Source organism: Polypterus senegalus, chromosome 17, assembly GCF_016835505.1.
Source record: "Polypterus senegalus isolate Bchr_013 chromosome 17, ASM1683550v1, whole genome shotgun sequence".
Taxonomy (NCBI): Eukaryota; Metazoa; Chordata; class Cladistia; order Polypteriformes; family Polypteridae; genus Polypterus; species Polypterus senegalus.
The window spans coordinates 33,532,313-33,676,491 of NC_053170.1; the positions used below are offsets into that span (position 1 = coordinate 33,532,313).

General features: G+C 37.6%; 5 protein-coding genes and 1 long non-coding RNA gene across 11 annotated transcripts in view; 4 read left to right on the forward strand and 2 right to left on the reverse strand.

Annotated features, from left to right (window-relative positions):
* LOC120517779 (exostosin-1c-like) overlaps positions 1 to 3,308 on the forward strand; it is a 496,489-nt gene extending 493,181 nt beyond the window's left edge. Inside the window, exon 12 of the mRNA XM_039740259.1 lies at positions 2,771 to 3,308. Within this exon, the coding sequence (XP_039596193.1) occupies positions 2,771 to 2,956 (186 nt within the window). The 3' untranslated portion in view covers positions 2,957 to 3,308. The remainder of the gene's footprint in view (positions 1 to 2,770) is intronic.
* Positions 3,309 to 23,715: 20,407 nt separating this feature from the next.
* On the reverse strand, positions 23,716 to 36,785 carry zgc:114119 (uncharacterized protein LOC619273 homolog). Of its 2 annotated transcripts, none has more exons than XM_039740422.1 (6): positions 36,731 to 36,785; positions 32,398 to 32,458; positions 31,093 to 31,320; positions 27,400 to 27,558; positions 25,020 to 25,100; positions 23,716 to 24,264 (listed from the first exon to the last, which is right to left on the reverse strand). In XM_039740422.1, the coding sequence occupies exons 3-6, from the start codon at positions 31,315 to 31,317 to the stop codon at positions 24,169 to 24,171; spliced, it is 561 nt and encodes a 186-aa protein (XP_039596356.1). In that variant the 5' UTR covers positions 31,318 to 31,320; positions 32,398 to 32,458; positions 36,731 to 36,785; the 3' UTR covers positions 23,716 to 24,168. The 2 variants fall into 2 exon arrangements, with proteins under 2 accessions (XP_039596356.1, XP_039596354.1); XM_039740420.1 differs by having other exon boundaries at positions 36,645 to 36,735.
* Positions 36,786 to 47,029: 10,244 nt separating this feature from the next.
* LOC120517184 (amine sulfotransferase-like) lies at positions 47,030 to 68,158 on the forward strand. The gene is made up of 6 exons (XM_039739351.1): positions 47,030 to 47,192; positions 47,850 to 48,058; positions 48,239 to 48,365; positions 48,608 to 48,702; positions 61,856 to 62,036; positions 65,725 to 68,158. The coding sequence occupies exons 1-6, from the start codon at positions 47,030 to 47,032 to the stop codon at positions 65,841 to 65,843; spliced, it is 894 nt and encodes a 297-aa protein (XP_039595285.1). The 3' UTR covers positions 65,844 to 68,158.
* Positions 68,159 to 68,519: 361 nt separating this feature from the next.
* Positions 68,520 to 93,619, forward strand: LOC120517248 (digestive cysteine proteinase 2-like). The gene is made up of 11 exons (XM_039739447.1): positions 68,520 to 68,671; positions 72,728 to 72,790; positions 74,726 to 74,818; positions 78,323 to 78,495; positions 81,356 to 81,599; positions 81,845 to 82,040; positions 82,227 to 82,420; positions 85,141 to 85,232; positions 90,895 to 91,056; positions 91,474 to 91,663; positions 93,174 to 93,619. Exons 1-11 carry the CDS (start codon positions 68,617 to 68,619, stop codon positions 93,359 to 93,361), a joined length of 1,650 nt encoding a protein of 549 aa, XP_039595381.1. The 5' UTR covers positions 68,520 to 68,616; the 3' UTR covers positions 93,362 to 93,619.
* Positions 93,620 to 124,212: 30,593 nt separating this feature from the next.
* Positions 124,213 to 125,567, forward strand: LOC120517527. 2 transcript variants are annotated; one of them, XR_005631046.1, is made up of 3 exons: positions 124,213 to 124,227; positions 124,470 to 124,820; positions 125,359 to 125,567. It is a non-coding gene; the product is annotated as an uncharacterized LOC120517527 (long non-coding RNA). The 2 variants fall into 2 exon arrangements; XR_005631045.1 differs by having other exon boundaries at positions 124,221 to 124,235.
* An 8,200-nt stretch (positions 125,568 to 133,767) lies between these two features.
* srsf10a (serine and arginine rich splicing factor 10a) overlaps positions 133,768 to 144,179 on the reverse strand; it is a 21,474-nt gene continuing 11,062 nt past the window's right edge. Inside the window, exons 2-6 of one of the 4 annotated variants that reach the window (XM_039739917.1) lie at positions 143,466 to 143,808; positions 142,984 to 143,090; positions 140,265 to 140,436; positions 134,849 to 134,905; positions 133,768 to 134,675 (exon numbers count right to left, since the gene is read on the reverse strand). In XM_039739917.1, the coding sequence (XP_039595851.1) occupies positions 134,396 to 134,675; positions 134,849 to 134,905; positions 140,265 to 140,436; positions 142,984 to 143,090; positions 143,466 to 143,491 (642 nt within the window). In that variant the 5' untranslated portion in view covers positions 143,492 to 143,808 and the 3' untranslated portion in view covers positions 133,768 to 134,395. Of the gene's footprint in view, positions 134,676 to 134,848; positions 134,906 to 140,264; positions 140,437 to 142,983; positions 143,091 to 143,465 lie in introns of all 4 variants that reach the window. The other 3 variants (XM_039739918.1, XM_039739916.1, XM_039739915.1) reach the window with 3 other exon arrangements.

Below are 144,179 nucleotides of genomic sequence, written 5' to 3' on the forward strand. Positions count from 1 at the left end.
ATTTGACATTTTTAACCTTCGAGAGTAGCTCTTAGAGGGCGAGGACCACTGGTATAGAATCAAATATTAAAATATTATATTTGTTATCATCAACTATGAATTAGCATGAAAATTACACTCCACGTGCCTATATTACCAACCCACATTTTTTAAAAATTTTGTGAAAAGGAGTAACTTTAACCCCTCATTTCCCATTACGGAGTTAACTCCTGGGGTGGGATGATATGGTATGCAGGACTTTAAGTTATTCTGATTATTTTTGCTGAAGATACCTATTGGATTTCTCTTTATCACAAGGGTGTAATTTCCTTCACAAGACAGGTGTACAGATTTGTTCATAATGGCATTCAGGTTTGTTTTCATTCTCTCCTCCACTACCATCTCCAGCAGGTCCAGAGGGTGCCCCATAACTGATCCAGCTCTTTTTAAATAGTTTGATGATTCACTGGGCCTCTCTTCAAGTGATGTTACCAGCCTATCATATCACAGTGTAGGAAATTGTACTGAATATAATGGAGTTACAGAATATAACAAAATAACAAAAACATCTTGAATTCACAACAACTTTTCAGAGAAAATACAGAGTGATAAAAAAAACAAGAAAAGCCCCACAACAAGGTCCACTCCACCATAATCCACCCAGTCCCATGAATGGAGGGAGGACACAAAAAGAGGGGAAAAATGTTATGGATGCCCCGAATGGGTGCAAGAACTGTGGAGGAAATAGAAGAAACGAGAAAAGAACTGGGGTCTCACTTATAAAACTCTGAATAGAACAATATGTGTACACCAAAATACAGAAAAATGTGTATGCCAAAATAAGTAAGATTTATAAAATTTGGTGTATGCACATTTCTGCATAATTTACTTTTATAAATCATAATCATCTTGTACATGTGCGTATTTGAACATGCCTTCTTCCCCACCCAGCTGACGCTCTAAAATAACCATATATGGATTATGTTAATCAGCCTCAACACGAAACTACTGAATTTCATTAGCTGGTAGAGCTGCCTCCCTCCTGACACAATGAGTCCTAAACCATGATCCGCAACTGAGCACACCAGAGCACACATGGCATTCTAGCGCCTCTCCTCTACATTCTGGGTGTCGGATAAAGGCGTAAGGCTATTACCTGGCAAGTGTAATGAGATGATTTATGTTACAATGAAAATTACAGGCCATATGATAAACTGAGGGTTCATCCAGTTACCTTACCACCAATCCAGCCACTACGTACAGCACTTACAACAAGCCATCTGATCAACGCTACTTTGCCTCAAAATGAATTAATCATAAATCAACCCAGGCCACCGAGCCCCAACATTTATTCGTCTGATTTTGACATCACAGATGACTTGTGTGTTAATAGAATGTCACTGCTCACAGTTAACAAAAATAATTAATTCTTGCTAGATGCCATTATTGTAATATGAGTGCAGTAAAGTGCTCCAGATATGTTAGTAGAACCGAACACTGATGCAAATGGCATTTTTATGTTAGCAAAAACATGTTCTTTTTTAGGTATGTACACACACACCATACAAAACCTGAATATATCACCTCGTCAGTTGGTTAAAGGTTTCCAGCGCAGTGACATGATGATGTGAAGCTTGGTTAAAATATTCCTGACCTTTTGGCCATTTACTTGAAAAGTGACAACAGGTTGCCTATATAAACTAACGATAAACTAAAAAAGTTCTTTAGTGCAAATACATAGCATTGGCCCTCTAACTAAAATACAGTTTGTACATCATATTCATCTCTTTAAAGGTTTAATATGGTTGGCACATCAATGCACATTAAATACCAGCATGGTAATATGAATTATTATACAGGTGAGTTGTCATTAAGCTGGTTTGGCTGCATTTCCCAACTTGATCAGGGGTTTCGTCATTCATTACCTAGTTTCTCTGTAATCTTGTGTACAGATGAGTCAGAGCTGCCAAAAATATATGCACATTGTTTCATCAAGTTTTCTTTTATAAATTCCAACTTTTGGTATTTATGCACTTTTCAGGCCTCTTTTTAGCATACGCAACTATTATAAATCCGACCCCTGGAGTTAAAAGTAATGCACAATCAGCATACATCTACAAAATACCAAATATTTGAAAGTTAATTCCATCCTGAAAAAAAAAAAAATTAAACCTAATTTAGAAAAAAAAAATCATCCTATAATAATAACTAACTCTCCTATATACATCCACCTGTTACAAAGCAAAGCTCTTTTAAATAAAAATGTGAATTAATCGGATCTGCTGTCTGGGGTTAGTTTCTGTCTCTGAACAACAGGCTCATGCTGATGGTTTGGAATAATTCTCCCCATACAAAGGCAATTGCGGACTGTTCTTCCATTTACAGTCACAGTTTCTGCCACCTACTACTGTAACTCTAAACTAAAAAAGGGCATTTGGAAAATGGATGAATAAATGATTTGGATTTTGGATTTAGATAATACAAAGAACATTAGAACATTAGAACAATCTAGACGAGAACAGGCCATTCAGCCCAACAAAGCTCGCCAGTCCTATCCACTTGTTTCCTCCAAGAAAACATCTGAAAGCAGCTGATATAGCTATGATTATTTGATCAGGTAGTATGTTAGCTTAAATAAATAATAATTATTTAATAATACATTGAACTAATGTAAATTATGGGACTAAAAGATCTAGAGAAAGCACCTTACTGGTCTACATTCATAATGTGTCAGTAGTCTTGTGCATCATAGTAAAATGCATTTTCTTTTTCCCCTTCTGTTCATTTTCAGGGAGTCAAAAGCTCACATTGGCCCAATCCAGATCACTTCTCTCAGCGGCAGGACTGCATCAATGCCTTTGCCAGTTGGTTCGGCCACATGCCTCTGGTACATTCATTGTTCCGCCTTGACCCAGTGCTCTTCAAGGATCAGGTTTCCGTCCTAAGGAAGAAGTACAAGGACCTGGAGCGCCCCTGATTGTAATTTGAATGCAACAATGCAGGATGCAATATTGTGGACCTCCTCAGGCCAAAAATTGCCCAAAACTGGGCAAAGCTAACATTCTTATACCTGGGTGGGTGGGATGCAATGCGGCTTGTGGTGATAATTATTTTCTTTTGGAAAAGAGCTCTACATCACTACTGACAGATTTAAGTTGCTCTGGGTTGGGCTCCTAAATACAAGCTGAAGCATTTTTGGTTTGAAATATATAGGTTGGGGAAGCACGCTGGCCCAGAATGATTTAATTCTCCTGTGATTGGTATCATCACATAGCAGAGTCCTTCTGCTTAAATTAATTGATGTTAATAAAACTGCCACAACCTCTGAAGGTAAGGCTGATGGATGTGAAATACAGGAATTGATTTTTCCAGAAAAAGGAAAAGTGAAGATACGAGGCTGTTGAAAGAGACATTGGACTGTCACAACTCCTCAGTGATGTGAGATACTCTGCCGCCCACAGTTGTAATCCAGCCTATATTTACCAAAGGGCTGAGCTTCCTTTTCAAGTTAGCACGATATCAGCAGGATGCAGCTATTGACTTGGTTCAGGTAGACAGGACCAAGGGCTTTAGTTCCACACTGACCATGATTCTCAGCCACCAAATTGTTTTTAGTCAGCATGTTAATGTTGATACCATGTGCCACGGTTACAGGATCACACATGTAGGGCATTAATCACAGAAACAGGTAATGTTGAGAGAAGCAGCAGGTGGCAAGATATGGGTGCCTCTTTATGCCAAACAGGGGTGGGGGGGAGTCTCCAAATTGAAATGCTTAAAGTCACTGCATTCATCACTACTGAAAAAATATTCTGGCAATGGCATTAATTTATTCGTACATTCACAAATCTTTTCAAGGCACTATACAAACAGCCAAATGGATATTAAATTTAGGCTAGGGAGACCAAATATTCATATAAACTTCTCTACTTTTCTATTTATTGATGTGATGCACTTACATGGCATTCACAGACTTTACAAAAGTGATTGTGCACATCATTATCCAGAGGAGATCGCTGGCAACGTAATGTCCTATAGGTGAAAGTCAAGCGGTCCCTTCCATTATAGGTACCCAAATATTTCAGCCTTGAATGGACTCTTATCAGTCCACAAGGCAGCAAAGGAATGGAAAATAAAGTTGGGAAAAAGTTCAAAATGTCATTCTTAAGACTGAACTTTATCGGTAAGAAACAATATTTAAATGCACAACCCTCTACGAATATTTTTTAACACTTTTATGACATTTATAAGGAGATTTATCACGTATGCTCTTTTAACATTTTTTCATGCGTAAATCAATGGTGTCTTTTATATGAGTGTTCTGTCTGCTGCTCATCCAGTTATGTGTCTTGGGGAGAATCAATGAGAACATACGTTTGCACGAACTGGAAAGGAAATGACATAAACTCCTAACTGGCCTGGTATGGATCAGTGCAGATAATTTACTGCTGGACCCTGTGATGGACTGGCATCACCTCTGGGGTGGCGCCCAGTGCTGCCAGTTTACAAGACCCTGAACTGGGTAAGTGGGTTAGAAAATGGCTCGATGGATAAATACGGCCGCTCCAGTGACATAGTGGGTAGCCTTCTCTAATCAGCTTAACCCCACATGCAGCGCCGAGGTGGAGTGGGGTAGATTCTATCCAATTTTCTTCCACAGTTGGCATCTCAGTATGTAGATATATTTCTGTGAACCTTGGGATGAAAAGGCATCCCAGTCGGGACAGGTCTGTAATCCAGGTCTACAGCTCCATGATTAGCCAGTGACGTGGACACAGAGGAACAGCTAAAAGAAGACTGACGTTATAAATGTCCTTTTCTCTACACTATTTGTTGTGCATTATGATCAAATAAGAAGGCAGGTAAAATCACAGCCTGTTGACTGAAGACATTACTGGAAAATGCAAAAGAAAAAAATGTGAAAATTAAAGCAACTACAACTGCAAAAATGGCCACGCTACATAATTCACACACAGACTGAACTGGGCTGGCTTAGGCTAAGATAACTTTCATTTATGCAATTATTGTGCCAATTAATTGGATACAAACCATGTAAAAACCAAATGTAGAAAAATTTGTGAGTGGATCCACGTCAGGGTATGTTTTATTAAGCTGTTAAAATAAAAAAAATGTGATCAACAAATGTAATACGTAACAGTACTGCGAGGCTGGAATCCTCACTCACAGTCCTGGAGGGCAGCAGTGGCTGCAGGGTTTCACTTCAGTCAATTTCTTAACTACAACCCATTTATTTGATGAAAATTGGGCTTAGTTTTACTTAGCTCACTTGTTATGATTCAGAACCCATAATTGCCTATTTTAGTTTTAAGGGGCTGCATTTAGTTTTAATTGTTTCCTGTTTTCTTAACCAGCCACAGTTAATAACAAATTGTAAATAACAAAGAAACCACAAGCTCTCCATTTAACTTGGTCTCAGCTTGTATGTTGATTGTATCCATCCTGAAATTACAAACTGGTTGCACTATATTTTTACTGAACGAAAATAGGAATTTATATGTGCTAGATGGATAAGAATTCATCCTTTTCCAATCTGCATTACGTTTTAATGTTCTGGTTATTTAGACAGCTATTTACTAACTAGCTATGCTACTCATCTAAGATGAGTTGAAATCTAAGTAATCAACCCAGACTTCAGTGTCAACATTTGCAGTGCAGTGTGTCTATCCAGTTGCTGTGTCTCTGTTACATAACCATTTGGTACAGGATTTGTAAAGGCAGTGCTAATGGTTGTCATGTTTATTTATTTACAATTTATTTTTATATAGCCCAGAATCACAGAAGAAGTGCCGCTGTTGGATAGCAGAGACATAGCAGCCAGACAGACGCATAGGCAGACACATTGACACTTGTTCTTTTATGATTTACTAGCTGTGTTTACCAGTCTTAGACAGGTTGATATCTAAGTAATCAACGTAGTCCTCAGTGTTAACTTTCACAGTGCAATTCAGATGTCTCTGTTATATGCCATTTGGAATAGGATTTGTAAAAGCAGTGTAAATATTTATGGTGCACCATTGGTTGAAATGATAGAGACATTGCAACTGGACAGACACACAGACACCTTTGGTTTTTTTTTCAAGGTGGACTAATGAGGGCACAGGTGGGTAACAGTGAAGTAGCTGCTTCTTTTAGAGTCATTTGCACTGGAATCTGCTCTGTTCTGTTGGTATTCAGGCACAATAAAGAAGGAGAAGTCTACGGAAAAAGTGAATTAAAAAAAAAACAAAGTGAGCATTTAAAGATACAGAAACAATACAAATCAGACTTAATGTTCTATATCAGTATATATAAATCTAGCACTGCTGAACTTTTTGAAATACAAAATAAAAGGAAAATATGAGTTATTCAATTACCCAATTAGATCCATTAAGAGTAAAAGAAATGAATGATTGAGACACTGGTTGGAACAAAAACCCTGCACCCACAAGGGTCCTAGAGAACCGAAAGGTGAGAACCACTGATATACAATGTAATTAAAATGTGTCTTGGATGAATGAAAGCAAATAATAAGCCATAGAGTCGAGTACCAAATACATTATCAGCAAGGACTGTCATAGGAAACTGGTTGGAACGAAAACCTGCAGCCACTGCGTCCCTCCAGAACCTGAGGATACCTGCTGTGAGGGCTAGAATGGGAGTGCAGTGGTTAGATCTCCTAAATTCTAGGTTCAATTCCCAGTCCAGTCACTGCCTCTGTGGAGTTTGTATGTTCTTCCTGCCATACAACAAAGTGGTGGGAGTGTCTGTTAATTCGTGAATTTAAAATGGCCCCATTTGATTATGCTCTAAGATAGACTGGAATCCCTCCAGGGTTGATTTGTCCCTGATTCCCTGAAATGAATTAATGAGGTTAAACGGTCGATGGACATTATGCGACCAACTGCTTTTTTTTTTAATTTGAGTTATGTTAATTAACTAATTTTAACCAGTTCAAAACCATACAACATTTTTGCACTCTAGAAATTCCTTGACTTTGAGGCGCATTACTTCCTACTGTTCATTCTATTGGTCAATGACCTTTAAAAATGCACCCATTATGCTTGACCCGACTGAACTAGCGCCTAACACCTGTTTATCAGCTCATTCCAAACCATCCAAAGTTCATCCCAGCATGAAGTATGTCTGTGAAGTGTGAATGAGGCCGCATGGCAGTGTTGTGATTTGTTGTCTCACACACAGATCCCACATTCTGACTTTGAATCAGACACCCACTCAGAGTTGCAATCAGAAATATTCAACCCCCTCACCTCAAAAACCATTATAGTGATATGAATCAAGGATAATGAAAATATATCACAAAAAACCTCATTAAACAATATCAAATATTTATTGACACATTTTAAGTTATTTTGAGTACATAAATTGACTTAAGTTTGAGCGCAAATGAAAAATGTTACTCTTTTAATATACAGTACATGTATGTGCACTTTTATTCAACCCCCTGCTTCCGTACCTTGTGAAGCATCCTTCAGCTTTTATAAATTCTAATAATCATTTTCGGTAAGTGCTTTGGTAAGCTTTTTACACCTCTCGGTTGGAATCTTTGACCATTCTTCATGTGCGAAAAGTTCCATCTCATTGATGTTTGATGGCTTCCCAGCTGCAATGCCTTCTTTAAATCCCACCAAAAATTTTCAATAGGATTTAAATCTCGGTACTGAGAAGGCCACCCCAAGACATTCCAGAATCTATTTCTCATCCAAGCTTTGGTTAATTTGGAGGTGTGCATTGTATCATTGCCTTGCTGGAAATGATCACCAAGATTCAATTTCTGAATAGAAGGCATTACATTACTTTTTAAAATGGCCAGTTATTTCTGGGAATCCACGATGCCAGTTACATGGTCAAGACTGCCAGTTGCAGCAGCAGAAAAATATCTTTACCTTATCAGTGACCCACCTCCATGCTTGACTGTGGGGATGGTATTGTTATGGTGAAAAGCCTGGCCTTTCTCAAACCAGACATACCCCTGGTCTATATGTCCTAACAGTTCCAATTTAGCTTCATCAGTACATAGAACTGTTTCTCAACATTCTTCAGGCCTATCCAAATTTCTCCTGGCATATTCTAGTCCACCTTTGATGTTGTTTTGTGATGAAGAGTGAAATGCATCTTGGAGTGCAGTCATGAAGTCCTTGTTTCTTCAGTGCTCTTCTTATAGATGATACTGGAGCACTTGTCCTGACCTTCATCAGACCATCCTATAGGTGTTTTGCAGTAACCCATCAGTTTTTCTTAGTTGTCCTGACTAAGTTGTTAAGGGCTCTTGATAAAATGTTGGGCTTCCTCCTTCAGCCAAGAAGATTTGCAGATGTGCTATAAGTTTTAAACTTCCATATAATGCTCCCAATGGTGCCTCTTGGAATGTTCAATTTTTGGGAGATCTTCCTATACCCTATGTCCTTCAGGTGCAGTGAAATAATGTCCTTTCTCAGCTTTTGTGAAAGCTCCTTAGTCTTACCCATGATTGCAACTCACCTTCAAAACCTTCATGGGTGGGTTTTTATATGCATTACAGTTGAAGCCAAGGTTTATTATTGAAATTCCAAGGGCTTAATAATATTTTAGCTCCAGTTTAGGCCATAAAAACTAGAAGAAGGTTTAAAAACAGCAATATTATATAGGGGTTGAATAATTGTGACATGGCTATAATAATAAATTATCTTGTTACTAATAATAAACTAATAACTATATATATATACATACTGTAATAAATATCGCTGATTTTACGTATAACTCAACTGATAAAGAAGTCATTCAAAGCAAAATCTAGCTCTTTGGAAAAAAATTTCATTGGTAAATCCTTACAATCTTTCTAATTGCAACTGCATTGCCTGTGTGGAGTCTGCATATTCTCCCAGTGTCTGTGTGATTTTTCTTCAAAGTACTTTGGTTTTCTTCCACATCCCAAAGGTTATGTTTTAGGTTAAATTGGGCCTGTAGTAAACTGTGGGTTTATTGGGATTGGTTGCTGCTCAAACCTGTTGCTGCACTGGAAGTTTGTGGCACCCTGAGATCCTGAGATGTTGGAGTAATTCAAAAAATGAAAATGGATAAAAGGAAGGAAAAATAAATTCTATGACAAGAAAAAACAGATACGTCCCAACATGAGGTAGAGGACCTATCTGCATGAAAGTTGGAAGAAAGGAATGAGTTCAATAGTCCACAATAGGCTACACATGTGGATCATTAGTAATCATGAAAGGTCTCCAAAACAGTGTGTGTCATGACACAGATCCATACAGATGTCTGAAGCACTGTGAATGTGTTCATCCAGGGAGGCAGTTGTGGGTTGTGGAGCAGCTGGGATAAAACACGTTAGATATCACTGCCAGCTAGGTGCTAACATCAAGAAAGCATTATTGGCAGATGACATACTCTGTATGGTGGGGCATTGCCATCACTATTTAGTGATTACATGGTTCATGCAGAACTCATAATAAGTCATTTTATGAGAGTAACACATTTATGAGTCATTGGTCCAAGGTGTTACCTGGGGATCCATGGAAGGATCCACTTTTGTGAAGATGACGAAGAAACTGTAACAGCCTGTAGCATCTGGGAAACCTAGATCCTTCCCAAAAATTGTAAGAGCCATCTGTCAGCACTACTGCACTCAGTTCACACTTCTTTAGTGAACACCTTTAATAATTATAGATGACTGAACTCGATTAAATTTGCTTCACCCTGAATTTGTTGAAATCACGGAAATGTTTGGGAACTTTGCTGAACTTGGTGAAATGAATTAAAGTTAATGTGGAAGAAGAAACTGAACTAGTTTTGAGTGAATTATAATGGTGCAATAGTCTTTTAAGTAAGGCCTAGGGAAGCATCTGCCAATTACGCCGATTAGTGTGGCTATAAATGCGACCTGAGCTGGTGTGGCAGCCGTGCTAACCGTTTTGTCACTCTGAGATAACATTAATACAATTAAATATCAGAACAGTAAAACTTCGAGCAGGCAATGGCAGACAGAAAGCATGTGTTCACAAAAGCTTGACCCCCAGAAAATTTAGGAGCAGGTACTCGCCTTTCTCGAATTGGCAAGGGCAGACTGGGTGTTTTTTTTCCACTGACACTTTTGCTTCTCTGCTGCTGCTTCTGCCAAATAAACACGACACTAAAGCTTGTTGATTCTTCACTCTTTCCTGTCTGCATCAACTCCACAGCGCCCTGGGTAATATTATTAAAGGAGTAGGCTCAGTATTACATGCAGGTCACATACAAAAAAAAATTACCTACAAGACACCAATACAGCGATACATTTCCAGTTTCCTTCAACATGCATGTTTTGCGATTAAATGTATTTGCAAGTTTTTTACTCATTTTTAGGCCATTTCTACAATCAGTATTTAAAACTCTGGGATTGCCCCATCCAGCATTGGATGGTACAGTGTGATGTCACAGTGGCTTCACAAATATCATGGGATGCTGGGAAAAAAATCTTTGTCTAAGCCAGCCACCCAGTAAGTTTCCAGGAAAATATTTGGCAAACAAGGCCACCTGTGAACACAACTTATTAGCTGTGAAAAAACGTTGCCAAATTTCACTGATCAACTTAGATAGATAGATAGATAGATAGATAGATAGATAGATAGATAGATAGATAGATAGATAGATAGGCTTTAGATGATTTGGTGGGCTCCTCCTGAAGTGATGGCACGGCACACTACAATGTACAAAGTCACACTTGCCACGACAGAGGTGCAGAACATGTGAAGGATGTCACTGCCTTCATTTAAGGAATGCAATATATGAGTATAAACAGCCTTCCTCCAAAAACCAATCCAACTCAGACAGATGTTCATTGGAGTAATGAATGCATTGTCAAAGCATTGCTCATGTGCTGTAGCGGTAATAAGAGATCACCATGGCACAATCCTGTCCAGCTTTTTAAAGTGAGTCCAATGTGTGGTTCTCCAATGATAGTTCTGTGCATATCAGATAAGACAGCTCACTCATTTACATACCTGGTAGCACAATGTCCCATGAGAGTTTGCATGTAGAATAAACCAGGCTGCTTTTTTATTCATAATGCATATCCAGATATCTTCTAAACCCAAATTTTACACTTCAGTGTTATGGGGAGCCAGAGCCTATCCTGTGAGTTCTTGATAGGACACCAGTACATGAAAGGTCACACAATGAACTTTTAGAATCCCTAATGAATCTAACAAACACATCTTTGCAGACATATTCAAAAACCCAGGTATTGAACACAAGTCCCTAGAACTTCAGATGTCATCAATGCCCAGAAGCATATAAAACACCCATAATATAAGGCTTTTTTCAGTGTCAAATTACATTTTAAAAATATTTAATTGTATTTATTCTCTAGGGAATGAATCAACAGTTCAGAGACCAATGGGTAAAACACAATGACAGGTGGCCATGCCTTAGCTCACAACTGAGTTGGAGCAGAAATGGAGGCTTAAGAGACCACTTAGCAGACCACTCCCTGCAGACAGGTCTAAACTCTGTCATTCCCCACTGTGACACACCTGTGCATTGGATTTGGAGCACTACCTGTAATTAAGGAATGAACAGATGGGAATTCTGAGTCTGTTACATCTGGCACCTCCACGAGCTTCTTGGCTCTTCTTTTCAATAAAGACTTTTGAGTCTTTCTTATGAGAAAAAAAATTAAAGCTACATATGATTTTATGTTGGTATAATGTATAGATGTATAATGTTAGACTGTATAATGTTAGAACCAGAGTAAAATTTGGCCCTTTAAAATACACCATGTACAACATATAATTAAATGTCATATCACTCTTTGAACATTTAATGTACAATTTATATGAAATTACTTCTGAATGTACAGTAAATATTATGTGATGATCTATATATCAAAATATGTGAATGGAAAAATGAACATCCATCTATTAACCAACCCGCTATATCCAAACTAAGGGTCATGGGGGTCTGCTGGAGCCAATCCCAGCCAACACAGGGCGCAAAGCAGGAAACAAACCCTGGGCAGGGTGCCAGCCCACCGCAGGGCACACACACACACACCCAGCATACACTAGGGACAATTTAGGATTGCCAATGCACCCAACCCGCATGTCTTTGGACTGTGGGAGGAAACCCACGCAGACACGGGGAGAAAATGCAAACTCCATGCAGGGAGGACCCAGGAAGGGAACCCGGGTCTCCTAACTGCAAGGCAGCAGCGCTACCACTGCGCCACCATAAGAATGAACATTTTACTTATATTATTCTCAATACAAAGTTTTTAAGCAAACACTTATACAATATTATTTTTTAATAGGATAAATAGAAACTAAGCTTTATATTTTTTTATTCTTATTACTATGTTTGTTAACTAGCTAAGTGAGGAGGGGTTCTCAACGTCGGTCCTGGGGACCCCCTGTCGCTGCAGGTTTTTGTTTCAACCAGCTTCTGTTTTTAATTGAACTCCTGGGCTAATTAAGTGAACTGATATTTCCCAAGTTCTGTGTTTAAGGAACAATATATTAATTAGAAAACTAAGTTTGTTAAAAAAAATATATATATTAAAATGTACTAAGCAGTTATATAAGAATAATTTATTTGTTTTCTTTTTAACAGTATTTTCATCTTGATTTTCATTCTACTTTTCTAGGTGTTCTAATTGTTTAATTAATCCGTTATTTATTAGTGGGTCTGACTCTAAAGTAGCTGCAGCCTTTGATTATTCAGTGTTGTTTGCCTGGGTGTCTGCTCTGCTCGTTTTAAGTTGTCATTATTAAGATACAATGAAGGGGGAAAACTGCACAGAGAAAGGGCAAAGTAGAATGAAATCAACAAAAGAAAGTTAAGCATTTAAATCTATAGCAAAAGCAGAAATATTTATAAATGTCTTATAAATGTAAAAATCATGCTGCTATGCTTTTCTGAATGTCGAATAAAAGAAAAAAAAAATACCAGGTAATTAAATGAGCTCAGTGTTATGTCACTGATTAGGAATCTGGTTGGAACAAAAACCTGCAGGCACAGGGGGTCCCCACGACCGACGTTGAGAAACACTGAGCTAAACTAATTAAGGCTTGTAGGGAATAGAAAGAAGCTCAATGTGCCGCTCAATGTGCCACTCATTAGCAGGGCATATCCAAACTCACCGATTCATCCAAATTTTATTGCTCATCATGACTGTTCTTTTTTTTAATTTTGATTCAATGCCTCCCAATTTTGAACATGCTCTATTTGTCAAGGAATTATTTTTATCTGCATTTTCTAATCATTGCATTCATGACATCATCATGGTGCCATCTATTTCCAGATTTCCTTGATACCAGTTACAGTTGTGCTTGAAAGTTTGTGAACCCTTTAGAATTTTCTATATTTCTGTATAAATATGATCTAAAACATCATCAGATTTTCACTCAAGTCCTAAATGTAGATAAAGAGAAACCAGTTAAACAAATAAGACAAAAATATTATACTTGGTCATTTATCTATTAAGGAAAATGATCTAAAATTGCATATTTGTGAGTGGCAAAAGTATGTGAACCTTTGCTTTCAGTATCTGGTGTGACCTCCCTTTGCAGCAATAACTTCAACTAAACGTTTCCAGTAACTTTTGATCATTCCTGCACACCGGCTTAGAGGAATTTTAGCCCATTCCTCCGTACAGAACAGCTTCAACTCTGGGATGTTGGTGGGTTTCCTCACATTAACTGCTCACTTTAGGTCCTTCCACAACATTTCAATTGGATTAAGGTCAGGACTTTGATTTGGCCATTCAAAAACATTAACTTTATTCTTCTTTAACCATTCTTTGGTAGAACGACTTGTGTGCTTAGGGTCGTTGTCTTGCTGCATGACCCACCTTATCTTGAGATTCAGTTCATGGACAGATGTCCTGACATTTTCCTTTAGAATTCTCTGATATAATTCAGAATTCATTGTTCCATCAATGAAGGCAAGCCGTCCTGGCCCAGATGCAGCAAAACAGGCCCAAACCATGATACTACTACCACCATGTTTCACAGATGGGATAAGGTTCTTATGCCGGAATGCAGTGTTTTCCTTTCTCCAAACATAACGCTTTTCATTTAAATCAAAAAGTTCTACTTTGGTCTCATCCATTCATAAAACATTCTTCCAATAGCCTTCTGGTTTGTCCATATGATCTTTAGCAAACTGCAGACGAGCAGCGATATTTTTTTGGAGAGCAGTGGCTTTCTCCTTTCAACCCTGCCATGCACATCATTGTTGTTCAGTGTTCTCCTGATGGTGGACTCATGAACATGAACATTAGCCAATGTGAGAGAGGCATTCAGTTGCTTAGAAGATATCCTGAGGTCCTTTGTGACCTTCGCCGACTATTACACGCCTTGCTCTTGGAGTGATTGGTGGTCGACCACTCCTGGGGAGGGTAACAATGGTCTTGAATTTCCTCCATTTGTACAGAATCTGTCTGATTATGGATAGGTGGAGTCCAAACTCTTTAGAGATGGTTTTGTAACCTTTTCCAGCCTGATGAGCATCAACAACTCTTTTTGTGAGGTCCTCAGAAATCTCCTTTGTTCGTGCCATGATACACTTCCACAAACATGTGTTGTGAAGAGCAGACTTTGATAGATCCTGTTCTTTAAATAACACAGGGTGCCCACTCACATCTGATTGTCATCCCATTGATTGAAAACACCTGACTCGAATTTCACCTTCAAACTAACTGATCATCCTAGAGGTTCACATACTTTTTCCACTCACAAATATGTAATATTCAATCATTTTCCTCAATAAATAAATGACCAAGTATAATATTTTTGTCTCATTTGTTTAACTGGTTTCTCTTTATCTACTTATAGGACTTGAGTGAAAATCTGATTATGTTTTAGGTCATATTTATGCAGAAAAATAGAAAATTCTAAAGGGTTCACAAACTTTCAAGCACAACTGTATGTGGGTTTGTGACATCAAGATGCCCACATAGAATTGAATGTATGAAGAAAAAAAAAAAAAAGAAGACGACATTCAGGTGCATTTGAGGTCTGTGCAGGCACTGTAGTACTCAATGGACTGTGTTCAGCAGGTTGGTTCTAGAATTTTCTTAATCAGTTCCAGTGTTGTGGCAGCCAAAGGCTAACAACACATAGGATCTCACACAGTGCTTAAAGTGGAAACACACAAGTGGCAGTACTGTACTCTCAGTTTTAGTCTGTTTCTTCGTCTGCGCCACAATGCTTGTCTTATTTAACACATTTTAATGAAATGTGTATTGGAGTTTTGACCTCGCTTTTATATGTGTATTGGAGTTGTGGATGTGCACTGTTATAAATATACTGAGACAATGTTTGCATCAATGGATCAATTTTGCGGCACTGAAAAACTTTACTAGATGGGCAACCTGTTAAAACCAGGAGATTTTGATAGTCTGGTTCTTTATCGCAACACATGGCCTGAACATTGTGGCAGCCCCTATCATCAGGATGACCGGTCAGCCTACTATATTGTGACAAACAGGCATACTCGATTGTCAAAAAACACTTTTACTTGTTTCTTTTACACTATACCGTTTCGTCATTACAATTGTACAGTGATGGTGAAATGGTGAATCATTATAATCTGCATAGAATGGCAAATGGCCCTTTACTCAGCTTGGCTGAACATGGGTGAAATTAAAGTTTTACCTCCAGCACATCCGCAGGCATCACTCCCCATTTCACCCTCTGGTAATTACAGTTGTCAGGGTACAGCAGGGCCAGATTGGGAAGCTTATTCAGGCAGGCAATCCCAAGTCTAACCCAGGCCATACAATATACATCAGGCACAGACTCAAAAATCCAAAAAACACCATTTTGTCTTGGAATTTTTTATGAATGAGGAGACAGTAGATTCAGCTTTTACACATACATTTCACTCTTAAATATTAGTCTCAAGACAACCTCTGATAAATGAAACAACACTTCATAAATAAATAAATAAACCATGTACTGTAGTTCTATAACATTTATATCAAAACGAATCGACAAAACTCACTGAACCACAAAAAGTAGTTGTCAGTGGAATCCACAGGGCAGAGATTATGTTTGCAATTTCAACTGTGAGTCTGGAATCTACACAGCCGCTGTCAGAGTCTGGATGGTAATGCTGAATACTCTTCCAAAGTTTGAAGTGTTGGTCAAAAAAGACCACTTTGAATTCCTTCAATTGACAAAAGACTCAAAAAATGTTTCTGTGCCACAGAATTCTATCGAGCACTTTTTAAAAGAATGTACTCAGTAAACAAAAAACTATCAAACATTTCGTGTAGCCTGTTCAGTCACTCTCTCAACATAGCGCTTCATAGAGATTCACTTTAAAAATACTAAAATAAAACAACAATAAGACACGTTTCAATAACAAACTTATGAAATAAAGAACAACAGGTACACTTAAAAACACAAATAATTCCAATCACATATGTGTTTCATTAATAAAAATAAAAATAAAGCATTTCGTGTAGCCCATTTAGTCACTCTAAGAGAAAAGGAAAAAAACGTTAAAAATGTGACCATACGCTACACTTCATTAAATTTTGAAACTAAAACAAAACAAAATACTGTACATACACAGTAACAAATACCAAAATCCATATAACCTTCAAATGTATAAAGTATATTATAAACTTTTAAACAATCTTTATATATAACTTTAATCACAAAAGCACCTGCCATCATATCGCTCCTGTTCAATTGTCAGAGCGCGAGACGCACGCGAAGTCAAAACTTGACTTGAACAAAAACAAGAAACTATCCAAGCAGAAAAGAAACCATCCAACGTTAAACCAAAATGATTTGTGTCCACTACAGAGCAATAACGCCTGCTCGTTTCCCAGGATAATAACATCATTTAATTTCACCATTAGTTTATTTCACTGGTTGCCAGGCCAGCCCATGCATCAGGCCACCGGGAAAGCTCAAGCTGATTTTAAACGTCAGTCCGGTGTTCTATCGAACCATTCTACCTATCGAAATGTGCGCCAAAGCTGTTCTGCGCACGCGCAGTATACATTTATTATAGAACAAGTCAATAAATAATCCACTTAAATAAATAAATACATTAAACTAATATTGTTATTTGTCGTTTATGCCATTGGGAGCAGGCATATCCAGTAGTTCAATCCAATGCCTTTCCCATTTTAATCCCACATTTTATGCCCAATGTTGTGATTGTAAGCCAAACATGATTGGTTTGTGCAACCTTTGAAAAATACGTTGGCTAATGGTGAGTAGCCTAATACCAAAAAATTTTTTTGTTCATTTCGACGTTTTGAGTTTTAGGCCTGCAAATATTTGCATCTGTAGCATATTTCGACAAGGCAGCACAAACCGTCAGAACACCGGCTCTGGGGTAGAAAGACTGTAAAGGCCTGTCTAACTAATGTGGTCTGTCACATAATGCTGCAATATCACGTAACACCCACAACGTCAGTCACGAAATACCCATTACATGTCAAAAGTTTTGAGTTCCACTCAGTTGAGGAAGTTGTCGATGTTAGACGGTACGCCCGGTCACATTATCGATACAATTAGCGTCGTTGGATGGTCGTCTTACTCAAATAAATATGACAGAAAAGTAAATCAGGAGACACAAATGAGGAAGGATCCAACTGTAGAGCTGCAGAGCATACGTCACTCCAGTTATTTGGATAAATATGCAGTTTGCTTTCAGGACCGAAACGTGTGACGTTTATGACTTAGAAGCGGAGTTAAAAACTCACCCCCGACCACACTTAGGCACACCCCATACTGCATCCTTAAGCGAGGAGTGTAAGGTTAAAACATTTAACTTACCTGTTATGATTTAAAATGTAGGGAGGCGTGAAATACTGTGACATCGTGTGTCCTCCATTTGCGCTCAAAACGCTTGGATTGAAGGACTTCATAAAGCAGAAACAATTTGGTGCAAATTATACATATTGCAGTTTTCTTTCTTTATGGTCAAAGACATTATGTACATTTAGGGGTAACCAGCAAGCTAAATGGGCGCAAACGTGTGATATGAACGAAAAACTAATGTAGACACATGAGAAGGAGCAGATAGTGCCGAGCCAGGGTTGTAACACTGCAAGGTCCCCAGTCTTTAGCAGGGCAAAAATCCGGAGTCACCCAGACTTGCTTATACTGTGTCAGGTGGGTGTCAATAACACGCATGTCCTTTGACATATTTGGGGGTGAGGGGAGGGGGGGATGCTGGGGGTGAACTGCAGACCGGAGATACGCAATACGATATTGTGTGCTGCTGGTACAAGCCGAAGTAAAGTTAAACGGCAAACTTTTTAATTATAAGTAGATACACATGTTGCGTGCAGGAAGCTGATGCGCCCCCTATGTCCAGTTCTCCGATTGGGATTTCTGAACTGTATTACAGTATAACCTTATTGTACCGTCATAGACGTATATACGGTCGGGCATTACCCAAAGTGATGTTATGCGGTTCATAGCTACAATATGCAATATAAAAGGTCCAAGATTAAAATTAAAACACTGCAAAAAATAAATCCAGTATAAGCAAGTGAAATATTTCGTACAGAGATCGTTCTAGAACCCACTTCTTGAACCCAATCTATTGATGGCTTAGAATGCCTGCACAGCAACTAAACGTTACGACATGTATACATTTTCTAACTTGTTTTTTATTTGTATTTTTACCTGAAACCTTATTTTCCCCCAGCTGGGGTCGTCTGAGCCATTTGGCTCAAATTCTCCAAACAAAAAAAGTTGCCTTCAATTGTAAAAAAACACTTTCCATGTCAGTTTAAAACAGTACCATGGAAATGAAATTTGAGATAATTTTTGTACACTGCGTATGATTCTGACAATGTTCGATTAGCCTGTTGGACTCATTTTTTATATCAACTTTTATTAGCTTGACTGAATTCAATCAGAAGTATTACCCAGCATGTTTTCTATTAAACAGATAATCAATATCTTCAGTTCTACACTACAAACAATACTATCTGACAATGTTCCTCCAGTCTATAGGACTACTTTTTTGGATTGATGTTTATTGACAAGGCAGGTTTCGATCTTAATCACCCAGCATATCCTCTGTTGAAACGGATGATTATCCTCAGTAATCAAACACTGCAAATGATTTTAGTTGACAACGTTCAATTAGCTAATTGAACTTATTTTTTTTATATGGACTTTAATGATCAAAATCTGCCTAGTCTATAAATGTTACTCAGCATCCCTTCTATTTAAAACAGATGATTGTTACCTGCAATTGTATGCTGCAAATCATTCTATTTGATGATATCCCATCAGACTATTTGACTCATTTGTTGGATTCACTAGGCAGAATTCAGTCTTAAATGTCACCTAACACATCCACTGTTAAAAATTAAGATTATTGTCTGCAATCTTACACTCCAAATCATTCTATCTGATGATGTTACATCAGTTTTTTAACTAATTATTTAGGTCAACATTTATTTATTAGGCAGAATTAGTTAAAAATTGTCACCCAACATATTCTCTGCTGAAACTGATGCTTATTCTCTGTAATTGTACACTACAAATGATTCTAGCAGATGATGTTTCATCGACTTATTGGACTAATTTATTTGATCAACTTTTACTGACTAGGCAGAATTCAGTCATAAATGTCACTTAACATATCCTCTAGTAAAACATGATCATTATCAGCAATCACAAGGTTTCATCACTTTTTTTTTAACCAAATATTGAGCAAAAACTTATTGGGATAGCTTTTCATGGGGAACTACTATTTGAAACTGGTTTAGTGTATTTCCTCAAATTAGGAAAATTGGTGGCTATATGGATGGATGGTTGAGGTTGTTCTTAAAAATACAGTATATTCAACCAAAAATAGCAGAATAGGATACAAACCCTTTGCCCATTAACTGTCTCTACAAAGGAAATGTTTTGGTCACACTGTGTAAACCTAACTTTTGTTTTGTTTTTTTACTTTTTCCACACCTTTGAAATAAACGTGAACTAAAACTGTCTGCTGAAAGATTTAAACTCAAAATTCCTCTTTCCTTGAATCTCTGGCTCAGCGTTCAAGTCACCTTATGTCTGTGGACTCTACTATCAGGGTCATAAGAAGAACTGTAACACTTATTTATAAGGTAACTGGTGCCAAGTGGTTAAATGCAAATAAATAAGTAAATGATGTTTAAAACAGTACTTCAGGTTTGATTTGTCATTTACACAATGCAATTCCAAAACACTCATTTAGATTTTTTTAAAGAACTCAGGGGCTTTAATCTAGAAGTCCTACATTTTCAAAGCTTGTCTGTCATAAAATAAAGATTACTGCTTTTTATAAATTTAAGATAAAAAAAAAATCAGCAAAAAAGAATGTATTGTTTGATGTCTATCAATCTTTATTATATATGACACTCTATAAACCAATAAAATATTTTTACAAATGCATTACTATTCCCCTCCCCAAAATCTAAACTATTATACAAGTGCTGGTCATAAAATTAGAATATCATGACAAAGTTGATTTATTTCAGTAATTCCATTCAAAAAGTGAAACTTGTACATTAGATTCATTCATTACACACAGACTGATGTATTTCAAATGTTTATTTCTTTTAATTTTGATGATTATAACTGACAACTAATGAAAGTCCCAAATTCAGTATCTCGGATACTGACACCTGGTGCCACACTCTAATCAGCTAATTAACTCAAAACACCTGCAAAAGCCTTTAAATGGTCTCTCCGTCTAGTTCTGTAGGCTACACAATCATGGGGAAGACTGCTGACTTGACAGTTGTCCAAAAGACAACCATTGACACCTTGCACAAGGAGGGCAAGACACAAAAGGTCATTGCTAAAGAGGCTGGCTGTTCACAGAGCTCTGTGTCCAAGCACATTAATAGAGAGGCGAAGGGAAGGACAAGATGTGGTAGAAAAAAGTGTACAAGCAATAGGGATAACCGCACCCTGGAGAGGATTGTGAAACAAAACCCATTCAGAACTGTGGGGGAGATTCACAAAGAGTGGAGTGCAGCTGGAGTCAGTGCTTCAAGAACCACCACACACAGGTGTATGCAAGACATGGGTTTCAGCTGTCGCATTACTTGTGTCAAGCCGCTCTTGAACAAGAGACAGCGTCAGAAGCGTCTCGACTGGACTGCTGCTGAGTGGTCCAAAGTTATGTTCTCTGATGAAAGTAAATTTTGCATTTCCTTTGGAAATCAAGGTCCCAGAGTCTGGAGGAAGAGAGGAGAGGCACAGAATCCACGTTGCTTGAGGTCCAGTGTAAAGTTTCCACAGTCAGTGATGGTTTGGGGTGCCATGTCATCTGCTGGTGTTGGTCCATTGTGTTTTCTGAGGTCCAAGGTCAATGCAGCCGTCTACCAGGAAGTTTTAGAGCACTTCATGCTTCCTGCTGCTGAGGAACTTTATGGAGATGCAGATTTCATTTTCCAACAGGACCTGGCACCTGCACACAGTGCCAAAGCTACCAGTACCTGGTTTAAGGACCATGGTATCCCTGTTCTTGATTGGCCAGCAAACTCGCCTGACCTATGGGGTATTGTGAAGAGGAAGATGCAATTCGCCAGACCCAACAATTCAGAAGAGCTGAAGGCTACTATCTGAGCAACATGGGCTCTCATAACACCTGAGCAGTGCCACAGACTGATCGACTCCATGCTACGCCGCATTGCTGCAGTAATCCAGGCCAAAGGAGCGCCAACTAAATATTGAGTGCTGTACATGCTCATACTTTTCATGTTCATACCTTTCAGATGGCCAACATTTCTAAAAATCCTTTTTTTGCATTGGTCTTAATTGATATTCTAATTTTCTGAGATACTGAATTTGGGACTTTCATTAGTTGTCAGTTATAATCATCAAAAATTAAAAGAAATAAACATTTGAAATACATCAGTCTGTGTGTAATGAATGAATCTAATACACAAGTTTCACTTTTTGAATAGAATTACTGAAAAAAATCAACTTTGTCATGATATTCTAATTTTATGACCAGCACCTGTAGTAGGATCCTTATCCTTAATGGAAAGTGCAGTGTAGACATGGACTGAGCTCAGCATCACCATGACAAAGTATGTGATGAAAATGGTAACACCAATTGAAAAGATGTGTGTCAGTTTGCTGTGGATCATGACAAAGTTGATTTTTTTTCAGTAATTCTATTCAAAAAGTGAAACTTGTATATTAAATTCATTCAGTACACACAGCTGCTGTTAGTTACCTTCTTGTGCCAGATGTTTCAACCCCAGTGACTCAGACCTGGGATAACCAAGTTCACAAAACTGAATAAATGAATAAGGAATTGACAGCCAAGCAGAAAGAACTTCTTTGGCAAGAAGAATAACTTGAATAATAATAATAATAATAATAACAATAATAATAATAAATAAAAAACAATGATAAAATGTGATTTATAGCTTCATCTAATCACACTGCTTTTTAAAATTGGACTGTGCTCCCCAGGGGAAAAACTGTGGTCTAGTGGCCAAGAATTTAGCCAATATGTTACAAGATTTCGGTCTACCATTGTACAGTGATTGCTTTTATACAGAGCATTTCCTATCGAGCACAGAATTCTGTGTGGTAAATAAGACAACAGAATAAAGAAACAGTTTAATTCAGGGTTGTGGAATTGAAATCTATCCCAGCTGTGGGAGTATTGTAGGAATCAACACTGGAAGGGGCCCAACATTCCCTGACAGAACATCCACACTTACGCCCTCATAAGAGGTCAAATGAAAGTTAACCTATGATGCACATTTTTTGGCATGTGGAAAATAAACCAAAAAAGTTGGAAGAAAAAAAAGAATACAATCTCCGCACAGTGACGAATCTGATTTGAATCCAGAAATTGTGAAACAGCAATTTTCAATGAGACACTGCCCCCTACTGAGGATATTTTTTAAAACATTACCCTGTAGAAATTGTGATTGAGAAATTAAGCATGTGAACTTGGGAATTCTATTCAATCACGCAGTCCATGTAACCAATACTTTATGACACAGAAATGCATTTAGCATTACTGACATAATTCCGCCAAACTTACATAATCAGAGTGTTATTCTTCTTCCATGAACAGACATACGGGAAGTTATGTGAAGAATTCTATGGATTGATCATTAAGTGCTTACAAAAATACATATATGCATCCAGATAAAAAATGTCAATAAAATACCTACATGTAAGGGATTCTCAGGAGATATGTAAATTAAATTGATACCCCATTACAGTTTATAAGGAATCTAAAAAGCAACAAGGAATGATGAGTTGCCATCTAATGGCAACCTTCAGTAATAGATAAACAAATAGGTCATTAAAATCAAAAGATTTTGAACTGACACTTAACACACAAATAATAAAACACCTGGAGGCTCAATTTTTAATTTACAATAGCAAACATCTATAAAAAAGTTTCATACATTTTACAACAATATATATGTTATGTAAAACACTCTTTCAAAAGAACAAATTCAGTATCCAAAATATCATTAAATACTGTAGTTTATTAATCTTTACCACAGATAAGTCAGTAAGACACCATAATCAGTCAGCAAGAACAGTATTACAAAAATCACCAAAATGGTGTCCACACTAATATGCATATGTTTAGGAGAAGAGAGAGAGGTTGGGAGCATGCATCGACAGTTTAGGAGAAATCACAAAAACTCTAGACAAGAAAATGACATTCAGATGGGTCTGGAGTTTAACATCCAAAAAGAGAATGGTTAGATAGAAGTATACTTAGTGGGGGGAAAAAAAATTTTTTTTTACAAAAACACATACCTATCAAGCTCTATATAAAAAAAAAATAAAAAAAAAAAATACAGAAAGTCTGAAGCTGGATAGAAACATCCAATGTAGGCCAAAGATTTCAACTTACGCAACCTTCTACATAATATACCACTTATGCTTTTAAGAAAACTGACAGTGTATTTTAACCTTTCTTTAAAAAAAGTTTAGATCAAGTGTAAAACTGCATTGAGGTAGTCAAGATGGAGGGGTTGTGTGTTTAAGCCAAATGTCCCAATAAGTCATAACTTTCAAGTCAGCACACAGTGTAAATTATCTAAAAGGTCTGACCAAGTATAGCTATGACATTTGTGTACCATGTCAAATGTCAGCTTCATTCAACAATGTTTTTTAAGAACAGTTCATAGTTCTACAATTTGTAGCTTCATAGCTTGTTTAGACAATGCCCAATGAATGGAAGGGGTCACTTTCTAAGGGTAAGCATAGAATTAATATCCCAAAGTAACTGGCGCATTTGATCCATAAGCACCTTCATTCCTTCATTCTTCTGTTTCACCTTCTATAAAGAATAGGACAAATGCATCATTATTTCAGGCTTTTAAATTGTAAGAAAGATCAGAAAAAAAAATTCCAGATCAAGAATGTCCTCCAAAAATAAATAAATAAATAAATAAACGACTTCAGATTTGTTTGACCTATACACAAGACACCAAGCATTAGGATCTTTGATGAAGTAACAAAGTCTGAATTTTATAAAGAGAGTACAGTATAGCAATTATAAATGCATAACAGTGCAATACATTACCACTGTACCATCCATCCATTTTCTAACCCGCTGAATCTGAACACAGGGTCACGGGGGTCTGCTGGAGCCAATCCCAGCGGGCACAAGGCAGGAACCAATCCACCACAGGACACACACAAACAAACACACCCACACACCAAGCACACACTAGGGCCAATTTAGAATCGCCAATCCACCTAACATGCAGGAAACCAGAGCACCCGGAGGAAACCCACGCAGACATGTGGAGAACATGCAAACTCCATGCAGGGAGGACCCGGGAAGCGAACCCGGGTCTCCTAACTGCGAGGCAGCAGCGCTACCACTGCGCCACCGTGCCGCCCACCACTGTACCACCCAGATGATAAACAGAAAAAGGCTTATGTATAAAGAATTTCACACAGACATTCCAACACCCCAATAGTGCCTCCTATGCAGCTGTTTACAATTGCAAATAAATATGGTAATAAAGGACACAAATTCAATACGAATGACTCAAATAAATAAAATGAGCCCAACAAACTACTCACTTCTAGAATCTCCTGGCTCTCACGACTTCCTTGAAATGTACTGATTTCATCTTGATTGTCTTCGTTTATATAGGGAACCATCTGGTAAAACAGAAGTATTGTGTGTTTATTTACTATTAACACTGTATTTAATAAATTTCATATCTAACAGAAGGCACATAGGCAAAAACGTCACTGTAGATTAGAAATTATTACAGCACTGTATAAGGGCCAGGCTAGCAGAGGGTTTAAAGAGTCTATAAGTCAATTTAAAATTTCAAATCTGTAACTGAAGAATGACAACTTGTTTTAATGCAGTTACTATAGCCTTGATGCTTAAGGAAGAAAGCGCTGGTAGTGTCAGTGTTATTTTTTAGAGCATGGAGTGTCAAAAATCAGCTCTGGTGGGCTAAATAAATAAACACTGCTTAAATAGGCTCACTTGCTAGTGGATTTTATGTACAGGTGGGAAAAGCAATTTATACTTCAATGCATTTAAATGTGCCACAGACAAAAAGTAGTAACTAAAGTCAAAATATAAAATACAGGAAAATAATTTATGTTATAATATTAACCATTCATTTAAATAAATATTAAATCATAAGAGTGTTTTCCAAATTCGGTCACAACCCCATGTGGGTCACCAGATATGCTAATGATGTTGTGAGAAAGTACTTTAAAATATGTTTACAAAATCATTTTGTAAAATATCAAGTTAATAATGAAGAAGTCCACATTAAAGTTCAAATTTAGGCTGCACATCATTACACAGCTTAAGTAAATAAGAAAAATGGAGTTATTGACCGAGGTGATCCCTCCACGTTAACTGTAGGCCAACTAAATGCTGAACATAAGTCTTCAAAACGATAATGAAAATATGATGAATTGTTTCTTCAGAACGGATTTACTAACACCATTGAGAAGAATGAGAAAATGTGTCAAGCGGTAATGTGTGGTCTATGTAGAATATAAAACCAAATAAACTTAAAAGGTACTTTTAAAGGCTAAGTATCCTTAATCAAAATTCCAAAATCCAAAACATTTAGAGTGCCAACACGATGCTACCTATATTGCCACTTTTTTAATTGCTAATCAGATATGAAGAACACAAGTTCAGAATTCAAACTGATTTAATCATTCAGAACCTGGATGTGGTGGGGAATGTCTGGTTCCCCATGAAGCATTGAGAGCCACAAAGCTATGACACACGATCTTTGATGGGGGAAGGAGTCCAATGATGGCGTGTACTAGGAACAAGTGTCTCTGCTGAGCATGTGCTTACTACTGCCGAGGACACGAACTACCCAAAGAAGTGGCCCGAGTTCAAAATATATTGACTAGCTCTTGTTTTTGCACAAGAACCACAATATTCCTAAGTACACTCCTCTCAGTGCTAACTGGTTTATACCCAAAGTTATGCAGCACATTTTCACTTCAAAATTATATATTTATACTAATTTAAAAAAATCTTAAAATATTTTATTTAATGCTAATTAAAATTTCTTGAATACTCTTCAAGTTTTTTTTTTCCTCAGAGTACACTATGCATGTTTAAAGTTGATTTACTTAACATACTGTACATCAATAGTGTTTCTTTTAAGAATAAAATAGCTACGTTATATGTAGTTTAGCATATTGTAAATGGTGCAGAGTTCTTTTGTTAAGTAAAATTTATTGAACCCTTTAGTTTTTGTAGATGGAATCTTTGATTTAAATATTTATCTACATCATTATATTACTCAGGACACACTTCACCACTAATAAATACATTTTAAGCAAGATTCACTTTCTCAGCAAAAGTAAAATATCCCCAAAATGTTGACATCCAATCAGAATACTTTATTTTTGTTTGTGGATTCAATTTGTTTATAACTTTTAAATATCATTTTGAATCAGGTGGTCTATGAACAAATTTCGGGGTGACTGGTCCATGGCCATGATGGAATCAGCAAAACTTCTTTTGAATCTGAATCTCTGTTCTACCACTCTGGAAAATGCTTTCTTAGGGATTATTGGGAAGGCCAGACCTAGGACAACCTAGGAATTTTACCTCTCAACTAGCCAGAGAACACCTGAGAGTTTATAAGAATGAACTGGAAACTGTTGTTCAGGATTGGGGATTTGGTCTACCCACCTTAGTATGTTGCCATGGTGACATTCGCAATAAGAAGTAGGTCAGAAAGTGTATATGTGAACCATTTAGAACATATGAAAATTATAATATGATGGATTACATCCACAGAAATGAATTATACAACAAGCATTAATGATAGAAGTAAATAACTTTAGGTTATTTATAAAAAAATAAATAAAGAAAAATTCTAGACCTCTGCTGTTACCTGATTTACCATGGCAGACTGGCAGGGCTTAAGTATAATACACAATTTTTTGTGTGGCATACCTCTGTAGGCAACTTGTCAAGGTCTGAGGTCATCTCGGCACATTTCTCATACAGCAAACGCAGTTTGCGAAAAAGCAAAGTAAGCTGGCGCAAGTGCTCCTGCAGTTTACAGAACCGATCCTGATAAACTGCTTGGCTCTGTGTCACACCATTTGGAAGCTGCAGTAAATAAATAAATAAACAAACAGATAGATAGAAATAAATAAATAAAAAAAAAAACTTACAATAAAGTTTGGCTAGGAAGTGTGCACTTTAAGAAAACATTAAAACATGTGATTTATAAAAAGTCTTCATTTTTTTAGTCTTTTAGTTTGAATATTTACAAATTTGTAAAAGTAAACAACACCATTTGAAAACAAGTCACACAATATAAAAGGAAACTGTACATATACTAATTAACTGGGAATAGTATCTATACATAGAAAGGAAAACCATGATGTATTTAATCCTAAATGACATTAATAATAGGATATCTATAAAGATGAGTTCATTGTTGCACTTTTGCTAACAGGCTGGACATTTGTTACAACAATATTAAAAGAACACAGCTGCATACACCTGCCACTGAAGGCAATTAGAATCTGGACAAAGCTGCAAGCAATGTTTAGATTACTACCTGTATTTATGCTCACTTGAAACCACACCTAGTTAAAAGCACCATTGCAGATTAGCCACATTAGTGAACAAACTTTGCCAAACATGAAGATGATCAAGTGAACAGCATCACAGTTATCGGCAAAAACATCCTGAAATTTCACCATTACATGCACATATGTAAAACACTATTACTGCAATATACAACAGATTCTCAGTCCATGCTCGGAAGTAAGATCTTTGTTGGGAGGCAATACCTGTTGCTTCAAGAAAACGTTGTTACAAATATACACACACACACACATATACATATACAACACGTTTTGCCCTAATTGGGGCTTATCAGGTATACGCACCTTTGCAGCGATGGAACCACATATGTCAGCGCCTGAGGCAGAGCCTCACATGTAGCACCATAGCAGCTGGTTTGCTTACTTGACAAGGTGAGATTATACAGACTTTAAATGGACAAATGGGTGTGAGATTTAAACTCGGGTCACTTGATGTGTGAGGCAGCAGCACTAACCACAATCCACAATGCTGTTAGAAATAGTTCATTTGTATGCCAATATTTTATTGATTCTGAAAGTTTTAATGCTACTATATTTTCACAAATTTAAGTAATAAAAGGAAAATATTTTTCGGAGCTATGCTACCACATTTCAGTAGTTAAACTTAAATTGCAATAAGTAACACACTGCTTGCAAACTCCGATAAGCCAATTCAAGGTTGTTAGTGCTTGGGCCTATTCTGGCTGCATTGGGCTAGACAGAAGAAACTCAACCACATATCCATACTCAAACATGGCCAACTTAGAGATGTCAGTTAACATAACTTGCAATTCTTTGGAGATGTAAGAACAAAACCTATGCAGACATGGGAAGAACATACAAAATCTACAGCCAATGACTGGGCTCATGATTCAAACCCAAGGCTTTAGCTTCATGTAGCCGCAGCACGTTAACTAACCACTGTACTATTCTGACACCCCCAAGCTAATTTTATACTTGTTAAAAAATAAAGGTAAAGCATGTTAATTGGTTCAATGGCAATAATTACAACAGTTCTTTGTGATAACATAGGTATTATATGACCACTTGAAGAAAAAACCCAATATTCAAACATAAACATTAAAACCAAATAAAGGCATACAAGTTCATCTTAAAGTCTGTTTATATAAGAACTTTGTAAATGTCTATCAGTGATATCTACAAATAATCAGACAGGTTTGGATAAAGACGAAAAAAACTACTAACACAGCTGTATGTTTGCAGTTCATAAAAATGTTTATGATGATGTTTTGTGTAACAAATAAAAATAATCATTTACAGATGTACTGCTTAATCATAGGACTCTAAGCCAAAAAAAATGAATGATAAAACATTTTATCCTGTTGTTACAATGTCAAGTATCTGCATGTATCCAAAAAATAAACTTTAAAGACTCTTGATGGTAATTTACTATATGCATGTGGACAGATATGCAGTCATATATGTAGCAGTTTTAGATTCAAGATAATCCCAAACTGTACAAACTGAGAGACTTTTGTTACAATATTATTTACAAATAAACTTTTAGCTCAATAACTTTCTATCAAAGAATCCCTTTCCTCTAGAATAATTTCAGTATCTTTGACTATATAATATACACAATGTATATAGAATTTCAGTGTCATTGACTGCTAAACCACTGTACAACCAGAACAACATTTTGCCCAAGCCTTCATACCATATACATAGACACAGCCAAATTAAGATAAGACTAGATGATTTGTATTTTGTCACTATATACACTCACCTAAAGGATTATTAGGAACACCTGTTCAATTTCTCATTAATGCAATTATCTAATCAACCAATCACATGGCAGTTGCTTCAATGCATTTAGGGGTGTGGTCCTGGTCAAGACAATCTCCTGAACTCCAAACTGAATGTCAGAATGGGAAAGAAAGGCGATTTAAGCAATTTTGAGCGTGGCATGGTTGTTGGTGCCAGACGGGCCGGTCTGAGTATTTCACAATCTGCTCAGTTACTGGGATTTTCACGCACAACCATTTCTAGGGTTTACAAAGAATGGTGTGAAAAGGGAAAAACATCCAGTATGCGGCAGTCCTGTGGGCGAAAATGCCTTGTTGATGCTAGAGGTTAGAGGAGAATGGGCCGACTGATTCAAGCTGATAGAAGAGCAACTTTGACTGAAACAACCACTCGTTACAACCGAGGTATGCAGCAAAGCATTTGTGAAGCCACAACACGCACAACCTTAAGGCGGAAGGGCTACAACAGCAGAAGATCCCACGGGGTACCACTCATCTCCACTACAAATAGGAAAAAGAGGCTACAATTTGCACGAGCTCACCAAAATTGGACAGTTGAAGACTGGAAAAATGTTGCCTGGTCTGATGAGTCTCGATTTCTGTTGAGACATTCAAATGGTAGAGTCAGAATTTGGCGTAAACAGAATGAGAACACGGATCCATCATGCCTTGTTACCACTGTGCAGGCTGGTGGTGGTGGTGTAATGGTGTGGGGGATGTTTTCCTGGCACACTTTAGGCCCCTTAGTCCCAATTGGGTATCGTTTAAATGCCACAGACTACCTGAGCATTGTTTCTGACCCTGTCCATCCCTTCATGACCACCATGTACCCATCCTCTGATGGCTACTTCCAGCAGGATAATGCACCATGTCACAAAGCTCGAATCATTTCAAATTGGTTTCTTGAACATGACAATGAGTTCACTGTACTAAAATGGCCCCCACAGTCACCAGATCTCAACCCAATAGAGCATCTTTGGGATGTGGTGGAACGGGAGCTTCGTGCCCTGGATGTGCATCCCACAAATCTCCATCAACTGCAAGATGCTATCCTATCAATATGGACCAACATTTCTAAAGAATGCTTTCAGCACCTTGTTGAATCAGTGCCACGTAGAATTAAGACAGTTCTGAAGGCGAAAGGGGGTCAAACAGCGTATTAGTATGGTGTTCCTAATAATCCTTTAGGCGAGTGTATATCAGTATATCCACAGGAATTTTTTTTTTTTAAATATATTTCACCCTCCTAGATAAACTGTCAATCTTGATACTATTGATCTTACCTGAATACTTCTCAATAAATGAAATATTTCCATAGTGCGAGAAACAATATCCTGTACAGTTTCTTGGCCAATCTTACACAGGATGGCGGGGGGAATCTCACGCAGAACACCCTGCGGAGGAGGAGGAAGCTGAGTTGATCCAGGATTAGTTTGTGCAGTTAGACTAGACTGAGACTGAGGAGACAGTCCTGACAAACAGGGTCCTGTTGCAGGCAGAGCTGACATTGCCTAAACAGAAAGAGACAGATATTAACACGACTATTAAGGACTAAGAACTCAGTCCCACTTAGCTGAACATCCCTACAAGCAGCATGAAATAAAATTTGCCACAATATAAAAGTTATGTAGAAACTAAAATCAAAAATAAAGTCAACTGTATTAAAAAAAGTATAGGACACACAAGTCAATGAAGTAAAAACCAAATAACCAAAACAAAATAATCCAAAAAGGTGAAATAAAACCCTACTTGATCTCCCTACAGCTTTCTTCTCATCTTCGCTGGTGGAATGGCTTGTCTTATACATTTCAAATAACCCATCATAACTGTATTTCGCAACGCTTCCTCTGTAGTGAAACTAGAGTTATATCCTTGCTGAAACTCCAGATCACCTCAACTTAAGACACTAGGTATGACCATTTAAATCTCACCTTGGAGTTATTTGTGTGGTCAAGAAATAAGAATCCAGGTTTACCAATCTATATTTGCAGTTCTCAGAATCACTGAACTTTTTGAAAACATTTTCATTTAATGGGACATGTCTCCCATATACTTTATGGATATGTTACAGGCTACTAGACCCAAGTTGTGAGACTTCTCAGAACTTTCTATTTTGCAATCAGAAAAAACTAAATGTCTACAGTGGCTACTCATGCATAGTACTACTTATTTGTTGCCCGCTGATACTTTTCATGTTCTACGATGGCATTAAACACTAATTTGTAATGCTCCCACACCCAGAAGAATGAAAGGAAGAAGAAAAAATATATTGATCTTAATGCAGTATTCATATGAATAGGTACTGAATGGAAATTAATGGAAATGATATGGAAATAAGATAATACTGAAAGTTTATTCTCCACTGTTACCTTTTTGTGAGCCATAAGCATTAAAGTGACTTTCAATAAACAGTTTTTGAATAGTACTTAAAGATATTAATTAAACAGAAGAGAACACAAACAAATTATTATCAACACAGTGAATCATGAAGTGTTAGGAAGTAAGAAAACAAAAGCTTAATATATTATATAACACAGAGTGATGCTGTCTCAAAAGACTAGGCCGGCATCAGTTCCTTTGTTGGGTACCTTCTATATGGAGATAACAGTTGCTCCCATGTATAGTTAGGCTTCCGTGGGGATCTGTAGTCTTTATTAAAGTGAAAAGAAAAAAAAAAAAAAACTGTTACAGTACACCGCAGGAATGAATTTGCCAATGATAAACAGTTAATCTAAAACAAAACAAAAAAAATACCAAGTGAAAAAATGAAGTTGTTCACTCACATAAAGACCAAGAAAAACAAGGTAAACCACTGAAAAACTGTAATAATTATTGTGTTGTGTGCCAAAGTTCACAAATGTAGTTTTGTTTAAAACTGCTTGTAAGATGTTGATCCCACTATTTATACACAGATGGTATGAAAATTGAGCTGGCAATGAAAAACATGGAAAAGGGTGAATAAGGAGGAGGATGTACTATATAAGCAAATTGCATCATTTAACCCTGCATTTTAGCATTCTTTTGTTTAAAGCCAGTTTAACAGTATATGCAACATTGCCAGTCTTTTCAAGCAGAGTTATCAGGAGTGAAACCGATTCTCACAGATCATCCCACTTGTAGTGGAAAATGTTTTTTCCCAGTAAAATAATAGTATCATTGGAGTAAAGTGTGTACTTCCACTGATGCAAGCAGTACTTTTTCCCCACATGACCAATGTGCCCCCTCTCTCTACTCAAAGTGAGCCAAATTTGCAACCGAAGAAATTGGATTTGTCAGTTGAGGAAAATTAGCAAAACACATAGTTTGTTTTTAAGAAAGGGGCAGGGGGCTTTAGTGGGCCTGGGGAAATGCCAAACCTGCATCTTAATTACACAGTGAAGCTCAGTTCAAGTCTTATCTTCTGTGTGCTTTTCAACATAAAAATGTTAACAGTGGTGTGTGAAAGAACTACATTTTAAATGATAAATGTATATATCTTCCTTCTCATACTTGCTAGTTTTTTCTGCATACCCACATTTTGCGTGAATTCCTAAAGAGTACTATGAGGTATATAACCATTGTATGTTTAAAAAGCTTCCTATTTTTCATAATTGCAATTTAATCTACACTTGGGTGCTTTTATTCAAATAATGGTATTCATATTCTTTCAAGGCCATTTTTAGCAGTTTGGGAGGAATTTATGTGGAAAGTTGGCTGAATAGTCATACTGAGAGGGCAGCTTATTTGTTTCAGTGATCAAAAGAAACTTCACCTTTTTATAAAAATGTAAGGGGGGGGTAAACTTTAGGAAAAAAACATGGCAAGCTACAAATATGCTTGCAGAATATGACTGTTTCCACTGAATATTATTTGAAACTATTTATACATGATTCAAAAATACATGCTGGGAATGCAGCTAATGCAAAAGCTGATAAAGAAGCAATATTAAAAGAAACAATCAAGAGTTAAATATTCATATACTGTAAGTAATTAGTTCAACAGTAATGACAGGTTTTTAATGTTTCTTCTGTTTTTGTATAATTACTTGTAAAGGTAGTCAGTATCAATTTTGAGGAGCAAAATAAAAATCCTAGTATCATTCATGCATTTTCTAAATCCTTAAACTTTCTCCAAAGTCTATCTTGACAGCTCCTTGGTATCAAATCAAATTAAGATTAACAGTAGAAGCGGTGTGTACAGTAAAATAAAATAACATGTTTTTGACACTCACAAAATATGTTTACATTCTAGTTGGAGAAAAATTCAATTTAAAAGAATGGGAAAAAGATCTTCAATATAATGAAACACTAAGGTCGGTGTGTGCACTACTTCCGAGTAATCTGATTTGTGAAGTTGGCTTTGGTGATGTCATGAAACAGGAAGTGCTCAAAGAGGAATAATGGCATATGAGGTATGCCGAGAGAGTAATAATAATACATTTTATTTATATAGCGCCTTTCCCATGCTCAAGGCACTTCAGTAGACTTCAAAAGACAAAGTATGAAGCCAGACAGAAGGTGAGAAAGGTACCTTGAAAAAATTGACAGTCTGAGAAATAGGCTTTATGGGAATATGCTCAAGGGAGGGACTACAGGTTAAGATTTGTTCACACACGCACATATAGAGGAAAGGCACTGAAGATGCAAATCAGGTAAGAGTCAATATAATTAAAAAATATTTGCCATTACCTGCCTTCAACAAGTACTGTGGCTACACACACAGAGATATATATATATATATATATATATATATATATATATATATATATATATATATATATATAAAAAACACAGTGGAGTTTAAACTATTATAATCTGCATTCACCTTGACCATATGTACTGTTGGATATTTATTTCAAAACCTTTGTTCTTCTAGAACACGACACAACAGCCTTAATCACATTAAAAAAAGACTAAAAATGAATTGGTCCAGCAAAAGCATTAACTTACTTTACAAAGGATTACTATAAGCACATAATACAGAAGAATGACCACAAGCTGGAGTCTGAGGTAAGATAACCTAATTTTTGAGACATTCAATAGCAACTCAGAAAACAAGTGGACATGATGAGATGAGAAAAAGTGTAATAAAAACATCTACAGATAGGAGTGGCTGCTGGCCAAGATGTTGTGTGCCTGACCTAAAATCATGTCCATTTTAAAGAAAGCTACACTTGAAAAGTGTGATAAAAGTATACGGCAAGTAGAAACGACTGCTGAATATAGACTGTGGTCAAGTACTTTGCATTCTGAAGGCTGCAAGACATACTGTACTTAAAAGTGATCTATGCTTTGGAAATTTGAGGTGCTAACGTGATCAGTTAACCTGGTTTATTTTTTCTTGATAAGATTACTTAGTCGCCATCTAGATTGGTGCTCTGTATGCATGCACACTAAGCAGTCAATTTTTTAGATCTACTTGTTTTACCCAAAAAATTAGAGCATCCTATAAGAAATCAAGGCGATTTAAGAGAGGAAGGTCATCACCAAAAGTTTCAAGCTCAGTTTTATCAGTACATGTGTAAATATTGTGTATTTGGATGTCTGACGCCACAAACCATGAACACAACCTTTCAACACAACAATGATCATAAGCACAAGGCAAAGACAACACAAAAGTGGCTAAGTGACAACTTTGTGAAAGTCCTTGAGTGGCCAGGGTACAGCCAAGATTTGAATGCAATTGAACATCTCTGGGAGAGGCCTGAAAACAGCAGTGCATTAACACCTACATTTCACCTGACAGAGCTTGGGAAGATCTGCGGAGAAGAACATTAGCAAATCCCTAAATGCAGGTGTGCAAATCTTGTTGGATGTAATTAATGCAAAAGGGGCTTCAATGAAGTACTGAGTAAAAGGCTCTGAATAAATGTGTCAATATAAGAAATCAGCTTTTTAATTTTTAATAAATTGGAAAAACAATTTCTAAAATATTGTTTTTGGTTTGTCATTCTTGGGTATTAAGTTTTGCTTGATGAGGGAAAATAAATTTAAATGATTTTAGTGTAAGGCTGCAACACAATAAAATGTGTAAAATGTGAAGTGGTCTGCATACTTCATGCAGGCAAGCTGTGCAACACGGGTCTCTTTCCTCTATGAAACCACACAACATATAAATCTCTTCTGTACATGACTCACAAAAAAATACTGAGTTTAAAAGTTCTTGACCTTAAACAATGTCACTATGTGAATTATACAACAACATCTACCTCTTGAGAACAGCAAAAAGAAAAAAAAAGGGAGTGATTTAGGTTAACCTTACCATATACTGCAGGATTATCCCACTGCCAGCACATCACTTATTAGTTCAGAAGCATTTATACAATTATTATAAACATATCAAAACGCCGCTTTTGATATAGATAGGAATTTGCAAATTAAAAGTAATCTGTTAAGACACCACTCCAAAAATATTCATTTGTCCCCATTGGAAAATTTGGCTTTTCAAAAGAAGCTCTTTAAATAATTAAATACATAAATAAGATGATAAGTAAGTATGATATAAACAAGCTGAAACTGATCATTTATAGACATGGATGTCCAGCATGCAAGAACAAGAACACAAGTCTTTCGGTCCCGAATACTAGTAGCTTTTAGTATCCACCTTCGAAATATCACCGGTCCCCTCCAACGGAAGCCAGCTAAACCGGACGATATAGGACTTCAGCAGAGAAAAAAGCAAAACAGCAAATTACGTAAAGATCAGTAAGTTAAAAACTTAAGACTGAGTACCACGTCCAAAATGGAAACTGAACACAGCAAAACGAGATGAAAATAAAAGACTTCACCTTAAAATAAATTTTGCCTTAAAAAATTAAATTTAAACAAAGACAGCTTGGTTAAATTCGCCCGTTTACCTTTTAAAGAAATCAACAGTGCACAGTTGCGCTGTACAATACTGCAGCTCTAAGCCAAACATAACCGCCACTCCATTTGTGCTTACCTCCCGCCTTGAGTTAGGACGCTATACGTGGCGTCATTTCCGCTCATTTCGACAACCAATCATTGTACTGTTCTGTCATAAGGAGGCCGTACTAATGACGCAGGCAAATGTTAAAAGCAGTGCTATAAAGAAAATCTTAAGACTCTCGAATTCTTTAACCAGGCAATGTACAGCTTAGATGAAAATGATGTTACTATATACTATTTTTAAAAAATACACATATTTCGAGGTCTTTTGCCTTGCTTGCTGTAATGGGCTGCCGCATCCCCGCGGCCCTAATCGGGGTAAGCGGGTTTGTAAGAAGAATGAATGTTTAAATGTAAATGATTCATACATTTTGTAGGCCGGGTTATTAGTAAAAAGCTGCCGTTTATTGTTGCAAAGATGTAAATCACATTTAGAAGTCAATGCCTTTATCAATAATATTGACACGTAGCTTAAATATAGGACGGAGTGTCAGTTCATTACAGAATATAGACAGATAAGCAACACTAACACACATAACATTTATGAATTTTTTATATATTTTATGTACTTGTAATACGTACGTATTGTTGTTATTAAGCTTGACATTATGATTCTCTACTTTTATTTAGTTTTTACTTTCTTTTGTAACTACAGTTTATCCATTATTATTGTAAAGCACTTTGAGCTGCTGTCGTGTAAGAACACATGCTACATAAATGTTGTTTACTTAAGATTAGTTTGAAGTGCATAAATATTTCATTCAAATATATATATATATATATATATATATATATACAGTGCACCCGGAAAGTATTCACAGGGCATCACTTTTTCCATATTTTGTTATGTTACAGCCTTATTCCGAAATGGATTAAATTTATTTTTTCCCTAGGAATTCTACACACAATACCCCATAATGACAACGTGAAAAAAGTTTACTTGAGGTTTTTTCAAATTTATTAAAAATAAAAAAACTGAGAAATCACATGTACATAAGTATTCACAGCCTTTGCTCAATACTTTGTCGATGCACCTTTGGCAGCAATTACAGCCTCAAGTCTTTTTGAATATGATGCCACAAGCTTGGCACACCTATCCTTGGCCAGTTTCGCCCATTCCTCTTTGCAGCTCCTCTCAAGCTCCATCAGGTTGGATGAGAAGCGTCGGTGCACAGCCATTTTAAGATCTCTCCAGAGATGTTCAATCAGATTCAAGTCTGAGCTCTGGCTGGGCCACTCAAGGACATTCACAGAGTTGTCCTGAAGCCACTCCTTTGATATCTTGATGGTGTGCTTAGGGTCGTTGTCCTGCTGAAAGATGAACCGTCGCCCCAGTCTGAGGTCAAGAGCGCTCTGGAGCAGGTTTTCATCCAGGATGTCTCTGTACATTGCTGCAGTCATCTTTCCCTTTATCCTGACTAGTCCCCCAGTTCCTGCCGCTGAAAAACATCCCCACAGCATGATGCTGCCACCACCATGCTTCATTGTAGGGATGGTATTGGCCTGGTGATGAGCGGTGCCTGGTCTCCTCCAAAGGTTATGCCTGGCATTCACACCAAAGAGTTCAATCTTTGTCTCATCAAACCAGAGAATTTTGTTTCTCATGGTCTCCCAGACGCTTAGCCACCCTGCCTCCCAACTCAGCTCGTCTGTCTGGGATCTCCCACAGTCCTTTATACTCCTCGACCCGGAAGCGTTTCACCCTCTCTGTCCATGTGACCTGGAACACTTCCGGGTCAGATAAAAATCCTTTTTTCTTCACCCAGGAAGCACATCGTTCTCTTTGTCCATGTGACTATGACGTACTTCCTGGGCGTAAGGCAAATAGTCTCTGGGCCTCCCTGCAGCGACTCCTGGCGACCTCCATGGTATCCAGCAGGGCTGTGAATAAAAACTCCAATGTCCATAATGCCCTGCTGATGTTTGGGGCACCTCCATACTGCAGAGAGGGCTCCACCTGGCAGCATGGGGGTATTGGCCGGGACGAACAGCCGGCCATACATTACAATATATATAGATGGCATCCAACTTTCCTCAGACATATTGACCCTGAACCATGATGTCCTCCTTTTGGCATTGAGGCGGTAATGGCTAGTCGCTGGATATCTTCTTTTGGCTTACATCTTAACTCATCTCATCTGTTCCAAAGCCAACAAAAGGCTCTTATCATGGCTTCCAACATACTACAAAGAGCTGGCTTCGTCATCCTTCCCACTAGTTCCAGAGTAGTAAGCATTTTCCACATAGACTGAGCCAAAAAAAACCCTACAACTAACCTCAACGGGTAACATACAGGCCTGCCACCCTTGAACCCTGCATTCTTGGATCAAGTCTTTCTTACTTGGTGTCTTCCATTTCTGTAGCTTTTTGGAAACCATCTTTCCATGGGACCATTAGCTCAGATCATATTACCATGTTAGGCCTCGGGTTGTCTAGAAAACATGAACCATTATCTCTCATGGTTGTGTCATCTGCAGGAGGCTATTCTTGGTTTTCTTGGAGGGCGGTGGCTTCTCCACTTCACTGATGAACTGGATGGACAAGACAGGTCTCCCATACATCTGCCAATTTTTGCTTCTCTTCTGTTCTAAGATGTCTGCCAGTGCTCTGTGAACCTTATCATGGTACCATTAATATCATCCCTGGGTAAGAGCAGTCTTGGCACCTGTCAGTATGTGTACCAGTGTGTCTCCCGCCACATAACTTACACAGTGGGTCCTTCTTCAAACCTCATCTACAGTATGCAGGTTTTCTGGTGTTGGAAAAGTGTAATACCACCACTAATAATAGGTGTAGTCAAAACTGACTGGACTAAATGTATTTCCCTACTGACATAAAGCTTGATTGAATTCCAAGCCACCTCTAGAAGCGTTTGATTAGATGCATTTTGATTCCTTCCATTGATGTTATGGGAACTTTATTAATAATTGGCAGCCATATGAGCCTAAGTAACAGACCATGCTGGAAGAGCCAGGCCTCAAACTTTCCTAGTAAGTTTGAATCATCAAAATATCTCAGCAATTCATCCGGAACTTGATGGTCACATTCCCATTTCTGATCACCATACTTCTTGACATCCTGGGACTGATCTTCATTCTTATTCTTGTCATATAGGCAAATGCCTTCAGAATCCAAGTTCGGATGGTGCCATTATAGTCAGATCATCAATACAGCCTCTAAACAGAGGTTGAGAGATGCCAGACTCTGTTCTCGGCTCCGTGGATTCCTTCACTTCTACTGTTATGAGTAGATTCATTCCCATGATGATCAAATTGGGGAAAACCAGTGCAGCCAGTTATGATTCCCTTCCCCAAGTTCTGCCAGAGTTGTAAAACGGGTTGTCTGAATCTATAACTTAAATCCTGCTAAATAGCTACTGATCATTTTCCTAATGTGGCAAGGTATATTGTAGTACCCTGAGGCAACTGAGGTTGTGGAGAATTGATCCATACATGTTAGCCAAATCATTTTTTCCAATCAAGTTGTGTTCGCTTTCCTTGGCCTCCTAGATCACCTGGTTGAAGACACCTGTGTGTCCCTAAACACCCTAGGAAGCCTAGGATGCCTACTTTATAGACTGATGTGTTCACATAATGTATCTGTTCTTTACTACAAACTGTAAGTGATTAACCATTTAGCCAGGACAGAGAAGATTTTGCCTTTGACATTCACTAGGGAAATGGTCCAGAACTGACTAATTTCAGAGGAGTCCTTTTACTTTTATATTAAATAGCCCTCAGATATTTTCAATGACTGTGGGATAATCCCTTTTGTCCATTCCCTTCTCAGCAGTTTCCATATCCTGCAGAGCAGAATCTGGCTTCTTTTATACACTATTGGGTACATGTACAGTATAATGACTGGTCCCTGGACAGATGCTGATCTAGCTTTCTGTACAATATCCTGGGCTTCATTCCCAAATTAGTTACCTAGTGTCAAGATCATCCTCAGGCATTTCAGTTCTGTTAACATATAGATGTAAACTTAAAGCCTGATCCCTAATAGTGTCACTGTGACTCTCTCTGAGGAATCCCTCCAATACTTCCTTAGGGATGGCCAGTTTCCCAACTTGTTTCCCCCTGCGGTATTTTGATTTCAATTTTCCTCTCAGCTGTACCTGCTAAAGTGGCTTCTGGGACTCTATCAAGGTCCTGATCTAGTTGGTTCCATTCTGTGCTATCATTCACTGTAGACCAATCTACTTTCTCTCTGACCATTTGGATGCCTGGATTGGCTTTAGGAGGGATACACCTGTGGTTTTGTGGTGAAACTACTGCAGAGAGATCTCCTGTACTGTGGGATATATTCTGACTGGAGTCCTCTTGAGTCTTACCGAGTGTCTCCACTGTGTGCTGCATCCATTTGTCTCCTCTTCTAAAGATATGGTAACCATTTTATGGAGGACCCAGAAGTACTTCCTGTGTCAGGACACTGCATGGAGCAAGCAGGTGAGACAGAAGCCACATAAAGTAGGGACAGCTATTCCCGGAAGGTACCCTGGTGCACTCATAGAATTCAGCAGGACTGCTCAAAGGAATTCAGTTCCCAGTACACTCTGTGGGTGGATCTATGGCTACACCAGCCTAGAATTGCTGTCTCCCAGCACACTGGGTAGTGTACAGTTTTGGAAGGCTGTCTCTAATTGTCCCCCATTAAAATAGCCTTCCATCCTGGTAAGACTCTTTTGTCCACATGGGACACCAGCCCATCCATTTCTTCTTCCATGCAGGCATCCTGTGCCAGTCTTCTGGCTAAGACAGGGAATGCCTTGCCCCTGTTTCTGACCACCCATTAAGTCAGCCTCCCGGCCAGGTAAGGAAACAGAATTCATCCCAACCAGGACACCAGTCCATCCCTGCTATCTACCACACTGTCTATATGTTCTGCAATGGACTGGCACCCTATTATACATGCTGTCCCTTGCGACTTTCAGTTTCCATAATATGATTTTCGTAAATTTCCTGTCTACTATGATGGTCAACAAGCAGAGAGTGGCAGAAATTTTGTGACTTCCGGGCTCTCATAATTAAAAAAACTTTTAACATTTCCTCATATTTTGACTTGCCCCATTTGGCAAGCAAATTAACTTTTCTCAAGGTTCTCAAATCCCTATTTAGAGTTTGAAGTATAGGCGAAGAGTGCAAGCAATCCTTTCTGAAGTCTTTTAAGTACATACACATATATACATTCTTAAACCTGATCTATAAACCTGCTTAATCAGAAATGCAGTTAATAGAACTGGGAACAATGTAGGAAACATTCATGCACATGGCTTCGGTCCATTACTAACTTTATACAGGGTTTGACTCCAGAAGGCACACTCTTGCACATTCACATTAGGTAAACTTAGACTTACCAAGTTAACCTCAAATACATACCTTTGGGGATGTGAGAGCAACACAGAGGTACACCCTCTCAGACATGTAAACAATGAAAAAAATCACAGCACAGGAAATGCACAGGGAGAGACTGAACATGTACAAACCGAAAGTGAAACTGGCTTGTTCATATACTGAGTGTGTGGTCGCGAATATTTAGCTCAGTTACGTGGGAGATTTCCGCAGTAGCTGCACTTATGAATATGCTAAGCACAGTCCTTCACCCGCGAATATTTACCTTATATGGGCAGGCACTCAATTACATGGGAGGTGTAATGACGCGAACGCAACTCCGCCTCACACGCTGACCGAGCTGCAGGCTATTGCTGTATATATGGACGAAAGTATGTTCCAGTTATGACCGTTATGCGTAGAATTTCTAAATGAAACCTGCCCAACTTTTGTAAGCAAGCTGTAAGGAATGAGCCTGCCAAATTTCAGCCTTCTACCTACACGGGAAGTTGGAGAATTAGTGATGAGTCAGTGAGTGAGTGAGTGAGTGAGTGAGTGAGTGAGTGAGTGAGTGAGTGAGTGAGTCAGTCAGTCAGTCAGTCAGTCAGTCAGTCAGTCAGTGAGGGCTTTTCTTTTATTATTATAGATAAGGTTTTGTGCAGATGTTTTAACATAGGCAGTGGTAGCACAGAGCTACGATTCCTGAGTTGGTGCCTAATCCGGGTGTTTAAAAACCTCAAAGGCATTAATAAAGTGGATGTAACAAGATTATTTCGTCTTAAACGTGAATTATGTACTCGAGGACAGTGGAAATAAATTGGCATTTCATTAAACAACATTTAGTTAAGGCAGAAACCTGGACAGTCTTTAAGAAGAATCTGAATGAGATACTGGGACAGCTAAGCTACAAACTGATTTGATGGACTGAATGGTTTCCTGTCGTTTGTCAAATTTCCTATGTTTACGCTCTTGACTCAAAGTGCCTGGACCTGCATACAAGATGTCTGCATCAGGTACCTTTGCCTCTGATTAGACATAATCTACAAAGCCAGATTCAGGCAGGCAGACACTGGAAGCATGATGCACTTGGCCATACTTCTACATCATTTAACTTTGTCCATCATATGTGACAATAAATCTGAGATAAACTGATTACACTACATATTTGTATCAGTGCACAGTCTTGAATTTTCGAAAAAGCCAACACTGTTGTCCACCTGTATATTGTCATTTGTATATTAACATTAAGTTTCCAACATACAAAGTGGCAAGGGGCTGCAAGTGGCCCAGAGCATATATCATCCAGGGACTAACTGGCTCCTGAAAACAAAGTGCCTACAGTGGGAAAACACCCAGATCTGTAAGATGGCACCAGTGCTTGAAGTCAAGCAAATAGCACAATTAATTGCCTGAGCCCCAACAGGAACTAATACTTCTGATACAACCAGTTAAGCAGCGGCACTCTAAGGGAGGCCCATTGACTTAGCTAGTATGCAGTATGGGCGGAGTGTTTTGCGCAGTTTTATCTTTACACCATATGTCAATGTTGATTTGGATCTTTTTGGTATATTATGCATAAATCTGATGTTGAGTAGTCTTTGAAAATGTAAAGTTTCAGTTTAGCTTAATGTGACTTTTACTTTAATGTCACACAACACCCTTCCCCTTACATATTTTTCTTAGAGAGTGATGACTTCAGTAACATATTAAAAGCCATATAAATTAATCATAGAATAAATAACATTGTCTAATTTGATCTGGAACTGATTTTTTTTTTGTTTGTTTGTCATTACACTTGCTCTTTGATCATTGCAAATAAAATTACAACTCAACTAAGTCGATCAGAAAATTAGCAAATTTGAACTGGAACCAGTTGAATTCTATAAGGTTTGGTCTTCAAGAGGACTCATTCTAAATTTTGTCTTGCTTTCATTTATATTTGGTTTTGACCTTCTGTAGACTTGGTCTAACTCGACTCAATTTCAACAGGTCGTAGTCTTAGTCTTGTCTTGGATTTGGCCAAAATGGTCCTGGCTACAGAACTGCCTGCTTGGTAACAAATTGTCCAAGTACGTGAAATATGTAAAATAAAATTGTGAGAAAATGATGGCTAATGAGTAACCCCTGGGCTTCAGTCCCACCTCAAATTGCTTAATTATAACATGTGGGAAATAATAATTCAACATCTTTACAAGACATAAAGTACTTGTAGCATGTGTGAAACAGGTGTGTGGAATGGAAGTGAACAGACCATCCGCCATTGCATCCAACACACAGTAGAATTATCAGTATTAAATTAAGTCTTGTCATTTTAAATAAACTCTTAAAATGTGTATACACAGAAAGAACATTTCCATATATACACTTAGGAGTATTAATTTACAGTAACTCTAACCATTTGACACAGCAAAACTGCCAAACAAGACTTTGCACCATATACGACCAAGTACCATACACACCAATGAGACAAAGGATGTTTTGTAACTTGTTATAGGTTATGTTAAAATCCAAGGAGGTTACTATGAAAAAGAATCGAGTTATTTAGTGGCACATGCATGCTCTGAAAGTGCTGCTCCCTTACTTTTCCTTAGGTGTTTTGATTTTTGCTAAATTTTAATTCTCTCATTATGTTTACAGTATTAATCTGATTATTGTAAGAAGCTTGTGGAAAGTAACCCAAAACGTTTGACTCAAGTTAAAGATTTTAAAGGCAATGTTATCAAATACGAACAAAGTGTATGTAAACTTGTGACCCACTGGAATTGTGATATGCTTAAGAAAAAGTGAAAGACTCTGAGGTCTGTGAACATCATTGGAAAAAGCTATTTCTGACCTGCACAAAGTAGATACCTTAAACGATATGTTACATGTATAGCTTGTTGTGCGGAGGAGTTATAAAGTGAGTTTTAAAGAATTTACCCTAAGTTTATGTAAACTTCCTACTTCAACTGTATGTATGTAAGTATACTGGTAAGATCAATAACATAACATACTTTAACATTTACTAAAGTAAGCTGTACGTTTTTAAAGAAAGAAAAAGAATCTCTTATAGATAGCTGAAACTTGTGCCAGTATACCCAAAATTTAAAAATAAAATAGAAGTTTCCATTATTTTATTTATTTATTTATTTATTTATTTATTTATTTATTTATTTATGCATTTATTTGAATGTGTATTATAGAATACGAAAAATATCATCCACAATCAGAGTTTTAACACAATGAAAAAATGGCATGTCAGATTGAAATAAAAAAGATGTGTACATCGGTTGCACATAATAAAATTGTTTTTATCAATAATTTAATCATGCTTAATGCACTAATAATACATAGTGAAACAAAATGATATTTTTATATAAAATGAATGAAACATTTTCATTCTCTGTTAAATTAATTATATTATGTTAAATAAACATGACTCATGTCAATGTTTTATAAACATTTTTTACAAAATGCAACACACCAAGTTTCTTAGCTATAACCTATTTAGGTTGTCAGTTATACTTGATCCAGTATCATTTTATAGTTCACGTTCAAAGTTATTACTAAGAAATAAACAGGTTTGCTTATACTAAAACTAGTTTTATTTGGTAAAAACAATACAAACCAACCAAAATACAAAAGATTAGTATTCAAAAGCTGAAATATACAACAGTTATAAAAGAACAGTGCTTCTCTGGCTGTGCCAGAATGACATGACAAATGTATAACTAAATATGAAAACAAAATGCACCTTGGATAGAGTGTTATATTATAAAATACATTTATTTATATTTATGTAACTGCATATATTTTGGAATAAATGTTAAATATTAGAAAAATATAAAGTGCAAAACTTGCTGCTTGGCACCTTCTTTAATTTTTTTTTATTTTATTTTTTTTTATTTTCAAACGAGCAAATTCGGCAACTGCATTGCATTGTATTCGGGTGTACTATTTATTTGTCTGTATTAATAGTGTTTATCTGGCTGAGCAATCTGCGGTGGGTTGGCGCCCTGTGTTGGCTGGGATTGGCTTCAGCAGACCCCCGTGACCCTGTAGTTAGGCTATAGCGGGCTGGATAATGGATGGATAGATGGATGATTGAGCAATGTCATGATAATGCCAATAAACAGCAAAGCTGAAAGTAGTTGACCCGTAACGAAAGTCGGTGAACTCAGTTTGATAAAACATTAAAAGAGAATACAAGGAAAAACGCATCACGGAGTAACGTCAGTCTGTGTGATTAAGTGTTTTAAATGAATATCTGATTTTTTCTCGTGTGTGTGTTTCATTTTTATTTCACCTTTTGCTCTTAACCGGCGACAATAAATCAAACCCACAACCAGTTGCTTCCGCTTGATGCGTACGATATTAATTTCTGGTGAGGACTAACTATTTTGAGTTATACCTAAATGACTGAAATTGGCATATTGTACATCCCACAAGATACAATAAATTAAATATGATCGAGTTATTTTCAACACTGGAACATAAACAATATATGTGATATAAAGTAACTACATTTTTGTAAATGTAACAACCAGCCATTTCCCTTTTCTCAGTGCAAGTTGTCCGCCTAGTATTTTTAGTGTATTTTGGAATTTTTTCACCGTTATCACAGCTAGATAATGATTGAATTTTGCGGACCAGCAATAATTGAAGCAGTAAAATTTCAACGTCGAACTGTAATTTAAATAAAACATGCACACTATGCCTCTCAGATAACATGCAGTCCCTATGCATTTTGTTGAATGCTGACAATGGTTAACCATTATTATCCTATACATTACGAGTTCAATGGTCAAAAAATGGTGATAAGATGCGTTTTGTCATGTTGTAAAGTTCACGATCTTCAAAGTGTATAGTCGAAAAAAAAAAAACCACAGAGGACTCTGTTTGTCTACGCAGGTCATAGACCCCCGAAGGTACATTTGCTGCTGGCTTTTCGCCCTCACGACGTTCATAAATTTGGTCGCACTCCAAACAACTTTGTTTTTTGTCTTTTTCACCAAGTGGTCGAGATGGACGCTTACGGACCTCAGTCGCCGAGTTTCAACTCGTCCATAATCAAATATAAGGGATTTCGGTTTATAAATTTTTGTTACAACGAGAAGCACATTGATTCCCTGGAGACTTTTGAAACTAGAGGCAGCGATGTTTTTGTTGTAACTTATCCTAAATCTGGTGAGGAACAATTGTTCTACAGGGTATCTATCTATCTATCTATCTATCTATCTATCTATCTATCTATCTATCTATCTATCTATCTATCTATCTATCTATCTATCTATCTATCTAAAGCTTAGTGTCACTGTTACAAAAGTAGTATCATGGTCACTTTTCATAATGATCAAAAAATAAAAGTATCAACGTTTAATTATTATCAATAACCTACAACAGATTTATTAACGCTTCCATCTTTTCAATGAAAAGAGACACATCTTTCAAGTTCCGACTTTCTCTGTATTTTTTTCACCGCAGTTTCCAAATGCATTGCTTGATATTTTAGCTCTTGCTCCTTGATTTATTTGTTAAAAATGCCCCAATTCAGAAAGGGTTTCGTTTTATCCTTATCCATGCATGTGTAAATAGTTCTCTAGGCTTTAGTAAGATTTCTAATATGTAGACAAAACAAATCTCTCACGTGGAATAGGCTAGCTAGCAGGATACACTCTTAAAAATAAAGGTGCCATAGTGATTCTACAGAACGATGCCATGGCAGGAGAGAGCATGCTAATCATCATACATTCAGAGTTCAAACCAAGCAGAGTGAGGTAGCGGCACTATCTGTTGCATCACTTTACCATCCAAGCATTTACATTTACTTCTGAAATCTTTTAGGAACTGTGTGGACACAACAGATTATGTCGTTGATCTGTCCTGATGAAGACCGCACTGGAGAGGAGCTGATGAACAACAATCTGCGATTCCCATGGATTGAATTCTTCAAGGAGGAAATAGATCACAGTTCACGGCCATCACCACGATTCTTTACATCTCATCTGCCTTATAATCTTGTGCCCAATGAGCTGAGGAAAGGCAAAGGAAAGGTACAGTAGGTCAGACATCTGAAACCTCAAATACTAAAGTTTTATAAAGAGCTCATGATTTTCTATGTAATGATGACAAGAATTTATCAAGATTTTGTGCTGGCGAAACAGTCTTATGTATTAATACACAGTATGCTGTTTACTGTACTTCACCTTCTAATGACAGTTTCTTATTTGCAGGTCATTTATGTTTCACGAAACCCTAAAGATGTAATGGTATCTTATTTTCATTTTACACACTTCTTTAAACCAATGGGGAAAGCAAAGGATTTCAGCGAGTTCATGGACAGTTTTCTAAATGGAAATGGTAAGCAGTTCTTCTGTCAATGGGGGTCTTACAAGTGGGTAATCCATTGAATCGGAAAAGTTTTTCAGGAAATTAAATCTGATCTATTACAGTTTTCAGATTCAGAAACAGATGAAAAGATGAATGTTAAGGAAAACCTATCCTATACATTTGAGAAATCATAAGTGTTTGGCTACATTTAATGCTTTTCATTATCTAAGGTTTTCCCATACTGCACTAATGTTATATTTTTCTTCTAACAGTACCTTTGGGCTCTTGGTTTGATCATTTGAAGGGATGGTACGACCACAGAGATGAGTTCAATATACTTTTCATATCATATGAAGAAATGATTAAGGTAATATTTTCAGTGCCATATTCCAAGGGTGTTCAGAAAACCACATTCAATACAGATTTTAGCCTCTCAGTCAAAGGCTGCTTTGTTTATCAAATTTAATTTGTATAAATTTAAATCACTTCTTAATTTCTGCACATTTCAGTTTCAGTTCTTCAAGGGTATTGATGTTTTTGTAAATTGCATTCTAAAAATATTTTAATTAGAGGCTAATTCCTACAATTAAATAAATCCTTTACCTAGTCTGACTATTAATGGTATGAAGTCATTCTCAGGGAATGCATGTACGAATAATCAAAGCTGATAATATATCTCCATCCATTTTCTGAACAATCTCACCCCATCACATTGCTTTGGAGAAGTGGTGCCTGTGACAGAAGGACAGGAACGAGCTCTGGTTGAGGATGGTATTTCATTACATGGCACACTTGCACATACTGTGTAAATTTAGACCTGTCAATAGGTGTTTGGATTGTGGAAAAAAAAAATCAGAATACCAAAAGAGAACCCACACAGGCAAAATAGTTGATCAGACGAAGAATCAAACCCAGTTCCCTAAAGCTGTAAGACAGTGACACTAAACATTGTGCCAAACAAATCAGGCAATATGCAGGTTATTGTTAACATTACTTTTATTTCATGGATATGTATTTCTCATGGTTTCCCTATATGGGTTTCATAATATTCTGTCATTTTTTTCTTACCAATATCATTTTAAAAAAGCAACCAATCTGCAAAAAAACTGATAATAAATATATATTCTCAAAATAAGTGCAAAAATCCTATTTACATCTGAAGTTAAGACTCCTTTTAGTAAGATTTTAGATGAGGCAAAAGTTTAAAAGCTTCATCCAGGAAATTCTGTTAATCAGGATTGTGAGAAGGAAAACTTTACCCTGCTGGAACATTGCAAATCCATCTAGCAATTACAAAAGTGAGAATTATTGCGTGAGAATTTAATTAAACCATTGGTTCACTTAGTTGCTATGTTTTAAATACCATAACATCTAAATAAACATACATTTACAGTATTTGTATTCAATAATGCAGCCAACCACACAGGATGCAAAAGAGGTCCACTGTCTTTATTGTATGAGCTCATGGTATAACTTTACCAACATAAGACCTCTCCTTATATAGCAGCCTAAGAAAACACACTCAGAGAATATTTCAAAATAGGTATAATTACAGAGCACTTTAAAATAACAAGTCTTGTAAAATACATTACATTAGGGACAAACATTTGTTGCATTTAAAGTCTGCATGGCATTTTAGTCATCTAGGGCTGAAACTGAACACCTTTGTCAGTCCACAAAACTGTTCATTTTTTTTATTGTATATGTGTAGTCATTTTGGATTTTTGATGAAGGTCACATATTGGTCAAAGTGGCTTAACAATATTTACTTCCAAATTTGCGGTTCTGGGTTTGAATCCAGCACCCAGTCACTGTCTATTTGGAGTCTGATCATTCCCCTTCATATTCACAAAGACATCTGTGGTAAGTTAACTGACATCTCTAAACTGGCCCATTATGAATGAGTGTGTGTGCAAGTGGACCCTGACAAGGACTGTTCCCTTATCCCCCAAATTGGATTTAGTGAGTTTAATATTATTATTATTATTATTATTATTATTAATAATAATAATAATAATAACCTTAAATTCAATATGAATACAACTAGCAGCAATTCTGCAGCTTTATAAAATAGTACTATAGTAATTTACAACACTTAGTCTGTTACTGTGAATTTAAAAAGTTAAATGTTTGTAAAATATGACAAATACAGTTTGGCTTATAAGTTTACATAAGCTTTGCAGAACTTGTAAAATGCTTATCAGTTTTTGTGCATTTGACCGCTTTGCATTCGCTGCATACCAAAATATGGTGAAAGCAGAAGAACAGTCAAATGACCTTTGAGTCATTCAAAACCATAAATCATGAAAAGTTTATAAATAGATCTTCAAAAATTTTCAAACAATAAAGTGTACTATCCAAACTAAGATAGAAAAGGTAAAAACCAGTGGCCCCGTGGATGCCAAAACAAGATCAGGTAGACCATGAAAATATTCAGAGACAACCATCAGGAAAATTTTATGAAATACAAAGAAAAGTCCCAAGGCAGCTTTTACTCAAATACAACCTTCTCTGAAAGAAAATGAAAAGGGTGTTTTAGCATGTTTAATAAGGAGATACTTAAAGAGAAAAAGTTCCTTTTTCACCAACAGCTTTAAACAGTCACCTTGGAACTTGCAAACAGCATCTAGATAAACTGCATGATTTCTGGAATAAAGTAAATTGGAGTAATGAAACAAAATTATACTTCATAGGCACGACCATACATACTTACTTTGTTTGAAAAGAAGTCCTATGCAGAGAAACACCCAACCCTATGGTGAGGCATGGGAGTGGATCTTTGCTGGTTTGAGTGTGTGTCCTGGGCAATTTCTGTGCATAGGCTGTTTAGACAAGGACCTAGGGCTCCCTCTAGTGGGTATAGCGTATTACTGCAGCAGCGCTTTCACAACACGATTACATTGTTGTATAATATTTTTGCGTACTAGCGATGTCTTAACGTCAGACAGTAACACAAATAACAACAACGATGATAATACCAATAATAATAATAATAATACTCAAACTGTAGCATAGAAGACTCGGACATGGCAACATAAAATTAAACTATCAAAACGGTAACAGGACAGCAGCTCTTGAGAGAATAGCTAAAAGCCGATTTAACTCAAATTATGATCATTTCCCAAATGGACAAACATTAAAACTTGTGTTAAAACGTAGTGTCCTCTGTTGCTCACCACCATTTCTGAGATTTACTCTGGGTAGGCTAAAGCAGTTGTGCGTTGTCCATTTCTCGCTGGAAATGTTTGTTCATTGATTGGATAGGTAGATTGCATTATCTGCATATATGAGCATATGGTAAATGGGAATTGTGGGTAAAGATTCTTATTTGAAGATAATCATTATATTCTCAATTTTGATTAGTGTTGTTATTATTCCAAGTTTTCAAGTTATTTTATTAAGTTGAGTGTCATTTTTTATTTTATTTAGACAAAACATTAAAACCAATAAATAAAGACTATTAATACAGTCTGATTCTTATTTTCTGAAATGGCACCTCTCAAGAGTATTTTTCTGAGACAGCCACATTGTAAACTGAGGTTGCTATAACTTGACATTCTCTAATTGTGAGTTTGAGGTCCTAAATACTTCACTGCCCCCGTCCATCTCCAGTTCACAATGTACAGGTCTGGCAGTGATGATTCCTCTCAAAGTAAAGGGGGTGGTGGAGCGCCATTTACAACTTCACCAAGAGCAGCAAAAATCCTTTAGCTGGCTCTGGGTGTGTGAGCTGAAGCAGTACAAAAAGTTTGGTTAAAATTGATGTAAAGTGAATACAGAAAATTATCAGAAATATTTGGAGAAGATTTTGAATTCATCTGCCTGGAAGTGGTGCATGAGGTTTAGCATGATTCTCCAGCATGAGAAAGATCCAAAACACAAGGCCAAGTCAACCCATCAGAGGGTGCAGCAGAAGAATCGAAACATTCAGTAGTGGCTATTGCAGTCTCTGAATCTCAAAATAATTCGGCCACTGTGGGGAGAACTCAAACATGCAGGACAAACAAAGGCAACCAATATATTTACAAGACTTGGAGTCTTTTTGTCAATTGGAGTGGGCAGGTTTAGCACCTGAGAAAATTAAGGGACTCATTCTCAACTATCACAAAAGTCTGCAGATAGTCACTGAGGTTTACGGGAGTAACACACAAAAAAAATAACCAAAAGTATATAAACTTTTGAAAATGGTTATCTGCATAATTTTGTTTTTATATTATGATTTGTGTAATAGATGTATAACGCTGTGGTTAGATTAATCCAAGCGTGCATGGCAAAATAAAAGAAATATGCCTTATATTGTTAACTAACAAAATACCCGCGCTTCGCAGCAGAGACGTAGTGTGTTAAAGAAGTAAAGAAAAAGAAAAGGAAACATTTTGAAAATAATGTAACATGATTGTCAATGTAATTGTTTTGTCACTGTTATGAGTGTTGCTGTCATTCATATATATCTATACTAATAAAAGGCAAAGCCCTCACTCACTCACTCACTCACTCACTCACTCACTCACTCACTCACTGACTCATCACTAATTCTCCAACTTCCCGTGTGGGTGGAAGGCTGAAATTTGGCAGGTTCATTCCTTACAGCTTCCTTACAAAAGTTGGGCAGGTTTTATATCGAAATTCTACGCGTAATGGTCATAACTGGAAGCAGTTTTTCCCATTTACTGTAATGGAGATGAGCTTCAACGCCGTGGGGGCGGAGTTTCGTGTGACATCATCACGCCTCCCACGTAATCACGCAGTACATAGAAAACCAGGAAGACCTCAAAAAGCGCTGAAGAAAACATGCATTATATAATTGAGAAGGCAGTGAAACAATAAGAAGCGAGCAAGTGACATATACAACCATATTGATGAGTTCTGCTACTTGAAACAAAGCACGATGTAAACCTACACTTTAAATTAAGTTCATAGACAGGCTGCCGCTGGCGTTTGTAATTTAGTGCCTGCCCATATAAGGCCGTCCGTCAGCGGCAATCCAATAGCAAACTGCCACTAAATATTCACGGGTGAAGGACTGTGCTTATGGAGAGGAAGATGAGATGGTCAGGGTGGTGTTTGACACAAACTCAGCAAAACTGCGAGAGAAAGTTTTAAGTGCCAGGACTAAGGTAACATTAAATACAGCCACGGACATAGCACAGATGGCACCAGCACAGCTGGGAACCTTCGATGCATGTACACCGAGCGGCTCACGTGAACTGACGCAGTGCACAGATAAAAAGCAACAGTTCCAAAGAGCTGAACAAAACCGAATTACACAATTGAAAAGGCAGCAAAAATATGAAGCGCCTCATACATACAAGCATATTCATAAATCCAACTACTGCGGAAACAAAGCACACGTTGGAAAAAGTCAATGTCCCGCTAAAGGAAGACAGTGTAAAAAACCCGTGCATGCAGTGTGTCAGGTCTCAGATAAAGAAGAAGACGAGCTGTTTATTGATGCAGTAAGAAACGAATCGATGAATGAAACCTGTCATCTTTACAACGATTGACAAACACGGAATGTAACTTGAACACAACACATCCTACAAATACGAACCTGATTGAAAGAAATAATGATAATCAAATCCTTGATGACAGCAACACTCAGTAACACTCACAAAACAAATACTGTATATTGACAGTCATGTTACGTTATTTTTAAAATGTTCCCTTTTCTTTTCTAGCTTTTTAACACACTACTTCTCGCTGCGACGCTGGTATATATATATATATATATATATATATAACCCGATCTACATACTCGAATAATGGATACTTTATTCGCCATCAATGATTGTTTTGGTAAAGCCATACTCAGTGTATTCATTAGATGAACGGTAAAAAAGTAAGGGCAAGGGAGGATGACTTATTGAGGCATGCAGGCTGTAGTGCGCGTCAACTCTATCTGAATTGCGCGATCACATTTGAAAAATATATCTTTTCAAGTTCTATTTAGTCCATATGTGTCAAACTCAAGGGCGCGGGCCACATCCGCCCGGCGTAATTATATCCGCCCGCGAGATCATTTTATATACTGTATTATTGTTATTAAAGCCCGGTATATGAAGCGCTGGTAACACAATAAACTACAGATCCCATAATGCAGCGCTTCAGCTGCCTTGCCGAACAGTTACGCGTTAATCAAGTCTACCTTAAGATGCTGCAAGTTATTGCGAAGCTAGCTCACACGATGCTGAAGAGAAAAGTTGATTCTGAAAATAGAGCCTTTAAAACCGATGGGAGGCTGAGTATATGTTTACTGAACCCGTGTGTCTCATTTGTGGAGCTAATGTGGCTGTAATTACAGAATTTAATCTAAGACGGCACTATAAAACAAAACATCAGGGTAACCTGAAAGACCTGAATGCAATGCAGAAGATACAGAAAGCAGAAGAATTAAATAAGAATCTGACACTTCAGCGGACGTTTTACCGTGCACAATCACAAAGTGATTTCAATTGAGCTGCTTTTATGGGAGACACAACCACTTGCCCCACTTTCCCTGTTACCAAGTAATGTTAAACCAAGTCGTCACCACGGTCTTCCCAAATACGCACTTTGCTGATAAACTGAGCGCACTGAGTTTGCACGGCGCTTTGGTGACTTTGAAGAACAAAAAAAGTCCGTCTACATGCGGCTCGAACCTTGTGCATGTTTGGTAGCACATATCTGTGTGAGAAGCTCTTCTCAGTGATAAAGACTAACAAAACAGCACACAGGAGTCGCCTCACTGATGAGCACCTGCAATCCATCCTGAGAATCTCCACAACACAGAACCTCACACCAAACAGAAACGAACCTGTTGCCAAAAAGATGCCAGGCGTCCAGCTCTAAAATGACATATGAGCAAAGACAACTGAATGATTTGATTTGTTATTGCTGAAAGGAACACATTTTATTTATATTTCCAGGTTTTGTTATGCAGCATGTTCATATTTGAATTTGTATAATTTTGACAGGATATATTTTTATGGAGAGCAAAATCTTTTGGGATATTTAAAATCTAAGTTTATTTTTTATAAAATATAAAATTACATAAGAGTAAAGAAATTTGAATGTTTGTTCTTTTAACGTTTACTTTATTTCTAACTTGTATAATTTAGACAGGATATATTTTTATGGAGAGCAAAATATTATAAGTTGTTTAAGGTTTGAGTTGATTTATTCAGGAATAATATTCCTGTCTGTTTTACCATTCCTACCAAAGATATTTCTGTCGACTAAATAAAAATTCCTTCTATTTAAAATTTAAATAGAACTTGAACAAATACGATAGTTCATAATATCCACGCAGACTTGCACGTAAGAGCGGGTGTCATCCGTTTTAACAAACAGCGTATTGCACTGATACTGAAATAGCTGTGTGTGTATATATGTGTGTGTATGTATGTACAGTATGTGTGTATGTATTTATGTGTGTGTATATGTATGTGTATATATGTAGATATATATGTATGTATATATGTGTATATGTATAGATATGTATATATATATGTTTGTGTGTGTGTGTAAATATATATATATATATAAATATATATATATATATATATATGACAACAACACTCATCACTCACAACAGTGACAAAACAATAACATTGACAATCATGTTACGTTATTTTCAAAATGTTTCCTTTTCTTTTCATTGCTTCTTTAACACACTACTTCTCTAAGCTGGTATTTTACTAGTATATATATATATATATATATATATATATATATATATATATATATATATATATATATATATATATATATAGCAAAATACCTGCGCTTCGTGTGTTAAAAAAGTTATGGAAAAGAAAAGGAAACATTTAAAAAATAACGTAACATGATTGTCAAAGGGCGGCACGGTGGCGCAGTGGTAGCACTGCTGCCTCGCAGTTAGGAGACCCGGGTTCGCTTCCCGGGTCCTCCCTGCGGAGTTTGCATGTTCTCCCGTGTCTCGTGGTTTCCTCCGGGCGCCCCGGTTTCCTCCCACAATCCAAAGACATGCAGGTTAGGTGGATTGGCGATTCTAAATTGGGCTTGGTGTGTGGGTGTGTTTGTGTGTGTCCTGCGGTAGGTTGGCACCCTGCCCAGGATTGGTTCCTGCCCTGTGCCCTGTGTTGGCTGGGATTGGCTCCAGCAGACCCCTGCGACCCTGTATTTGGATTCAGCGGGTTAGAAAATGGATGGATGGATGGATGATTGTCAAAGTAATTGTTTTGTGTATTTGGCGGCAGCGTCACGAAGTTGTTTTCGGTAGCTGCATCAGAAAATGTACCACCACGCCTGACACGCCTCCTTTTACTGTTTTCTCACAGCTTGGATTGCTGCTGTCATAATGGGTTTGAGTCTATATATATATATAATATATATATATATATATATATATATATATATATATATACACACATACATATCTTCATATCTATATACATATATACATATCTATCCACATATACACATATATATATACATACCTATGTACATCATATATATACACACATACATACATACATACACACACACAAATTATATATGTGTGTGTGTGTATATATATATATAATGTAGATTGGTGTGTGTGTGTATATATATATATACACATACATACAAACATACACACAGGTAAATATATATGTGTATATATATGTATGTGTCTATATGTGTGTGTATAGCTTTGGTCACTGAGTGCAAGGGAAAAATAATAAAATATAGTCTATAAGTTATTAAACAGTAAAACATTAACGTTTTAAGAAGTACAGGTACATAGAGCACTACTGGAGTGGTTGCGGGTAAACTACATTTTAAAGACTGTGTAACACAACAGGTAAGTAACTAACAGCAGCTAAAATGTATATGGATCATCTGTCGATAGTAGATCCCTTTTGAAAGGCGCTACACGACGGCTGTGGTATAGAAATTACATTTTCTATGTGAACGTCCAAATTTCTGCCTCTGGTAATGTGCCTTACCGGCATTACCAGCAATTAAAGAAAATTAGTTTTGTGTCCTCTGCAGTGTTAAGAGAGAAAGGCTTTGGTTTGGGATAAAAGGAAAAAAGTGTAAAGAAAGGAAAGTTGTCTTTTTCTTTTATATAGTGTAGAGAGATGTCTTCGCTGACGATATGAGCGCCTTTTGGGGACAGTCGCAGTGCGTCTTGTGTAGACTGGTGAGACGCCCCAGCCATTAATCGGCTGCAGGGCCGCTGCTGGCAAAATGGGTGCCCTAAGCAGAAATTTACTTTTGTGCCCCCTCCCCCAAATATTACGGAAGTAAAAATAAAATAATAAAAATAACACCTACTATAGGGGCCAAAATAGAACTTTATTCAAATAAAAGTAAATACATGAGGGCACGCGCGTCATCACGTATGCTTAGCCTACTCTGCGTTCACCGTAAAATGCAATATATACGTTTATATTTTTGTTTATTTGTATATGTATATTATTAATATTAATTTATTATTATAATATATAAAAACGATTTTTTTGAGCAGCTGGGATGGTGCCCCCCTGGGAGTTGGTGCCCTACGCAGACTGTGTACTCTGCGTATAGGGAGCAGCGGTACTGATCGGCTGTGATGGCACTGTCGGTCCTCCACTCCTGTGCGTGTGTTCATAATCCGAGCTGACAACCTCATAATCGTATACGTGCAAAAGAAAGTGCGAAGCGCCTTAATATTAGTTTGCCGCGGTGTAGAAAAGGGATCCTGTGTTTGCACTTGCCTGGGCTATAGCTCAGGGGGAGGATGAAAAAAATTAAAAGTGCTTACTTTGACTTATGGCAGAAGCGCAGTCAGCATTTCAAAGGCCGGCACAGCTATGCACGCGCGCCGGCTGCTCGAGTTTTGTAGGGCAGGAGACGCCACTTTTTGCAGACACGTTCACGTGATCAAAAGTCTCAGCGCTCTTTGGAGGTCATTCATATATATATATATATATATATCTACAGGGTGGGCCATTTATATGGATACACCTTAATAAAATGGGAATGGTTGGTGGTATTAACTTCCTGTTTGTGGCACATTAGTATATGTGAGGGGGGAAACTTTTCAAGATGGGTGGTGACCATGGTGGCCATTTGGAAGTCGGCCATTTTGGATCCAACTTTTGTTTTTTCAATAGGAAGAGGGTCATGTGACACATCAAACTTATTGGGAATTTCACAAGAAAAACAATGGTGTGCTTGGTTTTAACGTAACTTTATTCTTTCATGAGTTATTTACAAGTTTCTCTTTGTTTACAGCCATTGACATGTCGCAGAGGTTAACACCTGAGGAGCGGATAGAAATTGTGTTGATGTCTGGTGAACGCAGTAACCGGGTCATTGCAGCAGATTTCAATGCAAGACACCCTACGAGACCACCCATCTCCCATGCTACAGTTAGCAAACTGCTTGCTAAGTTTTGTGAAACTGGTTCAGTGTTGGATTTGCCAAAATGTGGATGATTGAAAACTGTCACTAATGAAGAAACATCAGTGGCTGTCCTAGCTTCATTCAGCAAGAGCCCACAGCGTAGCACTCGCCGCATGTCACTGGAGACTGGTATTAGTCGAACATCCCTTTGGCGGATATTAGCTACTCACAAATGGCACCCTTACAAACTCCACCTACTGCAGCATCTCAACGAGGATGACCCAGATCGGCGCACTGAATTTGCAGAATGGGCAAAACAAAAATTGGAACAGGACCCTCAGTTTATGCAGAAGATTTTGTTCAGTGATGAGGCAAACTTTTATGTGAATGGTGAAGTTAACAAACAAAACCACCGCTATTGGTCTGACACTAACCCACATTGGATAGATCCCTCCAAGACTGTTGGAACAAAAAAATTGATGGTATGGTGTGGTATATGGGGTACAAAGATAGTGGGGCCATTCTTCATCAATGGAAACCTCAAGGCCACTGGATATGCAAAATTGCTACATGATGATGTGTTTCCCTCTTTATGCACTGAAGCTGGCACGTTCCCTGAGTTTTTCCAGCAAGATGGTGCACCACCACATTATGGGTGTCAGGTCCGAGCATTCCTAGATGAACAGTTTCCTGGAAAGTGGATTGGTCGTCGTGGGCCAGCTGAATGGCCCCCAAGGTCTCCCGATCTGACCCCCTTAGACTTTTATCTTTGGGGTCATCTGAAGGCAATTGTCTATGCTGTGAAGATATGAGGTGCAGCACCTGAAACTACGGATACTGGAAGCCTGTGCTAGCATTTCTCCTGCGGTGTTGCTATCAGTGTGTGAAGAGTGGGAGAAGAGGGTTGCATTGACAATCCAACACAATGGGCAGCACATTGAACACATTTTATAAGTGGTCAGAAACTTGTAAATAACTCATGAAAGAATAACGTTACCTTAAAACCAAGCACACCATTGTTTTTCTTGTGAAATTCCCAATAAGTTTGATGTGTCACATGACCCTCTTCCTATTGAAAAAACAAAAGTTGGATCCAAAATGGCCGACTTCCAAATGGCCACCATGGTCACCACCCATCTTGAAAAGTTTTCCCCCTCACATATACTAATGTGCCACAAGCAGGAAGTTATTATCACCAACCATTCCCATTTTATTAAGGTGTATCCATATAAATGGCCCACCCTGTATATATATATAGCAAAATACCCGCGCTTCGCAGCAGAGAAGTAGTGTGTTACAGAAGTAATGAAAAAGAAAAGGAAACATTTTAATAATAACGTAACATGATTGACATTGTCATTGTCATTAAGTGTTGCTGTCATATATATATATTGTAAGATATGGCCGGCCATGTACCCCGGCCAATACCTCCAGGCCGCCAGATGGAGCCCTCCTTGCAGCGTAGAGGTGCCCAAATGCCAGCAGGGAATTATGGACAGTGGTCTTTAAATGCACAGCCCTACTGGATACAATGGGGGCCGCCAGGAGTCGCTGCAGGGATGCCCAGGGACTATTTTCTCTACACTCTGGAAGTACGTCCCACTCACATGGACAGAAGAAATGACGTGCTTCCGGGATGAAGAAAAAGAGAAGTTTTTACCTGACCCGGAAGTGATAGAAAGTCACATGGACTGAGGGACAAACACTTCCAGGTCAAGGAGTATAAAGGACTCTGGGAGATCCCAGACAGACGAGCTGAGTTGGGAGGCAGGGTGGCTAAGCATCTGGGAGTTGGAGGAATTGTTATTGTTTTTGTTTATTTGAGTATTGTGGAGAGGAGCATGCTTTGTGCACATTATTATTGTAATAAATATCATTATTGGACTTTTACCTGGTGTCTGACGTGTAGTCTGAGGGTACAAGGGTGCGAGCAAACCCTTAAGCTGTCACAATATATATATATATATATATATATATATATATATATATATATACTGTATACAGTACTGTATATATACATATACATCCACATATATATATATACATATATATATGTGCACAAAACCACGCTTTTATCAAGGCTTCCGTCGGGTAGTCTTTTGAAATGAAATTTTCCTCCAATCAGTCCTAGCAACTCACTTTCATCCGACTGTTACATTTTTGTAGCTCTGATGTGTACATCAATGTACCAGGAAATTATGCATTGCCAGAAGTTCCCCTTTGCTTGGAATGCAAAGAGTGATTAAATGCGTTATTTCTTAACGCGTTATGGAGCACGTGCATCGAAGCTTCTCAGCTGTGCTTGTGCTAAGAAAAGGAAACATTTTAAAAATAACGTGACTCTCCCACCCGCCTTAACTGTCAATCCCCCACAAACACAGTCTCTCGGAATGTGCATAAGCCCAGCCCTTCACCAGTAATTTTAACTTAGTTACAAAGTGATCAAAACTCTCGTTTATATCCTGCGCCCTCTCATTAAACTTGTATCCCGCATTAGCAGTGGGCATGACAAACGCCAGCGGCAGCCTGTCTATGAAGTTAATTTAAACTTTAGGTTTACACCGTGCTTTGTTTCCGAAGTAGCTGTACTCATGAATATGGTTGTATGTGTGACTCGGTCGCTTCTTATTGTTTCGCTGCCTTCTCAATTGTATAATGCATGTTTTCTTCAGCGTTTTTTGGAGTTCTTCCTTGTTTTCTACGTACTGCGTTGACAGTCAGTTCACGTGATTATGTGGGTGGCGTGATGATGTCACACGAAACTCTGCCCCCCACGGCCATCGAGCTCAACTCCATTACATTATATGGAGAAAAATAGGTTCCAGTTATGACCATTACGCGTAGAATTTCGAAATGAAACCTGCCCAGCTTTTGTAAGTAAGCTGTAAGGAATGAGCCTGCCAAATTTCAGCCTTCTACCCACACGGGAACTTGGAGAATTAGTGATGAGTCAGTCAGTCAGTCAGTCAGTCAGTCAGTCAGTCAGTGAGGGCTTTGCCTTTTATTAGTACAGATCATATTTTCTAAAAGTAGTGAACATTTTACAGATTCTACCAGGGATATGTAAACTTATGAATGGAATAGTATACACTTAACGCAGAAAGGAGTTTTTTTCATTGTTCTTAGGCTTACATGTTAACTTAGAGGCCTTATATAATTAATTCATTTTTAAATCTGATTTTTATTAGGACCTCAGAGCTGTGGTCATTAAGATCTGCAAATTCCTTGGAAAAAAGACAGAGAATATGGATATTGACAAGATTGTTGAAGAGGGCACCTTCAACAAGATGAAGAAAAATCCTAAAGCAAATTATGAATGGATACCTGCTGACCATGCAAATAAAGAAAATGGGAGTTTTATGCGTAAAGGTACATCTCCCATTATGAATGATATGCATGCACAGTAAAGCCAGGTGTTTTGAGTAATGAGAAAATAATTAAATTAGTTAAGGAAGTATGGTGGAGTAGTGGTTATCGCTGTTACCTCACAACTCTAGAGTCCTAGGTTCGACCTGCAGCTTGGGCTTTTTCTACATGGGTTTTGCATATTCTTCTTGGGCTCTCCAACGTTTCTACGTTTCTTCACACATGTCAAAGACATGCAAGTATAGTAAACTGACCCATTGAAGGGTGTGTGAGGAAGTATGCAGCCCATCCAGGATTACACACAGTGTCCCCCTGTCTCTTTCTCCCTCTGCACATGTATACATGTACACAAAGTGTGTTAAAATGTGTACATAATATTGAACATAACAGCACATAGAAAGACAGAGACCATATATACCCTCTCTTATTGCTAGTTGTCTGTAATACAGTATATGATGTTATCCAATGTAAAACAAATTGATGATAATAATTAGCACTTTAGCAACATACAACAGGAATCTTCTGCTGTTAAAAGATTATTCTTTCTTGTAAAATAAACAGGGCAATCAAATATACACCCTGGTCTCCTAACCTGCTTTTCTGCTATCACCAGAAACTAGATGGACATACAGTAGACATGTCTTCTTCCTCCTTCATTGTCATTACTTTTTTGCAATGGTTCCTGAAGCTTCATGGTTCCCTTGACTCATGATTTATATGTCATACCTGTGCTGACTTGCACTTGTTGTTGTTGATGTTACCACAGCCTGTGTTGTCATGCAAATGCCAGACAGAAATCCAAGTATTGTTTCTCTAGATGGTACAGTATGTTTAAATACTTGATTTAGTGGTTTGGATTAATTTCATTTATAGCAGTTCTTGTGTTTTGTGCAAAATTATATATCACATGAAGTAAAGTTTATATTGATGACATTGTTCAATATGACTTGAAAACTTTGATCCATAATGAAATACTGTGTATAGGTGAATATGCATATGAATAGGCAATTTGGCACCATAAATGTACTAAAACACACAAACAGCCAAACATGAGTAAAAAATATGGTCCAGAGGGCACATAACTTTCTGTATACTCTGGTCACTCTCATTGGCAACACATGTTCACTCAAAGATAAAAATTTATAAGTAAGAAAACCAACATCAGTGCTCACCTGAGAGTAGTAAATCTGGCCTGTTCAATGCAGAAGACTGAAGATGCATCAGTTATCATTGAGTAATAAATAGTATGGGAGGAATGTTCACTGGTGATTTAGTGATTTCTTCCATCAGGTCATGTTAGGTCATGTTGGGGAGCATGAAGTGGTACAGTATGTTGCTGCACCCCCCACACAATGAAACAGCTCATGATCCTGGTTGTTCACCCCCCAGGCACACACGTAGACCAGTTCCACCCTCCAGAAATGACCATCTATCTGCGGTAACCAGGTATTATGTGGATGTCCCCTTGGCCTGGTCCAGCCACTCGGGTCCTCAATAATGAGTGTCTTTCAAGCCAGATCACCCTCAAGAAATCGCCATAACTGGCACTACCTCACAATGCAGGCAATGTGCCTCATTCAGGACTCCATGAGCAGCCACTCATTTGACACAAAGTCAAACCAGCTGTACTCAAGAATTCTCTGAAGAGACACAGTACCAAAGGAGTCCAGTCTTCATCACAGATCACTGGATACCTTCCATGTCTCACAATCATATAGAAAAACAGAAAGCACCAGAACTCTAAAGACCCGGACCTTTGTCCTTTTGTAAAGATATCAGGAGCGCCACCCACCCCTTTCCAGCAATATCATGGCTCCTCCATGCTCTCCCAATCCGTTTACTGACTTCATAGGAAGAGTCACCAGAGACATGAAAGTTGCGGCCAAGGTAAGTAAACCTCTGTCCACAGACAGGCACACTACTGATAGCTGTGCCTAAGAGGCCATTAATGGATTGTACTTGGTTTTTATCCAGGACACTCACAGGCCCAGACACTCAAAATCTTCACTCAGTCCCTCGAGAGCCCTGATCAGAGCCACCATTGACTATGTGAAGATCACATCATCAAAAAAGTTGATAAATTAAGAAAAACAAGTTTCAAACAAATTCTACTTATGTATTGCATTCTCAAACACTTTTTTGGATACTTTCTTCATAAATTAACTTCCATCCATCCATTTTCCAACCCGTTGAATCCGAACACAGGGTCACAGGGGTCTGCTGGAGCCAATCCCAGCCAACACAGGGTGCAAGGCAGGAACCAATCCTGGGCAGGGCGCCAACCCACTGCAGGACACACACACCCACACCCACATACCAAGCACACATTAGGGACAATTTAGAATTGCCAATCCACCTAACCTGCATGTCTTTGGAGGTGGGAGGAAACCGTAGAACCCGAAGGAAACCCACGCAGACACGGGGAGAACATGAAAACTCCACGTAGGGCGGACCCGGGAAGTGAACCCGAGTTTCCTAACTGCGAGGCAGCAGCGCTACCACTGCACCACCGTGCTGCCCTAAATTAACGTACATTTCCAAAAAAAATCAAATAATTTTTCCCATAGTAAACAGAAGAAGTGAAACAGCTGGGAACACTGAAAAGCAATTCAAATTAAATTTGTTGACCTCTTCATTTTAAACAATTTTTATTAAGGTATTTTTGTGGCTTTATATAATAATAACAAATTAACCGATTTATAAATTTTCCTTCTTAATCCTAGTAACCAGATGGATGCACAGACACATAGAGACACTTGTCCTTTTATTAAGATGGATGTAGGGGTTGCAAAGCAACAATGCAGATGATCCCAAGCTAGGTGGATTGACAGATAATGTGGAATCTGTTGAATCATTACAGAGGGACTTGGACAGCATACAGGCTTGGGCAGATGTGTGGCAAGTGAAATTGAATGCAAGTTAATATATCCATCCATCCATCCATCCATTATCCAACCCGCTATATTCTAACTGCAGGGTCACGAGGGTCTTCTGGAGCCAATCCCAGCCAACACAGAGCGCAAGGCAGGAAACAAACCCCGGGCAACCACAGCAAGTTAATATAACGTTTTACAAATAGAATTACATATGGAATAAGTTACCAAGTAATGCAGTAGACAATAGAACTTTAGGGACCTTGAAAACACAAATTGACGTTATTTTGGAGAAAAGAAGTGAAAAGAACTGACAAGCTTTGTTGGGATGAATGGCCTCTTCTCATCTAAATTTTTCTAATATCCTAATATATAAAACTGAGTAAACTGTCAGAATCATTCAAATGTATTTGAAGTGTAGAATTCATCATCCAAGTTTTTAATTTTGATATAAGATAAAATTCTGAAATATGATATCAGCTTTTTGGACCCTGATATCACGTTGTTGTCAAGGCTTTAAAGTTTGATATCATATGGTTTAACTTTGATACTGATATTCCCAAATTTGTGTTCAAGTAAAAGAAAAAGTCATCATTTATCAACAAATATAAAAAGAAGTCTAATTTAAGCTTGTCTTCCAAGTATTATTCCTTTTAGATATATTAAGTGATATACCAATATACAGGGAAATACAGGCTTAGTAGCATTTCAGTTATCCATGGCAGATGTGTGGGTGTTCCTTAAGCCATGTCATAAATTTCAGCAAGTGCTTCAAGTACAGATGTTATTAAAGTCATGTCTTTTTTGTTATATTACAGGGACTATTGGAGACTGGAAAAACACGATGACTGTTGCCCAGAATGAAAAGTTTGACCAAGTCTTCCAAGAAAAAATGAAAGACCTGCCTTTAAAATTTATATGGGACATTAATGAATGACCTGCTGACCAAGGAGCTGGGCCTGTCCAACCTCTAGCTTGCTCTTTCATGATGAAATTATTTGTTTAATCATTTTTAATCATCACTTTATTTTAAACTGTATAGATTAGTAAAATACAAAAAGACAATATCATCAATAATCATTATATGCAGGGTGGCCTGTAGGAGGGATAGCAGAGCCCCAAATCTCAGACACAGTATCAGTCCCCAGTTTGGTTGACAGCTTATGTTTAAATACATTTGCCTTACATTGGCTTCTGTTGCCAAATGCACAACCACAATGCAGTTATGTTATCTCTTTCTAGCCTTCCATCTTTACTTCTCTTTCCTCTACTTCTTTAAATTTACTTATTTGGCTGATACCTTTATCCAAGGTGACGTACAACATCTGAGATACAATTGGTTACATTTCTTTTTGTTCAATTGGAGCACATGCAGCTGAAGTGACTTGTTCATAGTGACACAGGATCAGAAGCAGGATTTAAACCGACAAACTTAGCATTTAAAATCCAAAGCTTTAACCACTATGCCCAGGCAAGCTTTGCCCAAGTCCTCCTGACTTTCTTGAGTAAGTTGGGGTGGCTGCCTTTATGCCAGGCCCAGGAGTACTTCCAGTGCCATAACAGTGCACCCAAGACAGAACAAATCATTCCAAACAAGGGGAAAGTTAAGGACACACTATGGACACTGAGGGGTACACCCCGGACCTTGAAGTCAAATAATATTGAATCCATGCTATGGACACTGAGGAGTGGTAACTCAAGGGGCGCGTATCCTGGACTAAGCCTAGGCCTCCATATCGGTTCAATTGGCACTGAACTGCATTTTCGGGTCAAATAGAGCTGCAATAGAATAAAGGAGTCTTCTTCTTGTAGAGGCCCTTCAGGAACCTAATTGGGTTGCCTTCCCGAACTACAAGTCCAAAGCAGCCTTGCATGTGTCCATATTGGAGCCAGGCCAGTGAAGCACTGCCATTTATAACACTGGGGAAACAAATGTTCTTGGCAGGAAGTTTCCCCCAGTTCAAACATTATATCGGTCCCCAGATTGGGAAAGGGAACAGCAACCACCCCAGCAGTGGTGCACAACAATCTGCACCATCCTTCCTTAATGGCCTCCTTGTAGGGTAAGGGACCACTCTCTATCCCAGTAAGGATGCCAGTCCATCCATTACATCTAACACAGTGCTCATGGCAGCAAACTATATTTAGCAAAGAGATGAGACAAATAATAACAAAACTGCAGATGTTAAACAAACACATATAGGAAAGCTAATATGGACCCATAATCTAGCAATCGTATCCTATCTTGGCCAGCATAAGTACAAAGAACCCTACAATGTAATTTAATTTAATTTAACCCTTATGTTAAATTAAACTTGAGTTACTACACAGAAGTCCCTTTACTATATTTGAATTCCCTCTCCTGGTGCAGATACTCAACTATTGTAAAAGATTTTCAGTTCAGCCCACTATATAAATCATTCACATTTTGAGACTTTCTAAGACAGATCTGAGAAATAACAAAATCTGCACAGTATGTATATTATTATTGGCCTATAAACCTGCAATGCTACACTACAGTCTTAATTATGCAGGAATATTTTCTTCCACTACTCTGGTTTTAATTTATAACTTGAAGATACTGTATGTTTAGCTTCACTAGTCACTATAACCAGTAAGTCACGTGAAGCTGATGGCAGTCACATGCTTTTAGACCTTGCCCTATTCAGACTGCAGAGTCTACTGTCATTAAACCTTGGCATACCTAATGCCAAATACTGCATATGTTGTAAATATTTCCTCAAGAAAACTAATGAATAAAGCAGCTACAAACATTACAAATGGGCAGACCAGCCTAGAGCACTATGCATTTTACAGGTAAAGTATGAATCTTCCAAAGTTTTGAATCTACTGGAATATCATGCAATTTTAATAAAATTGGTCTGAGGGAAAGCACTGTAGCAAAACTAATAAAATAATCTTGATCTGTACCATAACATGCCTGCTACACAATTATTATAGCTTTTTTACATAAACCTATCCATCCATTTATCTATCTTACTTAATTTGACATGATTCTTCTGTCTTTCTAGTTGCTTTATTATCACATCGCAGATAAATCTGATGAAAAGCCAGTACACAGTATACAATAAAATTGAAAATTGAAGCATGTCTGTTTTTGCCATCATAAAAGATGTGATTAAAAAGTGAAATTGTGTTGTTATATTCTATATATCTTAACAATTACAACGAGAAAACGTGAGGTTGACTATCAATAAAATATTTCTGCAGTATAATCATCAACAATAAAAATGTGTCATAACTGAGTTTTGCATTTTTAATCGATCTGTTTTCGAAATGTTATTAGTGTACACGGTAATGACTTAGACTGAACCTTTAATTCATTACTCCTCGCAACATCACTCTGCTACCCTTGTACACACTTACTTAACAATGGCAGTTGTCCACCGTTTTACGTTGTCTAGTCATTCTAATCATCAGCTGATTTTGGATCATGTGAAGCGATCTTTGCTGATTAGTCCAGTAGGCTAAACCACCGGAAATGCAGCTTTCCGGAAGATTAGATTCCGCCTTCACTTCCATGATTGGGTAGATTTCGGCATAAACGTAATTTGATTGGCTCCTGCTAAAAAGACGTGCTCGTGATTGATATCTAGTGGGTCTCTATTAAATTGAATTGCCACAGGACTTTTGTGTGTTTGGCATCTCTTTACAAAGGGTTGCCGATTTTTTTTGTTACAGCAGTTAGTATGGAGATATATGTCTTGGAATATATTTTCGTCCTTTTGAGTTGCACTTGTATGGGTAAGAGGATCTTTTCTCTTTTTTTTAATATACATTTTGTTTTGGGTTGCATCGATTTTCCGTATTAAAGCACAGCTGAGTAAAGCTTTTCTGTTATTTATTCTGGCAGTTTTGTGTCTTGCTGGCAAAAAGGGAAGGGGCGAGGGCTTGTGTTCTTAAGTGATAGCAGAGGTGTCCAATTAAATCGGAGCGTTGCCGTTTATTAAATCTTAATGTTCTTCGTCACTGCGTGAAAATGACAGTTGTTTTGTTGCAGCATATCTCTTGTCTAGGTAACAGTTTGGTAAGTAGAACTCATCTGAGGTAAATGACAAGTGAACAGATAGAAAACAGTACTGCATACCAATCTGTGCTTATCATTTATGCATTTCATTGAAAACCTTTTGATCTCTTCTTTCAAAACCTGTAAGATGATTCCATTTGTTACATGTTTTCGACAAAAAGTGAAATCTGATTACCAGGTCAATTTATAAACCTGAATCCAGGAAAATTACATCTGACAAGCTTGGACTCGTGTAGTTCGTGATTGCACAGCTGCCAGCGTCAAAACATCTTCCATATTTTGGCCTTGAGAAGTTTGACAGTTAAGCGGCAACAATAGTGAAATGTGTAAGCTGAACATATTGGATGAAATCAGTTTGCACGGAGCCCAAATGAAAACGCGTAGTTATTGTATGTAATGAACGTTTGCCTTACTCGTATTGAAATTTCATTTAGATTTTTACTCCAGGGATGCTACAGTTTTGAGAGACTGGTTCCGAAGCTGACCTTATCCTTGCTCTGTCACTGTAGGTGTCCTTTAATAAAAGTACTAAGGGTTTTTTCTTATATACGGGGGAAAAAAAAAAAAAAACAATTGGTGACTGCAATTAGTCTGATTACAATTAGAGCGGGTTAATGCTTTCGCATGCTTTGCGATGGAGTCGGACAGACATCCCTCCAGTTCATCCCTACTTGTACGGAGCTAGCGCCAAGGCACCCTAACATGGTGCTACTTTAGAAAGTCCAGGGAAGAGTTAACATTAAAGAGCTTGGAACTCCTTGTGCTAAAAGTGATGCAAAACGCATAATGCGGATGCAACAGTTGATCAAATTATATATACGTGTAGATTAAAGGGCAATGCACAGTATGAGTTTTATGTCTTCATTCATTGGGTGAGTAAACACTGAAAAATCTTGATAAGAACAGACCGCTTAACCGAGCAAGCTCGCCAGCCTTATTCGCCTCGTTAATCCAAGCAGATTTTGTTTTGGGAATGAAGATGCTGAGCTTCTCACTGCCTTTGTGAGTACTAGGCAAGCTCTCAACCTAGCACATAAACATACAAGCACATAAATGGCTTTTAGATCTTTTAGAACTCATTAATACTTTGGGCGTTAACGTTAAATTAAAATGCATTATAACACCTAGCTAGCCTGAGTTGCATAGAGGCTTGAGTTGATTATTGAAGGTAAGGGACTTTTCCCTGCACATAGATAGATGCCTGTGAAGTGAGCAACAGCTTGGCCTCTGTGCCGGCAAGTGAGACAAGTGTGCCACTGCTTAACAGCGCCGCAGTCTGTGTTTGCAGGCTTTTACATTAGCGCACACACATATATATTTTAGATAAGTATTTAAGTTCATATGCTAATGCTACTTTATATATCCTAATGATAACAAATAACGTTATAGCAGAAGACGTATTTACTGTAGCTAAAAGCATCAATTCTTAAAGGCTTGTCTTTTTCCTTTCTTTCAAGCAGCCATGAAGCACCATGTCAAGGCTGTCCGCAGCTTGACCCTTATCAGTGAAGCCGCACGCAGCCGTTTACTGGCACAGTTGCTTTTTATATTAGCCTTATAGGGATGCTAGTGCAACAAGTAATCGTCAATTGAATTATTAATTAGGCAGTCCAGTTGTCACAAGTGGGTCCTCCTGATCCCAACTTAATTGTAAGAATTGATTAACCAAAAGGACATTGATCTTTAACAGCTCAGGATTAGGACGTGAGCACGAAGGGAAGGGGTAATCGGGTGATGCTCCCCTCCAGGTGGCGAATATAACCTTCAAGCCAAAGTGGTTGTTATGAGAAGATGGGCTGGGAAGGAAATTTGTTATGAAACGGTCTACAGGGAAGAAGGTTTATAATGGGGATGTTTATGGGGGAATCACAGCTCAATAGCTGACTGGAAAGAGAATTATTGGGATGCAGCATCAAGCACACGCTGCCTCAGCCGTGCTGCCTATTGAACTGCTCTCATACAGCAAATGTTTCAGAGCCTTTCCTCGTGGTTCAGAAACCGTTTCATCCCAAGAATTATTAAAGCACTCAATCAGTCCATCAAGTGCTCCTTATAGAACTGTTTGTACTTATTAGTACAATCACCTCACTGTAAACTTGTGTTACAGTTATAATATTGCACAACCTGCGCCACTTTATAAAATGCGTATTTACATATGATGACGATATTATTTTTAAGGTGAAATGCAGCAAAATGTTTATTATACAGATAAAACTTTTAACTTCATTTAAATAATCTATATTGTTAATGAAACATGTGAGGTCATGGTGCCGAAGCGCTAGCAATGTTCATTAAAAGTTTTGAAGAATCGGCGTTATAATCTTACAGCTGGCTTAACGTCTATTACAGAGCTGATTGTGTGGCGATTGGGTATTTGGAGAAAGAAAAGGAAGGACATGAATTGGGGGTTAGTACGTTTGAAAGAGACAGAATTGCTGCAGTAAATTATTTAATCAAAGGTCGCGCACGGCAAAGCAAGCATCTTGCGTGAGACATAAACAATCACTGCGCCACCGTGTTGCCATGTTTAATAACATGATTTAACACCTATCATCATGAAAATGATATCAATTCTACATCTTAGTATTTTAATTATTCAGAGAGCTGTAATATTACGAATGTAATGGATTCTATGTCCTGTCGGAGGAAGAGAAATCCCAGAAGCATTTAGTGATTCACACACAGAGACCACATAGAAGATCAAATACAAAACCAAGCATTTAACATTCTACTTTAGTTATGATGGGAATTGAGAAACTAGTAAATTAGACAATTTTAAGATGAAGTTTGATGTTCTACTTTAATGACAAAATAAACTATGTGATTAAAGGGGAAATTTTGAGATTAAAGTTGACATTTCATGCTTTTTTTTCCCCACTGTGTGCCTATTTTATTTTTTTTCTTTGTACCCTAATAAGCTTTCATATGACACTCAGACGGTGGGCTATGACTTGCCTTTTGGCAACTTTGATATCTGACAACTTCTTTTTTTATTTCGGGCACTGTGCAACATTGTGAACTTGAGCTTTCGAGTTTCTCCCACACTCTGTCACTCGATCAACTTCCTTTAATTGTTTATACCACTTTTTAAACCAACAAATAGTACGTTTGCCTTCACTTGGTATTCGCTGAAATTCTTCTATTTTCCCTCGTGCTTTTCCCATTGTCTTTTCACAGAAGGCTAAGCTTAAGGGCTATTTATATTGACTTGCATATTCAAAGAGGTGTAATTCTGGGAGGAGTTGGGGTGGGACAGCAGGCGCGTGCACATGCGTTACTTTTCACGCTGACCGGGATTTATGTAGCAGAAGAATGTGGAAGTTGCCGTTCGCACAGATTTATGCATATGATTTTTTTGTGCATACGAACATTTCCGCTTTTGTGCTTACACCATGTTATTAGTGTGAATTCTACGCACGGCATTATGCATGAGGCCCAAGGTGATTTTTATGAGAAAAGGTGCTGAGCAAGGTCATCATGAGAAGCCCCCATTTTATGATAAGAATTGTAATAAATTTGGGTCTCTCTAATTTCATGAACTGAGACAGGCTTTATGTGCTCTGCAATTGTTTTCTGTGGTGTTGTGCAATAAAGTCTAAATTCTGACTGCCTTTCTGAAGACTGCTCTTCCCTTTTTTTTTTTTTTTTAACTGAAGGTTTATCCACAACATAACCACCATGCCAACCTTAAGTCCATTGACTTTAGAAATCTATTGTAAGTATGTTTAAATATGTGCTACTGTTGGATTGAAAATGTTCTTTGCTGTCCACAGGGTTGCTGGAAAGCAGACCTTTGACAAAGCCTCCAGATTTTGGTACATTATATCATGTTTCTGGTAAGAAAATTCATTTCATCCTCCTAAAACAAAAAAAAGAAACTTGTTTCCGTACATTCCCACAGACTGATGTTTACTCAATGGTCAATTTTAAGAGTGGTGTTCCACAGGGGTCAGTGCTAGGGCCGCTGCTTTTAATATATATAAATGATTTAAATAGGAATATAAGTAATAAGCTGGTTAAGTTTGCAGATGATACCAAAATAGGTGGATTAGCAGATAATTTGGAATCTGATATATCATTACAGAAAGACTTGGATAGCATACAGGCTTGGGCAGATTTGTGGCAGATGAAACTTAATGTCAGTAAATGTATTACATGTAGGAAGTAAAAATGTTAGGTTTGAAAATGCAATGAGCAGTAGGAAAATCGAGAGTACACCTTATGAGAAGGATTTAGGAGTCCTAGTGGACTTTAAGCTATCGACTTCCAGACAGTGTTTAGAAGCCATTAAGAAGCAGAATGTTAGGTTATCTAGCACAATGTGTGGAGTACAAGTCCAAGGAGGTTCTGATCAACCTTTATAATGTACTGGTGAGACCTCATCTTGAGTACTGTGTGCAGTTTTGGTCTCCAGGCTACAAACAGGACATAGCAGCGCTAGAAAAGGTCCAGAGAAGAGCGACGAGGCTGATTCCAGGTCTACAGGGGTTGAATTATGAGGAAAGATTAAAAGAGCTGAGCTTATACAGTTTAAGCAAAAGACGATTAAGAGGTGACATGATTGAAGTGTTTAAAATTATGAAGGGAATTAGTACAGTGGATCAAGACTGTTATTTTAAAATGTGTTCATCAAGAACACGGGGACCTAGTTGGAAACTTGTTTATGCGAAATTTACCCTTAACATTAGGAAGTTTTTCTTTACACAAAGAATGATAGACACTTGGAATAAACTACCATGTAGTGTGGTTGACAGTAAGACTTTAAGGAGTTTCAAAACTCGACTCGATGTTTTCTTGGAAGAAATAAGTGGATAGGACTGGCGAGCTTTGTTGGGCTGAATGGCCTGTTTTTGTCCAGAGTCTTCTAATTACTTTGACCTCTTTTTGTAAGCCATTTTGGAGGAAAGTGTCTGGACATAAGAGATGTAGGTTTTTGTGTGTGTGTGTGTGTGATTTTTTTTTTTTCTTTCTCTTTTCTCCCTCGTGATTTTAACAAATTTTTTACACCGTCATCATGCTTGCTTTTTATTTAGCAGTCACATGCCCATTTGTTTTGCAACTAAATGTTTGGCTGACAGTGGAGCTAAAATGTTAATTATTAGACCTACATTATGTTGGCAGGTTATTTTTATATAGTTAAACCTTTGCTCCGCAGTCCATTTCCTCTGCATTGAAACAGTATTAGATTCTGCAACTGGGATTGTATTTTGAAATGTTGCTAAATGGAGGAAGTTGAAATGGCTCCCATATTGTATTGATTCTGAGAACAGAGTTTGGCTGTTCTAGAAGTGTTATTTGTAAACGGAACATTTAGGGAACTAATTGAAGGGTGCAAGTTAAAGGTCCTAAACTTAAAGTTAGGTTATTGTCGCCCTCCAGAATCAGAGTTTAACAACCAGTACTCCTCATAGCATGGCTGAAAGTGAGCTGCACATTAATCTGCAGAATGGGGAAGATGTGTTAGGGGAATTTCCATTTGAGCACTTCCTTTGCAGTCCAATCTGTAATATGCTGCTGTTTGTGTGTATTGTGTATTCGTTTTTTGTCTTGCGTGGCAAAGGAATAAAGTGCTTTCATCAGCTGCTTATGCAAGGAACTGCTTTAGTGTGTTATGGTGGCTTAAAGTGTACTACCATGTATACCAAAGATGGAGTTTTGTTCAGCTTGTCATTCTGTACTCCAAAACAGATTAAAAATCAAGGAGATTTTTCAAGCATTGAAATTTATAAGTATCAATGAGCTTTAATCTTTTTTTAATCTAATTTTTGTAGGCATTATCTCCTTGCCTTATGCTGAGATACAAGAACCTTTTGAAGCTTGGTACAACCTGTCAGGAAATGTAAGCCGCATAAACTATTACCATGGTAAGTACTTTTTAGAAAATCCTTGGAAGCTGTTGATTTTAGATGGTAAAGTTTATTGTAAAACTCGTTTCGCTGTTCTGAATATACTGTTTCTTCCCTATCCCCTTCATATTGAGCATTTTAATAATTGTAGGCTCTCATCTTTAGCCTGCACAGTCTGTTTCTTCATTTAGCTGTTTTTATCTCTAAATGCTGAAAATCTATTTTGACTTCTAGAATTAAGTTGAGCCCTGAAGGACACCATATTTAACTTCCGATTGTAAAGGACTATTGTCAACACATTTCTGTAAACCCTTAAATTCGGTGCCTGACATGCACTTTTTTGTTACCCTATGTAACAAAATAATGATCACTGGTACCAAAGGATGTCCATAAATCTAGCCACCTAATTACTCAAGCATTTCCTTAATCAGAAAATATTAGGTCATTTACAACACTGATTAATGCTGTCTCTGAGTGCAAAGCAGAAACCAGTCATCGTGAGATAACCTAGAATCGCCAGTTAATACATCATTCATCGGAGGTAGAAAAACTGGCATACTCTGAGACGCCTACACGAGCCACACCTAAAGGTACAAACTCCATTGAGGCATGTTTAGTACTAAACACTGTGGCTTCTTACAGTATATTAAACCTAGATTAAAATCCACACACTTCAATCCATTTTATAGGTTTACATAAACCATGCCTAAACTGAAGCCCAGAGCTCTGGAGTAGAGGAGGAGCATTGCTAACCAACCACAGAACTACTGTGCCACCCTGTACATTTGATTTATTGCTACTTGTTAAGAATCATTCTCTGCAGAAATTATAACGCACAGTTTCTGATTGACATTCATCGAATAGCCAAAGTTTGTACAGGTTAATTTCATATTGTGCTGTGCTACAGGTACAAAGACAGAAATGTGTTTTTATAGAAAGCCTTTCATGTAGCATACCATCACAAGGAACTCTACTTGACAGACAAGAATTCATTTCAAACAAAATCATTCAATATGTGAAATCATAAGGAGTCAATGTAGAGTTTTCACAAATAAACATCACTGGACAGTACCTGAGTAGAATGGCAAGTTTGAAAATAAGTTTTTGAAGTCCACTTTATTTGATCTCCCTGCTCATTAGCACAAGTAGTCTGCTCCTACGAAAAGCCCATGACGTGCTTACAACTTTACAGCATAAAGATACAGTTTAGAGGATTTTTTTTTTTTTTTGACAAATCTTCAGAATGGATAGGATTTGTAACCTAACTGACTTCAATAGTGGCATAACTTGTTGTCGGATGTGATTGTAACTCACTCCTGGAATTTCCATTCACTGTAGTGGCTAAACTTTACAGAAAATCAGCCAATAAACCTCCCATAAGTGGCAATTCTATAGAACAAAATATTTTGTCCTTAAGAGGTCAAAAAGTAATTGCCAGAAGTACAGAAGGGCATTTCTAAAAGCCCAATGCCTTTGACATTGAAGAAGATGGTCTACAGTAGTAGATGAACATACTGGGCCCAACCATTATCCAGTTAAAATGGGAATGTGAGGCTACATTGAAATTCTCAAAAACGAATTTTCAAGAAGTTGTGTGATAGTACCTATGAAGTTAACCTGGACCAAACTGGAATATTTCCAGAACTTTTTTGAATCCATGCCTTGAACAGTTCAGACTGCCTTTAAGGCATCGGGGCCCTTATCCAGTAGTAGTTAGGTAGATTTAACAAAATTGCCACTGAGTATAAACCGAGCAGGTAAGCCTATGTGAGGGTAAATGTATAACTTTTATTTGCATGTGAACACTGTTTAATTTAACAAGAGATCTGCTTTGTCTTTAAGACTTTGGATGGAACTGATAAGGACGGCAAAAGCAGAATGGCATGAGCAAGAATTTCATTGTAGCAAATTTAGTGACATAAAATATTGCCAATATGAAATGTGGCCTTGTATTTTGTATTATATGACTTTATCAAACGGCTGAAATGAAACTCTGGCACACGTCTCTGTTGAAAATGGGGGTTTTCAAAATCTAATTGAGAACTAAGGCGTAACATATGTGAACATTGCCCGGGACACAGACAGGCAAACACGCTCAGGTCACCCAGCACACGTTTATTTTTCATTACTTTTCACAGTTCAGTACTCACAAGCCCCCCCAATACCCCTCAGTCCAGGCCAATCCAATGCTCTCTCTCTCGTCTGTTCTCTTCTTCAGGCCTCCTCCAGAGACTTTGTCCAACTCTTCCACCCGACTCTTGTCTCCCCCTGAAGGGAGGCGGCCCCTTTAAATAAGTACTTGGATGTGCTCCAGGTGTGTTCCCGACAATCTCCCACCGACACGCCTCAGTGTGGTGGAAGTGCCGGCTGTCTCCTCGGAAGCACTCCGGGTGTCCCTGTTCCTCTTCTCCAACCCAAACCCCAGCACTTCCAGGTGTGGAGGAAGTGCTGAGGTCCAGGGTTTTCCAGGTATTGGGGTCCTCCTGGCAGTAACCACGGGTCCCTACAGGGTCGAGCTTCCCAGCTCTTTACCCGCAGCCCCCAGGGCAGTCGCCCTCTCAAGGTCTCGAGGAGGCACAAGCCCTCCTCCCGGTCTTCTCAGGCGTCCCGGCTGAGTACCACCTCAATCCGGGTACCACACATAACAAACTGACTGCACTTTAGCAGAACTGTTATTCACCATCTGTATAATGTGAAGCGGAATGTTCTTTGCACTCAACATAGACATTGCTGTATGCGAAAGTGGACTTGGACTGCAAATTGTTTTGCACACACAATTTAGTGAGTTACATGTTCAAAGGAGTAAATCACAACATTGTTTCATTAATGTCCCATTGTATCCACAGGCTTGTTTTTAAATGATCTCTATTTTCAGTTATCATATTGGAACAGCTAATGATATACTCTAGTGCTGCTGGGAGCAGGAAGCTGCAGTTGATGTGTGAAAGAATGCTTGAGGTGTTTTATACCTTTCACTGGTAATGAATGCGCAATTGGTGCAGTTTAAAGCAAAGATGAACTATATGGCAGTGCATTTATCATTGCTCTTAACAGCAGTCCTCTGTCTTTAGTAGAGAGAGAAAGCAGCCACTACCTGTGTAATGATCAAATTGCACATCTCTCCCAGCTTCATCTGTACTCCGAAAGAGTGTTTTCCACTTCCTGCATGTTCATCAAATGTCTATGTAGCTTTGTTCCCGAGTAGTCCTGTTTGATTTCCAGTCCCAAAGATGCATGAAGTTAATTAGCCCTTTATCACGAAATGTGTATGTTTTTGTTAAATGTACCCACCACTAGACTGGCATCCCATGCAGGCCTGCTTGGTGCCTTGTCACTTGTGCTACTTTTGACTCTAAAATTGGGTTAGGATGGTTTTGTAAATTGAACTTGTTGGTAAAAATGCAAATTAAAGGTTCCCATCACTTCAAGATTGCATAGCTCCGAATGGAGTGGATGTTTGATTAAGAAAAAAAATGTTTTACCCTTTTAATTTGTGTTTTTTTTATTTTTATTTTATTCTAGGCCAAGTTGTTACATTTCAGTTAGGGTATATGAAGCCATCTGGTGCCAGCTATAAAATAACACCTGAAACTACAGAGAGTGTGGTCAATGCTATTAAGTGTTTTCAGGTTAATGGTACCACTGAAGAACCTGTGCTTCCTCAGAGTGCATTTCCCAATTTAAATGGCTTCCAGGTTAGTATCTCTAAAGGTCTCTGTGTATGGTAGGGTGTATTTCACTTGATTGATAATATTTGATTAACAAGGGTCATGTTATTCCGGTTATTTGTTGTAAAGCCTTGCCACCAAATAATGAAATGAAATGTAAGGTCCAGGATTTAACTTTATAAACCAAGAAAAAAGCCCTTCATTGTGCTTGTATTTAAATTTTAAGTAGACCCGTTAGAGGTATGTTAGCTTTAGGGAATGAAATTTCTGTATTTGCTGCTTGCTTTGTTTTGTCTTCGATCCACAATGGTTCACAAAGTTGGACCAAGAACCACTTTGGTAAAGTCAAATCTAAAGTCCTACAGTCACCTCTTAGCATAATTCTGCATTTTCCAAATGTACTTTAGGAAAGGCATTTATGTGAAAAGTACTAAGATTAAAATTCAAAGTCCCAAATGTGGGCTTTCCAAGCTGATACCTCTGTGAGTTTAGAAGAAAGACCTACAGTATGTAGTGACTGAGGTGGACTGGAAAGAGCCTGTGGTTGAAAATGTGTTGCAAAATGGAGAGGGGACGACTACAACAGGGACTGTAGCAGGAAGGTGTGAAATTGAAGCAAAGGTTTTTGTTAGCAAGAAAGTTGTATTGTATATTCTGTAGTGATGGATGCATCATGGATGCCAATATCTGGGAATATATGAAGAAAGACTTTTAGCAGTATTGTTACTGATATAGGTGAGGCAGTTATGTACATACACACACACACACACCTTGGCAACATGTCCATATATAGGAGATGGACAGTACTGTGTGTATGACTGATTCACTGAGACACAAATACATAGAAGAGCTAATAAACAGTATAACACTGCAGCTTGCACTAAACTTCATGGTGTATGTCATCATTTTGGATTGATGTCCTTATCTAAAGTCTGGCAAACGTGGACTTGAAACCCCAGTCCCAAGTTTAAGAATTGAAAATCCAACTTAAGTGGGTGTTCCAATTGAAAATTTGGCTAGGAGCTTGGAAATTCCAACTTCTCACTTCAAATGGAACACCGTATTCGAGCACGTCTTCCTGTAGTCTGTGTAGATGTGTGTGATTTGCTTTTAAGAGTATATGTTAATAAACTAGTGCTGTCGGGGGGAAAAAAAAAATGTCTCTCTTTTCATGTTTTACACCATGAATGGCCTCAAACCTTTAAACAAAAATTAATTGCTCCAGAGTTTCAGTACATTTTAGTTGCAGCACCTTTTGCAACCATAATCCCCGCTAAATGTTTCTTATAATTTTGTATCTGTCTTTCATGTTGCTCTTAATGGGGTGTGGTGGGTTTTTTTTTTTTTGGTTTTTGCCCACTCTTCCTTGTATAGGTGCTTCAGTTTTTCAAGTTTTGAGCTGTTTGTTTCAGGTAGAAATGATTTTATGTTTTGGGTCATTGTCCTGTTGCATACCCCAATTATGTTTTAACTTATGGTCACTGAATATTCTGGCAGAGTTTATAGTGCCTTCAGTAATAGAAAGTCTTCCAGGTCCTAAGAAAGCAAAGTATCCCCACATCATCACAGTACCACCCCAATGTTTTTGTAGATATGATGTTCTTGGTGTCAAATAACATCATTACTTTAGGCCAGAAATAGTGGCACTTGTGTCATCTAAAGAAATATAGATTTTGACTTGTCCATCCATTAACAATTATTTCAAAGGGCTTGGAGATCATCCAGATACATTCAGATGCTACTCTTGGATGACAAATTTCTGCCTTGATACTCTTCTCAATACTCCCATTTGTACTCTGTCCTTTCCTTATCAGGCCATTGCTCATGCTGGATAAGCTAACCCTTTTCTATGGGTGTTTTGAATTATTTGATTCATTGAGTTAGTTGTCATTGGGACCTTGGGATAATTTTGGCAGGCCAATCTTTCCTGAGAAGATTTCCCATTGTTGCAGATGTTATCCATTAAGGTAGTGGCTCTTGCTGTGGTGTAGGGGAGTCCCAGATCCTTAGAAATGGCTTTGTAAACATTTCCTACTTGGTAAGTTTAAACCACTTTTCTTTTCCCCCCATCTCTTCTGGAATTTCCTTTGATCAAGGCATAGTGTTCTTCTAGAAGCCTAGTGGTGATTACTTCACTCTTATGGTAAGGTTCTGTTTAGGGTGAGGTTGCAGTTGGGTCTAGCTGTGTTTATTCAGCTGGGTCTGATTATCTGTTTATGCTCTGTTAATTCAGTTAAACTGTCTTTTACAAAAAGCTGTCTTTTAGTCAGCTGTTTGAGCAATGAAGGAGGTAGTAAGGTGTGTGTGTGTGTGTGTGTGTGTGTTTTCTTGTTGCTGTAACAATTTTGAAAACTTCTGTTTGTTCTGGTTTCTTGCATCTAGTATTACATTTTCTCTACAGATTTGAAGCCATTCATTTTCAAAAATATGCAAAATACAGGATATTGGGAATGGGGCAAATACTTTTTTCATGCACTGTGTATACGTCAGTCTTTCTACTAATCTGTTATACATAGGCTTATTTGTGTGTATGTTTCTTTGTACCTCACCTTGGTTATTCCAGTCTAAATGGATTTATGTCACCAAAAGATTAAACTCTGTGATAACTCTTAGTCAAAGCATTTTGAGGGCAGGGTTTCAAACTAATCTCCCTTAGAACAGATACAGGTTGGAATGAAACTGTTTAGTGTGTTGAAAATGCAAAACATAGAAGCAGAGTAGGAACAGATGTCAATTGAGGCATATGGAACTGTTATTTAATTTAAATTGAACTATGATCCACAAATGTTGTTGGGGTTTGTGTTTTGTTTTTCCCATCTTGGCAGGGCCATAGAGCAAAGTTTTTAACTCTCTCTCTTTCTTTTTTTTTTTAATTTTTGTTTTAAAGTTTTTGAAGGAGGACTACTATAAAGGACAGCTATGTCAGCTGTGGCAAAATGTGACCATAGAAGGCAAGAAAAAGAACACTTACACGTTGTGGGTCACAAACTCCTCAAATGAAGCACCAATTCCAGTGCATTATGAAATGCTTGGTTATAACACTCTGCTTGGCTCTCACTATGACAAGTATGAGATTGACTACATTGACTTCTCGCATACCGTTGATCCGAGTGTCTTTACTTTGCCTGCTGGTAGGTATACGATCTTTCTTGTTGAATTAAACTAAATCTGTACTTGATTTACTTGAAGAGACCTTGAAATTTGAGCATTGTGTATTTTGATGATGTTCTTCAGGACTGAATAGCTAAAACACTGTCTTTAGGGGTTTTCCTTGCTAGTCTAAATGTTTAACTGATTACAACTTAGCAGATAATACAAGTTGATATAAGTAATGGTGAATTCCTTTGATTTGTATTTCTTCTCTTGTGTATTTTAGGGTTGCAGTGCACATCTTTTCCTGGCCCTGGGATGGAGCATAGAATCCTAGCCAATCCTATGCAGGATTTTGTCCATACTAAACATGAAGGTCACACGCATCGGCTCTTTGGACACTTTAAGAAACTGTTCCAGCGACAGTATGAAACTGAAATGGAACATGAAGTTCGGAAACATGCATTCGTTCACAATCTCAGGTAACTGTTTGTTTTTTATTTTTTGCAAATCGCTTGTTTGAGATTAAACCCACCTGATACGAGTTTGCTTTTGTTTACTGACTGATATCTATTTTTACAAAGTTCATGATGGTCTTATCTTGATTTGATCTATAAGGAAAATCCTTTTTACAAACCTGATGGTTAAAATCTTTTAATTTCACACAGGTACATTCACTCTATGAATCGCAAGAACTTGTCTTTCAAGTTAGCAATGAACCACTTAACTGACCGTAATGCAGAAGAACTTCTTTTTCTGAGAGGCCGGATGGCCAAGAAGGCTGCTAACAAAGGACAAGCATTCCCACATGACAAATTCAAAGATGTTCTGCTTCCAGAAAGTTTTGATTGGAGACTATATGGTATGCACTTTCTTTTTAAACTGAGGGGAAATGGTAAATCCTAGTCACCTAATTTCTCCAAAATGATATCAAGCCTAAATTTTGAAGGTCAATAAAATTCTGTACTACAATACTTGTTAATTTACCCGAGCTGTCTATGGTTCTCTGTGTGAAGGAAAATGTTTCTGTGAAATTCACCCTTAACCAGTTTTTATCTGTGTCCTTAGGTTGTTTGTTTAAGAATTTTCATTTTAAAGTAATGGGTCCACTGGATTAATTCCCTTCATTTCAGCTATGCCCTCTCTTAATCTTAAATTTAGATCCTTCAGTCTTTTCTCATAGACCATACATCAGTCATGGAATCAACCTAGTTGCTCTTTTCTGTCTAGCATTGTAATATGGAGACCAACACTGTACACAGTTCTCCAAAAAAGAACTCGCTAGTGCATTTATATGGCTTCTGTATATTGTTTCTTGACTTCTACTCCACAAAATGGCCTGTATAACTAAACATTTACTTGCCCTCTTAAATGCCTCTGCACAATGAATGTGGACAGCAAAGAATCTACTTGGATCAGCCCAATGACTTAAATGTAATGGAACAGCATTTGCTAGCTTCTAATTCGTGTTGTGCCATTTTCCACTTTTAGTACATTTCAAGGGTTACTTTGTTTTTGTATTTACCTCCTTAACATATCTTTTATCTGATTTCTGTGTATTTTGTTAGATTTCTGCCTTTTTATTATATATTTATATATATATATATATATATATATATATATAATATAAATTTTTTTACTGTCAAATAATGCAAATAGTACGTGGCACATGTTTCGCCCTAATTCTGGGCTCATCAGGCAGTACACACTCACTGCACCCCCACTCGGGAATCGAACCTCGGACGTCCGCGCTAGAGGTGAAGCCTCTCATGTTGCGCCAGGGTGTGTGGTTCGTTTATTTGACAGTATGTAGATCGGGGTGTGTATATGTAGGAATACATTCAGAATGTGGTGCTCTGCTGTTTTTTTGTGTAGCTGCCTTCACACAGCTTCTCTGCTGCTTTATAAACGAACGCCATATAAGGCCATCGTTTCTCCTTGCTTCGCGGTTCTGTACTGTTTTATTGTTCGTTTATTACGATTCTTATAGTTATTGTGTAGCTATTCGAGACTTGCTTTACTGTTCAGGTACCCATTTCCTTTATTTAATCCGCGGCTTGAACGTTTATTTTTTGCTTGTTTATTACGATTATATAGATATTTATTGATTCCCTTTAGCTCACTGCCTGCTCGTATAAGACGCTCCGCTGGTTATTTGTGAAACAGCCTTTACACAGCTTCTCCGCTCTTTTATAAACGAACGACATATAAAGCCATCACCTTGTCGATTGTGTGATGCGTTTTTTGAACAGGTTTGATGCATGGAAGTGATCACTCGTACTGCGTTCAGTAAGTTCACGTGAGCTGCTCTCTTGTGTGATGTTGCGATGTCCACGGCTTAATTTAATGTTCGCTAAGACCCGGCACTTAAAAGTTTCTGGCTGTAATATGACGAAGCTGCGCAAGCTCACTCTTGAGAATGCAACATATAGTTGTCCAGGAGAAAAGCAATCTTGCCTGAAATCAATGGCATCGTTTTGTAGGCTCTGTCCCTGAGACTTATTACTTGTCATCGCGCAGCAGAGCCTTACTGGAAATTGGAGGCATCTGAATTGAAATGGGAGATCAGAGGGTATAAAGGGGACGCGAGGAATACATTGAGTGTGGAGAAACTCTAGGGACTGTGTGTGTATTAACTTGTGGATTTTCCTGTGAGTATTTGGTGGCAGAGTGAAGTTTTTCCGCAAGACCGCATTTATCTGTGGAGCTCAACTCCAAGCATATTCTTTTCCTACCTTGTCAATTGTGTAATGCGTTTTTTGAACAGGTTTGATGCATGGAAGTGATCACTCGTACTGCGTTCAGTCAGTTCACGTGAGCTGCTCTCTTGGGTTATGTTGCGATGTCCACGGCTTTATTTAATGTTCGCTAAGACCCGGCACTTAAGTTTCTCACTACAGCAATTTGAACTCCATTACAAAGTGATCCAAAGTCTCGTTTATACCTTGTGTCTTCTCATGAAACTTGTATCTCGCGAATAAAGTGTTCGGCGTTTTCCTTCAGTGCTCTTTGGGAGCTGTTCCTTCTTTTCTACGTACTGCAGTCACAGTCAGTTCACGTGATTACGTGTGAGGTGTGATGATGTCACACGCAGCTCCGCCCCCCACGGCCGTCGAGCTGAAGTCCATTACAGTGTATGGAGAAAAATAGCTTCCAGTTATGACCATTACGCGTAGAATTTTGAAATGAAACCTGCCCAACTTTTGTAAGTAAGATGTAAGGAATGAGCCTGCCAAATTTCAGCCTTCCATGGGAAGTTGGAGAATTAATAGTGAGTGAGTGAGGGCTTTGCCTTTTATTAGTGTGTGTGTGTGTGTGTGTGTGTGTATATATATATATATATATATATATATATATATATATATATATATATATATATATATATATATATATATATATATATATATATATATATATATATATATATATATATATATATATATATATATATATATATATATATATATATATATATATATACATATACACTCCTCCTTTCAGGTGTTGCTCTTCCCCAGCCTAACATTCAACAGAAATTGACCTCTTTTTAATTTTGATATATTTTTATTTGAACTTCTCCAGGTGCTGTCACACCAGTGAAGGACCAGGCTATCTGTGGGTCATGCTGGAGCTTTGCCACCACTGGAACATTAGAGGGTGCACTATTCTTGAAGGTTAAAGCAATATCCCTGTGTTTTTTGTGTTTATTTTTATAATGCCATGGTAATTTTGTGTGATGTATCCTTTTAACATGTATTGCATCCATATTCAGCTTTATTTATCTTTTGACTTGCTAGCTACTTGAGGTAATATTTGTACATTACCTAACAGTGTAACAAGTAAGAAAATGTATGCATGGCTTAACATTCGGGTGCATTCGGAGACTTTGTCAATTGATACGAAAATGGATGTGCTATTTTGTTCAGAGTCCGTTATAGTTTTGTAACAATTTTTTTATATGCAAAAATAATGTAACGTATAGTAACGTAATTGCTTTTGTTAGAGGAGAGAGGTTGGGAGCATGCAGTGATACAGTGCATTGCTACACCCACCACACGACGAACCACTTCAGGACCAAGCACAACAGTGCAGCACCTCTGCACCACACTACTGTAGTTTGAATGGAAGGGGAAGAGTGTGAGGTGGTGTGTTTTTTTAATACAGTGGCTAGAGTGCCATTCCTGCCACAAAACCGTGAGTTTTCCCTGAAAGTTGGAGGGCTTGCTTGCAGGGATGGATGCAGGTTGGTGTCATACCCAGGACAGAACAATTGCAGGTTAAAGGCTTTGCTCAAGGGTCCAACAGAGTGGAATCACTTCTGGCAATTACAGCATTCGAACTGGTAACCTTCCGATTGCCAGAACAGATCCCAAGCCTCAGAGCCACCACTCTGTCTCGAATGTTAGACATATGTTAGACTACATTAAATATATGATTTTTTAATAGCACATTAGTGTCCTGTAATTTTAAAAACCAAGCATAAATAGGCTTATGGTGGCTGTATAGCTTTCATAAACATTGATTCTAAATCAAGTGATATGAAAATGACATTGTTTGATGTGCTGTTAACAGTTGTGGAAGGTCTGTGATTAATTGTGGTCTGTGTGTTTGTGTTAATAAAAACAAAAAGAAATCCATAAGGTAGAAAACCCAATAATCACTCAACAACTATTTTGTGTAGTTAATATGATCCCTTCTTTCTTAGCATTAGCACATCACTTGGTTAAAGAATCTAAAGGCCACTGTATTAACAAAGTGTAATTACCAGAAAAAAACTACAAAAAGAAAATGAACAATACTAGCATACATTCACTATTAATATTACTCCATAAAAAAGGCTCCTCAAGTAAGTTCTGTGTCCAGCTATTAGTTAAAACACAGTAATTCATTAAAAACTATCTAAATAACTAAGAACAGTTAAAGAAAATGATTTATTGTATAACGGAAATACCAATGGTGGCAGTTTAAAAAAAATAATTTGTCTCAAAATGCACAGAAGGAAAAGCAGCTCTTCAGGAGGTAACTGGAACAGTTTGTCAAATGTTCAGCTCGAGCCATGTTAGTGGCCTAGCAGTAGGAGTTCTGCTTCCTCCTTGTTGTTTGTGGCACTCGGCCCTCTGTGCACCACAGAAAGTGTTAAACACTGTACGGTCTTTGTTATATACTCCATGACTCTGATCTTCTGAGGGTATAGAAATTGCAGTTCCCTTTCTAACCTAATGCTATCTTTATATCATTTATCGGAGATGCACCTCCATGTGTTACTAATTAATTCAAACGTCTTTTAGCTGCAGGTTGATAACTTCTGTTGTTTACAATAATAACATGCAGATAATCCAGCCATGATGTAATTGATATTGTCAGTTCAGTCTATGCCTACTGAGCATCACTTGCATAGTTTCTTTCCTCTTCCATTCATTTCCAGATAGAGAAGCACATATACAAAAGTCAACCTATGTGCAGCTTGCACTCATGCATATCCGCCAACGTTTTGACTAACTTACACTGGGAATCCCCACAGCTGTCAGATGAGTAAAAGGGGAAAAATATACTAAATATCCAAGTTGAAGTAACTCCCCCCCAAGGTAAAATTTGAAATGGTAAACTACTTCATAGTTGAAGTCACCCACAATGTTTGCCTGTTTTAAGATAGTTTGCAATTTACTAATCCTTTTCAATGGGGGATTTTGAAATTTAAAGATTTTTAAAAAAACAAAATGTTGTATGGTGCAATCTGTTTAAGATACAGCAGCTAAATTTATTGAGACAGTTGATTTGAAGAATGAGAGTGCTCCCTTTCTACAAAATTGGTTCATGAGGGGCCGAGTTTCATACAGACTGACAGACATGGCTATTGTAATAGGTGGTTCACACATTTATAGGCAAACTTCCCTAAAAATGGTGTACAGTGACCTCATTTTCATGATCTACTTTGAAGCAAAACACTTCTAGCAGAAACATCTGTATTGGTAGGCAAATAGAATGTGCTTATGACTTAGTTTGCAGTAAAGTAGTTTTTATTTATTTATTTTTTTCTAAAGATGAGAGAAAAAAATAGATTTTGTGATCAGTAGACTAGATCTTTTATTTTATTAGACCTGATAATGTTTTGTCTTTACCAGCAGTTGTGATAGGAAGATTCCGATGTGATGTCAGCCTTGTTCTGTAATTGAAGTAGTCTGAACAATCCGTGTCTGTCTACACCAGTGTCAAAATGTTGCAGTACAACTCCTACTCGCTATATTGAGTGAGCATGTCTGGAATGAAAATTTTCAATGAACCTCTATCTATCTACTATTATGCTTTCTCTCTAACCCATAATTCCACTCATCATGAGATGCCCCAGCAAACTAATCTGCTCAGAAGTACGCACAATGGTCAATTTGATATAATGGTCCATTTATTGACCCATTATGTCCAAGAAGAATTTGTTTGTTCTCACACATGACCTCTATCTAATATGTCCTATAATTCTGGGCTGTGGTATTTGTTTATACATATACCTTTTTATGTCTGTCTCTCTCTCTCTCTCTCTCTCTCTCTCTCTCTCTCTCTCTCTCATATTCATATATATATATATATATATATATATATATATATATATATATATATATATATATATATATATATATATATATATATATATATATATATATATATATATATATATATATATATATATATATATATATATATAGAGGTTAGAGTACCGTGGTCTTGCTTGAAAAATGGCTAATAGGAGGGCGTGACTTGAAAGAATCTCATGGGACTTTGAATATATATATATATATATATATATATATATATATATATATATATATATATATATATATATATATATATATATATATATATATATATATATATATATACACACAGTGGTGTGAAAAACTATTTGCCCCCTTCCTGATTTCTTATTCTTTTGCATGTTAGTCACACAAAATGTTTCTGATCATCAAACACATTTAACCATTAGTCAAATATATCACATGTAAACACAAAATGCAGTTTTTAAATGATGGTTTTTATTATTTAGGGAGAAAAAAAATCCAAACCTACATGGCCCTGTGTGAAAATGTAATTGCCCCCTGAACCTAATAACTGGTTGGGCCACCCTTAGCAGCAATAACTGCAATCAAGCGTTTGCAATAACTTGCAATGAGTCTTTTACAGCACTCTGGAGGAATTCTGGCCCACTCGTCTTTGCAGAATTGTTGTAATTCAGCTTTATTTGAAGGTTTTCTAGCATGAACTGCCTTTTTAAGGTCATGCCATAGCATCTCAATTGGGTTCAGGTCAGGACTTTGACTAGGCCACTCCAAAGTCTTCATTTTGTTTTTCTTCAGCCATTCAGAGGTGGATTTGCTGGTGTGTTTTGGGTCATTATCCTGTTGCAGCACCCAAGATCGCTTCAGCTTGAGTTGACGAACAGATGGCCGGACATTCTCCTTCAGAATTTTTTGGTAGACAGTAGAATTCATGGTTCTATCTATCACAGCAAGCCTTCCAGGTCCTGAAGCAGCAAAACAACCCCAGACCATCACACTACCACCACCATATTTTACTGTTGGTATGATGTTCTTTTCTGAAATGCTGTGTTCCTTTTACGCCAGATGTAACGGGACATTTGCCTTCCAAAAAGTTCAACTTTTGTCTCATCAGTCCACAAGGTATTTTCCCAAAAGCCTTGGCAATCATTGAGATGTTTCTTAGCAAAATTGAGACGAGCCCTAATGTTCTTTTTGCTTAACAGTGGTTTGCGTCTTGGAAATCTGCCATGCAGGCCGTTTTGCCCAGTCTCTTTCTTATGGTGGAGTCATGAACACTGACCTTTAATTGAGGCAAGTGAGGCCTGCAGTTCTTTAGACGTTGTCCTGGGGTCTTTTGTGACTTCTTGGATGAGTCTTCTCTGCGCTCTTGGGGTAATTTTGGTCGGCCGGCCACTCCTGGGAAGGTTCACCACTGTTCCATGTTTTTGCCATTTGTGGATAATGGCTCTCACTGTGGTTCGCTGGAGTCCCAAAGCTTTAGAAATGGCTTTATAACCTTTACCAGACTGATAGATCTGAATTACTTCTGTTCTCATTTGTTCCTGAATTTCTTTGGATCTTGGCATGATGTCTAGCTTTTGAGGTGCTTTTGGTCTACTTCTCTGTGTCAGGCAGCTCCTATTTAAGTGATTTCTTGATTGAAACAGGTGTGGCAGTAATCAGGCCTGGGGGTGGCTACGGAAATTGAACTCAGGTGTGATACACCACAGTTAGGTTATTTTTTAACAAGGGGGCAATTACTTTTCACACAGGGCCATGTAGGTTTGGATTTTTTTTCTCCCTAAATAATAAAAACCATCATTTAAAAACTGCATTTTGTGTTTACATGTGTTATATCTGACGAATGGTTAAATGTGTTTGATGATCAGAAACATTTTGTGTGACAAACATGCAAAAGAATAAGAAATCAGGAAGGGGGCAAATAGTTTTTCACACCACTGTATATATATTTTCAAAGTCCCATGAGATTCTTTCAAGTCACGCCCTCCTATTAACCATTTTTCAAACAAGACCACAGTACTCTAACCTCTAATTCTTGTGAACGGTTTTCTCAGACACGCTTCCTGCACTCTCAGCTTTTTTTTTTTTTTAATGTTCCCAATTAAAGAAGACTTGTGTCCAAATCTTATTGAAGAATTTCATCACAAAGGGTTATCAACAGAAAGCATGAGTACTCGGGCAATCCTAGCGCCTAGAAACGAGGAAGTCAAATGGATTTACACCAAAAATGTTGATCAGTAACGCAGCAAAATTGGTTAAATGCGTATTAATAGACTATGCTAAAGCAGTTGGTGGTGTTTGTGCAGAAGATGAACACAACTGACAATATCATGAAGAATATCTACAACTGTTAACACCGTCTGTTCTTCCACTGCACGAATTGCTGTAGAAAGAAGGATGTATCCAAGAAAGGTAATGTAATACATCTTCCGCAGATAACGTTAGACAACAAAAGAGTTGATATGCCATTTGTATTAAAACATTAAGTTTCCCGTAAGAATAGCTTTTGCAAAGACGATTAACAAATCTCGGAGCCAAACATTCGAAAAAGTCATTTTTATTTAATAGAGAGAAAGAAACTAAATTCAGTTATGGGCAGTTATACATCACGATGATGCAAATATAAAAATCTGTTTAAATTGTACTGCAAAAAGGCTAGCGTGTAGTGCTGGCACAGGGGTTGGCAAGCAAAGCAAGCAGGGGACAAAGCCTCCTAGTATTTAAATATGATTTCATTCCTCATTTCAGAAATATATATGTGCATGATATCTTTTTCCTTTTGTAGACTGGATCTCTGGTGGTACTGTCTCAGCAAATGTTGGTTGACTGTTCCTGGGGCTTTGGGAACAATGGCTGTGATGGAGGAGAAGAATGGAGAGCATATGAATGGGTGATGAAGCATGGTGGGATTGCTACAGCAGAGTCTTACGGACCTTACATGGGGCAGGTAAGAGGGGGTGTGGTGTTTGTTTTATTTATTTGTTTATTTATTTAAATTAAAAAAAAAAAAAGTCGCTGTGTTTGTTCATCTTAGGACTTAAAGGCATACAGCTGAGAGAAGACTGGACTAGACAGTGTGAAATACCATACTAGTACATCTCAAATTCTTGTTTACTATTACACAAGTTTTATGCTTTGAGTGTGGGAAATGGATCGATTGTACTAACTTTTTTTTTTTTCTCTAAAAAGTATACAAGTATTTCATTCCATGATTCTTAATTGTTTTAGTCATTGTTATGGGAGATAAACTACTTGTGTTTTAATGGTCCATTTTAGAGAGCACACTTCTCAAGACATTGCTGGTCAGAAGCATTAGTAAAATTTAGGATGTTTAAAGCTTTCATCTCAATTTCTTACATTTCAGAATGGATATTGTCACTTCAACCAATCTGAAATGACTGCTAAGGTGAAAAGTTACACTAATGTTACCTCCGGAGATTTGGAAGCATTGAAAACTGCCATTTTTAAAAATGGACCTGTGGCAGTAAGCATTGATGCATCCCACAAGTCCTTTGTTTTCTATAGTAATGGTGTTTACTATGAGCCTCAATGTGGTAAGTGAAGCTGTATATGATGATCAATTGTAATACTTTGGGCTATTTTTATTCTGTGAATAAGTGTTTGTTTTATATTTAAACAGCTTTAGAAATATACTGCAAGATTTAAACCTGCTAAAGAATGATTGTTGATGTGGTTAGCATGTAATAGTTGAAGTTTTGGCTTTGCGAGTAAAGGGGACCAATATGGACCAATATGAATTTTTTTTTAAAATCACTTTGTCATTACACTTCACCACTTGCTAATCTTTACCTTTTGTATTACTTATTATTGATTAGTGGTGGTCAAACTGTAGTAAAATAACTTGTATCCAGCTTTTAGTATACACTTTCTCACAAGATATTTTTACTATACCACGTCAAGAGTTTCAGATTGTGAAGTATGTCATGAAGAGGCAATATTTTTCATAAGAGTTTGTAAGTTAAGCTGTATAACCTGAATTATACAGATCTGAAAAGTCTCCGGGTGTCTGATTTAGCCTAGCAGTATCATGTGGAAGCTGTAAACTATTCCTGGATGGGGTACTGGTTCATGTTGTACCCAATCTCAAGTGCACACTGCTAGAGCAAATGTAGAATTATTATTTCACTTAACAAGCAAGTATTCTTGGTATGGGAGGATAACCTTGGTTGGACATCCAGACATGGGGAGAATCTATAAACTCCACATGGAGAATGATTGATTTAGATGCAGGATTTGTACCCATATAACTGGACCCACAAAGCACAATAAAATATAATAATCATAAAAAAAAATCAGTGGCCCTGAAATGTGATTATTTAAAATAAACTTAAGCAAGATAGCTAATTTAAAACAAAAATTCTGTACTATTTCAATCTACAAAGGAAAGAGTAATCCGTTTGTGTATGGGGTTAATTCTTGATGCAATTGGAAAAGGCCCACAAGATGGTGCTAAAAAAACAAAATTGTAAAAAAGCCATTTCTGGTTTCATGACCAAGATAGACATCAATGCTGTCATAAGACAATTGGAAGAAAACAGAATTGACAGAAAAGTTGTTGTGCAAGAGTTTGCAGATATAATAAAAGCATATGGTATGGAGAACCTACTGTATTTATGTATAGATGGTGTGGTGTTGGGCAGTTGGTGAATAGTAGGATAGTGAAGGTTTTGTGATTAAGGTGTGGGGATCTATTCATATACCTCATAAGGAAAATTCCTCTGGAGTTCTTGTGTGCTAATTTTATACTGATCTTAGAAAGCAATGAATTCAGGGCAGGCAAGTGAAGCAAAAAGTAAATGATAATGGAGAACTGCACTAGAAGAAGAATAAAGGATAAACAGGGAGGTGAAAATATCGATGGGTGGGTGCCTTTGGATGCCTAAGGAAAGTAGACCATAGACCCCCATCAACTAGCTGCATTTGGACTTCTCATTTTGTAAACCTTTTTTTAATTTATAGTCAATTCTTGGAGAAGGTGAATGTGCAAATAACAACTTGATTTATTCCAGTCATGGCACTGACAACTTCTGTTTTCTTTTTCAGGCAGTAAACCACAAAATCTTGATCATGCAGTTCTTGCTGTTGGCTTTGGTGTCCTTAATGGAGAACCGTACTGGCTTATTAAAAACTCTTGGTCAACCTACTGGGGTAATGATGGCTATATATTGATGTCCATGAAGGATAATAATTGTGGAGTAGCTACTGATGCAACTTTTGTCACACTTGAATGAGCCAAACTTTGTGTGTCTGCAGTCCTATGTACTTCATTACTTAAGGTTCTGGATTGTCTCCTGGAGTTTCTCATTTGCCACTAGGGTAGAGTGTTGATTGTGTATTGGCATCACCAAAACAAAAGCCTTAACCATTGTAATGGTGAAATCCTGAAAGGGATTTTAATTCTGTTTTGTAACTGATTTATTGAACAGCTTGATGCTGGCTGGGTGTAATCTGGCACTGCTGGTTAGTCTGCTTTGCATTACCAATTGAAATTGTTTTCAAAAAACTAGATAATGGTAAAGCACTTGGGTACACTTCATTATGTAATGACTTGATTGAACTTAAACTTGAGCATGTACAAAATAAATCTATTTTTGACAAAACTAGCTGGTTTGTTGCGTGTGTTGGTGGTTTTGGTTGGGGTGAGACCATCTTTTAGTCATTCTGGCCCTATTAGTCTAAGTTATGATTTTGACTTTTTCCATTCTGGTGACTGGACACTGCACCAGAAATGAAAATATATAGCAGGTGAAATATTTCCGTGCCAAAACTGATTAAGCATACTACACTTGTATGAGGGAATTGAATTAAATGAATTCCTTTATGAGTAACCAACAATCTTATTTTTAGTCCCATAGGACCAAACCTTAGTACGTTACAAAAACCTTGACTTGGGTGAAAAGGCGATTTTGAGTGGAATCGAAACTATGATCTTAAAATGAAACATAACATTCATTCATGTTCACTTCTCATTTCAGAAAATCCTAACTATGGTCAAAGCTTACATATGTGAAGTACTAGAAATGTGTGTTTGTCTATTGCAGAATCGAGCCTTCGATCTTAAAGCCCAATGCATTTTCCACTAAGCCAATACAGTATTGCCAAATCACTAAAGCGTATCTTGCCAAATTTCTATTTAAATGTTGAAAAATTCGTAAAATTATTTTAAGAAATTGTCATTTTGAAGTAATTTGACAAAGTTTCAATATAAATTTTATTTTTTTTAAATAAATGTTTGTTGGCCCTGAACCTTCGACTGTTTGATCAAAACTCCAACACATTAACCACTTGATCAACACCACTAATTTTTCATACATTGCCTAAAATTAAATATTTAGAATACAGCCAGTTAAGACTAAAATAAGCAATTAAAGGTTCAAAATCTTTAGTTGTCTTGCTTGTTAAATGAAGCTGAAGTGTTACTTGAGCAATAAGTGCTTCTTATTAAGCAACTGGGTTGGAACAAAAACCCGCAGCCACTGCGGCCCTGCAGGAACGATTTTGCCCACCCCGGTTAAAAGGCTTCAATAAAGGTGGTTTATTAAATTCAATACCTTTTTTTTATACAGGTTTTAATCCTTCATAAGAAGATTTTTTTTCTCTTCACAATAAATTCACCGTCTCTCCTCCATGTAAGCATCATCCATTGACTCTGCTCACCTGCATGATGCCAGGTAGTATTTCCAGTGTCCGATGACTATAGCACGACAGCACGGCCGGGTCAAGCGGAACTTCCTTCAAGGTGTGCACTTTTCTTATAGCTCCCTCTGGCGGCGCCCACATACTCCTGCAGGTTTGCTCTCCAAGCCTACATGTCCCAATGTGCCATGCAGGAGTTTGAATGGGAGCTCTACCCAAGAGAAGCTGTCACCTAGCCTACTGGGGTAAAAAAAAAAACAGCCCCCAGAAACAGTCCTTCCCTGTCTTTCCATTTTATCCCAGCCAGGAAAGGTACTGAAAACAAATCTGGCCAGGACACCTGTTGGTCCACCTGGGGCTTCCTGTCTAGGCAAGGAACCTTCCCCTTTCTTGGTCAGAATATCCATCCATCCATCCATCCTCTTTGACACTTAGTTTCTATAAAACCGAAATAACTTGATAGGCACATTATTAAAACTTAATTATCTATACTAATAAAAGGCAAAGCCCTCACTCACTCACTCACTCACTCACTGACTCACTCACTCACTCACTCATCACTAATTCTCCAACTTCCCGTGTGGGTGGAAGGCTGAAATTTGGCAGGTTCATTCCTTACAGCTTCCTTACAAAAGTTGGGCAGGTTTTATATCGAAATTCTACGCGTAATGGCCATAACTGGAAGCAGTTTTTCTCCATTTACTGTAATGGAGATGAGCTTCAACGCCGTGGGGGCGGAGTTTCGTGTGACATCATCACGCCTCCCACGTAATCACGCAGTACATAGAAAACCAGGAAGACCTCAAAAAAGCGCTGAAGAAAACATGCATTATATAATTGAGAAGGCAGCGAAACAATAAGAAGCGGCGAAAGTGACATATACAACCATATTCATGAGTTCTGCTACTTCGAAACAAAGCACGATGTAAACCTACACTTTAAATTAAGTTCATAGACAGGCTGCGCTGGCGTTTGTAATTTAGTGCCTGCCCATATAAGGCCGTCCGTCAGCGGCAATCCAATCGCAAACTCCCACTAAATATTCACGGGTGAACGACTGTGCTTATGCAGAGGAAGATGAGATGGTCAGGGTGGTGTTTGACACAAACTCAGCGAAACTGCGAGAGAAAGTTTTAAGTGCCAGGACTAAGGTAACATTAAATACAGCCATGGACATAGCACGAGATGGCACCAGCACAGCTGGGAACCTTCGATGCATGTACACCGAGGCTCACGTGAACTGGCGCAGTGCACAGATAAAAGCAACAGTTCCAAAGGCTGAACAAAACCGAATTACACAATTGAAAAGGCAGCAAAAATATGAAGCGTCTGATACATATAAGCATATTCATAAATCCAACTACTGCGGAAACAAAGCACACGTTGGAAAAAGTCAATGTCCTGCTAAAGGAAGACAGTGTAAAAAAAACCCGTGCATGCAGTGTGTCAGGTCTCAGATAAAGAAGAAGACGAGCTGTTTATTGATGCAGTAAGAAGCGAATCGATGAATGAAACCTGTCATCTTTACAGCGATTGACAAACACGGAATGTAACTTGAACACAACACATCCTACAAATACGAACCTGATTGAAAGAAATAATGATAATCAAATCCTTGATGACAGCAACACTCAGTAACACTCACAAAACAAATACTGTATATTGACAGTCATGTTACGTTATTTTTAAAATGTTCCCTTTTCTTTTTCTAGCTTTTTTAACACACTACTTCTCCGCTGCGATACGCGGGTATATATATATATATATATCCCGATCTACATACTCGAATAATGGATACTTTATTCGCCATCAATGATTGTTTTGGTAAAGCCATACTCAGTGTATTCATTAGATGAGCGGTAAAAAGTAAGAGCGAGGGAGGATGACTTATTGAGGCATGCAGGCTGTAGTGCGTCAACTCTATCTGAATTGCGATCACATTTGAAAAAATATATCTTTTCAAGTTCTATTTAGTCCATATGTGTCAAACTCAAGGGCAGGGCCACATCCGCCCGGTGTAATTATATCCGCCCGAGATCATTTTATATACTGTATTATTGTTATTAAAGCCGGGTATATGAAGCGCTGGTAACACAATAAACTACAGATCCCATAATGCAGCGCTTCAGCTGCCTTGCCGAACACTTACCGCGTTAATCAAGTCTACCTTATGATGCTGCAAGTTATTGCGAAGCTAGCTCACACGATGCTGAAGAGAAAAGTTGATTCTGAAAATAGAGCCTTTAAAACCGATGGGAGGCTGAGTATATGTTTACTGAACCCGTGTGTCTCATTTGTGGAGCTAATGTGGCTGTAATTACAGAATTTAATCTAAGACGGCACTATGAGACAAAACATCAGGGTAACCTGAATGCAATGCAGAACATACAGAAAGCAGAAGAATTAAATAAGAATCTGACACTTCAGCGGACGTTTTACCGTGCACAATCACAAAGTGATTTCAAGTGAAGCTGCTTTTATGGGAGACACAAATGCACCAGTGCACCTTGCCCCACTTTCCCTGTTGCCAAGTAATGTTAAACCAAGTCGTCACTACGGTGTTCCCAAATCGCACTTTGCTGATAAACTGAGCGCACTGAGTTTGCACGGCGCTTTGGTGACTTTGAAGAACAAAAAGTCCGTCTACATGCGGCTCGAACCTTGTGCATGTTTGGTAGCACATATCTGTGTGAGAAGCTCTTCTCAGTGATAAACACTAACAAAACAGCACACAGGAGTCGCCTCACTGATGAGCACCTGCAATCCATCCTGAGAATCTCCACAACACAGAACCTCACACCAAACAGAAACGAACCTGTGGCCAAAAAAAGATGCCAGGCGTCCAGCTCTAAAATGACATATGAGCAAAGACAACTGAATGATTTGATTTGTTATTGCTGAAAGGAACACATTTTATTTATATTTCCAGGTTTTGTTATGCAGCATGTTCATATTTGAATTTGTATAATTTTGACAGGATATATTTTTATGGAGAGCAAAATCTTTTGGGATATTTAAAATCTAAGTTTATTTTTATATAAAATTACATAAGAGTAAAGAAATTTGAATGTTTGTTCTTTTAACGTTTACTTTATTTCTAACTTGTATAATTTAGACAGGATATATTTTTATGGAGAGCAAAATATTATAAGTTGTTTAAGGTTTGAGTTGATTTATTCAGAATAATATTCCTGTCTGTTTTACCATTCCTACCAAAGATATTTCTGTCGACTAAATAAAAATTCCTTCTATTTAAAATTTAAATAGAACTTGAACAAATACGATAGTTCATAATATCCACGCAGACTTGCAGTAAGAGCGGGTGTCATCCGTTTTAACAAACAGCGTATTGCACTGATCTGAAATAGCTGTGTGTGTATATATGTAGATATGTATGTATATGTATATATATGTTTATATATGTGTGTGTGTATGTATGTATATATATATATATATATATATATATATATATATATATATATATATGTATTTGTGTGTATATATGTGTGTGTATGTATATATGTATGTGTGTATGTATTTATGTGTGTGTGTATATGTATGTGTATATATGTAGATATATATATGTATGTATATATGTGTATATGTATAGATATGTATATATATATATGTTTATGTGTGTGTGTGTAAATATATATATATATATGACAACAACACTCATCACTCACAACAGTGACAAAACAATTACATTGACAATCATGTTACGTTATTTTCAAAATGTTTCCTTTTCTTTTTCATTGCTTCTTTAACACACTACTTCTCCGCTGCGAAGCGCGGGTATTTTGCTAGTATAGAATATTTCAATTAGTTTATTACACAGTTGTGTGTAACAAACAGTTTAATAAATCATGAAATGCTAATCAATTTTGTTTGTTTAATTTTGAACCACATCAAAATGCAAATTTATTGGAGTACTTTCATTGGTTCTGTCAATAATTCTTCTTTTAAAATATGAACATTAAAAATAAGGTCCATTTTCTAACTTATTTATTTAGCCATTTGTTTAAGCCTTCCAGTTTATTGACACTGGTTGTCCAAAGGATTATATCCAAATATAGAAGCTAAATGTTCACAAGGAACCAGTGTTGCTGCCGCCTCATAGTAAGGAGACCAGGGTTTGTGTCTCAGATCCTCCCTGCCTGGCCTTTGCATTTTTTCCCTGCATCTGCATGGGTTTCTGCTGGGTGCTCTGGTTTCCTCCCACAGTCCAAAGACATGTAGGTTAGGTGAACTGGCGATTCTAAATTGGACTGTGTGTGTGTCTTTGATTTGACTGGTACCCTGTTCAGGGTTTATTCCCTGTCTTGCACCCTATGCTAGCTGTGATAGGCTCCAGCAGACCCCCGCGACCATTGTTCAGCATAGGGGGTTAGAAAATGACTGACCGTACCAAAAAAAAAGTAATTAATATACTTTTCTTGAAATAAAACATGTCACAGCTGTACTTTTCCTCTGTATTATTTTTATTCAAGTACAGATATGACACTTTTAATCATTTTTTTTTTCCTTTAAAAAAGAATACTGCAACATTTGAATACGTACCCAACATCAGCCTTGTGCTTATTTCAGACTTAAGGGAAAATACTGTTAAAATCATTACCAAGAAGCAATTTCACAAACCTATTGTGTGAAAACACTAAGCAGCTTCAAAAAATAATTCATCTTCTACCCTCTCCTTTTCACACTCTTAAAAGTCCTCTTTCGGCACTGAGGTTCCTGTTTCCCACCCCTCCATTACCACTGAAGATCACGTGAACAACCAATCAACAGTAGTTCACACGCAGAACCGATTACACATAAAACCGGGTACAATTTTCACATAAGCAATAGTGCATACTTAAAAGCAGCAGCGTTCATACTCAAGAGCGACATACTACCCACGTGAAACCAGTACAAGACGTGCATGAAACCAATATAATTAATACAAAAAATTATTGGTAGACCAGTAGTATATGAACGCAAGCCAATATACTTCATACATAAACTAAAAACATAAGGTGTAAACAGATGCAGTTTGCTCACAAACCAATTATAAGATTTGTAAAAGATGAGTAAAGGCGCTGAAGTTGAGTATTCCTTATCAAACTTTCCTTTTTTTTTTTTTTTTTAGTGCACCGAGCTACATCACTTTCATTTCTCCACCTCTCTCCCTTTCCAGAACCAACTAATACATTTACCATATTCAAGATGGATGGATGGAAGATAAAAACAATAAATCAAGATATCACAGACAACTATCTAAAATATATCTCTTAGAAGATCTAAAATGTATATCTCCTACTCAATAACAAACGCACTAGAATTAGTGATATAAAAGTGCAAATCAATATAGCGTATTTGCATAACAGTAGTAAATATACACAAACCAATAACATACAGTAATAAACCAATGTAGTTCATATGAATGAAACCAGAATTGTAAATATGCAAATCAGTGAAGTGTACACGAAAAGTGACAGTACTCTTAAACCAATAGAGTTCAAGTATAAACCAATAGATTATGCACAAAAACATATGATTTATGGCCTGCTTGGCCCCTAATAAATCACCTCACATGGGACAAGAAGTGCTCCATTTCAAAGTTGCGTGAGGCAGATGAAATCACGATTATCTCATGCACAGGACCAAACTTCTTAGTTGAAATCCCAGCACAGTCACCTGTACAAAGTCTATGCTGAAATAAATAAAAACATTTATTGGATTTTGTCATTGTTATTTTATGATCCATTGGCTCATGTGTAAAAAGTACAATAAAACAAGAGATGTTTTGGCCACCTGGCAGCAGCACACCTAGTCAATATCTGGAGAGATTTTGCGCATTCTTCAGGTGTCTGCGGGTCTTTCCAGGAAAGGGCGCACCATCCGCTTGTCCTCCCTGACGTTATTCAAGGAATTTAAAACACATTAGTGGAAAGGAAGGCATGCACTTCAGCTGTAAGCATATTAATCTGTAAACTGTCTGCAAAGTGTATTGCATCTTTAAGCTGAAACCCCTAAGCAGTAGTTTACTGGGAAGTTTATCACTCACAGTAATCAGGACGACTCTTTATTCCAATAATATGAAATATTGGGGACAAAAATGATACAAAATACTTTAGCTGTGGTGATTCTGACAAAATCGAAGGAATTACTATTAACCTACAGCTGCGCTAACTGGAATACGACGATGGAGGACAATGTATGGATGGCTACTATGTATATTTACAGGAACCATGACATAACTAAGGAGATAATTCAGAGTTTGCTCTAGGGCTGTGCCAGTTACTTCTGCTCAGTTATGTCCTCAGTGCATCAAACGTTAGTAGAGGTTTCGAAAAAACTGAAGGCCTGATTTGAAGGGGTGAGGGATGAAGACTCAGTTTCAGTCAGTTCAGTAAACAGGTGACAGAAAATGTTCTATTAGAATCAAAAACAAAGAATAATAGAAAATAGAAAGAGAAAGAAACAAAATCATGTCATCAAATGACACAAAGCAAAGAAGGTATAAAGCTCTGTATGTCTCTTTGAGTGGACTTCTTGGCCCATATCCAAAACATGTTTCTCAACCAAGCCAATTCTTAGAAAATCAAATTTCACATTGAGGTTTCTGAGTGTATCTTACCGAGTCGGCAGTCAGGATACACACAATTCCCAGATTTTCTCTGGAAAGAGGACAACAGAGCCATGAACTGATATTTGGGTTCAGAAGGAATGACCAGGGAGAAAAAAAGTTACAGCTTGGTGCCAAACATAGCATCAGACCAGCTTGGTGGATCTAGATGAAGTGCTCCTACCATGGCTTCATATGTAGTTTGTACAATGAAGTAGTCTGTCAAAGTCTCATCAATAGGCAGAGCCTGTTTCAATTATTTTTGAGAAATGTTTGTGGGTTTGTCTGAGGCTAAATTTAAAGAGGGTAGTTTTGCTAGACCTGATAATAGAACACAGACTTCAAATGCAGAACTAGATGGTTCGCTAAATGATGGAGCTGAAAGGGAGATTGTTTGAGTTCCAACTGCAAATCCAGTCAAACACACGGATCGTTCAGGTGTCCCCATATAAATCAATGGCGTTCAATTACTTCAGAGCAACAACACTGCCAATGCAGTGTAATGCAGTGAGGAGTGAAAACGTCTGTACATGGGAGAGATGAAACAACCACTAAGCAAATTCATGGCCCATAAATAGGAAGGCTAAATCCTGCTGTCCACACTCCTTTCAGCATAGTAAAGTTGGGGTCACCCCTCTTGAGCTGAAATGAATTAGAGTTAGAGGGCCTGTCATATTTAATGATAGCAACCTCTGACAGCATTGAACTACAGTATATGACTAGGAATTGCTGGGAGTAACTGATGCCACGGTTCCCACACATAAAGCATTTTTATTACAACTCCAAGTGTCCTATTTACGCCACAAAAGTATTACAACTTTGTTTCATTTTGACAGACAATCAGAGGCAACTTCAATAGTTAGAAAATGGCAGAAAATCAAAGGACCTTCTAGTAATCTTCGGCTGTGCCAGTTGGAATTCTTGTATGGAGGATGAGGTATGAAATGGCTGGTGCCATGACATAACTGAGTTGCTAATTCAGAGTTTGTTCTCAGTCTGTGCCAGTTACTCCTGCACTTTTTTTGTCTTCAGTCTGTCAAACGTTAGTAAAAGGTTTTGAAAACAGTAAACACCCAATTCGTGGGGATGAGGAGTGAAGACTCAATTTCAGTTTTTTCAAGTCATGTTAGAATTATAGTCATGTGTTTATAATATATAGGAGAGGGAAGTCTGGGCATCTCTGCTCAAGTTGCTGCCCCCGCGACCCAATCTCGGATAAGCGGAAGAGGATTTTTTTATTATTTTTTTATAATATATTCTGTACATAGTACAATGTAATGCTTACTTGTTTGTCTCCTTAGAACAGGTGGTAGGATTATGTTTTACATAATAAAAATGTTATCACCAACAAAAAGTTTCATTCAAAGTGAAGTGAAATCTGGATTTAACTCATTATTTCTGCTTTCTGGGCACCTCTAATACAACTGAACAATGAAGATTTTGCTTCCGGAACGCTTTTGGATGTATCTTATGGATTGTGGCCTGCTGATTGCAAACATTACCTTTCCATTGTCCTGTCACATATTATGATATTGTAATCACTTGTTTTGATGATTTTCTCTCATATTAAAAGTACACATGTATAGTACAACAAGTGTATCTGGGATGTCTATGGTCATCTGCAAGTAGTAGTTCTGCTACTAAAAATGAGGCATGAATATGTGAAATACTGCAAATGGGACAGCCGTGCAAAAGAGTCTTGTTATATTATAAAGAACTGACCTCTCCATAAGGGCAGAAAAGTGTGGTACATAAATCACTTCCAAACCAAACAAAAATATTTTTGCCTCCTTTGGCCTTGTTGTGAAAGTGATGAATTAGGAAGGTTTTGAGACAGATGTTTTCTGAGTATCTGATGCCAAAATTAAGGAAAGCATTTTAGTTGGTCCACCAATCTGCTAGTGGGGGCAAATGAAATCTCATGGAAGGTATGGGAGGATGTTGCTGAGTATTTTTTTAGCAACTACAGAGCACCAACTATGTCCAGCTACTGGATAATATGCTTCTCGTGCAACATATTGCTAAAGGTTCATTTTCTACAATCACACTTGACCGTCTTTCCTGCTAATGTTGGGGCAGCTGTTGATGATGTGAAAGGTTTCACCAAGACATTGCAATGATGGCAAAGCATTATCAGGGCAATTGGAATTTAACAGTACTGGTCCAATAAAAGAAGAAGGAACTGTAGATACAGAACACAGCCAAAAATCAGCAGCAAAACATTTCAGCTTAACTGATCTAATGCACTGTGTCAGCATCATTAAGCGATTAAACACATTAAATTCAATAAAAGCTAATTTCATGTTTCTCAAATTTCTTTGTGATACAGTCAGTTTAACAGCATAAAGGTGTTCCATTTGAAACTGTCTATCATAATCATAAAATATTTTTCAGGAAGCAAAATTATTGGAGAAAATTGTCCAGTGTAATAATAATTTTAATAGCAATGAATGGCAGACTAAAGGAAGAAGAAGGAGGAGGAGGAGGAAAATAGGCCGCATGTTGGTGCCTTGCAGATTTACTGTGTTTGAATCCTTCGTCCATTTGTTGTCTGTAAGGATTTTAGCATGTTCTACCAGTGTCTAAGTGGGTTTTTTCTCTGGGTACTCAAGTTTTCCCACATCTCCAGTGATGGATTGTGTTAGGTCTATTGCCATTTCTAACTTGGCCCCCATGAGTGTGTACAGAGCATTCAGTTTCCCAGATATAGAAACTGAGCCCACTGGGAAATGGAGCATGAAGGTGATGGTAGGACCAGTGGTGATTAAAGCATTAAAGAATGATCAAAGACAATTTCAATAATAATCTTTAAACTGTGCGCAAAAGACTTATTTGAAGCTAGCTGTCAACCTCATTTTGGAGAGGAACCCCACAGTGGCATGGGAAGAAGGAGTGAATATCCTCACTGTGCCAACTAGGTGTACCAAAGTAATATTAATAATCATCAATCAGTCATCCATCCATCCATTTGCTAAACCAACATTATACAGGGCAGGGTCATGGGGAAGGTGGAGAGTCTCCCAGCAAGCATAGGGCACAAGGGCAGAAATAAATCCTCAAACAAGTTGCCAGTCTATCACAGGGTAAGCACAAAGGCACACACTAAGCCAGATTTAGTAGTGCCAGTCTACCTAACCTGCATGTCTTTGGTCTGTGGGAGGAAACCCAAACAGACATGGGGAGAACATACAAACTCTACATAGGGAGGACATGGGACATGAACTGTAACCTCCTTGTTGTGAGGCAGCAGCTCTATCAGTGCAGCCCTCAGGATATCATACCATTTATTAAACCCACTTAATACAAGTTGTAGAAAACTCACAGATAATCATGATCAAATCTTCAAATCTGATTATCCTGGTTCAAAAGAATGTGTCATAGTCTACAGTGGCCACACCAGGCACAGGTCATAAACCAAACCTAGACAGATACCAGTCCACATGAGACATTCTCAGAGACACAATGTCACTCAGACCAGGGCCATTTTGGAGTTGTCTCTCTGATGCACATATTGTATTTTTAAGCTGTGGAAGAAAAACATTCACACGATATGGGGAAAACATGCAAACTCCACAAAGATATTGTCCAAGCTGAGATTTGAACCCAGGCCTTTCTAGTAATAAAAAGACACTTTTTATAGAAAAAGAGTTTCTCTACCAGGTTATCAGTAACCTTGAGAGTCAACTGCTTAAGGACTGTTCAGACAAGAGGCAGTTAAATCCACAAAGTGGTGAATGAAATATGGTAGCAATTTGTCCCATACACTGTAAAAATGTTTGACCTCTGTCAACTTTTGACTCCAACTTTCTTGTATTTCACAAGTTTCACTGTATAATTCCCTTGAGAACTTTCTGTGGTGATGGCCCCGTGTCTAAGTCCATCTGTGAAGAAAACATTAACAACAAGGGTAATGAGAAACCATCAGTCTATTCAATGGGTATCACAGAAAATCGTTTCTGCTGCATTGTTACTTGTACTGTAAAGTGGATTGTTCAGGTGATCACTGGGATTACCCACCCATTCATGTGAATGTGAACCCAGTTATTCATTGCATATCCTAGAAAGACCCACCCTGGAATGGCATGGTGGATATCTGTCTGTTTATATACTCCTTTAATCCATTTTTTGATTGTGGACAACTTGAGCTTCTTCTGCTGGTCTTAATAGCAAGGCAAGAACTAAACCTGGATGGGGCATTAGCTCATTGCAGCACACACCCACATTCACATCGGGGACAGATTAGAGATGTTGGCTAAATTAACAGACTCATCTTTGGGATGCGGCAGAAAAGTGAAGAACCCCACGAACAATTCACTCACAAGTAGCAAAGAACATACAAACTCCACACATAAAGTGTCTCGGATGAGATTCAGACTCTCATAGCTGAGACGCTGCCATGCTAACCATGACATCAATATGCTACCCAACTGTTAACTTTAACTTTTTATTCTTATCCTTAAATTTACTGACCTTTAAAATTTTTTCAGCTGGTCCTAGGCAGCAAGCCCAAATGGCCCCAATATGAGCAAGACCTGGGCCCGCTGGGGATAGGATAACCCTCATTTTCCCAATAGGGACTCCATGTGTGTTAGCCAAAATTCATATTTCCTTGGGCCAGCCCGTGTGCGGCTCATATGGTAAACCCCATATGTGCGGAAAAGAAGCTGTCCTGCATGCATGTGGAGAACATCTAGGCAACCTGAGCTTCATATGTGAAAAATATTTCATAAACATATAGGCATAACAAGGAAAGAATCTGCTCAAACTGCAGCCACATTTTCAGTATGAGATTTACTAAAGTAAAAAAAAAAAAACAATTATAAGAATCCTCTTGACAAGAGGTCATAAAATGGTTAGTTTTGAATTTTTTTTAATAAAAATCCAAGCAGGGCTGACAGGAACAATATAAAAGCATCCTTGACTTTAATTTTAAGTGATTTCATTTTATCTCTGAAAAACCAGAATATTTGGGTTCTTCAATATTCATTTTAGAGGAAAAATGGTAAACAGGATGAGAACCTGGATGTTGCTGAAATTTTGCTTGAGAGGCTGCTATGCTGTGGAGCTTCATTAAAATAATACCAATTAGGAACATAATTTGAAGTGGTAATTAACTTAATTCAGTATCCTCACGTAATTTTAGGTTGTAATATCAAGATAACAGGCTACTGTACGACCATTTACTTCACTTAGTCTCAGTACTGAATGGACTGTTAGTTAATTTATCCACTTGTTTGTAAAAATGTAATGCATGACTCTAGCAGAGGGCAGCACGGTGGCGCAGTGGTAGCGCTGCAGCCTCGCAGTTAGGAGACCCAGGTTCGCTTCCCGGGTCCTCTCTGCGTGGAGTTTGCATGTTCTCCCCGTGTCTGCGTGGGTTTCCTCCCACAGTCCAAAGACATGCAGGTTAGGTGGATTGGCGACTCTAAATTGGCCCTAGTGTGGGTGTGTTTGTGTGGGTCCTGCGGTGGGTTGGCACCCTGCCCAGGATTAGTTCCTGCCTTGTGCCCTGTGTTGGCTGGGATTGGCTCCAGCAGACCCCTGTGTTCGGATTCAGCGGGTTGGATAATGGATGGATGACTCTAGCAGTGCACTTAATTTAATCAAATACTGTTAAATATTTCCTTTTAGGGTCATCACTAGTTGTTGTGATGATCCATATATTTGAAAATTTTATTACACAAAGACTCAGGCTTTTGTGTCAAAATTCACAATCCTGTGCAAGCTGTCAGAATCCGTCTGCTGCATCTCGTTTTCACAACACCTAATAAACTACACTTTCACGCTGATACAAGTGGTGCAGAATATCCCAGGAGTCGCTGTTGTGAAGCACAGGTTCTACTTAAGTAATGTTTGTTCTTTCAGGTGGAGAATTTGAACATTAAAGATGCCACCAAGCATGATATAAAAGGCTGTATACCTACTATCATTATAATGCAAAAAATCTAAAAGGTGGCATAAATGCAGAAAATGACTTGCAGAAGGGAAAATGTTGCTGTTCATGATGCATCGGAAGAAAAGCAGGATTGAATTTGTACGATCTCGAACTTTGACTTGAGTGATATTTTGTATGACATCTGGTGCAATTTAAATGACATTTTGAGGTTGACAAAAGGTAAATATAATAAAAGGTCATATTTTTACATGAGCAGCCCACTGGACTGGCCTGACAACACAATGGCGTTGTACAAAAAGGTTCAGGGCAAACTGTACTACGTGGAGAGACTGAGATCTTTTGACATGTGCAGCAAACTGCCTGGAATGTTTTTCCAATTCGTTGTAGCATGTGTGTTGTTCTACTTGGCTTATCAATAAAGCAGTTCCATCGCAGGACTGACTCTGGACACTCTGAAGGCTGTTGTGGGAAAGAGGATGGTGGTGAAATTGAATGCCGTCTTGAGCAGTTCTGCTCACCCCCTTCAGGGGATGCCATTTCAAAGTAATTTTAGCCACAGGTTCAAATAATACCAAACTTCAGTTATTTTTTAGCATGATATGTATTGTATTATTTACTCTATTATCTTATATTGTATCTTGAGTCAAAATCAATCTATGTTATATTTATATATATATATATATATATATATATATATATATATATATATATATATTTGTTTGTTTTTTGCTGCAGTATGCATTTGAATGTCCCCTTGCGGATTAATAAGTATCTCTAATGTAAATTAATCTATGCTAACAGTACTGATCCTTGGTAAACTTTTGGAATTAAAATATCTGATGTCTGGGGCCCAAGACAAGACCGCTTTTCTTAATCTAACTGAACTCCAACAACTCTCTTTAATGTGGAAAACATCTCCGCCACGCCCAATCCTCATTTAATGCTACCTCCCAGTCATTAAACAAAGCCATTGTTACCTAACACAAGGGACCTAATTGGGCCCCCTGCTGCTCTGACTGTCTCACACAAGCAGTGGCCCCACCAGACCACTGAGACAAATTTTGCACCAAGTTCTCGCGGACAGGCTGCTCTGAAGACCATGGATGGAACAGTGTAGTAGTAGAGAATACAGGCAATGACTGGCAACAAAGCTGGCTTTGTTTTTATTTGTGGTCTCTTTGTCAAGTGTTTTTCACATATTGCTTTCCGCTCCTTGGATGTGTCACAGGTCTTTTATGTCACATCAAAAGAAAGTCTGTACATTTTACTACAATAACACAATTTTCCAAATAATTACAGTAGTGCACAATAAAGAAAAAAATAACTTTTTTTTTTTCCATGTCTGATTATAAAAAAATAATTAACCAATAAAAGTAACTTTTTACCATCCAGGGTTTGTTCCTTGCATGTGCCCATTGCTGCTGGTATAAGAATTGCCACCATGACTACAGGCACATTAAGTTTCAATAAAATAAGTCAATATTTATTGGATAATTAATTTTTTTGTAATCAAGCATGAAAAGTGAGTTATTTTTCTGTTTACTATTTAATGGAGCCTATCCCAGTAAGCACAGAAACAATCCCTGGACAGGGTGATCACATACACTTAGGTTAATTTAACGTCATCAATCCACTAAACCTGAAAGTCTTTGGACTTTGGGAGGAAGCTGGAGGAAACTCATGCAAACACAGAGAGAACATGCAAACATCACATAAAGGAATGACCCAGGATGTAAAAATTAAAAATGAATGCTAAATGAATTGTCATTTTAGTAAAATACTTTAGATATTTAGTAAGAGAAAAATCCATGATAATGAAAAGATGTAAATTCTCTGAAGTATTCATAATACAAGCAGTCTGGTTATGTCATATGCAGTATAGAGGACATCCTGTTTGGCTGTTGCCGGAAGAAAAAAGACTGAGAAGAGGTTTACGCGGAGAGACCTGATGGTAAGAGATTTTAAAGTGCTAGGTGAGAAGGCAGAAGGAATGCATACATGAATAATTGGACAGAGGGGATATAGATGGCTAACCTCTAATAGCTGGGGAGTATTTTCAAGAAAAAGAACTGACAACAAATACTATCAGGAAAAACATAATTGGTATGGATGTGTTCAGCCCCTCTTCAGGAACTTACAGCCCAAAACTTCTGCAGTGTCTTAAAGATGTTAAAGGTACTATTTCCTCCTGGTCACACACTATTTAGATAGATAGATAGATAGATAGATAGATAGATAGATAGATAGATAGATAGATAGATAGATGATAGATAGATAGTAGCTGATGACACTGCTATTGTGTGCTGCATCAGGAGTGGGCAGGAGGAGGAGTACAGGAAGCTAATCATAAATGGTGCGACTCAAACCACTTACACCTGAACACCAGCAAAACCAAGGAGCTGGTGGTGGATTTTAGGAGGCCCAGGCCCCTCATGGACCCTGTGATCATCAGAGGTGACTGTGTGCAGAGGGTGCAGACCTATAAATATCTGGGAGTGCAGCTGGATGACAAATTGGACTGGACTGCCAATACTGATGCTCTATGTAAGAAAGATCAGAGCAGACTATACTTTCTGAGAAGGTTGGCATCCTTCAACATCTGCAGTAAGATGCTGCAGATGTTCTCCCAGACGGTTGTGGTGAGTGCCCTCTTCTACGCGGTGGTGTGCTGGGGTGGCAGCATAAAGATGAAAGACGCCTCACGTCTGAACAAACTTGTTAAGAAGGCAGGCTCTATTGTAGGAGTAAAGTTGGACAGTTTAACATCTTTGGCAGAGCGACGGGCATCAAGCAAACTCCTGTCAATCATGAATAATCCACCGCATCTAATGAACAGTGTCATCTCCAGGCAGAGGAGTAGCTTCAGTGACAGACTTTTGTCACCGTCCTGCTCCACTGACAGACTGAGGAAATCGTTCCTCCCCCACACTATGCGACTCTTCAATTCCACCCGGGGGAATAAATGCTAACATTATTCAAAGTTATTGTCTGCTTTTTATTTTTTTTCATTTTTCATTTTTATTACTATTTAATTTAATATTGTTTTTTTTTTGTATTAGTATACTGCTGCTGGATTATGTGAATTTCCTTGGGATTAATAAAGTATCTATCTATCTATCTATCTATCTATCTATCTATCTATCTAGATACTTTATTAATCCCAAGGGGAAATTCACATACTCCAGCAACAGCATACTGATAAAAAACGATATTAAATTAAAGAGTGATAAAGATGCAGGTATAACAGACAATAACTTATATGTATAATGTTAACGTTTAAGGGTAGAATTGAAGAGTCGCATAGTGTGGCGGAGGAACGATCTCCTCAGTCTGTCAGTGGAGCAGGACGGTGACAGCAGTCTGTCGCTGAAGCTGCTCCTCTGTCTGGAGATGATCCTGTTCAGTGGATGCAGTGGATTCTCTATGATTGACAGGAGCCTGCTCAGTGCCCGTTGCTCTGCCACAGATGTCAAACTGTCCAGCTCCATGCTTACAATAGAGCGTGCCTTCCTCACCAGTTTGTCCAGGTGTGAGGCATCCCGCTTCTTTACACTGCATCCCCAGCTCATCACCACGTAGAAAAGGGCGCTCGCCACAACCGTCTGATAGAACATCTGCAGCATCTTATTGCAGATGTTGAAAGACTCCAGCCTTCTAAGGAAGTATAGTCAGCTCTGTCCTCTCTTGCACAGAGCATCAGTATTGACAGTCCAGTCCAATTTATCATCCAGCTGCACTGCTAGGTATTCATATGTCTGCACTCTCTGTACAAAGTCACCTCTAATGATCACAAGGTCCATGAGGGGCCTGGGCCTCCTAAAATCCACCACCAGCTCTTTGGTTTTTCTGGTGTTTTGTTGTAGGTGGTTTGAGTCGCACCATTTAACAAATTTCTTGATTAGGTTCCTATACTCCTCCTCCTGCCCACTCCTGATGCAGACCACGATAGCAGTGTCGTCAGCAAACTTTTGCATGTGGCAGGACTCCGAGTTGTATTGAAAGTCCGATGTATGTTGGCTGAACAGGACCGGAGAAAGCACAGTCCCCTGCGGCGCTCCTGTGTTGCTGACCACAATGTCAGACCTGCGGTTCCCGAGATGCACATACTGAGGTCTGTCTGTAAGATAGTCCATGATCCATGCCACCAGGTATGAATCTACTCCCATCTCTGTCAGCTTGTTCCTAAGGAGCTGAGGTTGGATGGTGTTAGTTCATCCCTGCCATATCTCTCTGTCTCCAGAAGTGTTTCTACTACTCTTCTCTACAATGGAGGCTTACAATGTTGGCTGTAAAATTGCTGTTAGTTTTACACAGGAAATACCCTGAACTGTCACCTCCTCTCACTTGGAAATCTTCTTTCTGTAAAATCCTACATTCCGAACTTTTAGCTGCCTGGATCAACTACTCACCAAGCTCCACTATTCACACTTGGCCTAATGCAGTCCAGTTAGTTAAGGACTGGACTATGATTGCTTTATTAGCAATCTCATATTATTTTTCTCATTTCTCTCTTTACTGTCTTTAACTGGCCTACGATTTTGGTTTCTGTAAGACCCTCGGACTGAGCCTTCTGTTTGTCACTTTTCAGGAATGGAAGGTAGTGAAAGGGTATTTTACATTATTATTGCTTTTGATTACTATACTGTAACATTCCATTGATCACATGCTTTATGTACATTTGAAGCTATATTATATATCCTTGTCTGATTTTGGCCAATACAAATTTGATGCAAAAAAAGAAAAAAAAATAACTTTTATGGCATGAAACATTCTGCATCTCTTTGCTTAATACCCCCCAAGTGACTCCAGTCTGATGATGTTGTTACTGGCAAAACTCAAGAACCATTGTAATTAACATCACATTCAGTTAATTTTTCACCAGTAAAAAGGTCACAAACATGCATCAAACTCATAGGATTATGTTCTTTTACAATAATTCACCAAGCTAATAATCTAAATTTATTAATGTTTGTTACTTCAGGATTAGAAATAAAGGATGTTCAGCATATAGTGCACAAGCAAGTCAACAGAGAAATAAATCTTTAAACATGTCTTCACAAAATGGGCTGTGATCAGGGGTGTTGGTAGCTTCTGTACTTATTGATGGCTTACTCCCTCCTCCTTCTGACAGTCGGATGGTAACACTGGGTGGGGGGATCCCCATCAAGTTTTCCCACCATCGGCTAGCGGATGGTGGTCCCCTGTGGAGTGTTTTGCGCTGCTGATGAATAGGTGGAAGTTATAGTGCTGTTGATGATTGTGATCAGAACACTAAACAGAAGGAGCTAAGGCTGGATTATCAAAGATCTGGGCCTAGAAACATACGATCATTAGATGGGTAGGGAGGAGGTTTCTGATTGATCAGGGGCTAAACGTTTCAGATCACATGCTAAAGCCCTAGAAGTGCAACCCACCCCCAGTGATGCCACTGGATGTGATAATGTGGAGTTAACCACTGAGTCAATCTAGATAAAGAGGAGACCCTGGCCTGGATGAATTACAGAGACATCCTCGCTAGAAGATAACCAAAGAATGGTTTATTGTTTATAAAATGTCTTATGTTGGATGGATGGAGTGGTGAATGAGTGAGTGGGTGGTTGTATGCATGGATGTCAGTCTTATGAAGATCACAGTTAGATCAAGGCTTCCATCCAGGATTTGTTAAGGCCTTGTATTGGAATAGCTTAGGCTCTCTATGACCCTATATTAAATTAAAAATGTTTTAGAATATCATTTTGGATTACTATTAAATATATATAATTTCTAAAGACAGAACTGAATCTATGTTAACAAAAAGAGAAAACTGACTTATGTGTTTAGTTAACTAAATTTCAATGTACAGTGGAACCTTGGGTCACGACCATAATTTGTTCCAAAACTCTGGTCGTAACCCAATTTAGTCGTGACCCGAAGTAATTTCCCCCATAATTGTATGTAAATACAATGAATCCATTCCAGACCATACAAACTGTATGTAAATATATTTTCTTCAAAGATTTTTAATCACAAAAATAGTTAATTATACCATAGAATGCACAGTGTAATAGTAAACTAAATGTAAAAGCATTGAATAACACTGAGACAAACATCCAGGCTCCCTGCTCAGCTGCACGCGAGCCTCGCGCTCTCTCTCTCTCGCGCTCGCTCTCTCGTGCTCTCTCTCTCTTTCACTCTCTTTCTCTTTCACTCTCTCTCTCACGCTCTCTCCCTCTTTCTCTCTCTCTCTCTCTCTCTCACGCCCTCTCCCTCTCTCTCTCTCTCTCTCCTGCACCAGCTTTCTACTCCTGCTTCCTGCCTTCTCCTTCAACCTCCCGTTCTTTCCTGTTCTCTTCTTTTTCCCTTTAGCTGACTTGCGCTTCTATTAATGAAGAGGCGTGGTAGTCATGGCAATCAGCAGCTCTTGGGAAAAATTACGGATGCAGACTGCTTCTCACCTGTGCACTTAGGTGAAAAACGCCCACATCACGAACTCCTCAGGAACCACTTCGGCCACACACCACCACGCCGCCTCGCTAAGCCGCGAGTGCAATGATTATTTATCCCGCTATACCACAGGAGGAAGTTGGGTTAAGAGGAGGTTACAGTTTTGAGGGAAGAGTCTCACTGCGTGATGCACCGAGAACAATGTACAGTACAGGGAGAGACTGAACACGTGCAGAAATCATCGGCACGTATGAACCAGAGGGGAAACTGGCTTGTTCGTCAACCGAGTGTGTGGTTGTGAACTGATGCAAAAGTTTGGTGAATTTTTTGGTCATAACCCGATTTTTATGTATTCCGAGATGTTCGTGACCCGAGGTTCCACTGTATTGAGAATAATACACATTTTGTTAAAAACAACAATTAGAGCAACAGTTTAGGATTTTGTCTTAATTTAGGGTTTGTTAAATCAAATCATTCATTTTTAAACCTATGTAAACCAAATCAGGCTTGGGTGAGCAGAGCTTGGAAAATGAACCTAATAATAAATGCAGTAAATAACATTTGAATTCTATGCTACTCTCCTTGCTGATTTCAATTGACTCAGACTGCTGTTCTTTCCTTTTTCACTATACCTGCCTCATAATATCACATCTCTTTTGTTCAATATGAGATTCTGTTTTAATCTATGATCGTAAATGAAAAAACAGCCAAATAATGAATACGAGAATGACTCAGCTGTGGTTGCAGATTCCTTGTTGTCTTTGAACATTGTGACATAGCCTTTATACCAGCGCTCAACCCGGCACAGACAAATGCAGGAGGCACAATGATCAAACATCCATCCATCCATTTTCTAACCCGCTGAATCCGAACACAGGGTCACGGGGGTCTGCTGGAGCCAATCCCAGCCAACACAGGGCACAAGGCAGGAACCAATCCTGGGCAGGGTGCCAACCCACTGCAGGACACACACAAACACACCAGGGCCAATTTAGAATCGCCAATCCACCTAACCTGCATGTCTTTGGAATGTGGGAGGAAACCCACGCAGACACGGGGAGAGCATGCAAACTCCACGCAGGGAGGACCCGGGAAGCGAACCCGGGTCTCCTAACTGCAAGGCAGCAGCACTACCACTGCGCCACCATGATCAAACAAATAACTTTTATTTTTATTTTTCTTCGCCTGTGGGGAACGCCTTCCCTGTTTTCCACAGGCACAACACAGTCCCAAGAAGCACTAAGCACACACACAAAACTTTTTCTTCTCTTTATCTCCTCCACTCCTCTCCAGCAAGCTTTGCCTCCCTCTTCCCGACTCTGGCTCCTAGATTGGTGGCTGCTGGCTCCTTTTATAGTCCACCCTGCTTGCTCCCCCGGACCATATAAAGAAGAGGCATCCCGGCCGGACAAGGGCCCTGGACATCCGCCACAACATCTGTTATTGATATTGCCACACAGCTAACATGAATCCATCGTGAATTAATGCTTTAACTACATTCTTGAATTAACATAAAGAAATAACTTTAAAAAGTTACATTTTTAACCACATTATGATTCAAGTCATTTTGGCCTTTCACTTCAAAACTTTGGTCCTAGAAGAAAAGAAAAACCCAACACGCCTGCCCTCTAATGGAGATCTTCGCAAACTACAGGAAACTGTCCTTATCAGTGTTGCAGGTGGTGATGGTGTTTTTCACTTCAGAACAACCCAATCTTTTCCTCAGTGCCATAATTAGGGCACCACCACTTCCTGACACCTAGTACACTTGTGTCATAAATCATAAATAAGTTCATGAATCTCTGTATTGGTTGAGATGTATTCAGCACAAGTTTGAGTGGAAACAAACGATAAGCTTTTTCTCAAGGCTTCAGGCACTGAGGTCATCACTGAACAAGTGGTATGGAAACAGATGCAAGTTGTACATTAAGTAAGCTGATTTATGTTTTCTAACAAATCAAATAAAGGTTTATCATGACTCCAGAGTGACAGTAAGCTACACATTAGTCAGACATGCAAATAAGAATTCCACTGTACTCTGTAAATATGGCAACGCTAATACATTCATTTATACTTTTTAACCCATATTTTCATTCACACATTTATTCATTCATTTACTGAGCCAAATCAATCCAGTACTACAGTCAAGGTGCACCACAGCCTAAAGCATCAGTGGACAGGGTGATACTCCATAGCAGAGCACACTCACTCACATACTCATTCTGAGTCTTATCACTTCAAACTAGAGAAAATTAGTATCAGAATTAAAAATAATGTAATCAGAGCTCACAGGCATTTTGGGGGCATTGATGGAAACTTCTTGTACAGTAATAAATTCATTGCTAATGTTGACAGTGTTATTAGTGACAATAGATTGAAATAAACAGGGTTAATAATGAATGAATAAATTAAATTAACATAAATCCTGAGTAGATAAGCCTCTGAGGGGTAATGCCCATCCATACCACCACCAATTCAGTACAAAGACAAGGCTGGCAAGAATCTATCCCAGTAGCAGTCAATATAGAATCTGGCCATGAAAACAATGTCAGCTCATTCCAGCTCATTTATTTAAAACATGTCAGCGGAGAATGACAAAACAAGCAAATATATTACAGTAACTCTAAATAGAAGCTCAACAGCTAAGAATCAAACAAAAGTACAAACAATATGAGCTGGAAAATTAGTAGAGAACTACCAGAAGTATTTTTTTTTCAGTTTTAATTTAGTCATATGAATTGACTTTCCACAAAAATACATAATATGAACTGTAACTAAGTATTTTGTTTCAGAATGGATTGGTCAATAAAGTCCCAATGTGAAAGGCACTTCATAAAATAAGAATGGATCTAAAACTGAATAACAATAATTTTCCAGAACCAATTAGTGCCATATAGCAATGCTGGGACTGAAAGTCTGTGTTAGCAGAACAACACCCACTGGACAGAATACTACTGGTACAGATTCATCCACATTCACTCATATTGAATCAATAGTCAATACATTCTGCTTGTCTTTGAATTGTGGAGTGCTGTACATGGGAAAAAAGTGCTAATTCAGTGCAGGAAATACTGAAATAAGAATCTGAATCCAGGACTGAAGCTGCCATACAACAATATTGTGCCACATGGCGCTCTGCTGAAAAAAATAAAATTATAAGTTCACATTCTTGAACTTGCTTAATCGTTACAGGAAACTCAAGCCTTTCTTGGAAAACAGCTCTGGAGAGAGTGCCAGTTAGTTCCGCACTCACATTCACTCTGGGGCCAATTTTGAACTTTCGATCAGCACAATTTTGGGAATGTGGGAAGACTGCTGGAGTACCCAGAAAATGCAGATACAGGGAGACACAGGGAAAACATGCAAATGACCCATGGACAAGAAACAGTTAGGAGACTTATTTTATTATTATTATTTTTATTATTATTATTATTATTATTGGTAAAATGGTTATCACAAAACAATATGCTTACCTTCATAATGTAATAAATTTACATGCAGTATTCTTAATAAAGTATCTATCTATCTATCTATCTATTATATAGTGCCTTTCATATCTATCTATCTATCTATCTATCTATCTATTATCTATCTATCTATCTATCTATCTAAAACAGAAGACAAAAGAGTAGTCTAGTATCAGGCACTGTAATAAGGTTAACAGATATTGTTTCATTTTAATAATGTATGACATTTCCCTTTTGTCTCTAACAAATATAATCAAAACTGGTAATATTCTTTTTTGTGTTCTGCATTTTAAATTCTCAGTTTAGTGAACTTTAATGAAGTCAGTTGGTATAGAACTAGATATTTAGAAAATGCCAAGTTTCTTTATAGAGTTGTTGTTCTTCTAAAACTTTTCCCACTTTCACAATAATAGACCAGCCACTTCTATTTGTGTCTGTTCTATATTTCCTTGCCTGATACCCTACATCTCTGAGATCCCCCTTGACAAAGTCCATTCCTTTTCATTTTGGTTATCCTCTTCTTTTCTTTCCCAACACCTCCATATCCATTGTTTGCCTCTCTTCTCATTACATCCCTCGTACTACTTTAACCTTCCATCCTGTATTTTCTTTATGAATTCACCAACTTTTACTGTACCTCTGATTCTCTCATTTTTGATCTTATCAAGCTTTGTTACTCCAAGGACATTCATACACAAATCCACATGGGTGATCATTTTGAGATGCTATTTTCTTTATTCCTGGTTTTTACTTTACCTGCTAACAGGCCTGAGAAGACTGACTTATATATGTTTTTGCCAACAAAAAGGTACAAGAGTACTTTAAAATCAAAATTAATGACTGCCAGGAGTTCATTCAAAAGCATTTGCAAAGGTTAAAGCACAGTAAAAATAAACTAGATCTAATATGTGATTTTGAGAGACAACGTTCAAAATCGTGTACATGACAGCTTGGAGCAAACAACAACATTTTGTCATCTATTTCTGCCTCAGTGATCGTGACTATCTCAGTGTAGGCCATCAACCTTTTAATATGTGCAGTCATTTGTTTCTCATGTGCAGTCCAAGAATAACCAGTGTTGTTCCCTGTACCTGTAGGCTCACCGCTCCTCTTGAGTCATAAACAAATGTCCCATGAAGTGCTGAACCCATTCACTTAAAGATAAAGATAAAGGGGCTGTGGGTGATAAGCCAGTCCCTAAACAGTCCATAAACAGATCAAGGCCCATTGTCTGCTGCATTGTCTCCTCATCTTATTTTCTGTGATTTTAACATCAAAGGGCACTGCTGATGGAGGACAGAATGACAGAGAGAGATTGTGAGCCACACTAATCCCATTTCAGGGTATTTAATGAGAATGAGCAAAACACTGGGCAGTTCTTTGTTTAGTACCCATATATTTATAATTAATAAAATTGTGATTAATTTGATCTGTCTTTCTCTTTCTGTTGCATATGGTGTATAGTAGTAATTATGGGCTGCATTTTGCAAGCCATTTCATTTTTCTAATTGGATGGATAACATGATATCATTGAAAGTGCATATAGAAAGAGAACTTTACAGAACACTAATGACATACATACTTTCGAAAAGGAATGGTACTTTTAAACTTCCAACTAAATAATTGTGCAGAGCAAGTCAGACAAGTCAAAGTCCAATAGATAGATAGATAGATAGATAGATAGATAGATAGATAGATAGATAGATAGATAGATAGATAGATAGATAGATAGATAGATAGATAGATAAAAATACTTATTTTTATATAGAAAGGCACTATAAAACGAATGCTTGTTTGAATGACTTGATAGTTTGAATATGTGTAATTTAAATATTCATTAAATAAGGACAAATGGAGTCAACATTTTAAAGTAATGGCAGAATCTGAGGGTTTCAAATGGATGCTTAAAATCCAGGATGTATTTTCAGATAATTTTTTTAATACTAGTCATCGAAACAAAACTTTATAAAGAGCTTGGCATCCCAAGAAGTAAAGCTTATGCATGTAATTTATTTTCTGATTTTACAAGAAACTGATCAATAATTTAAAGGGCCAAAAGATAGGGCCTTACAGGATATATAGTACGGAAGTATAAGGGCTAACACAAAAGCATTGTACTATTGAAATCCTATGATGTCGATGATATATTATTATTTTACTTATAACTAAACATAGTGAAAGGCAGTTTTTTTTTTCTTCGGTTAAAGCTAGATGTTATATTTTATGACGTATTAAAAGGCTTTATTCTCCTATTGCACAGTGCAGTCTAGTGGCTAAGGAACTGAAGTGTAAAATGTCATAATGGTAGTATTGTCCATGACATCATGGTGAATTCTAGTCTAATGGCTTTGGAGACCCTGCCTGACAGTGTATCGCACTATTTATAAGGGGCATATCATATTATGTACCATATTGCCTTTGATAAGCCCCTTATAAAAGAATAATACACTCCTAATCAGGGTGTTCCAGTAGTCTAAGGCATTTGACTATAAACCACTTCTTTATCAACTGGCTGTGTGACCTGAAGCATGCAATCATTTTGAAGTTAAGGAATCAATTATACTATACCTGTGAAATACACAAGTTGGTTTCTGCTGTGAAAGACACCATACAGATGATTATTTGTTAATTTTCAGGAAAATACTTAATCATGTTCACAGCTATGAGCAGCAGGTGTCTGTCTGGGCAGCACAAAGCACAAGGTTGGACAGGGTGTCAGTTCCTCATCTTAGAAACATGAAATATCATTATGGGTTACATGTTGAGAAATGCGCTGAATATAGAGCATTAATGAAATAAACATTAAAGACAACTGGACACTACTGTGGGTGAAAAATTCAGATATAAGATGCTTAAAAAGAAACCTAAGTGGAAAATATTTGAATAAACAAATGTCAGTTTCGCAGCGTTTAAAAGACTAAGGGATAGAGTATGCATCCATTGACATCAGAAAATAAGTGTTAAGCACTGTAAACACATCAGGGTCCCAGAGCAGTGAGACGTCTGGCTACAAACGACTTCACTTGGGAAGTGATGAAATGTAAATATGTGGTGAATTTAAATGTGTCTTTTGTTCTTAGAGTAGCTGATTACTTATACAATTCATTGTTTTCAAATTACCTTTCTTCTTTAATTTATTATTCTCTTCTAAACTGGCACATATTACAAAAATTACATGCATTCATATGTTTTCTGAAATTGCCTATTTCATCAAAGAGGCACAAGAAGCTAATGAATATACTTTGCCTTATTAGGGGTAAGGCAGTATCCAACTGGATCAAATGTTACTGAAACGCACCCCAACAGTCACTCATGTGTAGCCAATACAAAAGCACAAGTTAACTTAACATGAACATATTTGGGATATAGGTGAAAACATAAAGAGAAAACTGAAACATCACAAAGACATTAACTGGGCCACTAAATTAACCCAAATTCCTGGAATTATCATTAACAGTGATAATCAAAGCAGCACATTGTCTTTTTTACTGTACCTTCATTCATCTGTCCATGCAACCATCCTTTCATCTGCCTTCTGTGCCTGCTTTCACTTTAAAAGCAGAAACCCATGGAATAAAATGGTAGATAGGTACTGGTGATCAAGCAGATCGTGTTAAATGTAAGTGAGCAAAACTTTTTAACTGGCTGCCATCTCATGAATTGCATTGCTGAGTAGTCAATAGATAGATAGACAGATGTGAGAAAGCAGTGTGGCCTGTATGCTGAATGCCTGTAGGGAAATATTTAAACAAAAATCATAAAATGTTTAGGGCTAAGCTGTATACACCCCTACCCTATCTATCTATCTATCTATCTATCTATCTATCTATCTATCTATCTATCTATCTATCTATCTATCTATCTGTGTATTAATATTTGAAGGAGGTGATACGTATATTGAAACAAATGTAAATAAACTATAGGCTATTGAGGTGTGAGGTCAATCATCAAAACTCGATTTGATTCCACGTGGGACGCCAATTTGTAATAGGGCATACACAGTTTAAATGAGATGGAAATGATAGCCTACAACTGAACAGTCTGACAAAACGGTTAAATGTGTAAATATGTTTAATTCTCTCATTAATTTAAACAAGATAAGTGAATTACATTGATAGATATTGTAAATGTTCAATGATCGATATTTTGGAGATCGTGTCTCTTCAGGCGTGTGTTCATTCTGCACCATGTGCTGAACACGCTTACAACTGTCTGACACTTTACATTCATTCCCTTCCGTTTACTTCCGGACATTTAAATCACAAAGCCATTAGTTCCAATTAAAATGGACAGACAGGACTTTTGTGTACTCCGCTTTCTCTGATCGTTTATAGTTCGAATGACGAATTCACTTCATGCTACAGTACTGGTACTGTTTTTTTTTTTAACCACTTACATCGTGGGACGCAGCCGGACACTCTGGTCACGCGACCACCAGATCCGCTGTCCATTCTGTCCATTCACACGCCCCATAGTGAGCACGAACTGCTAGTTCGCGTCGTGATGCTCTCTACACCCACGTTTCATGTAAACAGAATGAAAAGCCTCTTAATTTGAGTGTGATCGAAATAGAAGCGCCTTAAGCAGTTCAACTCTCCTCAATAGCAGGAGGAATTATGTAGAGGAAATGTCTATGTACATAACTAGTGCTTTTTGGGGTGTATAGGCTTAGCCCTAAACTTTTAATGATTTTTGTTGAAAGTTTTCCCTACAGGCATTCCGCATACGGGCAACACTGCTTTCTGAAAACTGGCACATTCTCGTCAAGGATGCTTTTGGGGGCATGGGAGAGTTGGGAGGCGACATGCATACTAACCCAATTTTTCCAATTTTAATCCATACTAAATTATGTCAAATATTCTCCAAGTTAAAACACAGTGCTGGGAAAGGCTCAGGTTACTCAGCGGCATAGAAAAAAATAAGTCCGGACAATGAAAAGATACTGCTATAATACTATATTCCGAACTTCAATGCAGAGTTATATATATGGACCCTTCAATCCCAACATTTTCGGACGCCCGTGCATATGACAGAAACATTCAGCGCAAGGGAAACAAGCGAACGGTGTGTCAGGCCATTTCCCGTCTCGCAACAAAATCACACGAGGCCATTTTGGAGTCCGTCCAGTCATGTCAGAAAACTTGCGCTCTTGTTTTTTTTTTCGTTAGACATACATATGAGTTAGCTTTAGTCGAGTTCTTACAGGAGTAAATGTTTATTTTAAACCAGTGAGCTATGCGATTATGTTATTTACGTTGCAAATGTACATATTATTGAAATACAGTACTCTTATCTTATTTCAACAATTTGTCTGAATTTAATATTTTCGAATATTAAAAACTATGTTTAAAGCATATTTATTTTATTCCATAATAATGTAATAATATATAATAATAAATATATATTTTGTTTATTTCCCCTTGGGAACAGATAAAGTATAATCTATCTATCTATCTATCTATCTATCTATCTATCTATCTATCTATCTATCTATCTATCTATCTAATAAAGGTACAGCTGGAAGTTCTTTGTATGTTATGGTCAGCAGTTATGGCATACAAAACTCCTGGGTTTGGCATTGGGACAGCAGAGCTAAGAAATGATCTTAGGGTCAGAAGGAATGACGACCTTGTTGTCAAAAACACCATCAGACCCAGATTGGTGGATCCCGATAAAGTGCTGCTACCAATGATTCCTAAGCTTGGTTTAATGAAGCAGTTTATCAAAGCCCTATCAGAAGATGAAGCCTGTTTTATGTATTTTAGGCAAAAGTTTCCAGGTTTAGGTGAGGCTAAACTGAAACATTGCATATTTGCCAGACCAGGTGTTAGAAAACTGATTTGTTGAAAACAGAATTTGATGGTGTAATAAACAACTTGGGCATTTTTAAAGATATAATTTCTAGGTTTTAAAGGAGCAAAAATGATACAAATTATAAAGAAACTATTAAAAACATATTAGCTAAGTTGGGGGCAACATGAATCTTAAAGTTCACATTTTGGATTTGCATTTGGAATTTTCATCCATCCATCCATTATCCAACCCGCTATATCCTATCACAGGGTCACGGGGGTCTGCTGGAGCCAATCCCAGTCGACATAGGGTACAATGCAGGAACAATTTCCCAGGCAGGGCGCCAGCCCACCGCAGGACACACACACACACACACCAAGCACACGCTAGGGAAAATTAAGGATCGCCAATGCACCTAACCTGCATGTCTTTGGACTGTGGGAGGAAACTGGAGCACCCGGAAGAAACCCACGCAGACACGGGAAGAACATGCAAACACATTTGGATTTTTTCCCTGAAAATCTTGTACTAGTGGGTAAAGAACAGGGTGAATGATTCCATTATAATACGAAGGACATGGAAAGAAGATACGAGGGACATTTCAGTTTGATTGCAGACTACTGTTGGATAATTAATAAGAGGAATACATCAGAAAAAATTTGCAAGCATCGGGTTACCAAACAAACTTTGGATTAAAATAAGTAAATATAAATAAATAAGAAATGACAAAAACTTGAGAAGTCAGTAAATACGGTATTGTTGTTTTCTTTACATATGTTTAAACATATTAGATTGACTATATTCATGTTAAATGTATTTAGAACAATATTGTATACATGAATACATGTGTCATTTGTTCAATGAAACTTATTTTCAATGTTGCACTTAAATGTGACGAGAAAGAAACATTCTAATTATATAGTGATCATGAATGCACATACAAGCAACAGTTCACAATTAAAACCATTTTGTTAAAATGTGCAAACCAGTGTAATGGATGGAAAAAAAACTCTCTGCTCCCACAATTCCATAATCCTGTTGACTACGTAGTTCTGCGAATGAACTTTCTACAAGTTAACTAGATAACTTCAGTGTCAAAACAAAATACAGTAATGCAATTACACATAATCTCGCCTCAGGGATCCAAAGATTAGTGCACCGCGAGACTCTGAGTATTCTGAACATCCTGGTCTTGATGGCGGAGCCCAGAAGCGACATCGATGCACAACTGTTATTCGTTAAGTCAACCAACTGCTATATCCGTCTTTATCACATGTAAAAATGTTCGTCATTTTCCACTTATGTGAATAAATTAAATTGTGAACAGATATGTAGAACTAAGCATATATAGCTAGTCGCAGCATACTGAACTTTGAAATGCATTCTGCCTGCATAAAAAAATTCCGTTGTTTCGAATTTCTGCCGATATATTAGACTAGGCGTACTAGCTGACTTTATTATTAACTTCTGTTCACGTTCTCATTTTTTTGTCTATTTTGTTTTATCTAACTTCAAAGACCGCCTCTGCCAAGCGAACCGAATGAAGCCTGTCCTTTGTGTTGACGTCACGCGGTTGGCAACAGGCGTCTAGTAGCGACTCTCCAACACTGCGTTCCGATTGGCTACTCGTCTCAGATCTCCGTCGCTATTGGAGGACGCCAGGACAGGCCTTACTACATTACAAAGCATAGGCTGCCATCTTCTTGTAGACAGTTTAAGGAGAGAGACGGTGGTTTTGTTTGAGAGATGTGGAACGTTCTTTATATGTTGTGTTCGTGAATAGAAGTTTAAAGAAGCAGCGAGTTTCCTGTGTTGACCAGCATCAGTTTAACATCATTTTGGAGCAATAACGCACCAGAGAGAAGTCGGTAAGTTTGGAAATCACTCCCCCTTTCCCCTCAAACTATCGAATACAAAATGCGTCGCCATATTGAAACCCAAAGTGTTCTTTGTTTTCATTCTTCTCCCAGTGACCCACTTTCGGTCTTTGAAAATGCGAATACTTTTTGTTGGGTTTATCTTATCATTAACATAAGGCTATTAAAGAAGCGAATTTTAATAGGTTTGCAACACTTTTTACAACATTATATTAAGATTGTTAACTATTGAAGTAAATCGACAGCAGTTATCCTCGCTATGAAAACCGTTCAGAATGATTAGCTGTCGAACTCCTATTTGCAGTTTTATTTATTTTTCATAGCACTCTTACTTTACATCAGAATTTCGAAATGTGCCCATCGTGAGCGTACTCTAGCCGGTGTAGGTGCGAGCTCCGTTGTTAACGGAGCAAAATGTTTGTTTATATAAGGGATACGACTCTATATGCTATTTTTTTTTTTTGGTGTATATGTAAATTGGTTGAGATTGATTTAAATCCTTTTTTCCCCCTTCAATTCGTTAACACAGCTGGGCTTCTTGTAACCACCGTGTGCCGAGGAGATTCATGTCCGGCCCCGCCGCACAGGTCAAGCCCTGTTGGCACATGAGAACAATAACACCCGCAGGACTGCCCGCCAGATCAGAGAGCAGTGCAGAACATTGTCCGAGCTGGAGCGGAACCGGAGGCTTGAGACGGGAGGAGACCAACGATTTCTGCAACCTTTCATCCACAAAGAGGTAAGGAGGCGGGTAAAAAAGACAACCTGAAAACAATTGCATCGCTTTACTCTATGCGAATTTAGTTGAGTATTGCAGGTCTGCAGAATTAAATACACAAAAGTTGTTTTAATTGTAAATGGGTACTTCTGTTGGCATTCTCAAAAACAAATATGATTGAAAAGAAACTTGATCAAAATATTAACATATAAGTGTTTAAAGCGTAGTATTCGGAATTGACTATTCACATGTTAAATCAATTTAAGTTCAACATTATGGAAAGAAAAGCGTACAATCAATCATTGACTTGCATGTAACTTAACTTTTTGTCGCACATTGGTGGCATCCCTTTGTGTGTGTGCGCCAATGGAATCCTCCAGCAGTATTTGCTGTCATAGTTATATCCCAACACCTGTGGTACCCCCTTTCCATGTTTTTGATACTGCCATGGAATCTTTCACTCTACTCTTCACTCAGTCTTTCAAGGTTTACAGGGAAAAACTTCAAATGCAAGTTCAAAAAAGTAAGTTGAGACTCCTGTTGTAGCCCACTTCAAACTTTTCACTGTGTCTTTTAATTTGGATGATTATGACCCCAGAACTTTAGAAATTGTTTCTTTGACACCCATTCATCCCATTCCTGGTCATCCATTGCACAATCAGAGAGTGCACCAGAAATCAGTTTTCTCAGTACTCCTGCTTTCTTTCAAATTTGACTCTTAACACACCTGGGAATGTTTAGCTCAAGTCTTTCAGAATGCCAAATATGAACTGACATTGCTTGTTAGTTCATTTTCTTTATATTTTTTTGTTTTCCAAAGCTTTAAATGTATAGATTTTAATTTTTGGAAACTTCATTGGTCATCTAAGTAAATTCTTGAAATTGTATAGTAATAAATATAAAATGCATATTGTGAAAAGTTAAGTGATGGTGCCCAAAAAATATAAACAAAGCATGAAGCAATCAAAACAGTTTTTTTCCCCCCAGTGTTTACTTGTGTTGTGCTTGATTAAAAGAAAGGGGGGACTTCCCTGACAGGAGTTTCTTGAAGCTTCAGAATGATAGAAATGTTTACTATATTCAGTTTATTAATTTTCTAATCAGTTATTATGGACACTTTTTTATATACTCTATAGATAGATAGATAGATATATATATATATAGATATAGAGATATAGAGATATATATAGAGATAGATAATCTCTCTCTCTATCATACTTGTTTTAAAGCATCAGTTTTTCACCATTGGTGCTAATGCATTTCAAATTAACTATCATACAGGGTGAAGTGGAGTTTTGGTAGCTTGATACAGTTTACATGCATAATTTCTGTACATTTTTGAGGAGTACACAAATTCTTGGCATATGTTGCACGTGCATATTCAGGTGTGTGTGTGTGTGTAGTTAGAATATACATTTTTTGACAGAGTTGTACTTGGCCATATAGTGCTTTCCTTTGTTAATACACTGGGTGGGTTAACAAAACAATTACAAGGGTGAATCTGCAAATGTTAAATTTAATGTTTGTGGTAAGATGAAAGGTATAATTGAGGTAACTTGGGTGGGGGGGTCCTTTACTATATTTGTTGTCTGGGATGTTTTTTTCTCTCCAATGTGTCGTGTTTTAACTTGGAAAAACAAAAATTTAGTAATCCTTCATTTGTTTTAGGTGACGCTGTTAGGTGAAAATGGGAGGAGGTGAGAGGTACAACATTCCAGTTTCCCATCCTGCACATGGTGCTCAGAGGAAAAAGACACAGTGTCATGGCACTAGACAAAGGAATAGAGATGCAAATATTTCTTCGGGGAGAACACCTCATCCTAAAAAGGGTGATAAGGGCCAAAGCTGGTATCCGCTGATTGCTAGTGCACGGCAGGCCGTGCAAATAGAAAGCAGCAGTAACATTGAATTTGCCACTTATAACCCGAATTGGGATAGTGCTCTATCCCATTTTGATGCACTCTTGAAATCTCCGTGTCATCAGAATTATGCTGGAGCCAAATTTAGTGAGCCACCCTCACCAAGTGTTCTTCCTAAGCCACCAAGTCATTGGGTATCTATACCCGTGGCGCCTTGTGATCACAGAGAAATCTTAACCTTCCAGCTAAAGTCTTTGCTTAAAGTTCAAGCCTAAAATGTGGAATATATGTAAATTATGAGATACAGGGCTCGAAATTTGCATTTTTAAGTGTTCAAAAATATTGATATAATGTCCTGGCCCTTTTTTTTTTTTAATAAAAACTGCACTCCAGTGCTAGTCATGTCCTATACTTCAGACATTGCAAAGCAACAGTTAACACCATGTTTTTCTGAACATTTTAAATTTGCAGTATGCAGGCCCGGTGACAATGTGAAGTGGTGCTTCTTTTAATAAAACTGTGACTTGTATATTTAACTGTATGCACCAGGACACTTTACACTGAGAATATCAGACTGATGGTTAAAGTTAGTAAACATAAGTGCCATAAGGTAATTATCTTCTTTACATGGTGGTATTTTGCACTTCATAATTATGTTATACAATCAGATTTATTAAATGTGTCTGACCGCGTTCTCAACCATACTAATTTTGAGCCCTGTATACCGAATGAATTTAGCCAGTGATTTGTTTCTCAAAGTGGAAGATATGCACAGCCCATGTCAAGCAAGAACCATGTAAATAAATGTAAAAACATGTAGCATATGTATATTTTGCAGGATAAAGGACCTGCTGGATAATGTATTTTTGGTAAGAACACTGAATGTAAAAATTGCTATGAGAACATGACTTAGTAAAATATTTTTATTTAAAAAAAAAGGAAAAAAAAAAGAAAAATGTAATAAGCACAGATGTGTCTTTGCCCCATGCACTGTTTAAGTGTATTCAATGATCTTGCACATTATGTCTAAATTTGTTTTTGTAAAATGGCTTGTATTGTTCAGTGCTCAATGATTCTTTTATTTAAAAAAAAAAAAATGGCTGCATTACTAAATTACTTTTGTTTGTATGATATGGAAAAGAGTTTATTTTAAACTTATTCCCATTTCAGTAAATGCAAAATGATATTCAGGGTTCCTTTTCATTCATACACTCAAAATATGTGCAATTTAAAATGTAGCATTTGTGTAACATTTTTATTATCTGGCTTTTTAAATTGAATTCTTAATTGTCACAGTGTAACTTGGTGTCCCACTTAATGTAAATTGGACTTAAAAATTTAATATTGGCAAATAAAAAATTAATTCCCCCCCCCACCCCATGACTCCTGCCTTTTTTTTTTGGTCTCCAAAAGCATTTTTTCCCCATATATATTGGTTGTCTTGTTTTTGGTGTATGTATTAGGTTATACGATTTATCTAAAAATGGATGGTCCAATGTGTAGCTGACGGTAAAACCTAAAATGTGGATCTGAATTGTTTAGAACCTGTTAAATTCATTATTAAATGAAGAGTATATTTATCATAAAGCATGAGGTCCTATGGTGAGATGAGATTGTGAGGAGTGTCTTTGAAAACCGTTTATGTATGCATTTAAAATATCTGCAGGTCTCCATACAGCTCTTGTGTGGCATCTCACTAGGCACTTTCATTTTTAAGTGGATTAAGGCTATTATACCTTAAAGTACAGGTTTTTTTTACTTTTTTTTTTTTTTTAGAAAATTGTTCAATAACCAGTGTAAAGATATGTATCTATACAAAAAAAATCAAAATAGCTAATTCTGAGATCATATAAGCTAAAACAAGGCATTTGAGAAGTTGCATTTCAGTTTTTTCCAGGTTAAAGATTAAGAAAAAAGGCTGCTGCTTTTCATGGCCTAGGTAGAAGTGATAGAAAGGATGTGATGGATCACTTTTTTTTTGTTACAATTTAGTATGAATGCTGTAACACAAGGAGGAAAGAACCCAACACTTAAAATGTGGACTTGCAGGTTAAATGCTGTAGTTATTGTCAGAACAGAACAACCACATTCTAGTCTCCTGTCATTCAGCATGGAGGGATACTAGGGGGAAAAAAATCAGAATGCTTGTGGTTTGGGGAGAAATAATGAAAACTTTGTTGCTGTCCAGAGATGGTATTTATTTATTTATTGCAAGTCTGTAAGCTTTGGAAATTATACAAACAAAACAATTAGTAAAAAGTATCAAGTCTTAAATATACTTTACCTGTTGCTTTGTATTGGCATGACCTGTTGTCCTCCGGAAAAGCTCTGATATGGCTGGGGATAATGATGGTTGTAATCAAGCGAGTAGCAGATCCAGTCCCTGTGCTTAGTTCACTTTCAAACCAAAGCTTTATTTACATATTTTTTGTTTGGCTAATCAGAAAACTTGTTTCCTGTTTAAGCAGTGCTGGATTGCACACAAATAATTTAACTGTATTAGGTATATAGAGGGCACTGGTGGTAGGACACATCTGTAATACGGTGGAAACCGTTGTGTTAAAGTAAATGGTGTAGGTTAATCATATAGATTTTCTCTGTAATCCAAATAGAGAATTCCAGGAAAGTGGAAGCACAATGTATGAATAATGCCAGAAAAATGCTCAATAAGCATCCAAGACATCTTTGTATTTATCAATGTGTCTGTGTATAGATACAAAAATAATTCAGGTACATGATTCTATAAGTTACCTCACCATTTTCTGTCTGTTTTATGAGGGTAGCAATTGAGATGTGTTTGTGAATTGAGTGCATTCCGAAAACTCTACTCCCACTCGAATATTTTATCATGCTGTTCATTGTTTACAGTACTTCACTACTTTTGGGTCTGAGAGAATTACAGGATATAACCATCTATGAGTAAACATCAATATTGTTGCTTCTGTACTTTGTAACCATTTAACTTTGATTGCAATCCGCCTCCGTTCCTCCTTCACAAACCCGAGATTGTTCAAAGTGAATAGGCCGTCATGCTGTTTTATTACAGTATGATCCAAGGGATCATCAGCTCAGGTCCAGCTGGCGGCCAGGAAAGGTGTCAGAATTATTATAGATGACGGGGAAGGCTTTAGCAAGTGCATGTCAATGCTACAGAAATTGGGAATTTATTTTTTTGTCATAACTGCTGCATAAAATAGGTTAATGAACCTATCTTGGTCCCAACCTGGGTGGTTCATTGAGTGCATTGCATGCTCCCAACCTATGATGAAAACATTTTCATCCAAAATGTTTTGGGTATCTCAAGAGATCACCAAAAGCAATGGGAAGTTTATATTTTACAATATGTATATTCTCTTTCATAGTTGCTTCTAACAACTTAAACGTATTTGACTTGGTTGCTGTACTTTTCTTGCCAACATCTTACATTTGAATAATCTGATACCTGTCTTGTATGTAAAAGGGATTAAAACTTCCTTCCAAAACCTGCTCAGTGGCCTATTTGTGTAACTCTGCTTGAGGCAGTTTTATTGGATTGTTTCTCAAGTCTTTCTCCACAGTTTAAAATTGTGTGCCAACTTATTTAAAACATTGAAGGGTACACCAGTTTTTTTTTAAAATGCCTTTCTAGAAATGCTTAGCAAAAAAAAAAAAAAACTCATTTGGTTTTATTCCAGTAATTTACATGCATTTAATATTTAATAGCTTTGGTAAAATCAATGTTGAGTACACTGGATCCAAGTCAAATTATTTTGACATATACTAGTAATCTATCAATCTTTTGCTTCATATTTATTGTATGCTAATGCTGTAGCAAAGCTAATAAACTCAGTGTTTAAGTAAAAATAGGTCATCAGTATTTAACCTACCTAATCCTAAATAAATGTGAGCATCCAATTATAAGTCATTCAACAAAGTGCGGTCTGAAGTGGCAGCAACTTGTATGATTATCATTAAAAATGTTAAGATTCACTATTGCATTTAATATCGTTTTTCTCATAGCAATGATTTAAATTTGTAAGAGATTGTAATAGCACAAATTATATTGTATATGTCTACATCTTTATTACACGTTTTTAAACCGGTCTAGTAGACAGCATGATGAAATTGAATAAAATGCATGTATATTTTATCTCTCTATCCAATAAGACATCTATACAGTATACCTATATATACACACAGTGTATCATTCATATATATATATATATATATATATATATATATATATATATATAGTGTGTAAATAAAATCAAAGCTTTTGTCACTTCAGGTGTTTTAGGAAAAAAAGGCACTACCCTTCCATCTCTCACTGCTTTCAGATTTCCCACCAGTTACCCACAAACCATAGCACTAATTGTCACTTGTGCTGTGTTGCTAGGTAGCTAGAAAACAATGTATAATGTGTTAGTCCATCAGTATAAACTACAGTCTCACTTCAGAGTTCTATCCAAGGTGTTTATTTGCAACACAGCACATGATTAAGGGTGCTTTCACATCTATAGTTCGATTGCTTTAGTCCGCAACAGTCAGAAAAATGTTACAATGTAGTAAACAGACGTGGGTACGGTTTGCTTTCACATATGCCAAGTTCTAAACGAACCAAAATAGACCACGAAGCCCATCGGCACCAGGGAAACTTGTCTCTTTCCCAGAACTTCCCGTCTTGCTAAGTGCATCACGCACTTCTATATACTTCGCCCGAAGTTTTTTTGTCTTAATACGGCATTGTTCAACTGTCCCAGGATAGCCTTTCTCCCTTAGCTGCTTACTTAACAGCACGTAAATGCAGCTGTTATGTGTCGTGGACAGTTGCTTTTGGATATGCTCATCCGACCATATCTATGAGGCACTTAATTTCTTCGGCACTCCACGTTTCTCCGCGGTTTGATTTCATCGCGAGTCGATAGCTTGAAAAATTTAATGGAGTCAACAGGAAGTGAAAAGAATTTTACCCACAACCCCGTATCTCTTATACCCAAAGTGGATTAAACTATACCATTTTGTCAGATTTGGTTTGGTTGCTTTCACACCAGACGAACCGTACCAAAGTAGAGCGGATAAAGTGGTCCGAGACCACCCCTTCAGATAGGTCTCGGATCGATTGATTTGGTGCGCATTCACATCAACGCAAACGAACCGAACCAAGTGCTGTAGGTGTGAAAGCACCCTAACACACTACAGGTGAAAGGTATCAGATGCAGGACTAAAGTAACTTGTGTTTTAACCCTTATATACAATAAACCAATGCAGCATGCAGGGCATAGAAATACTGTCATACCAAAAAGTATAGCTAGACTGCTAAAATGCATTGTTCTAGTTAATGTAAACCACAAAGATTAAGAAGGTGTTTTAAAAAAAATTGAACCTTAGTAAAACAAAGGATAAGACCATATAGTAGGTATTTCACATGGTTGCAGATTAAATTAAAAACTGCCACTTTACTGCAGTACCTGTTTTAACATTCAACCTACTGTAAGTCAAGCTCTAAAGAATCACTCACGCACTGCTGTCAGGTTCTAACTAAGCTGACATTTACAGACAAACAGTGCATATAAACACATGTATTCCAGCAGAGGATCCAAATTGTATGTAACAGCATAGGACAATGTTGGTTACTGTGCTTAAGCTGATGGAATAAAAACCAGGGAAGGAGATTTTCAAACAGTCATATGACACATTCTAGACAGCATTATGTAGAATAATCAACTTCAAGATAGTTTAAAGTAACTATTTGTCTCCCTGATGTCCATGAAATAAAAACACCAAAAAAGTAGTAACCACTAGTAGTACTTTATTTACATGCTAAAAAAAAAAAGACCTGTATCGAGACAGACAACTTTAAGATCATCTCTAAACAAATTTAATTTCAGTCTTTGGTAGTCAAAGATTCAAATGATCTTAACCTTTATCAAAAGTTACCCAAAATCTTACTGAATACTTTTTATATGAAACTTTCTCAAAATAGGTACAACTGGGCAAGTTATCTATTTAAGATACTTCAGTCTTTCAATGAAGACTGTGCCCGTTTGAAAAATGCCTTTCTAATGAAAGACTGTACTGACACAGAACCTACCAATGTGAAGCACTTGCACATCAAGACAAAAAACACAATCCACTTGAACTCACAGCAAGGAATCTGTTACTAAAAGAGTGTAAAAATAAGAACGTACCAGTTTTTATATATATATATATATATATATATATATATATATATATATATATATATATATATATATATATATATATATATACATACACACACACACACACATACACTTTAACAGAATGCATTACCATCCGTTTGTTATTAGTTTTAAAGGGTGGCATGCTTTCCATTTAATGCAAGCTATCAAAACTTTTTACATTTTTAAAAATACATAATTTCCTTAGTGACCTCTGCTGTGCAAGTTTACAAAGGAGAAAGTAGTAACTGTCTGCTACACGTTTTATTTAAAGAAAAGCATACAAATTTATTAAAATAAAGAAAACAATGTACCACCACTCCAGATCTATTTACAAAATATCAAGTAAAAAAAAAAAGGAGAAAAAAAATTCATAACTTGTGACCACAAATGTTGTCTGTATATTTCACTGGAAGACACTTGTTTATAGTTTTTATGAGGAATAAAAAAAAAAAAAAACATACACAAAATTGCTCAGGTGATTATCAGCAAAGCAAATAGGACTGATACTCAAGCTACAAGACAAGGATAATATAAATTTAACAAACCCAAAATATTGAACCTTGTTTGTAAACGTTCTATATTACATTGGTACTGGATATCTGAAGACAAAGCACAAGATAAGTCTCAAAATATAAATGTTAGTTTAATACTTCACCAGCATATGGCAAGAGTTTAACATTGATTTAAAAAAAAAAAAAACACATTGGAAATCAAATCACAGACACCTAAATGCTCCATCTCAAGGCTGTTTCAGGGAAAATGAAAAACAAAAACACTCATGCACCTGACAATACTCAAAAGACAAAGCTAATGACCACCCGATTTACGCCCAGCCCATGACCGTGACCTGGAACGAGATCTTGACTGAGATCTCGACCGTGATCCTGATGGAGACCGCATTCTGGAACCTTTGAGAGATTTAGACCGTGATCGTGATTTTGATGATACACGGAAATCCTCCATTGGTGGTGACACAGACTTGGACCTTGACCTGGCTTTGGAATCCTTGTTGGGTTTTGATCTTGATCGAGAATTAGATTTAGACCTAGACTTTGATTTGCTGAATGAGGGATTGCGACGCCTGTACCTGGCAGAAAAAAAAGCCATAATGAATCATAATAAACCTGTAGCTATACCAAACAAATTTTAAAATGTATTTCAAAGAAAAAAAGAATACTGCAAACTTTACAATTTGTGGAACTGACTACCCATCCCCAAGAAAAGTGTGTCATTACAATTTTATACAAGTGATAGTCTCACCTTTCATTTTCATGACTTCTGCTTCTCCTGCGCTTCCCATAGGACCTACTGCGTGATCTGAAAAGCAATGATTAATAGATTAAAGTTACATCTACATGTGTTTAACATGAGCTAGTAGCTGTTCTATTGTTTTACTGTATAATTACATGTTAAATAGACAAATCAATAAGAACGTAAAGTGTAAAAGTTCTTTTTGATAAACTTTTGATTTTATTTTTATTTTAGTTACAAGATTAAAAGATGGGTTCTTCTTTGGTTATGAAGTCCTGTTGTACTAGAAATAATGCCCTTGTCCAATAATGTGTTGCGCATTTGAAAGTCAGTTTTTTGTCAAATGAACAGTTACTCAGGGAAATCCTGTACAATTCACCTGTTAAATTCTTCCACTGATGCTCAGGTAATTTACTTGAGCACTAAATTTATATGTAAAATTTAAATCACATGGGACATTTTAGGTTCTACTATAACTGGTTGCTATGATAATTATCAAACGCTTTCAGCTCCTTGATAAAAATAATTGTGTGCTGGATAATTTTTTCCGGGTTATGCAGTACACCAGCACTGGAAAAGTACCAAAAAAATGTAAAACTTGTTTGTACCAGCAGTTCAGGATATTTGGTACTGAAAGCGAACATCAGCTTTCCTCTCCATACTCCTGACCTTTGCTAGTGTAGATGTGGAATGAAGTTTGTTTTATTAACTTCACAAAACCATAGGCTTCGACACGTGATCAAAACTTCACGTGGGACCTGGACCTAGAACCCACAAGTCCCTCCCCCACTTTGACACTACCGGGACTTCAAGGAGAACCACCACCCACTCCCACTGCTTCAGCACAACCAGTGATTCACGGTTATCAAGAGAGAAGTGGTTCGTAGTGTAGTGCACCAGGGAGGCTGGAGTAAGGCTTTGGAGTTATCCATTACTTGCTTTTGAACTGCTTTGGAACCAGTAAAAAGGTCCGAAAACTGGTATTGATAGCAAAATCCAAATTTTAGCAATGATCCAACACTACAGGACAGCAGATACTGTAAAACATTCATCCAAAACTGAGTAAAGTATTAGGGCAGGTTGAAAAGACCTTAGAAATTTTAGTTGGGGCAAATATATGTAAATACTAATCAAGTGCTGCATAATTTCAGTAAAATGCTTTCAAAATCCATACTTCTTATTTTGTTTAATATCTTTTTAGGTTTATTCTTTTATAAAAGCACAAGAGTAAAGTTGCTTACTTGCGGCTTACTATTTTACACACACTATTATAGACAAAAGTATGAAGACCATCACATCTATAGGAGCTTGTAGTCCATTCCAAAACCAGTGCCTCTGGCACAACCCCCAGTTCACACCTCTCAGAAGTCTTTCCACAATATTTTTTGAGTGTACCTGTGAGAGTTTGTGCCCATTCTTCCAAAAACACATTAGGGAGGTCAGGTATTGATGCTGGGATTGAGGCCTGGGCTCTGTGCAGGCCTCTCAAGTTCCTGTACACCAATGGCTTTGTGCACAAGCTTACTAATGATGGAACCAGAGTTAATTTTGTTTATAAAAACTAAAACAAAAAATACTTGTCAATGACATTTTTTCTGTGACAAAAATGGAACAAAATCTAAATAAAAATGTACCTTTCGTGGCAAAAAATTAGACAAATGCTTTTAAAATCATTGTTGACAAAAACTAAACAAAACTAAAATGCTACAAACTGGACAATGTGTGATGTGAAGCACTTTGCACATCTGCTACACAGATCGCCTACAAATAACGAGTATGAATGCAACAGTGCAGTTTTAAAAACTTTTATGGACACCTGTAATTGGATAACACTAATTGGGGCACCATTAGGAAATCATCATGTCAACCAGAATCCTGTTCCACTCCTCTCCACTACAAAAGCAAACACTGAGACACACACAGGATTTTGTTATTGCCATTTTATCCCTTTATGAGTTAAATTAATTTGTGAGCTTTGGGAGCATAATCAGATGTGCTCAGCCTCAGATACGAGTTGTACCTATTTAGCTTGTAGTGTCACGCATTCATTAAAGCAGATAAAATGACAGGGTGTTTAATCACTTTTACTACAATGACCAACACAGTCCCAATAAAGGAACAGACGCTTTGCATTCGTTCATCGATTGCTATGAGCACATCTAAACATATTCATTAGTGCATCCATCCATTTCATAACTAGTGGATACAGTTCACAGTTGTGGCTGACACCATCTCCACTTACACTTAATGGGCACAGTGGCAGTAACAACAACAGTCATAGCAATTAAAAATGGAGGCAAGTTACAAACGAGGTGGCTATTTGGCTTGACTACATCATCGATAAAACTTATATAAGATGTTAGAATGGCACGTACATCAGTGAATATAATGAAGTCCCTCAGTTATAATTATTTGATTACAGGTAACTTATAATTATGAATTTGCACTCAAGGTAAGCAACAATAAATCTGATTACTCATGTTAGACAATTTGAAAACATCACAGCAAAGACTCTTTTACCAGAGTTCTAAAACACTGGATTCTTCTTTCGTCTGCTCACAATAGGGGTCACCACAGTGGATCATCTTAATGTAAAAAACATATTTTAAACACACTAATGATGTAAATATAAATCTTACAATAGCAAATATTACAAACCTAACAAAAGGAGTCTCTGATAAACCAGAAAGTAAAAGCTTTTATGGGCTTGTTTAAATGTAAATATCCTAAATTATTTTGTAATTTACTAAAGCAGCAATCTCCAGTTGCTGGAGAAAGAAAATATTCTATGCATATTCATATGTTCAACAAGATAGCTGATTTTGGCAGTTTGACATTTACTTTTAGTCGACTAAAACCAATTTAGTTTTTTTTTTTTTTTAAATAAAACTAGACTAAAACTAACAATACTTAAATGCAATTTAGTCTAGACTAAAACTAAATCAAAAGGTATTGTCAAAATTAACAGTGGCTGAAACAAAAAAAGGCCCTCCCCAAACTGATGCCAGAAAGATAGCATAACATTTTCTAAAATGTATTTGTATGCATTGGCATTAACATTACTCTTCACTGGAAACAATGGGCATAGCACAAACAAAGAAGGACCGCCCTACACCATTAACCCTCACCGACCAAACTTTACATTAGGCACTACTCAGTCCAAAAGGTAGTGTTCTCGCATTCGCCAAGCCCAGATTCAACCATCAGACTACCAGAAAGTGAAGAGTGATTAGTTATTCTAGATGACACATTCTCACTGCACCAATGGCAGCATTCTTTACCCCACTCCAGCTGACACTTATTGCACAGAATGATGTTAGGATTGTATGCAGCTGCTCAGCTATGAGGACCCATTTCATGAAGCTCCTAATGAGGATTGCATGGTACTTCTGTACTGAAAAGGTACCAAAAACAAATTTTCAAAATAGCATGGAACCAGCGTTTCATTAATTTTGGTACTGGGCATAAATAGTAATTTTCAAGCACTTTATTCTGTCATTTAAAAGCAAGATCGGAATTCCAAGGGGGGCCCAGTCCCATCTCTATGAATATATATTAATGGAAAAGAACACTACTCCTATCGATGCAAGAAGTACAGCGTACAAGTACAAGTGTGTGCCGGAGCACCAAGGGGCACATTCATTTGGGCTTGGGGACTGAAGCAGCTTTAACGTGGGTGTGTGTATGCGTTTTCGGGGGGTGTCTTGAGTATTGGTAGCTCTCCGTTATTTGCTTCTGAACCGTCTTGGTACCGGTTCTGAGGTCCAGGAGCTGGTATCAATGCCAAAATCTAAATTTTAGGACAGATCCAATACCACCCCCAATACACAGTTATTGCACAATGATAGCACTTACTTTTAATAAGGCAAGTCTAGCAGAAACAGAAAAATCACATACTGTCCTGTAGCAATGCCGACAGTTCCATGTTTAAAGTTACTGAGCTCTTTGGAATGACCCCATTCTACTGCCAATGTTTTATCAAAGGATACTGCTTTCAAAATAGCAGACTTCTATAAGATATTATAAGAGAAGACCCAGTACTATTTTACTGACAAAGAGATTGTAGAAAGTATTAAGAGTACAGTAAATAAACTTTATTAATCCCATGGAGGTGCCAACAATTGTGACACGTGTGGTTTTGTTAAAAAGAATTACTTCTTGATGAGGAATTGTTTTTTCTTAGAATAAATTTACTTCAGTTAAATGCTGGAATTACTATCATTTTTTTCAGTCTAAGTTAAGGTAATTCACCAAAAGGTGATTTTTTTTTTTATATAAACTCATTTGTACCAGTAGTGCCAATAATTGTGAAGTGGACTGACTGCATGCAAGGCTTGGTGAATCCTTCTGATCTTATGCATTCTCTTGCATTGCATTTTCATCTCTCTACTGTAGAGTATATATAACATTATTTACTACATATTGAAATAAATGTCACTATCATCCAAAATTATTATTTCAGAAATTAACTATTTGTGACTGCATCTTCAACTCCCAGTTGAATATCTGCAATTCATTCTTTAGCAGAGTGACTGTGCAATTGCCTGACCAGTTTTTAACTTAAATAGCATACTGAGTACATGACAACATTGTTGTACCCTGCCACAGTGCATTCCAAATCCAAAGACAGCCGAGATACTTGGACTTCTAGCAAAAAAAAAAAAAAAAACTTGGAAATGAAAAAATAAATCTCATTATGAGTCTTACATAGTGTATCTCTTTTATTGCTTACACTGGAATTATTCACTAACTCCTGTTTTAGTTGACTGAGATTAATTTAATAGGTTTACTTTTATACAGTATAACGGTTGGCTGTTCAACCAACTGCCAAAAGGCTTTAAAAAGCGGTTTTTGTTTGTTTTACTCATTTTATTTATACTCACTAATGTTCAGTTCTGACAAGTTATAGTGCTAAATATCATCATAATAGTAGTCTTCTGGCTTCTTCACAGTTCAAAATTACTTTTCAAACTTAACATTGAACATCAGGAAATGAACAAATATCTATATGGAATCATGTGGAAAATTAATCATTTTGGACGGTGTTATCCAACCCTAGGCTTTAGTTTGCAAAAAGGTTGCATTAATAACACAGTAAGATTGCATTACTAGGTTGCATTACTGTTTTTTTTATTATTTTTGTCCAACGCTGTGGCCTTTTGTTTTTATTTGTTTTTTGGGAGGATAAATTCCCAAATGGTTAAACCATTTCTAAAGAGATAAATACAGGGGGTGGTTTAAAAGTAGGTTTACATCTGTTTGTATGGAAAAATACATGCATGGTATTATTGCTACGCTCAGGCACGCTTTAATAATAAACTGTGTAATACTATACAGAATCAAAGATGTATTTTATAGTTTACTTTGCAAACAGTTTTAGAACATATTTTATGGAAAAGCAAAGAACAGGAAGAAAACATATCACCTTCTGAAATTGTCAGACCTCCTTGGTCGCCTTTCTAAAGAGTGGCTCCTTGACCGTCTCCGTTCATAGCTTCTACTACGAGACCTTCTGCGTCTATTATCTCTGTCGTAGTCATTATAGCGAGTAAAATTACGAGGTGATCGTCTTTCTTTTGACTTCATTTGACCAGGAGCTATAAAAAAAATAAATAAATAAAAATACTACTTCATATTGGAAGTAACACATAAGCCAACACATATAATTTTAATGTTTTAACCTACTCCAACAGGTAAACCTTACCCAGTGCTGCTGTGGTATGCTGTGATAGTCAAAAACTGTTTTAACCAAATGAGTCTGAGACATTATACAAATTCTTAATTAAAAGTTGAAATGTTTCTTGCTGACCCATTATGCACCGTCTAATCCAGTGGTGGCGAACCTATGGCACGCGTGCCAAAGGGGGCACTCAGAGCCCTCTCAGTGGGCACATGTGCCGTCGCCCGAGCACAGAGTTCGTTACTATAAAGCCAGAGAAATGCGGGGCCGGGCTGCTCCCCTCACCGCTCCCCCTCTTCACTCGCTCCGGAGGACTTTTCTCACATCACCCGCCCCTCTGCCCAACAGCCCAATGGGAGCGCTTCCTTCCTCTCCTGTCTGGGGTAAGGCGGGCGACACACATGCTGCTTGAGGGTGCGGCACGGTCTGCAGCCTTTTGAGTCTGTGATTCCCGTGGTGGGGTTGGAGGGGATGTGGTATAGCGGGTCCACAGCTCAAAATTGAAAAGGCCAGTTTTAACAGATAATTGCCGCACTCGCGCAAAGGGTTATGGTAGAGTGGCCGGAGCGGTTTCCGGGAGCTTTGTGACGCGGGCAGTCCTCGCTTAAGCGCACAGGTGAGGAGTCGTCCGCATCTGTAATTATTGCCGGGAGTTGCTAATCGCCACACCTGATCCACGACCCCGTAATATATAATAGAAGCGGGGGGGTGGGGGGTTGGCGGAGCTTAATAGGGAAGACCTGCGTGAAACACTTGAGAGGATCGAAGGGATGACAAAGGACAGCACAGTTAGTTATGAAAATGAAATCCTTAAAGTGTGGAATTCTCTGCCAAATAATCTTAAATCAATGAAGGCACTTGAGATTGCTTTCCTTACTTTGTTTGGAACAGCTTATGCTTGTGCGCAGCTGTTTTCAGCTTTGAATTAAATCAAATCTGACACCAGAAACAGACTAACAGATGACCTGAGTGCTGCATGTGTTGCTCTCAAACTTACAAAGTATGAGCCAAGGATAGACAAATTATCAGCATGCATACAACAGCAAAAAGCACATTAATTGTTCAAAAGCATACCGAATGCAAACTTTTACCTTTCAACAAAAAGTTGTTTGTATCATTGAAAGCTCTGTTATTATGTTTTTCTTTTAAGACAAAAGATGTTAATGTATGAGTTGCTTTTCTAAACTAAAAGCTCAGTAGATAGACAGACAGAGCATCAGTATTGGCAGTCCAGTCCAATTTACCATCCAGCTGCACTCCCAGGTATTTATAGGTCTGTACCCTCTGCACACACTCAACTCTGATGATCACGGGGTCCATGAGGGGCCTGGGCCTAATAAAATCCACCACCAGCTCCTTGGTTATGCTGGTGTTCAGTTTTAGGTGGTATTCAGGTTACATTGCCATGTTGGCACTTTGCGATAAATAAGTGGGTTTTGGATTGCAGTTTGGGCACTTGGTTTCTAAATGGTTCGCCATCACTGGTCTAGTCCCTTAACTCTTTCGGGGCTGATGTCGACTTTTGTCAAAAGGAGGAGCCGACAATGGTAATCGACTGTAAAATTGTGACAAAACCAACTGTTATGTTTTAGTTGGACTCTCGTTGCTTGAAGGGAAGAGAGCTTCATTGGTTTGACCGAGATTTCTTGCGCTTGTGTGAGTAGCAAGGTGCAAACAACAGCAAAAATGGCATTGACAGCTGATGAGAGATCTAAGTGGTTGCATAAAGCAAACTACTGCGTGGACGACGTTTTGACTATTATCTCTGAACTGGACTATGACTTGTCGGACTCCAATTTTGATACAAGTGATCGAAAACAAATGTGAGGTTCCAGCTTCAATTGACTGGTCCTCAGCCAATCATGGTGCTGAATGGGTTCAGGTAGCTGATACGCCTACGACAATGTTCGCGAGGGAGGACTGCCACTTAATTAGAGGTAGAACCTAGATTGCAATGCCTCAGCCACATGAAGACAGCTTGGCAGCAAGCCTGCCGCACATTCTTGTCAAACTGGCAGCCACAGCATGCAGCAACAGATGTTTAATCTTGATTTCTGTGTGAAACCATTGCTTTTAAAAAACTTTTTTTTGCAAAAATATTCAGCCCTCAAAGAGTTAAATGCAACAGTGCACAGAATGGATTAACAAGGACAACGTACCTTTCAATTTATTTTATAACACTAAATAGAGAGGAATGATTTAAAACATACCAGGCTCAAACTAAATAAATACTCTACTACCCTACCAGAAGAAAAAAAAATGTTATAAAACTAATGCTTTTATTCAACTTATTCATATTCTTCCCCTCCTTAACCAACAGAATGTTCAAACTAGCATTTTTGCCAGCATTGGTTCAACACCGATACTGTAAATTGGATCAGTGCCAGGTCCAGTAACATTTGACCCCAAAAACTGGTGACAAAACAAACAGAAACACATCAAGCTCCCCAAAGTCAATACTTACTCTTTCTATCACCTTGTGCAAACTGGATCTCAATTTGACGACCACAGACCCACTTCCTGTCCAAGTTATGAAGTGCATCTTCTGCATCCCGAACATCTTCAAATATGCTGAGCTGTTAAGGCTTTTATACATGATCTTGAAAGGAAAACAGCTTGATAAAAAATGCTAATATAAGCTAAATCTAAAATGTGTGGGAGAATTCACGTTACATTTAAAATAAAGTTAAATAATCTTGACGATTTAAGAATATAGCAAATAAGATACGAAAAGAGGATGAAAGAAATTTGTAGATGAGATGACCTTTTTTGTTAATGTTTTCAAGAGGGGAGGGTAGAACAAAAATATGGATGAAGAATACTCGGGAGAAAAAAAAATGCAACTTAAAAAAATCCAAGAATACTAATAAAGGCTTATGTACTTAAAAAAAAAAAAACAAAAAAAAAACTAACGTGCGAAAAAAATCCAATGTATTTGTAGGATACAAAATTAGGCTTGTTACCTTAAACATGCTTGACTTTCAACTTCATCTTGACCTTTAACTCTTTAAAACGCTTTCCAGAAGAACTTGGTTTGCGGCTTGACTGATAATCTTTTTTTCTCTTTTGCAGACAATTTGAAGCCTTGGCTCCCATTTTGGTTTCATTTTCCTCTTTGTCTCTTCAAGCTTTAAATTCTCTTTATTTTCAAACTTTCCCTTTCTCTTTTCTTGAGGCCTGATCCTTAAGAGGTCTTTGGCTTGTCTGCTTGTGTTAATTCTTGGAATCTACTCTAAAAGGCTCTTTAATTTCTCTGTGGGGTCTCCAGAACTGTATCGCTTTATATAGTCTGGGGCAACAACAGAAGAAACTTAAATTAGGAGACAGAAGTTGTGTTGCTTTACTTGTGAATCCCTGAAAAAATCACACACATAGTGAAATCATGTCTTTTTGCAGATGTAACAGCCACCTAATGAAAATCAGACATTTAAAAAAATAGTAAGTCTTACAAAGCTAAACACTCGTCGAGTCAATCTTAAGATCGGGTACAAAATCCTTAGGTTGTTTCTGCCAACATAAAATCTTATTCTGCATTATATTATTTCCATACTGACAGGTGAGCGATACATCTTGACCTGTTTTACCCAAGCACTCCTACAAACGTGACCTTGTTAATTTGAGCAATACTAAAAAACTGACATGACAGACCCCAAAAAATTA

What these genes read in the sequence shown, in the direction of transcription:
- zgc:114119 (XM_039740422.1), bottom strand. Translation starts at nt 31,317, where the DNA reads ATGTCAGCTCTGCCTGCAACAGGACCCTGTTTGTCAGGACTGTCTCCT. An exon ending in ATTTATTGAGAAGTATTCAG is followed by an intron (nt 27,559 to 31,092) that starts GTAAGATCAATA and finishes TATTTACTGCAG; the next exon opens with CTTCCAAATGGTGTGACACA. An exon ending in AGAGCCAGGAGATTCTAGAA is followed by an intron (nt 24,265 to 25,019) that starts GTGAGTAGTTTG and finishes TATTCTTTATAG; the next exon opens with AAGGTGAAACAGAAGAATGA.
- LOC120517184 (XM_039739351.1), top strand. Translation starts at nt 47,030, where the DNA reads ATGGACGCTTACGGACCTCAGTCGCCGAGTTTCAACTCGTCCATAATC. An exon ending in TGTAACTTATCCTAAATCTG is followed by an intron (nt 47,193 to 47,849) that starts GTGAGGAACAAT and finishes GAAATCTTTTAG; the next exon opens with GAACTGTGTGGACACAACAG. An exon ending in CATATGAAGAAATGATTAAG is followed by an intron (nt 48,703 to 61,855) that starts GTAATATTTTCA and finishes GATTTTTATTAG; the next exon opens with GACCTCAGAGCTGTGGTCAT.
- LOC120517248 (XM_039739447.1), top strand. Translation starts at nt 68,617, where the DNA reads ATGGAGATATATGTCTTGGAATATATTTTCGTCCTTTTGAGTTGCACT. An exon ending in TTTGAGTTGCACTTGTATGG is followed by an intron (nt 68,672 to 72,727) that starts GTAAGAGGATCT and finishes TGCTGTCCACAG; the next exon opens with GGTTGCTGGAAAGCAGACCT. An exon ending in GCATTCGTTCACAATCTCAG is followed by an intron (nt 82,041 to 82,226) that starts GTAACTGTTTGT and finishes AATTTCACACAG; the next exon opens with GTACATTCACTCTATGAATC.